The 143715-nt window shown below is 45.6% G+C and overlaps 3 protein-coding genes and 1 long non-coding RNA gene across 6 annotated transcripts; 1 reads left to right on the forward strand and 3 right to left on the reverse strand.

The window, feature by feature from the left end:
- Positions 1 to 7344: 7344 nt before the first annotated feature.
- On the forward strand, positions 7345 to 9048 carry HAND1 (heart and neural crest derivatives expressed 1). The gene is made up of 2 exons (XM_051793518.1): positions 7345 to 8036; positions 8603 to 9048. Exons 1-2 carry the CDS (start codon positions 7530 to 7532, stop codon positions 8702 to 8704), a joined length of 609 nt encoding a protein of 202 aa, XP_051649478.1. The 5' UTR covers positions 7345 to 7529; the 3' UTR covers positions 8705 to 9048.
- A 4554-nt stretch (positions 9049 to 13602) lies between these two features.
- LOC127473657 (uncharacterized) lies at positions 13603 to 15599 on the reverse strand. Its single transcript, XR_007905542.1, has 3 exons — positions 15497 to 15599; positions 14345 to 14508; positions 13603 to 14235 (listed from the first exon to the last, which is right to left on the reverse strand). It is a non-coding gene; the product is annotated as an uncharacterized LOC127473657 (long non-coding RNA).
- Positions 15600 to 16334: 735 nt separating this feature from the next.
- On the reverse strand, positions 16335 to 29230 carry SAP30L (SAP30 like). 3 transcript variants are annotated; one of them, XR_007905541.1, is made up of 6 exons: positions 28841 to 29230; positions 26969 to 27091; positions 25240 to 25338; positions 23113 to 23286; positions 17467 to 17582; positions 16335 to 16420 (listed from the first exon to the last, which is right to left on the reverse strand). XR_007905541.1 is itself a non-coding variant. In XM_051793531.1 (5 exons), exons 1-4 carry the CDS (start codon positions 29024 to 29026, stop codon positions 23158 to 23160), a joined length of 537 nt encoding a protein of 178 aa, XP_051649491.1. In that variant the 5' UTR covers positions 29027 to 29230; the 3' UTR covers positions 16454 to 17582; positions 23113 to 23157. The 3 variants fall into 3 exon arrangements, 2 of the variants coding, with proteins under 2 accessions (XP_051649491.1, XP_051649490.1); XM_051793531.1 differs by lacking the exon at positions 16335 to 16420 and having other exon boundaries at positions 16454 to 17582; XM_051793530.1 differs by lacking the exons at positions 16335 to 16420; positions 17467 to 17582 and having other exon boundaries at positions 17721 to 23286.
- Positions 29231 to 33105: 3875 nt separating this feature from the next.
- GALNT10 (polypeptide N-acetylgalactosaminyltransferase 10) lies at positions 33106 to 115567 on the reverse strand. The gene is made up of 12 exons (XM_051793467.1): positions 115233 to 115567; positions 76547 to 76649; positions 75555 to 75693; positions 71849 to 72015; positions 54937 to 55122; positions 53202 to 53385; positions 52192 to 52309; positions 43914 to 44021; positions 41885 to 42106; positions 40926 to 41042; positions 39048 to 39197; positions 33106 to 38301 (listed from the first exon to the last, which is right to left on the reverse strand). Exons 1-12 carry the CDS (start codon positions 115401 to 115403, stop codon positions 38134 to 38136), a joined length of 1833 nt encoding a protein of 610 aa, XP_051649427.1. The 5' UTR covers positions 115404 to 115567; the 3' UTR covers positions 33106 to 38133.
- Positions 115568 to 143715: the final 28148 nt, after the last annotated feature.

Here is a 143715-nt window from a genome sequence, read left to right on the forward strand (position 1 = left end):
CCAATGTCCCTCAAAACATCCCTGGAGCCACTTCACCGCCAGCGCTGGCAGGCAGGTTTCACCACACTTCCCTGGGAGTGTGTGGGTTTACAGTGTGAAACAAACTGCCTTTGTCCAAACAAGATGCTTCTTGAAGAAATGGTTATTTTGGGCTGGGTGGTTTTTATTTTAATGGCTTTTCAAAGGGCAGAACTGGTTCACACGAAGCCACTCCAAATGTTTCCAAGCAAAGTTTAAGAGAAAACTGGAGTTTCACTTAAGTGTGTTTTAATGGGGAAGGCTTGTTTTTCCTTCATGTTCCCTGCTCTTCTTGGAAAACCAGGAGCCAAGTGCAGAAATGTCTTCAGCTCACAGTAAACTATTTTGTTTCAGTTTTGAGAACTAGGGAGGGATCAGCATTTTTACGGGAGCAATTTATTCCCTTCCAATAAGCTCCATTTCAGACAGTTTTTTTCCTCCAGAGCATGTTAGGAGGAGTCACATATTTATTGTATATATTAATATACAATAAAAGCGTTATTCTTTGGAGGTCTGGATTCACTTTTCACAGCACATCCCCATCCTGTGACTCTGTGAAAGCGAGCAGGTACGATGTCAGTGATGGCACCTTGTCAGCTACATTTATAAAAGCCAGTGTGGTGAGGCAGAGGGCTGCATATATCCCATGGCCAGCAGCAACTTTGCACATGAAAATATTCTCCAGATTCCCCCTTCTTTCCCCTGTTTTTGGTTTTTTTTTTTTTTTATTGTTTTTTTTTGTTTGTTTGTTTTTGTTTACTCCTTGGTTTTTATTTGTGGGGCCATAAAGCAAAACCCAGGGAAACCATACAAATAACTGATTCCCGGCTCTACACCCACCATGTCCTCTCCCCAAAACTTACATCCTAAAAGGGAAAATATTTGCAGCCTTGGTCTGATGCTGGTTGCATTCTTTTTTCTGCCACCTCCCATTTACGGAACAGGGGGGAAAAGGGTGGGAAAAAGCAATAAAATGATTTAAAACCCCCAGCCTCCAAATAATTTTCAGTTACAAAAAAGTCTTAGCAGATGCTTGTTAATTCTTAAAACCATCTCAATCTGCAAAAAAACCAACCTTGGAAAACCCATCTCAAGCCTCTTGCTGTAACCTGTGACTGGCCTGGCAGCTGCACAGACATCTCAGAATGCAGTGGGGGAAACCAAGGGAAAACCAGCCCCTCTGCTCTCATGGGAGTGAGGAGTAACTCCTGCGCCTGAGCAGAGAGAAGACCTGGGATTTTGGGAGAGTTGAAGGTAACCAGCATAATAAGGCATTACTAATTTTCCCCATCCTCGTACCCTGGCAACACTGGGAAGGTATAGCTGGACTTGGCATGAGGCTCTGTGTGATGAGAAGTGGAATTTCCCTGAAAATCTTAGGGACAAAATGAATTAAAACCCTCAGGTGGATCTGCATGGAGAGGAAGGTGGGAAGTACAGATACTGGGACATGGTCCCGGAGAGACATAGGCAGGATGCTGTTCCCTGGCTCCAGCTGCTCCCTAGGGCCAGCACATCACGCCAAGACTGTGGCACAGCAGAGCTCTGTTAAAAGCTTTCCAACCTGTTTCGGTGGCCTGGGCCACTGTCACCAGCCTTCTCCCACCACAAAGCCATTTACCTGCAATGTCACACAGACACGGTGCTGGACAGGAGGGGCCCAAAAGACAAGCCAGGTCAGTGTCAATGGGACAGGAGGGAAGCCCCTCTTCCAAGGGAGGTGGGATGTCAGCATGACCAGGAAAATCCCTTGTGCATGTGGGATATTGCAGTACCTGGGCTCAGAAGGGCCCTGAGCTCAAACTCTGCCTCTTCCTGCCAAGTGATGTAAAGCAGGAGCCAACAGAGGAAAAGGTGTGAACAGAAGTTCCCACAGTGGCACCACCAGGATGAGATGGAGAGCAGAGGGAGAGGAAGAAAGACTCACCTCACGTCATGACCCACCTCCCTTTCCCCACCAGTACATACGAGATGACCCAAAGCTGCACCCACAGGGGAAAACTGGAAGCAGCAAGCCGAGCTCTGCCCATCCAGGCTCTGCAGTTTGTCTCCAGCTATGCCCCAAACCAGATGCTCTCAATGAAGACGCCAGGAGCTGCCTTAATAAGCGCTTATGCAATCCTTCTCACACTGAGGAAATGTCTTTCCCAATCCCCAGCCATTAGCAGTTGGCTGATGCCCTGGAGCAGGACATTTTAGAGCCCTTGTAAATTTGCTTCGGGAGTGGAAAGTGGTTGGAGGAGGGAAAGGTGCTGTTTTTTGTCAGGGACCTGCATCACCCGGAAGCTCTTCTCTGCTTCTCCCCATGAGTGGAGAGGGGCCACCACATGTGAGCCCTCAAACCCTGCCTCAGGCCAGGGGATCGAGGATGGGAGAATGAGCGGCACCTTCTACCCCGGGGTCAGCACCTGGCCCCAGGGCTCTGGGGGCCAGTGTTGGTCTCAGCAGGGAATCTGGGTGGGGAAAGAAGAGGTTTTAGGGTAGAAGCATCACTCCTGCCTCAGTGCAAAACTTCCTCTTGGATTAAGAGAGGTCAACCGGGGAGCAACTAGACAAGCTCTCCATGCATGAGGCTCACCTGAGCTGCTCATGGACTGGGATTTTCTGCTATCTCCAATCACGTGTATGTGACAGGTAATGTAATATAAACATAAATTCCCTTTAGGTAGAGCCTTCTTCCACCCATTCCCATGGCAATCAGACAGGGGAACAAGAACTGTTTTAAGTAAGACTAGGAGCACTCGTGCCAGCTTGGAGCAACGATTTTGGGGCTGGTTCCAGCAGCGAGCGGCAAGGCTGCCGTTCCCTCCCCTTTGCCTATTGTTTGCATCCAAACCTGATTGCAAATTGACATGAGCCGTCTTTGGGGAGCTGCTGGTCCGGCTGCTCCGTCAGCACAATGAGCCGTTGTTGATCCGGCCGCAGCAATTTTCCAGGTTAATTTATGGCCGCCACACCCCATTAGTGGCAATAAATGTGGAGCCCGGTTTTGCCGAAATTGTGAGTTACGATTTTTCAAATAAATACATTTTCCTATAAACCAGTGCTCTGTTTAGTTTGAGTGTTCCTCACAGACACATCCATCTACATAAAATACACAGGAGAGGAAGCTGAGCTGTGACTTTGCTCTGATGACATAGAAACTTTTGTAAACACAATGTCACTTACAGTACTAGCAAAGAGAGAGCCCAAAAAATAAACAGTGAGTGCCTGGTGCATCCCTTCAGGAGTACATGGAAAATTTAATACTTTTTTCCGTAAGGCTTTGTTTTCCTTTTGATTTATCCACGCAGGACAGTGGCTGTTTGGCCATAAATAGATGGTATTTCTTGAGGGGCAATGGTTGCAGCCATCCTGTATGTCGCCGGAGGGGTGGCATGGGAGGTGTGTGGGCAGAGAAGATGCTGCTGAGAACAGGAGCATCCGGCCACGCCACTGTGTTCACCCTCAATTCCTCCTGCTCCTTTAGTGGGGCTTTGACAGAGTGAATCCCACTTGGGCTTGCTTCTGTGATGTTGGTGCAGGATCAAGCAGCCCAGTGATGTAGTTTGGAGGACTCGGGCAGTGTGTGGGCACTGGAGGGCACAAGCACGAGCAAGTGTGAGCTCCCCTGCACCCCAACACTCCCCCACCCCTGTGAGACCCAAGCTGGTGCAGCAGGACACATGTGGCAAACCCTCACAGGGAAGAGGGATGCCCTTAGCGGACTTTTGCAGCCCAGCCTTAGCCGTGACCCCGGGGCTGAGTTTATTTCTGATGGAAATGACCAAATCTGATTTCATTCACTTCCGCAGGTTCTCTCCCTTTTCACATCACCAGGAGGGAAATAATCCCCCAGAGCAGCCTCCTACACCTCTCCTTGAAGCAAACTCTGCTCGTGCCTCAGTTTCCCAAGGCTTTTTGCCACCCTCTCCCAAGGTCTCCAGGAGCAGAACTGTTAGGAAGGTGCTGAGTGATTATTATTGTATTATTCCAGGCAAGTGCTATAAATACCCAGGGGCACCTTTAGACACAACCCAGCTGCCCAGGGCAGCTGGCTCAACCCTGCTCTATGCCTGTGGTGGTTGAGGAAGGAATCGAAGGCAGTGGCTGGTGTGGAGGTACCTTGGGAATAACCTGATGGGGGGACATGGTGGGGGGCTGTGGGGTGTTGGGGACGAGACCTTACCAGCTGCACCCCAGGGCTGCAGTGGAGCTTGGGGTGGGGGGATGTGGGTGCAGGAAGGTGCCGGGATGCTGCAGGGAGATGCTAACAAGGAAGACAAGGGGAATATTTTACGGGGCTGCAATGTAAACAGAGCTGGAGCAGAGCCCCTTTTTATGGAGTCCCTGTCCTGCCAGGGCATCTGCCAAGGCCCTGATTTACGCTCCTATTTAGATAAGGGAGCCGGAGGGGGGGAGCAGAGCTGGCGTCAAAGTCACAGGACACCCGGGGCTGCCGCTCCCCGGGCGCTGATAAGGAGGTGGCTGAGGGGCCGGGGCCAAAACCGCAGCTCCCGTCCCGGGACAGGGGACGGGTTCAGAGCTTGGTGGCTCCTGCTGGGGTTGGGGTGCCGGGGTCCACGGAGACCCAGGATAACCTCACCCCCAACATTCAGCACTGGCCCCCTCACCATCACCTGGCCATGGGGGCAGGAAACCTTCCTCGGGAATGAAAGCAGGTGGAGGTGGTTCTTCCTGTCATCCCAGTAAATTTCCTCAATCTGAACTGCTTGGCACTTTCCCCCCATGCAAGTGGGGAGGTGAAATTAAAGAAACTCACCAAAAGTTTGAGACGTGCTAAATTTGGACGCCATGACAAAGGCAGTCTGGTTTGATTTAGAAGGTGTCGGCATGAAAAGGGCTCTGGTTTTATTATTTTATTAAAACACGAAAGATTAGAATGATTTTCCAAAGGAAAATCAACCCTCTGGTCCCATTATTTGCTCAGCTGAGCACTTCCCAAACTCTGCAGGGTGCAGGGACCTCCGTCAGGGTGTGGATAAAGCAAGATAATGCCCAGGTTTGGGCTGGGCTTACCTGGCTCGGTGGCCAGAGTCTGGAGGTGGCTCTGGTGCACATCTTGAGGTGACAGCTCTGAGCTGGACATTGCTGTGAGTGGTCTGTGCAATGCAGGGCTAAGGGCATGAAAGGGGTATTTTTTGGGAGGGGTGTTTTCTAGAGATGGGGTTAAGTGGCACAGACTCCATCCTGCCTGCTTGCTGAATCAGGGCTTGGAGAGAAGCTCAGTGAAGAGCCTGACTGGTCTGTAAGGGAGAGCAGGGTTCCACAGGTCTGCCAGCATCGGGGGGTGAGGCACGAAGTGATACCCCTGAACCTCACTCAGGTGGGCACTGGCTCCCACCAGCTCTGAGCTGGGCTTGAGGATCCCACCCAGCCACGGGAGTTTTGAAGGAAATCGGGGACACGACACCCTACCCAAGGGCTGAGTCTAACGGGAGAGTAATCACTAGCAAATGTTTGGAGGGCGCTTGTTTAAAGGGGGTGGAGAAGGGGGGCTTTGCAGCAGCTGAGAACAAAGCGGGGGGAACAAAGCTGGGCAATCCGGCACGGCCGCTCCCCCCCAGACGCCAGGGCCCGGCAGAACCGGAGACCCGCTTGCACCCTGCCCCGGCCCCCCCAGCCTCCTGCCTTTGCAACCCGCCTTGTAACAACTAACGATGGAAAATCCGAGGCATTTAAGTGGCTCCCGAATCCACCCGGGAACCGTGATTGAGAGAAGTCAAATAAAATTTGTCATCTTTAAAATGCAGGAGGACGTTAATGGTGTGTTAGCCCGGATGATTAATACAAGCGCCTGCAAACAACCCTCCAACGTTTCCACCCTCCGCTGCAAGATGAATCGCTGGAAAGCGCCGTTAATCGCTAACATACCTCGGGCCCAAAGCCCCTTCCTGCCCCGCCGTGCTGTGATCGCCACCGCCGTGCCCAGCCTGTCCTCACTGGGAGTCACTGCGGCAAGAGCAGGGGTCGGCCCCAACCCCACCCGGCCGGGCTGGGGGTGAAGTCCTCCTGGGAATCTGTCTCCCATGGGTGCAGAGACAAGTGGGATTACTGTCCACTGCAGGGCCCCACGCTGGGCTTGGGTTTGGGAGCTGCGGTGAAATACAAGATCCCAAACCCAGCGGGCTCCCCCAGACCTTTCGTGGCCAGGCTGGGACAGGGAAACACAGGGCAAGTCCCCACTCTCCTATCATAAATAAGTTTGTGTGTGTGGATGGTATCATTTTAGTGCATTTATGTGTCCATGCAGTGTCTGTGGATGGGTGTGCAGTGTACACACGTGTGTTTATATGCCACACGTGTGATATGTGTGTGTGTGCAGTGTGTCTGTATGTAATATACATACGGTGGCACTGTGTGTGCAGCATCTCTGTGCTGCCGGTGTATGTAATATACGTGGGTGCAGTTACATGTGTGTATGTGTGTGTGTAACATGTTCATGGTGTGTGTGTACAGCACAGATGGTTGTGCAGTGTATGCAGCATCTCTGTCTGCGGTACTTGTGAGAAACACATCCAGTGTATTTCTGTGAGCAGCACACAGCCACGGTGTAACCACACACATGTGCAGGGAGCATTTGCACAGCGTGGGTGTGCTGTACACGCCTGCAGTGCACATCTGTGTGCAGCTGTGCAACCCATGGAGCAGCCGTGGGCCATGAGCCCCATGTACGGGGAGGGAGCTTACACCCCATCCCTGCCATCCCGAACCCCGGGGGTGTCCAGCCCGTTTTCCCTTTGGTGCCTTCGCCCCCTCCTCTCCCCGGCTCCCCCGGCTCCCCGGGCGCGGCCCCGAGCTCCCCGTGCTGCCCAGCCGGCCCCGCCGCCTCCCCGCGCTCCGCTCCCACGGGACGAGCCTGCCCCGCGTGGGGAGTGGGGACTCGGCTCTTGGGAAGCAGAAAGCCCCCGGGGTCACTGCGGCCCCGGAGAGCGCACACGGCCCGGCCCGGCCGTCGTGGGTCTGGACACCCGCGGCTCCCCCGCCCCGCTGCAGCCTCTCGTCCCCCGCCGGAGCGCGGCGGCTTTCGGGGGGCTCGGACGCCCCCGCCCCGGGAGCGGGGATGTAAGCGAGCGGGGGCGGGGGTCCCCCTCAGGTTCTTCTCATCCCCTTCTCCCTGCAAGCAAGGAGCAGGCGGGGGACGAGGGCAAGCGGCGGAGGTGTGAGCCCAAACCCCCGAGCCCGTAGCGCGGCGCACGCCCCCTCCGCCGCCCCGCTCCCCCCGGGGCCCCCGAGCATCCTCCCCTGCCCACTGGCTCCGCGGCGGGGGGGCCGCGGCCCTATATAAAGGCAGGGTCTGGAGGCTCCAGAAGGGGTTAAAAAAAAACCAAAACCAAACCAAACAACAAACCCAAAACCCCAGACCCCGACCGCCCCACCCCAAACCCCACAGCAGCCTCCGCCACCGCAGCCCCGCGCTCCCCGCTGCCCACCGCGCCCGCCCGGCGGGGAGCGCCGCCCGCCCGGCCATGGAGCGCTGCTGAGCGGCCCCCGGGGCCAGCGGGCGGACCATGAACCTGGTGGGGGGCTACCAGCACCACCACCACCACCACCATCACCACCACATGCTGCACGACCCTTTCCTTTTCGGGCCGGCGGCGCGGTGTCACCAGGAGCGCACCTACTTCCCCGGCTGGGTGCTCAACCCGGCCGAGGGGACCCCCGAGCTCGCCGGGCAGAGCCCGAGCTACGGCCCCGCCGAGTACGGCCCGGCCGGCCCGGGGCGGCTGGAGGCTCTCAGCGGCCGCCTGGGACGGCGAAAAGGAGTCGGGGGACCCAAGAAGGAGCGGAGGAGGACGGAGAGCATCAACAGCGCCTTCGCAGAGCTCCGTGAGTGCATCCCCAACGTGCCCGCCGACACCAAGCTCTCCAAGATCAAGACTCTACGCCTGGCCACCAGCTACATCGCCTACCTGATGGAGGTGCTGGCCAAGGACAGCCAGCCCGGGGACACCGAGGGCTTCAAAGCCGAGCTCAAGAAGGCCGACAGCAGGGAGAACAAGAGGAAAAGGGAGACGGTAAGAGGCGGACCGGGACCTGCGTCCCCGCTCTCCGTGGGCCGGGATCGGGAGGGGAAAGCCCCGTAGCTGGGGGTGAAAAAATCTCCAAACTCTCCCAGCCCCGCTGAAGCCTTTTTTTCCAGCGTAAAAATAAATAAATTTAAAAAAAATCCGTAGAGGGAAACTCGGAGGAAAATAGTCCGCCCAACTTACCCGGAGGGTTCCCGACAGGCCGGAGAGGCTCCCGGGCGCTTTCCCCGAGGGATTAGCCCCCGGGACCGGGACTGGCCGCGGCGGAGCCTCCCCAGGTCTGTCCTTCACCTCTCCCGGGAGCTCTCCAGGGAGGAGCAGGCGCGGGAGTGTTTCGGAGCAAAGGCAGCCGCTTCTCCCCCTGCTGCAGCGGGTGGGTGGGGGAGCGGGGCCCCCCAAAACCGTTTTTTATCCACGGGCTGGTAGAGCCGCTCGGAGCCGCGGGGCCCGGCTGCAGCTCTGCGGAGGGCGCAAGGGTCGGGCGGGCGGCCCGGGACCCCGCTCCGTTCCTGACCGCTCCTTTCTCCCCCCTCTCCCCATCTCCTCTCCCGCAGCAACCCGAGGTCTACTCGCAGCCTCTGGGTCACGGCGAGAAGAAGCTGAAGGGCCGAACGGGTTGGCCCCAGCAGGTCTGGGCTCTGGAACTGAACCCCTGAGGGCTGTCCCGGCGCCCCGACGGCGCTCCCCGCTCGCCCCTCCATGTGCAATGTCGGAGATCCTGGCCTGGCCCCGGAGTCCATCCAGGCGCAGGATGCGGGGACCTGGCCTGGCCGCCCCCCTCCCGGACGGATGCTCCGCGGGAGAGAGGCGAGAGCGCTTTGCGGGGCCAGGTCCTGCTCGCCCCGCCGGCAGCGGGGACCGGCCGGGCCCTTTCCCCATCGCTCCTTCCCCCGTTTGCAGTAATCGTTGCTCCTTCCCGCTGCCAGCAGCGATCGGCGGCTCCTGCCCTCCTGGGTCGGGCTAAAACGGTTCGATTCGTTTGCTGTTGTAAATACGAGTCCCCGACCCCTTCCCGACCCTGTCCGCTGCCTGACTAACGTGTGGGTGCGGTGAAACTACCTAGAGGTGCATTTGGGAACACTCCTGTGCCGGGTTTTCTACCTCAGATCTGCATGACCACTTCCCGAGGGACCGGGCGCGCCACACCACGTATTTAAAACTGAATAACTAAAAAAAAAAAAAAATTAAATAAAATAAAATTTAAACTTTATGCAAACGGTCTCGGGTCCGAGCCCTCTGCCTTCCCCTGCTCCGGCAATTGTGCAGCTGCAGCCGGGCCCCCTGAGTCGTCTGCGGGGCGAGGGGTGCTGCGGGATTAAGGACCCCTCTGAAGTCAGTACTCTGCTGTGGAGCCGATCCATGCGAGGGAATTCCTCCCCGGGTGCCCTGGGCAGCTCCGTGGGATCCTTTGGGACTCGTTTGTGCCGTGCTTGCTCACCCCGGGAGCTGGCGAGGCTCTACAAACATGTACCCGCAGTCTGCCCCAGGCCACGAACTTTGCCCCTGCCCTACAACCCCTTCCTCCCCGACTCAGGAGACCTGCTAGAGGAACTGAACTCGTATTTGGCCTGGGGAAGGATAGCAGGATCAAGCCTCTACAGCGTCTGTATGGCACGAGCACCGGTGAGCTGTGGAGTGCCACTTTTATTGCTGCCACGCAGAGAAGCAGGACTCGGCTGCCCTTCCCTGCCCAGGCAGCTCGCCCGGCTCTGGCACCAGGAGCACTTTCTCCCAGGGATCCCCTCTTAGGTGCTGCCTTGGGCACATTTTGAAGGTACAACATCCCCTCTTCGCCATCCAAATGCGATGGATATCACGAGGCTCAGACATACGAATGCTCACACAGCCTAAAGTCATCTCTGCCACCTCTCAGGCATAAACCCTTAATAATCCTTAGTAATTAGAGCCAAATCCTCATTCCTTTATTCTGTGCACACACGTTTCTCCTACCAGAGACTACCAAGACGTGTGTGCACAGGCTCAGGGCCTGATCCTGACTTCCCACGCCGTTGTTTCGAGAGACACCAGGATAAATCCTTACACTCGTCTGCTGCTCAGGGCAAAGAAAACCAACAGAGGGAAAACTTGTACATTATTGTAGAGCTAATCTGAGAGTTCAGCAGGGAGCTTTACATCTGCTATTTGAAACCAAGCTTTTGATTGCGACCAAAGGTGTAGAAATAATGATGCAGCATCTGTAAAACGCTGACATGTCGGTCAATCTGCTTGTGCAGCCGCACACACCGAAAATACCCCAGCTCACCCGTGGGGAAGCAGCTCGGGTTTTACAGCAATTTTGTGGGTGTGTACAAATACAGACGGACAGACACACAAACTTTTGGGGGTCCGGCCAGCGTAATTAAATCTTGATGAAGGATCTGGCTGCATGAATCAGTCTTCTTTCGCTCCAGAGCCGCTGCAAGGCTGCCTTCCCAGCCCCTGATCTATTTTACGATCTCTTTGAGGCTGAGATAAAAATTGACTGCCTGAGAGAAGCAATGCTCGTAGTGGTTTTTTTTTGTTTGTTTGTTTTGTTTTGTTTTTTTGTTAGAGCTATAAAAAGTTTAGTATGGTACCAATTTCAAGAGCAAAGTTAGAGAGTAGGGCATTCGTAAAACCAAACTCATTCAGGGGGGGAAAAAAAAAAAGAAAAAGAAAAAAAAAAAAAGAAAATTTACAGAAAATCAGCCCCAACTATCCTATTTTTTGGCTAAGTTTCACAGTCCCTTAAAGTGCCAGGTTTTTACGGGAAAGCTCCTAAGCCATCACTAACACTGTAATCTAGCGCCTCACAAATGTTTGGAGCCCCAGTCTGTTTACGTGTGCCAGCCGGTATCCCTGTATCCATACGGCACCAGTCGGGGCCGCCTCTCCGCAATGGATGAGGGAAAGGGTTAAATGGGGACCTGGGACTTGCTTTGCTTCGTGAGGCAGGGGCGACTCTGCACAGGAATCGTGTCCTTGGTCCCGGCACACCAGGTTCCATCTGGAACATCGCCCTCCGCCTACAGACCTTTTACTCCACCAAAAACTTCCACTGTTTTTTTATTTTACGGCTTTCCAGCTCTGCTTCTGGGAAGAGGCACCCTGCACCGCCGGGCCGATGTCCTGCATGCATCCGCAGGAATTTTGCTTTTCTTACCACAGGTTTCTGTTGTTGGTACCTGCTGGCTGCAAACTTCTAGGGAAGGTGTCCCCCGTGCCAGCCTCCCCTGCTCCTTCGGGATTTTGCAAGTGAAAACGCTCTCCGTTCCCACGGCTGCAGAGGATTTCCCTGCCCAGCAAGGGGGTTTCCGCGTGAGATATTGTTTCCGTGTTTTGGGGGAGAGTGGGTAAAAAAAAAACCAAACCACAAAACAAGGCACTAAATATTTCCTGTAGCCAGGGACTTCCCTGCTCCCCAGAACGCTTTGGAAGGGCTGTATTTCACGGGAGCGAGTTCCATCCCACCTCGACACCGGGCACGCGGTTCCGCCGCGCCGGGGCCGGGAAGTGGAGTCCAGGCTGGGCTCAGAACCGGTTCCAGCCTAGGATGGGGTCACTCCTTCACACCCAAAGGGAGAGGAGCTGCAGGGGAGTGGGAGCCCTGCACAGGAGCAGCTTCCCTTCCTCCGGCAGCGAACCTGAGCGGCTGGGAACGGAGTCTCGGCAGCCCCTGGCAGAGCTCCCGGTGCTCCCTGCACCAGAACTGGATGGAAGAAGAACGGTTTGGCCACCAGCTTGGAATTTTTGGCTATTTAGGTGCCTAGCTCATCGGTCAGGGGAGGTGGCCCTGCACACACCTACAGCGCGACCCTGCCGTGAACTTGATGCCGTTGGAAGCAGCTCGCTCCGGGCACGCCGGCTGGAGTCGGCAGTTGCCTGGACAGAAGCACACGCGCGCCGGGATCGCTTGGCCCGGGGCAGCATCATACGTGCCATGTTCCCTGCCGCTGGAATCCAGCCACGAGGGACAGTGGAGGGGACTCTGGTGCCTGCCCTGGCCAAGGGGCAAGGGCTGAGGGGAAGAGGGGTTGTCGAGCATTTCCTAGCTCTTGCTCCGCACCCCTAGGGTTTGGTGTGCAAAGGAATGGCTCCCTTTTTGCCTTTTTTTGTTGTTGTTTTTCCCCTCCCTTTCTGCCAAGCCCAGACCCTGCTTCTTGTTGTTGTAGGTATTTATGGGCCTGTTTATCTGATCTCGGGGGAGCCTATTCTTATCTCAGAAGCAGCAAGGGAAGGGTTACACTGGACAGCTCGGTAGACAGGATGGAGCCAAATAAAATACCAATCTGACAAAAAAAAAAAAAAAAAAGGGAAAAAAAAGAAGGGGGGAAGAAACACCCAGCCCCAGCCACCCGCTCACCCACGAGTCCAGGCTGCCAGCTGGATTTGCCAGCCCCAAAACAGCTGCTGGGTTCAGGCAGACAGCACAACACCGGCACAGAGCAGAGGAGAGCGTGGTGTAATGACCCTGAAAGATGGGAAGAAAAACTAATTAAAAAAGTTTGAGGTCGGTCTTACGGCCGTTCTGTTGTGATGCTGCTGTTCGCTGTTTCCTTGGGTTGAGCACAGAAATGTCCCAGCTCGGGCTCAGAGGCACAGCCGGCCCCAGCCTGGCAGGGACTCACTCGAGGTCATCCCGAAGGTCACGGCCAGGGCCAGCACTGCTGCCTCCCGTCAGAGGGCCCCTCTGGGCTGGCCCCACAGGGCTGGGGGAGGTGTGGGACAGGGGCAGCTCCCTCCGGACAGCACCCTGGCAGGGAGCAGCAGAGAGCCCCACCTCTGCTTGGCCTGTCTGGAGCCCAGGCATGCAGCAGGGCTGGGTCAGAGTGAGCAGGATGGGATGGGATAAGATAGGATGGGGCTCGGTGGGATGTGCTCTCCTGCCGTGCCAAGCAGGGGAACAAGGGCAGCCTCATGTCAGGGGTACCCCCGCTCCTTGCCCCCTCCCCACCCCACACCCCACTAATTACCGCTCTTAAGGAAGCGCCTGCTAGTTCAGGCCACTTAAGGTAGCCCCAGCCCCTCTCAGTAAGGGGAATTGGGCCATAATTTGTTTTCGGTGTCAAGATGGCGTCAAAGATAAGACAAAAATCTCCAGGTTTGGGGGCTAAAGAGACAGGAGAAATCCTGACCCGGGGCCGACCTCGGAGGAATGGCCACAAACCCCAGTGAGTCACATGGCAGGTGAAAGATTTACTGCCAGGGGAGCTTTTTGATCCTCTCCCAACACTCGGAGCCTCTTAGCCCAGTTGCCGGCTCCCAAGTCAGACTGTCTCCTGGGAGCACTGCTCAGGTGGAAAGATTTTCTATCCAGCTGAGGCCCCCTCCCAGATGCAAAGTTCATGACATGCAACAGCTCTTCCTCAAATCTCTGTGCTCCTGGAATCACGTGATTCTGAGATTCATCTGAAGAGAAGATGCATTTCTAATCCATAGCTGTAGAAATTATATCCAAGCATGGGAAGACTCTGGAGCCACAAGGCAGATGAAGACTCTAACTTTTTTACTTTCTTGTTTTTATTTTATTTTCTAAACCAAATCCAACTCACTGGGTTTTCACCCCTATGGCAGTACCTGCTTGGGACTGAGCACTGAGCTCTGCCCAGGGTATATTTTTCCATGCAGCTGTCCTGTGCTGCAGTCCTGTCTCCAGTCCTGTGCTGGGAGAAGACCAAGAACCCTGCACCTCGAGACAATTTCCCCAAGACCGTTCCTCAAACAATGGACAAACTAATCATCCATCCCATGTCCCTACCTCTCCAAAGCCAACCTGCATTGCTCCTTTATTCCAAGAAGGCCCTTCCCCCAGTGCAGAGGGTTGTGAGAAGTGAGAATCTTTCACAAGATTCACATGCTTGGGGTGGGGTTAGCCATGGTCACCATGGTTTTCTGCAGAATGACCTGTCCTCATCCTGCTCTGTGGACAATCACCTTAGCAAGGACCTGCTGATTTTTCACTAATCTTCTCTCATGACATCTCAGCACAGCCCTCAGGTGAAGCTGGGCGGTGGGGGGTGGCACAGAAGCCCACTTGTGTCTCACACAGCAGCTGGATTTGAGATCCAGGATGGAAGCTGGCTTGGAGCTGGTGGAGCACCAGTGCCATACAGCTCAGGGCAGGACTCGGTGCTGTTCCCACAGCTCTGTGATGCTGGACAAGCTCTGCCTCTCCTGGTTACTCCAAAGCTGAAGTGCAATAACAAACCTGCAGATCAGAGGGGCCAAGGAGCCAGATGGAGCTGCTGGAGCATGAGTGGGAAGCACAGGCTGGGAGGAGGGTGTTCACTGGTGAGAGGGGAGTGAGGGACAGTTACTCAGGAGGCTTGAGCTGAGAGACTGCAGAGCAAGAAACCATGCTTGGAGCCTTGCTGAGTCCTTGTGACAGATCCCTGAGGTGGGGAAGGCCCTTGCTTGCAGTTTCCTCTTCCCCTGCTTCTTCTTTTGCGTGAGGAATTCAGGTCCTGACCACCCTGAAAGACTTTACAGTAACCAGAGTAGGGGAATTTATGGCGTCACTCGTGGTTGAAAGCTGAGGGATTGAGAGGAAAAGGGTTTTTTTCCCTTAGACTGGAGCTACCTTGACAAAATTCTCATGGCCTGGGACTGACCTGCAGGAGCAGCTGAAGGGGAAGCGGGGACCAGAGCAGGCTGGTTTAATTGCCTTGGCCAGGAGCTCCTTCCCAAGCTGAGATGTGGGAAGGAGTTACGAGTCTGAGTTATTGCACAAAGCTTGTGTCGACTCTGAAATTCCCTCCTCTGCTCACCTCCACTGTTTGGCTTCCACTGCTTTGGTCTGCTGGCTGATGGAGAGAAGGAGGGCAGGCTGTGCACTGGGACTCATCAGCTTGGCTCCAATTTGAGCCTGGGCTGCTGAGTTCAACAAGTCACCTGACAAAATGCCCAGGAACCAAGGCAGCTGCTCAGAGCTGAACCCACATGATTCCATACCCAGTGCCCTTAAGGATCTTTTAGATTTCTCAGAACGTGGCATAAAAAGGTGGGAGGGCCCTTGTGGAGATACCTTTGTTGCCTTGGGGAGTGATGAAGGACTTGGAGAGATGAGCAGCTGAGAGGAGTGGGGAAAATAGGATCAGGAAAAGGAGAGAAGGGAGGAAGACAAGGATTAGCCTGGAGAAGGACAGCATCTCCCCAGCACTGTAGTTTGTCAGTACCCAGTGCTACCACTGTGCCAGTGAAGGCCTTCAACCTGCTTTTCACCCCCAGGAAAAGGGAGCCAGAGAGGGCTGAGGTGAGTCAAGGCCAGCAGTAGTGAACCAAGAGCTCTGCACTTACAAAGGAGTCAGGGTTTATGGCCAGTAAAGTGGAAATTGCAGGAAAAAATTAAACAACTTGGTTCTGTTGGAAAGGTGGACTGGACAAGGAAGAGCTCAACAGTCCCATTTTGGACCAGTGGGATGTTAATGGGATGCCCATCACTGTGCTCTCTGGTCCCTGGCAGTCCATACCTGTGGTAGGAGAAGCACCAGAGCCATCTCAGATGCCTGACACTTCCCTCTTCCCCACAGCACCATAGTGTTCCCTGCTGAGGGTGCTGTGGTGATCATGTAGTGCTTCCTGCAACACATAAAGGCAACAGATCTTGCAGAATATTCCCCAAAAAATTAAGTAAAAGCACACTGGGGGTGTTTGAAGTACTTGCAGAAGAAAACAGCACTGCCTGCAAGGGTAAGAGGTGGGAAATTGACTCCAGCCCCTGGCAGAGACTGAGTGCTCGTGGAACTGTGCAGTTATCCCTTATTGGATAGAGGGGAAATAAATAAATTACAAAAAAAAAAAGAAAAAACAAAACAACACCCTGAGGCTGTCCCCCCCACACTCCTCCTGCTCAACCGCATCTCTAAGACACAAAACCATTAAACCCACATTCACATTTTTCCCCAGTCCTCTGTGCTGCCCTCTCTGCTGGGGAGAGCACAAGTGATGCCTGGTTTCCATCAAGGCTGCGAGGAGTCCGCAGGGCAGCTCACGCAGAGGATCGGACGTGTTCAATTTCAACGTCCAACCAGGGGGAAAAAAAAAACCCCAAACCCAAACAAACCATTTTTATGATCTCCACATCCCAGCACAGCATAATCCCGCTTCCGGTCTCTGACAAGCACAGCCAGCTCCTGCCGAGGAGGCATTTTTGGGATGGGGACACGGCCCTGGTGCCCCCGGCAGCTGCCCCGGGCTCGGAGGTGCAGCTGCCGAGCACCCACCTCCCGTGTTCCTGAGCTAACACTGCCCTCACACGGCAGCCGGCAGTGCAGAGAGGGATGTGCAGTTTTCAGCTCATCAGATCAATCTGCTGGTTCCTCAGTTTCTCAGTGTGGTTATGTTAAAAAGACTGAGCAGATTCTGCCTTGGTTTTGAGCTTCTCCTGTGGGTCTCTTGGCAGGGAGCAAACGTGAGATTAAGTCACATTATTCGTTGGCCTATGCAAATAACAGATTAACTGGCAGCATTTATTTCTATCACAAGTTACCCTGGGATGCAGGACGGGGTGAGAGGGCAAGTGTCCCCTACAAGGGCCACAGCAGTATAAATAGGCATATTCCCATTGAACAACAATGAGACAGGTCTTTTGATTGTAGGACACCACCAAGGTGTAAGGAAGGATACAGGAGATGTTGTGGGATTGTTTCACGGAGAATTATCTGTGCAAATCTCTACTGCACATCACCAGTGCAATTTCACAGAACCACAGAATATGTGGAGTTGGAAGGGATCCACAAGGATCACTGAGTCCAATTTAATTTGACAGTGATAAATTCTGGCCTTGTATTTTAGGTATAAAGTTTTCAACATTCAATCATCCTCCTCTGTGAGAGCCCAAGTGTCTGAAAAGCTATACTACTTCTTTCCTGGCTAAAAATCACGGGTAATGCATGACTCAAGCCAGTGCCAGCACAGCTTTTGGAAACACCATGACAGGGTTCAGAATGAGTACTCAAGTTTCTGGCATCACTCGCTTCTTCACTGCAGCAAAAAAGTGAGGTACCTTTATCTGTAAGGCTGATGGTCATGAGGAACCACAATTTGGGAAAAGAAATGAAACAAAGCACTTAATGGGAAAGGATCTTGAGCACTGGGATGCTACATGTCAGCATTGCTCTGGTGTAGCACCCACCTTATCAGCTGGACATGCAGTTTTGACTCTGGACAACATGAGCCATAAGTCATGTGTAAAACGAAGCCAAGGCTGTGCTTGAGAAGCAAGCAGAAGCACAGGGCTGAACTAGACGTAAAGAAGACTCATTAGGAAACATGAATCAAATGAGAAGCCACACTTGATTGAGTGGAATGATACTGGAGGGGAGGATCCCCATCATAGAAAAGCCCAACACTCCAAAATGCAAGGTCATGTGGTTCTTCAACAACCTCCATCCTTGCGAGTTGTGTTTTTGTTGCATTCAAAAGACTCCATGAATTGCACCTGTAGAACCCACGTGGGTTTGTCACAAAATATCTCATCAGCTGAATTTTCTGCTTCAGGCTTGGCATTCCCAGTCAGCAGTGCCATTCTCTGCTCTTTGTTGGTAGTTTTCAGCCCTGGGGAGGTGGGTGGGAAAAGATGGTGAATCTCAGAAGTCTGACAAAAAAACCCAACATCCATACAAAGCAGAACTCCACTGGCTCTGGAGCCATCAGTGCCAAGGGCAGAACAGCAAATAGAAGGGAATGTAGGCCTTGTTGCTAGATAGATCATTTATTAAAGTGAAATTCAGCATCTTATCTTTGTCAGACAGTACAGAGTTAAAGTCTCATACACAGTGGAAGCAGGACATTTCCTACACCTCAGAGAAATGAGTTCTACAGCTTTTGCTATAAGTTACTAAGTTGCTTTAACAATACACAGCTATATTACACAGTTAAAAATACAGGGTGTCCAAAACATTTGGCATAAGATCAGCACAACACATGGAGGCCAGAAACAGAAGAGGGAACACAGTTTTTCTCTCCCAGTAAGCCTGCCAAAAGACTCCAAACCATTCTGCAAGTTACCTGCTACCCATCTCCCCTGCACCAACCAGCTGAGGAGCAGAGCTGTGGGTAGGACAGGAGTAAACCCAGCCCTGTTAGGGCTCAGAGGCTCCTGGAGCCTGCTGATGTACAGGACGGCCTGCAGAGCTGCTTGCAAGGGAAGTTCAGGTTTAAGGCAGGAGTCTCCCCCTCTCCCCATACTTTCTTCAAGCATTTAATTCATCCCAATCAGATGTGTTCACAGGCAAGTCAAGGGATAGCTGTGAAAAGTGCAAGGAATATCTTACATTGTAACAATTCATTTGCACCTCTAAAGTGGGAAATGAAAACTCCCTAACTTGATAAGCTAGAGATGGCTAAAGAACATCAGTGACACGAGGAGTGAGGCATCAGTAACATTCCTTCACCTTTGGGACTCTTCAGTCAATAATCTGGGCAGTACAGGCACTCCCTCTGGATGGGAGGCCACCTTGTACTACCCGTTCTTCTAAACTGTAGAGGCAAAGTGACTCTAGTGCTCTAGGGAAGTACCGCCATCTGCCAACTTAAATAAACAGTCCCTCAGCAGACCCTCCCCTCCTACTGCAGTTACTGCTGAAGATCTCCCATTGGTATTTACATTTGGCTCAACCAAAAGATGTAAAGTGCACAGCTCCCCCTCCTACCCCTCTCATAAAACATCCGTCACAAGAGCTGATGCAGAACAAATCGTCCTCCACGCTGCTGCCTGTGGAAGCGTGTTTTGTTCAGTCTCTGTGGGCCATGTCCTGTTTCATACTCTCTGTGCCATCATGACCCACATGCAAACTCCCATTAACTGTGGATTATTTCAGCTCTTGTATTCAAAGCCTCTCCGAACCCAGCCTGCACTTGAGACTCACTTGAAATGCCAGACTTGATGTGTTTTGGTCAAGTCTTGCACACTGGGATATCTAATGATTTACAACCACATTTCTAGGAAAAACTGGGACCTTAAATGCTGGGGACAAGTGGTACAAACCTGCCCGCTCTGCTCTTTTCAGGCTGAGCATCTAAAGTGCCTGGCAAAAAAAACATTACCTTTTAATGCAATTGTGTACTTCAGGTTGATAGACAATAACCTTTGAGATTCAGAAATTTTGAAAACTGCATTCTAACACAGCCTCCTTGGATATATTTGCACTTTTCAGTCATCAAGTTGCCAACAACTTGAGTCTTTGCATGCTTCCAACTCCCTTGAGCTGAGCTCAAGCCCGTAACTACCAGCAATGATTTCTTCTTCTTCCCTTGAAGTGAGCAGAGGGTCAGCACACAGGATGAAATTAACCCCAGAAGAGATGTTTCTGCATTATTTGGATTGCATACTAATGGCTTCGGATCTAGTCAGAACTCTAATTAGGTTAATGCAGCTCTTCAATGAGAATTGAGCTAGGCTATGGAATGGCATTAGGCTATATAATGGCTGGAGACCTTCAGACATGATTCCTCTGCCCCAGGGTGAATGTCACCTATGCAGGCTTGTAAGAAATAAGCTTCCACTATTATAAATAGAAGATGACATCTGGTCATCCTCCATGCCCCCAAGGCTTGTGCTCCATGGTTCAAAGCTAGACAGAATTTAAGGCCCATCTGTGAAAAGCAAAATGCAAAAGGAAAAAAAAAATCATCTTATCATACCAGCCAAAGCGATTTGGGTCTTACACCTTTCCAACAAGTCCCATCTAAAAGTGCTGAGAAAATGTCCCACCTCATGGCTTCACAAGTGTGAGGTTCAAACACATTTACTTCGAAGTTTCAAATAAAAAAAGTTGGAAAGTCTTTTTTTTTTCTCAATTGGCATGCAGCATAAGGAATCGAACACACAGCACGGTATTGTACACAACGACAATTGCATTGTTGCGTTTTCTGGTTATTAGACACTAAATGCTTTTCAAGAATCACAGGCACCCTGAACATGGATATTGCTACTGAATTGACGTGTGGTTTTTAGTTCATAGCACGGGAGCCATCAGGTGGCTGCCCCTTCCAACAAGACATCGGTTTTCTGTTGCTCAAGGCGTTTTGCTCTAGCTAAGTTGAGAACAAGGTAATAAGGCATTTGCAAGGGGTTTATAAGGCCATGGGGTCCGACAGCCAAAGATTCTTCTGTTTCTTTGGTGTCTTGCCTCCAAGCTTTCCACCTTATAAACAACTGCTAATGGCTGGTAAACATCTCTTCATCATCACACTTCGCCAAGAATATTTTTCAAAAAAGTATAATTGCTTTAGAAGTGAAACCAACGAGGATCACATTTCACATCAATTGACTATTTTCAGGAAAAAAAAAAAAAGTTTCCTGGATACCACCTCTGCACAAAAGCATTCCAGTGAATACACCTGAACAGATGGAACCTGCCACCATATTTCCTTGAACAGAATAATTTTGCTGATGGCTACTAAAGCACCCCAACAGATTTATTTACTCTTAGAAATTAAACAAAATAAAATACAACAACAAAAAAAGTAAATCCCAAACAAACTACATTTTTACAGTTTTGGTCTAGAATCACAGAATCAATTAGGTTGGAAAAGACCTCTGAGATCATCGAGTCCAACCTATGACCGAACACCACCTCGTCAACTGGAACATGGCACTAAGTGCCAAGTCCAGTCTTTCCTTAACCACCACCAGGGATGGCGACTGCACCACCTCCTTGGGCAGCCCATTCCAATGTCTGATCACCCCTTCTGTGAAGAATTTCTTCCCAATGTCCAACCTAAACTTCCCCTGATGCACCTTAAGATCACATCCCCTTGTCCTGTTGCTGGTTGCCTGGGAGAAGAAGCTGACCCCCACCTGGCTACACCCTCCTGTCAGGGAGTTGCAGAGAGTGATGAGGTCACCCCTGAGCCTCCCCTTCTCCAGGCTAAACAATACCAGCTCGCCTGGCTGCTCCTCACAGGACTTGTGCTCCAGATCCTTCACCAGCTTTACTGCCCTTCTCTGGAGTCACTCCAGCACCTCAATGTCCTTCCTGAATTGAGGGGCCCAGAACTGGACACGGGACTTGAGGTGCCTCACCAGTGCCAAGTACAGGGGAAGAATCACTGTGAGGCATAACCCTCTCAGCTCAGAAACTCATTTTCCCTTGGTAATATCCTCTGATGACATGAGCACTTTGCAGACTAACGTGCAGTCAGAGAATGTACCCTTTCAGTGATCTGTCCTGAATGAGAGAAGCCGGATTGTGTTGACTGATGTGGGAATTACTCCGCCCTTTCAATAAGGAAAGGATCATCATAATTAGGAAATTTTTAAACAGTCATGAAATACCAACACAAGACATTCTCTCCTCATTCCTTGAACCTCTCTTGTCTGATGTTCCGTATTGAATCGAACAAGGAAATGCTGAAACAATCACACTCCCCACACGTCACAAATGGGACGTGTACCATAACAGAGTATTTCTGCATATGACACAGGATTCAGACACACTGAAATTTGTTGAACATGTTTCTGGAGTATTAGCAAACAATTCAGAGTGATGTGAACAATTAAATTGCGACTTGAGTTTTAAAGAGACTCTGGGAGAGCTTCAGCAAGAGCTTCACTAAGTGAACCCTTCATGCCTTATGAAACACAATCCAGTACTAAGCTGGGACCATGACCTGTGTGTTTAGCTCTTCAACAAAGCTCCATCCAGTTTTGAAATATTAAAACCTGCCATTTACAAAATGTTAGCCGAAGTTTTCTACTGCTCAGTTTGTTGCTTAAGGCTTGTTGAGAACATCCTCTCTATGTGGAGTCTTGGCATCTTGTACCAGAATGGAGACATTGGTTAGGACAGCAAAGAAACATACTGGTGCTTTAAATCATGAGGTCCCCTGAAGAGAATTTGAGGTCACTGGAGAACAGTCAGTCACGATCAATACTTTTATAAGCTCCTTTTGCCAAAATAACCACTGTGTTATTTGTAAGGACACCTTGGTTTTAAATAACAAATTCAGGGTGATCTCCTCCTACAGTGCCCGGTTAGGAAGCACCAGGGTGCCACCCTCACTCACACAGCTCTCATGACAGCACATGTAATGCTCATGAAAGGCAAATGCTTCGATACTTCTTGCCTGTTGCAAAGACAGATGAAGTGCATCACGAAATGCTCCAGTCAGATCACTGCCCTGGTTATGGTGCCTCACCCATAACTCTGCTTTATACTAAACAGAGACTGCAGAGCCCCTGAATCCACACAGCAGTTTTGTGACACCTGCTACAGCTTCAGTAGAGAACTCACAAAACTTGTGACTGATACTGATCTGACACAGAAATTAAGAGACTGACGTCTCAAGCCATTGTTTCACCTACCATCACTGAAATATGTATAAGTGAATTAAACAAACATTTCTACCAACATGATCAGACCCAGCAAATAAGCTGTGTTTGCCTTAATACCACATTCTGAGGAAATGCAGAAGTTTTAAAATTCTTACAGACAATTTAATTAATGAGCTGTTAAATAAAAGAAACGAGAAAGACTGCAGAGAGTTGGTTGGCATCCATGTCAGATGGGGTCAGGAGGAAAAATGATAAAAAACACGTATCAATTTCAGACTAGTCAAGTAGCATTCACTGGAGTAGATCTGGTGAGCTGGAGCATTTGTAGAAGTTTGGGATTTGAAGCACTGACTCAAGGCAAGACAGAGCATGTGTAGGTGAGGAGCAAGCTTCAGACAAACTTCTGACCCATGCACCTCAAGAATGAATTTTATCTCTGCTGCTCTTCCAGTCCTGTACCAAGACAAACTGCATGGTGGTTTGTGATGCAGTCTGAATTCAGTGAAAAAAATTCCATCTGGGATCTGAATTGCACTGAGATGCAGATTTCCAGAGATGGTTTAAAACACCAAGTTGACAAATTCCACAGTCCTACAGGTTTACTTGGTTTCCCCATTATCCTCATTTCTTTATTCCAATGTGACTTTGAAATGAGGGGAAGAAGTCTTCGGAAACATGTTGGGCACATGTTTTCAAATACTCCTGATAAGAATGTCAATATTTTTTTCTGTCATCCAGACACTGCATTTAAAAAAAAAAATTTACAATATACTTTAACAGTTCTTATATACCTAAAATACACAATACCATATGTTCCTTTAAGGTCTTTCTTATTCCAAGTCTTGTTAACCTTCAATCTAGTTGCTTGCTGCCCTCTGATTTCTGGTCCAGCCTGCTCTTGTTGTTCTTCACCATGTAGATGAAATATGCGAGTGTCTCCTTCTCATTCACTGGAATATTCCTGAAGTGACGACTGACAGTCTGGAAGGACAACATGTAAAGAGACAGAAATGTTGAAATTAAACAGTAGAAATAACTAGAATGGGGTTTGTCTTCACTTTCCAAAACCAATTTTACGGCCACTGAGCACAATATACTTTTAGTCAAACATGCACCGATTCCAACTGTCAGTCCTCATTTACCTCCCTCTCTCTTTACAGCTGGAATGTGTGTATGAACACAGCATAGTCTTGCTGTGTCAGCAGGATTTGCAGCCAACCTAAAAGTGGAATTTGGAAGCCAGAATGTCCTCCTGCCAAAGCAGCACAGCTCCTCCTGAGCGACAGTTCATGCCGAGATCATTTGGCAAGCAAGTTTTCTCTGCACCTCTGTGTTTTAAAGGAGAGCGAAGGAAACACTGCAACACTTTGCTATGTGAACCAGATGTAGCAAAGTTTTATCCAGAGAGCTCTCCTTTGGACTCTAAGTTTTCACTGAAAGGAACACCAGCGAATTTGCACTGGCAGGGTTAGGATGTGGTGAGGGCTACCCCTCTCTGACACTGTCATAGGCCCTGAACCATTATCTGCTTTTTCCACAGAAAATGAACGTAGAAAACATGTTGAAAATGGGATAAAATCTGCTTCTCACATGGAAGAAGCTGTTTTTGGGTACCAAACACAGCTCCAGAACTGGATTTTGATGCAGGCTGAGCAATAAGTCACTCCAAGAAGATTTATGGAAGTCTGAGTTTTCCTTACGGTGGGATAGCAGCAGGAGTCTAAGAGCCTCAGGCAGCAGTGATTCAAACATGGGAGCTGGACGAGGATCCAGCGTAGGGTCAAAGCTGCTCAGACTCCACAGGAAATCTGGGAAGTGTGTGACAACTTTAAGTTAGGCTCCCTTTATTTTCTGCTTGCATAGTAGTTGATCTTTGCTTTCCTCTTGGGAACATTCATGGTAAATTCCCTAAGCAGGTAGTCCTTCATGGCAGGAGGCAGCTGACAGACTATGAACTGCTTAGTTGAACGTGACAAATCAGAACTACTAACGAGGAATACCCTCACCATGCTTTCTTCAACTTACTCCTACAGTCACTACACTATGATTTCTCTATATTCTGTATATTCACTCCCTAGACGACTTTGAAAGAGGGAAAGACAGTGTCTTGCTGACTTTTTTGGTCTGCTGGTTTTTGTTCTTTAAAGTAAGAGTAAAAGCAAAGTGGACAGTTTTAGGCAGACAGCTGTGAAAACCACAACTTACAAAATCAACCTCGCTACCATTCAGTAACTGCTACAGCTTTTTCAAGTTTAGAGAAGACTTTTCTAACAGCACGTCATCAGATCAAGTCAGGAAAGAGCAGAGCAGATGCACACCAAGCACAGCTCACCCAAATAACACAGAGATACAGAGAGTTCTTTCTGTACAAGTACCCATATGGTGAGAAAGCAGCAGCAGAGGCCCTTAAGGAAAAAGTCTTTTATTGACTTAATACAGAATAATCAGGACAAGGGAGGGAAATAAGGAACCTGAAGTCACGGTCAATGATTCTGCCTTTAATAACAAGCAATTCCAACCAGTTCAAATGCCTGTGAGGAAAGAAAAACTAACAGGGGCACTTAGGGAGACCAGTAGTGTATAAGTCTGAGTTTCAGTCAAACAGCCATCTCCAGATCACACCCAGGCCACAGAAAACGGGTTCTGTTCCTGCTCCCTAAAGGTCACTGATTATGACTATAAACAAGGCAGGAAAGGAAGCAGAGATAAGCCAAGTTACTAAAACATGCTGTCAAGAGCCAGCTTCCATGCCTTCCATGCCTGTCCCAGGTGAAAGCAGCTTTCTGTTGGCATCATCCCCTGAAACCCTTCGCAGAGCACTCAGTACATACCAGGGAGTTGCACAGGTATGAGTGTCCACAAAACATGCACTTGAAAAGAGGAGATAAGAAGTTTTTTAATAACTGAGATAATGCTACCTCTGTCATCACTTACTTCTGCAAGCTGAGCCTTGTTGAGTCCAGGCCTAGTCTGCAACTTATAATGCCTCTTGTAACGCCTCAAGGTGTTCACTTGGAGCTGGAACAAGTCAACCTGCAAATGATGCAGAGAAAAGGGGATGAGCACTACTTTTAGTTTCTATGAGTAGTTATTTTATCTAAAAATAACTACTTCCTCAACAGGACTGCTCTTTGCCTGCATTCAGAACCACACTGGTTTGCTTTACTGACAAACCTCAGTGTATTTTGTATTTGTTAATGCTAAAGGACCAAAATAGCCTCAGGGAAATAGAAAATTTTGTTCTGGTTCACATGCTGTCAACAGAATTGCTGGCCAATTTCTGCTCTCAATTACACCTCTGCAACCTCCAAGCAAAGGGGAACCTTTTGTTCCCACAAGGTTTAAAAAGCTCACACATGAAATATCAATTTAGCAGGCATTGAACAAATGGCTTGTGACATAAAACAGAGTGCAGAGATGAAATGAAATTCAAATACTTAAATGGGAAGTACACAGTTTAAAACCAAAGGGGGTGGTAGGGAGGTTACAGGAAGAAAGATGAAGATCATGTGGAAAATACCAAGTTTCAAAGACAAAAGGAATCTGTGCTGAAAAACAAGAGGAAAATTACATTAAAACTGACATGGTGCAGAGTTCCCTGTTGGAACTCTGCTGGGTGATGTGCATCCCTCAGGTTTAAGCCACCAAATACCCTCTGTGCTCTACAGCACCATTTTTAGATGCCCACTGGGTCCTCATCAATCACCCTGGCAACTACAGTAAAGCCTGAATAGGAAAGTTTTGATGGAGAACCTTGAATGGAAACATCAACAGTGATAACAAAAGGTCAGGTATCCTTAAAAAAACCACCACACCAAAAACTTGCTACTCTTTCAACACCTCCACAAAGGAAACGTGTGCGTACAGCTTTGCACCAAGGCACGGCTTTGCTGGCAGAATGACTCCTGGTGGCTTCCTCCCTCCCCCCCTCCCCAGAAATAAAAGGCTCTTTGCCAATAGGGTTGGCATTTCCAGCAGAGGGCTCTGCTGACGTGGCCACAGCTCTGCTCCCGATTATCGCCTCTGCGCAACTTTTTGTGGTGTCTACAGTACCCGAAACATCACTGAGGCAAATACAGCACACAGTGGCACAGAGAAGGGATTATTCTAGAGTTCTGTATCACAGAAAACCTCTCCCAGGCCTATTTCCTGAAAATAAAAAGGTGTTACAAACTATTTAGAGGTAGTTTTAAACAGTCCCAAAAAAACTCATATGTACAAAGGTCTGGAGAAGGTCAATATCCCTGGATATCAAATACCCAATCAAAGAGAGTGACCTATTGAATTCTTTAGTGTATTTGGAGAATGATGCATCCTAAGGAACAAAGAATCATATTGGAGCCTCAGACACCACCAAAAATAACTTATTTTTACCTTTAAAAAAGAATTAGGACCAAATACAGCTTTAACTGTACATATATGAAGCTGTACAGTTACCTTATCACACATCCTTTTATAGAAAACTTTACATGGGCAAAGAACTCATACAGGAATGAAAAAGAAAATTAGGACATTACACATGAGAAAAGAGTCCTCCTGGAAAGTGAGAGTAACTACAGCAGCTTCAGTGGAGTTGCAATTTAAAATGTAAATATTTTCCGATACATGAAACCATCCAAGTGAAACTTCAGCATGCTCAGAATTGGTAAAGCAGCTCACAAACCTCTGGAACATCCGTGTCATGCTCAGGAGAGTCACCTCCATCATCACTCGTCTTCCTCTTCCTTTTGTTTCGCACACTTTGAATGAAGTTCTTGTGAAAATCACAAATATACAGATGTCTCACCTAAGAACAGAAAGAGCAATCAAAACAGGTTCTGTGAAACAGCATCCAACGGCAGCCATTTAGACACCAGTATCAGAGTCCATCCCCATGACTGGTGTGACTGACTGCCTTAAGGAATTTCTAATCTTAAACCCCAGGCCTGATATCAGGCTCTTGAGTTACAAATAATTTACATTACAAAGACTAAAGGCAAAGAAAATTGAGGACTCGAGCTCCACCTGAACTTGAACCTCTGCAGATGATACATTTCTTTTTTATGGTTGCAATCATATGTCAGAAAAAAACAGGTCCTTGTCTGGAGGAAGTGCATTTGCTTCAGGAGCATCAGCTCCTTACCATCAGCTAACTACTAAGAAAAATATTAATCTGTTCCACTCTTGTGAACTTTTTGGCTTGAATAGTACAGAAGATTATTAATGCAAGTGTTTCAACACCTTGACCAAATAAAAGTTGGCTAATTACCTCAAATAGAATAAAAAACCCAAAAGCAGAGCTATCTCTTTCCTAATGCTTGTTCAGCCACGGAACACCCCTTTTAACAAATATTATCTCACTAGAGTTAGCAAAACAAAGGACCTCAAGTGATCAAAATCATCTGGTATCTGTAAGATTAAAATATCTTCAGATGACACAGGCAACCTACATTCGAAATCTCTCCATGCAGCCTCGCTTCACACTTTCCCTTTGTTCTGAGTTCATTAGTCTGATCTCCCCTTTTTGTTTTCTAAAGCCTTACATCTGTCAACAAAGACTCATTTCTGAAATGCAAGAAATTACTATGCCACTAGGCCAATCTGCTGAGGACTACAGCGAGGAGAAATACTCCATTTTTTAAGAATATGTTTCAAATTGAGTCACTCTCTTTCCGTGACACGATGCGATTCAGCTGTGCAGAAGGGACCCAATCAACCGGGGGAGCTGCCAAACAGACTGACTCAAAACTTCAGCTTTTTTTTTTTCCCCTTTGTTTTCAGCGGTTTTAATCTTTAACGATCTGGTAAGAAAAGCGTGGAGAGCTGGATTCCGTTAAGCGAGTCACTTCTGAGAAATTCCTTCGGGCTGCTCTGCTCTACCTATTTCTCTGCTGGGTGAAGGACCCGCTTCCCTCTAGAGCTGACAGCCGTCACTTGATGTCACTAAGCACCAAACTGGGCTGTTTGGTGTGCGAACAAGCCCTGCTGAGGCGGCATCACATCTCGCCGCCAGCTCATCTTTTAACCTGCTTCGCTACAGCACCAATTCCTACCAATTAAAGCAGCAGCGTCAGCGACGCCTCGCTGAAGCACCGAGTGCTGTTTTCACCTGACAAGCGCCAGCGTTTCCAACCCGAAGCCGCAATGGAAACAGCGTCCCTGCCTCCGGAGCACGGGCAGCTCGCTCAGCATCGCCCGCCTCCCAAACACGGTGTTTTGTGTTTCACGCATCACGAGACTCGCCGTGCCACGGGGAAAAGCCGCGTCTGCAGCGGGGGAAAAGCCGGTTCCGCATCCAGGCACGTCCTTCCCTTCCCTTTCCCGAGCGCTGGATGGGGAAAACGCGGTCCCGTTTGGCCGTGTCGGCCGCTCACAGCCCCGCACCTCGCCCCATCTCCCCGAGGGGCAGCACCGAACCCCCCCGGGCAGCCGGAGCCCAACTCGCCGGGCGGATCCGCCGCTCCCCGGAGGCTCCGCAGTGCGGTGGCGGCTGGGGCCGGCCCGGCCGCCCCTCCGGGGGGCTCGGCGGCCCCGGCGGGAGGCCGCACTCACTCACACTTTTGTCGATGTCCAGCTTCAGCTTCTTCTGCGAGATGCTCTTCTGGATCCTCTTGCTGAAGGACGCGTTGCCGGCGGGGCGCACGCAGCGGTCCCCGTCGTCGATGAGGCAGCAGCTCTGGCCGTAAAAGGGGGCGGCGGGCGGCCCATCCCGGCTGTCCTCCTCGGTGCTGAACCCATTCATCGCCCACCTGCCCGCCCCTCACCCCGCGCGGGGAGCCGACAACCGGGGAGAGGGGGGGGACGAGCCGCGCCGTCACCGCCGCGCCCTCGGGGGGACCCCGCCGCCCCCGCGGGGGCCCCCCAGCCGCGGCAGGGGAGGGGACCCCCCTGGGCCGCCGGCGCTCAGCGCTGCCCGCGGGGCCGGGCCGGGCCCCCCAAGCGCCGCCGCCCGCGGGGAGCCGGGACCGCGCAGCGCCCGCACACACAAAACCGCCTCCCCGGCCGCGGAAGTCCCGCCCCCCGGCTTGCAAGCGCCGCTCCCATTGGGCGGGGCGCACAGAAGGGCGGGGCGCCCCGCGCCGCTCCGCGCGCCTATTGGGCGGAGGAACTGCCCGTCAGCCGCCATCGCCCCGCCCCCGCGGCCGGAAGGTCGCCGTGCGGGGCGCGGAGGGAGCGCTGGGTCCGGGTCCGGCCCCCCCGGCCCTGGGGGGACCCGGTGGCTCCCGCCGGCTCTCGCCGGGCCGACTGGGCCCTGCGGGACGAGAAGGGAAGCGTCCCGGCCCCGCCGGCATTCGGGCGTCCCCTGCTCCGCAGAACCGCACGGGACTCCCGCGCCCAGCCACGGGACCGCGGGTTCCTCCAGCCGGCCGGGGCTGAGCCGGCATCGCTCCTGGAACAGCCGAACCTGTGACAGACCTGAACCTGCGGCCCTGGGACACGGCTCAGGTCGGCACAGCCGCAAATGGATACAGCGTCATGTAGGCAAGAGTTCCTGGCTGAAATATAATTTTTTTATATTACAAGATTATATATTATAAGAAATGTATGTTTTCCCTTCTTCCCCCTCCTCCCCCCGATTACAAGGCAGGGATAGTGAGAGGATGGGACCTGGAAAAGAGTTTCCCAAAGCAATGTGACTTTAAGCTTCACATTTCTTTCATCTGCAGGAAAAAAAACCCCAAAAAACCCACAAACCCAAAAAAGTAAAAAAGGGGGAAGAAAGGGGGAGGAGAAGTGGTGGTGGGGAGAGGAATGAAATTCCTACTGATCTGTGAAGAAAAGATGTACCTTCTGGAAACACCACAACCTCTGTAATACCAGACAGCAAATCCCATTGTCAGAGGTGCGTGAGCAGCTCTAAAGGGAAAAGGATTTCATCCTCCTCAAGAAAAGACTTTCTACACAAGCAGAAAAAAGGTTCTATAGACTAAAATTACTTCAGAGTCTGAAATCCTGCCTGTGGAACAATGTGCGTGAGCACCGGGTGAACTGTGCTGAATCACACACACGAAATACCTTTGCAAGAAAGACTCCTTAAAGCCCTTGGTCATCTGCTCACGCTGCCCCACAGTAACACTAACAGGCACCTTGCAACCTGTTCTGCCTGCTCTGCACAAGACAACTGAGAAAAGCCAAAATCTGTATTTTCTAGGCATTCTTTACACTGCCAAACATGTCTCAGAATAAATGTGGAGGGGAGGGACTTAATACTCCTCAACAGTTCTGCCTCTTGTCTTTGCTTTTACTGCTGGTGCCCTCAGGCAACTGGTAATTTCTGTTTGTCCATGTGACTGGTAGGGAACCACAGAGCACCCTCCTGGGGACAGGCTCCCAGGAGCTGGCAGTTCTCATGGGAAGCTGATGAAAACAAATTAATTTACCCACAGACCAACAAGCAGTTAGTGAAGAGCAAAGAGATTTAAATAAGCAAAAGGCCACTGCTTATAAAAGCCCCAGGCCAAACTGCTTGGGATCTGCCTGCCTGAATTAATACCCTCCTGGCAAAACCAGATAGATATTCCCTTGTTTTGGGGAAAGAGTAAACACAAAAGGCTGAGAGTGATCTTGGACCTCCTGATACCAAAGCTTTCCAGGTTTATCTTAACATTACCAATAAAGATCAAATGGCAGGCTGAGGAAATCTTGCAGAAGGACTATCTTGACACTCAGCTGTAAACACAGACTGTAGGGACAGGTGATAATAGGAGCACACGAGATAAAAGGGAACATGACCATAACAGGTAGGACTTCCTCCTATCCCCATGGGGACGAGATTCTGCAGGTGGTCCCTGGACCATTCTGTGGCAAACAGGAATGGCTGGAGAAACAGGCACCATAAGTGCCAGAACAGGTTGGTACTGACCATCAGATTGTATTTCTTCTTGGGCTGCAACCTCTCATCCCTGCAAATGAAAAGATTTTAAGTCGTTTTGCAATGCCCAGTGGAAGGAAAAACCCTGGTTTTGTCTCTTTGCTAATTCAGTGTTAATTACCTCCCTTCTCAGGCTAACACAATGACACCTTTTTACAGTCTTTCAAAATAAAAAAAAAAAAAAGTGTATGGAGGTGTTTTTATAATTGCAGTTTATTTCAGCGTATTTATCCTCATGGGAACCTCCAGATTTCACAGTCTGGTAGTCCGGAACAAGCTTGCTGTGAAATAAACTGCCTCATAGAGACATTCTTTATTGGGTATCTATCACTAACCTGATCCAATAATTCTTTGTGGGAGCTGCAATGAAGTGAGAAACAATGTTTCATAAACCCATCAGCACCCAGGCAGCTTTAGTGCCTCTGAAGCGGTAATGGCCTGCCCATCCCAGTCACCCTCTAATCAAATTAGGGGAACCTGCACTAGCCTGTAAATCTCACCCGGAGCAGCACTACTCTCTAAAGATAAGTCCGTGGTGTAGCTGTCATGTGGAACTTACTGTTTTAATGGAGCCATTCGGGGAGCTTGGGACAGAAATGCTTCTCTCCAAATGGTCTGTGCTGCTGGAGATGTCCTGGGAAGCTGCCTTTTTAAAATTTTTTGTACTCCCAGTCAGAAATCAGACCATTTCCTTTCTCGGCACCTTGAGGGCCAATGGAAGCACTGCCCTGGCACCTTTCCCTGGACTCCCACTCTCCTCAGCACTTTTCTAGGGTGGCACATATTGAACCTGCTAAAATGCTTAAACTGTCACAGCTTTTGGCACATACTCACCCTGGGCAACGTTCCCACGGCCAAGAATCACAGCACAGCCTTCCCGGGGGAAACAGTTAACCTTGCAGTTATCTGCTGGTCCCCCCAGAAAGAGCCTTTCCTTTCCCTCAAACAGGCTCATTTTCCCCACACGTAGATCCTCACACATTTCATTGCTTGTCTCCCATCCGTTTTTTCCACTGTTTTTCACCCAAAGGAGTTAAGTAAAAAGGAGTGCTGAGAAGGCTGCTGAAGAAATGAAGTGGTGACAGTAGAAAGCACTGAGGGTCCTACTGGGAACATGAGCAATGCTGAGAAACTTCCCTTGTCTTGGGCCAAGCCCGCTCTCCCCACATGGAGATCAGAACACAAACAGGGCCCCGAGCTGTTAAAGCCCTGCAAACCAAGGGGGGGGATGGACCTCCCAGGAGTCACTCCCAAGGCAGACAGGCACAGAAAGGACAATGACAGCTGGGTTTTCTCCACTCCTCTGTGCTTCCCAGTGTGCCCCACCAAGTACTGTCCATGGCAACTATCCCTCAGGGGTACAGGTTCTACCTGGGCACAAATCATCCACCACAGCCATGGTCCATCCAGGACAGTACCCCTGGGCACCTACTTGCATGAACACGTCTCCTCCACATCTCCTCTAGCTTTGTCCACTCCAGCTTTGTCCACATCTTATATTTCTCCTCATGTCTCCTCCTCTCGTGGCTGCCACTTGCTCTTCCTTCAGCTCTGAGCTGAGGTGCTGCAGGATCCCCTGCTGGGCTGTAGTTCTGGGACATGATGGATTGTTCCCATTGGTTTCAGAGCTGCTGGGAAGCAGCTGTGAGAGGCAGACATAGAGCTGCCCCTGGCTGCCTGAGCCTCCTTGTACACCCAACACAGCACTCGGGCATGAGCTCCTTGGCTGTTCGTGTGTACACACAGCAAATCCTGTGCTCTATTCCCAATGCAAAGGGCAGCCAGGAAGGACGTTTCCCAAGGGGGCTGGAGGACACCAGTGTTTGGCACAGCAGGAAGCCTGTGCTGGGGAAACACCCGACCAGGGATAACTGAGCTTATAAACAGAGAGAAGAGAAACACATCACTGGAGCAAAACAGGCAGGGACAGTCACGTCTGCGCACACAGATTTCAGAAAACACATTAAAAATTTATTTTAAATATATTATAAAAGGAAGTCCATTCAACTTTAAAAACACTAGGCATTCTATCAATGATTTCCAATTTATGAAAGCTACTACATTAAAGTGCTACAAGTCCTTTACCACCCCCAGATATTAGGCTGTTGGTCCTAATATGCACAAAATAAATACACACTGATTCAAGAGGCACCATCCAGTTTTACAGAGAAAATGCATGCAGTACAAGGAACAGACAAACTTAGACCTAATCACTGAGATCCTGGAGAATGCATTTTGAAACCAATTCCCTTCTCCACCCTAGAGGCTAAAGCTATTTGTTGTTGTTATCATAAGGGCTAAGGTTTCAGGCTAGTAGCTTGACCAGTTTTTATCTTGTTTTGTGGTTGAAGTTCACATTTCCTTGCTCACTAATTGGGATTAGGACTTTTTTCAGCTAGAGTTGAACTAGTATAGTTAAGACCACATAGATCCAGTGGCTTTATATAAAACTCCCAAATCCCTCACATCTGCTGGAATCATTGAAGTCTTTTGAATATACAGAAGCAACAAGAAAGCTCAAAATGCAGAAAGTAAAGGACTGTACTCAGCTAGCAGAGGCAGAGTCAAAAACAGTCATAGGCTTTTTATTAGGTTTTCCATAATCTGTCATTGCCTAGTTCCATACAGACCTCCAAGCTAAAGTGTGGCACTACTAAGGAGCAATTGGAGCAGGACTTGAGTTAATTTCAGTTACACTTTAAATTTATGATGTCAATAAATCAATCTGAATGGTTAATGAGGAATATGAAATGAGTTGACAAGTCTGTGTTGAATGCTGATGGAAATTTTGGGTCTCATTTCCCATTCTCCACCCATCGCATCTCTCCTCTCCACTTGAACCAGGTGAGGACTTGCAGCTTGATTTAAAATTTGGACTCAACACTCATTAGGTCAGAAAATAAAGCACTTAAAGGTAAATCCCACACAAGCTGGGAAATTGCAGCACACAGAATTTCCCTGCTTAAGATCAAGTAACAGGCCACAGGAGCCTGGGAGCAGGATCCAGTGCTCCTGACTCCCAAGCTAGTTCCCCTTTGCTGTGTATCCTGTGAAACCACAGTTTATCCATGAACCACAGGAGCTGGAAGTGGATGTGGGATGCAAGGTACACGTGCAGTGCTTGTGCTGGCAGAGCCAGGCTGTTTCAGACATGGCTTTACCAGGGCTATTTTGACTGGAAGCATGACAGGTTGACTGCCTGAAAACCATTCAAGTGCCTGTCCATATCTTTGAAAGACAATTTAAAATATAATCTTCTCCCTTTTCAATCAGCAGTTCCACGATTGCCCAATATGGCTTTTAGGAGATCTCTCCCCAGGGTGATGTGAGCCAGTAGAGCTGCTGTGACAGCCCTGCAGCAGCCCCAGAGCACTGTGCTCTTGCAATGCTGGTGGTGCCTGTTTGACTCTCAGTATACTGATCTCAGTGCAGCAGGGAGGAGGAAAGTTTGCTGACTGGAACTCTCCAGTAAAGGAAAGCAAAGCCCTGTGCACAGGCTGTTGTAAAACCAACCAGGAAGAAAGTCAGGATGAGAAATTGCTTTCTTGCTACTTCTGTATTAGAGCTGTTAACACACCCTTTAAAAAGTTTCCCACTGATGGGAGGCATCGATTTTTTCTGAAAGACACTTCTGGCTACAGATTTTATATGCTTTTGGGACTATTTGTGATTTGCATACTTAGAAAATAAAATGCAGGATCCTGCATGCCAGTGAAATCATGAGCCTTCACCATGAGGTGAAACATCCAACAGGTAACCCAAGACATCCTCCAGCTTAGCTCCAGTTGCTACAGCGTGCCAAGAGGAAGCAGCCATCCTTTCTAAGTCTTCTTATTAGGAGTGATAACATCCCCTTGAGTCATTAACGATACTGATTTAACAGAGGAACCCCATGAGCTTCTGAATTACTGTCGTTCACACAAATTTTGCACTGAAAGTCAGACATTTTAAAAAAACACACACAAACACTGCACAAGTCAAGCTTTCTCTTACATCCTTATCTCCCAACTCCTTCCCCTCTCCTCTCTTGTCCAGCAAGGCACTAGGAAATGGTTCAAGTTTAAGCATTTGCTGTACATTTACATTTAAAAAGGCACATCTTTATTTTAATGACGCTGTATTCCCCTTTCGGGGAGGCTCCCACATTCTTCTCTTGTGGTGTGGAAAAGGAAGTTAATTTCCCAGCTATGAGAAAAGACACCTTGCACACATGAGAGCCCCAAACCTATTTACTGTCTGTAAGCCTTAGAGATTAGCACCAGTAGAGATCAACAACAGCTTCAAGAGCAAATCAAAGTATTTTTATGCAACACAACACACACCCAGGGATCCCTCTGTTGTCTCGGATTCTGATACTTAAAAGCAGCAGAACTTATGCAGACATAAAAAGAGGGGTGTTTCGATACTTTTTTGGGGAAAAAATATGAAAACATTTATTTTGCATTAGATAATCACCGGTATTTAATCTCCAGTCTTGACTCACATGCGGATGTGAAGATTTGCTTAAGTATTCATGCTTTAGCAATTTTGCTTACAAATAACCAAAATTAATTGGAATAATTAACCAGATTGCCCAGCAAAGGCTCAGTTAAAGATGCAGATGATGAAATACAGCTTCTATTTCTCAATCAGTGGATGGTTGGCTATATTAAGTCTTTGCATTAGTCAGCAAAGCCTCTAGGGTATTGAAAAGTATAATTGATGCAAATAAATTAATAGTTCAAAGCCCAGCGAGCTAGTCAGAAATGTACAGAATTTGTGAGGCACTTATCACACTCAGATACCAAACCTTCAGCAAACAGATAAACCACACTAAGAAGGAGCTGGTAAAACCACTCACACTAAAGCTCCAGTTTCTGTGTACTGGTGGTAGGTTGTCAAACTGGAATTGCCTCAACTACTACCTAATGTTTTGGTGCAAATTACTAAGAGCTGACCTTTATCTCCAAATTAAGATCTCCAAGTGGTAAAAGACCTGTTCATTACTGCAGTTCTCTCTGAAGCATCCTGTGAGCCAAGCAGGCTCACAAGGTGAGCCCAAGTACAAAGCAAGCCATGCATTTTAGAAACAGAAGCTATTCCTCTCATTAGAAAACTAAGACACACAAAGTTGCAACCTGCAAGCAGAACAACCTACAGTCCATTTATAGAATCTGCTGATTGTGTCCCAATCATAAAAAACTATCACTGTTCCTGGACAAGCAGCTTCTTGTTCCACAGGTATTAAAACATTCATAAAGACATCTAGTCAGGCCATCTAGTGCTCCACAGTCAGCACTACTAGACTAATGAGAGCATTAATAACTTAAGGAAAGCAGCAGCCAGACACAAAGTGCTGGAAGGTGACTCTGTCTCCCACAGAAATGAAAAGGGATCCTAATGACAGACATATTGTAGTAACTGAGAGCATAAGATGTCAACTCTGCTTGATGCTGGTCTCACTTCCATACAATACTGCTGCAGAACTGTCACAAGGAAAACCTAGAGCTTTTTTTCTTTTCTTCACTCTCAAAACATTAGACACCAACACATTTTGGCAGCCTGGTCCCAGCTGCAGTGCAGCACCCAATGTTTCCCATGCTCCATGACTGCATGGACCAGGTAAGATGGCAAAAGAGGCTAGACATGGCCTCAGCTGTGAGGATGAGAGAGGGGGAGATGATTTTGATCCATTGTCAGCACATCACAATAGAGAGTTCAAGGGGCAGACAGTTGTGCCCTAGCTTGCATTCATCTTTTAGTATCAGTACATTCCAGCTTCTAGGATGAGACCATCCTGGTTCATGGTCTGGCAGATCCCACAGCCAAAACAGAAGGATTAACACCTTGTACTGCTCACTGACTGCACAAGGGAGAGGGTACCAGTAAAATGGGCCCATCAATCCCACATCTCTGCATAAACAAACAGATCTCCAGTCACAGTAAACTGTACAGCGCTGTGGATGTTGGGACATGAGGAGAGATTAACAGCACATTCCCACAAGCCTAGAACACTACTGACCACAGGACTCAACAAATTACAGACTGATGAACAAATGGATAAAGACCAATCGTTAATCTGAGCCCTGAATTGGTTATCCTGGATTAATCTGCTCACACCAACTGTGAATGGAAGTTGCCTGCACGTAGTAGATTTAACTCTGAGAAACCCTGGAGGTGTCTGTGCTAAAAGGATTATGAATAAGAAGCAAATTTGGAACCTGATATCCAAAGGCTCTTAGCAAAAGTCCTCACCTGTAAGAACTGTGCTTACTTAAAAAACCCTCCGCTAATCTTTCACCTTGAAGATTCAACAGTGAGTGACAAACTGACTGCAAAGTGAATGGACCAGAAACACAGATTTCTCATTGCTAATAACTACAGCCATATTCCCAACACTTGGCTGCACTTCCACTAGAGTTCATTCCTTCATCAGAGCTATGATTTGGAAAATAATAATGTCAACCTGTTTGAAATATACTTGGTCCAGGGCAAAAAAATATGCATTTCATTTTCCACTGATGGGCTTTTTCTTTTTTTTTTCATAGGAGGCTTAAATCCTGTATCAGGATTTTACTTATATGGCGTTTGGAAGATAAAGCTGTGGGAACACTTCAGCAGGTGGTATAGCAGCTACAAAAAGTCCTGGAGGGTCCCGGATAACAAAATCATTTAACACAAGACCCAGGTGGGAAATAAAACAAAACAAAGGAAAAAAAATCCATTTGAATCACATTCAGACTCCTCTAAAAACAGAGTTTCTGTTCAGTCTCAGCACAGAATTGGCTCTGGCAAAGCCTTTAAAATTCCACCATCCCCAGAAGAGAAGGATGCAGCATCTTCACAATAAAGACTGGCCTGCTCGTTAACCTTCTCCTGAGATTCTCCCTTTTACCTTCATTAAATGTTTAAAAAAAAGTATTCTTAAAAAAATTTTTTGTAACCCTCCCCAGTAAAAACTATAATTGTAAAATATATATATATATTTTCTCAGTCTTTTAAAGATCAAGATTTCTGTTAAATTTTTCCAGGATGGTTGAGTTTGTGTGTTCAAATATCCACTGCTGTGTTGGAGATGAAGGATTGCAGCTATTCATAAAGATTTTTCGATCACTCTCACTGCAGTCCATACAGCTGCTGCTGACTGGATGGTAGAGAGTCTTGTCCTGGAGAAGAGAAATTTGATGTGAGGTTGCCAAGCAGAAAAAAAAAAAAAAGCTGTTTTAAAACCAACAGAAAGAAGTTTTAAAAACCAAGGCAAGCTATTGTGTCATTTGGGTGTATCCAGAGTTGCTCCACACTGCATGGTTGGCAAGTGTCTGAGTTCATTCCTAACCCTTGCAACAGAATCCAGCCCAATCCTCACTCCTGCACTGGGAAGCTCTAAAGCTGTCCCTGAAGCCACGGGCTCTCCAGGTTGACATCCTGCTGCATCACTCTGGGGCACTGTGCCAGCAGACTGCAAGGACTAGGATCGGGCACTGAGACAAGAATTTACTTTCCTGTTGCCCACAATAGCTTAGTTGCTTTAGTAGGAGGATGAATAAATCCTTATCTACTTTTGGCACGATTTTCCAGAACAAACCAACTCTCAGAACACCTCTTTGCAAACGGGTTTTGCAAAGGTGTTGCATCACCTCAGTGCCAGCTGTGGACACACTGCAGAGAATGTCCCTTCTGCTCAGGAGCCCTGGAGTCCTCACCTTTCTAACCAGTGGAATGGGGGAGTGACCTCTTTCTAATCAAGGGTAATTAATGGCACAATGACAACAGATTGTCTGCAGATTCTCTTATTGCAGCTACGTGGAGAGAAGGAATAAAACATGAGTGGTGACATTTTAAGAAATTTAAGTGCCTACAGGCAATTTGACACCTTAGAAGAGAATACGAATACGCCCACACACAGACTCACTTTTCGGTATCTCCAGAGCTGGTTCCCCTTCATTCCATGACAGTCATAGAGGGTCACAGGGCTGCTGTGGGAAATGGCATCGAAACAAAACTTCTTGGTGTGCTGAGGATCCCCAGGACGGATGTCCTCTCTCCAGCTGAAGGTGAACACCTGCCAGGACAAACAGGACCCTCAGGGTGGCTGGTACTTGGGTATGATGTTTTCACCAGCAGGAGGCTGTTCTCTGTCCCCAGAGGGTGGGGGTGACTTAAGGGAAAGGACAGTATCTTCTACAGAAAAACTACTCCCACCTCTAGGGACAAGCATTGCTGACCAGGGGAGTCTGTACCAGCTGCCACAGCCTGTGCTGCTGCAGCCAGCCATGCTGGTCAGCCTGGGTGTCTCTGCAATGCAGACATACATCAAGGATTAAATGAGCAGCTGACCAATTACAGCCCTTCACAGCCAGCAGAAAAGGCAGAGAGCTACAGGAGCTCTGAGTTCACGCTGGCAGTAAACACCCGAGTCTGCACAGCCAGCCTGCAGTCACCTTGAGAAGTCTGTCCCACACCTTCTGGGACAAGAGACCAGGAGCCCACAGCTTCCCACCCCACAGGAGTGTCAGAAGGGCAAACACGTGGGCAATGCTTCCTGGCACTTTCCTCTACTGACCCTGCAATGAACTCTCAGTGTTCTCAGGTGAAATGAAGGGATGGACAGTACAGACAAGCAGAGAAAGGGGTTTAGCTCTAGAAATGGGACACAACCTATGCCTGGCAATGCTGTGGCCTTGATAAAAGTGTCCTCTGTGACCAGCACTAGCCAGTGTGGTTCTGCAGGGCTACAGCCAGCACTCCTCCATCTCAGCCCCTAAGGAGAAGGGGTGTTCTGTGGGCTCCTTTGGAGGCACTTGGAGGAATGGTTCTCTCTTCAGAGATATCTCATGGGGCAGTAAGAAAGACTAGTAATGATCAGGGTGCTGCTAGCAGAACCAGTGTGGCTAAAAACTTTTGCACACAGAAGCCACTTTCTTCCTGCCTCTCTTTTAATCCCCTCTTGAGAGAGAAATTACTACAATCATTTAGGTTCAACACTCCACAGAAGTTCAAGCAACATTCTCTTCCTAAACAAAAGCCAATGTTAATTTTCAAGATCCTCCTGACACAGGGGTTTAGTTTTGGACTGTGCCTGAGTAAATTGGTTTTGTTTCTATTTTTCACGCATCAAAATTGATATGCAACAACCCTCTGTCTCCTACTACTGAAGCCATTCCCTGAAGAGTTATGCATGGCTCTGTAATAGAGGCATTGTTTTCTTGATCTTTTCTCAGCTCATCTGCTACAGTTTAGACAAACTAATATTTTCCTCCCTTCTGTTACAATAAAGCTGTCGTTTCTGGCACCTTATATGTTGAGAGGGTGAATCTATAACCCGGCTGGTATCATCTCTCTCCAGCAATGGTTGCGTGTTTATAATGCATTTGCCTCCTGTCAGGAGGATGATAGTGAGCGCTTATTGAATGCTCCTGCAGGTTCATTAATATGCATGATGCTCCTCTATCACTTCTTTCAGCACAACCTTTGAAGTTAATATTCACTTTGTTACATATTACAGCTGCCTTGTTACTGGTTTATTGTTTTGGCATATTGTTTCCTTGTGATTTCTTTTGTTCGCTCTGAGAACTTCAAAGCAGAGGTAAAAGCTCTGCTCAGAGTCTGCCAGGCTCCAGACCCTGCCACAAGCACAAGCCACATCCTGCTACCAGCTCATCAAGTACAATTAGCATGTGAGCTTTGGGGTGCACCTGACAGCTCTGCAATGGCCTTCCTTAAACATTGGTTCCTGTAACTTGTCCACCCCCAAATTTAGGGGCCGATGATTTATCAGACGGACTGTTACCTGCACGTTGTTCCATGCTGCTTCTCCTCTGTCCTTCACGCAGTTTTCCAGCCTCAGTGGGGATCCCAGGGCTCCATGCTTAGTATCCACACACAGTCCAGTTCCTACATTGCGTATCTGAAACAGTAAATTAGTCACTGAATCTCCTACTCCTACCAGGTGACAGGAAAGAAGGCTCAAATTGCCTCAAATAGCAGCAATATTTGTAGGGAGACAATTTTTAAGATTCCACACTTAACTGTGTGTCTGAGCTGGCAGGTAACAGCTGAAAGAAAGCACAGAACTCAAAATAGGACCCATTGTCAGCTGTACCATAACCTCCATCTCACAGCAAAACCCACAGGACTGCAGAGCCCACCGTGATGTTGTGATGGTGCATCCTCCTCACCCACACTGTGGTCTCAGAAATGCTCATTAGGCCTTGGCTTTGACAAACAGCACCAGGGCTCATCTCCTCTTGACCTTATCAGAAACACTGTCTGCCACAGTTGTGTGTAGCAATCCACGACTTCACTCCTGGGGTCACTTTTTAACCAGAACACAGCCAACTTTCAAAAACAGGGATGGGTTTTCTGGCTTTCAGGTGGGGAAGCTAAGGAGCAAAGTAGCTCAACATAGTTGTGAGGCCCTTTGGAAATATTATTGCTCAGCTGCCTCCTCTCCCTAGTCCTCTCTTTGGCATGTTCTGATTCCTACTAAATACACAGCGTGCAGAACAAGCCAAGTCTCTGTTCTCGTTGTAGCTGTGCATTAATAGAAGCAGCTGCCTGCCCAACTGCCTGCTTTGATCAGGCCACTGCAACGTTAGAGGAGTTCTGGGCTTTGAAACATATCAAGCGGATCTTGAAATACTCGCTTGCACCTTACTCACAGCAACCCAGTACCGGAGCACACGGGCGACCTTACAGAACCAAACCACAGCCTGTTTGCCCATCACAGACGTCAGAGCACAAACTTGCCTCTCCCCAGGCGGCTGCTGGAGGCTCCACCGGTGGGTAGAACTTTGGCAAGTCCCAGGCGACCTCGCTCATGAACCACTTGAAGCTTTTGCAGTTGAGGTTGTTGCGAAGCTCCTTCTGGGCCGCGACGTCCCCCGCGGAGAGGTGCCGGTACTCTGGTCTGCGCTGGTAAATGTACTCGGCGTACTCATCCATCCACACCTCAGCCACCCGCTTCAGGTTCTGTGGGGGCAACAGCCACGGGTGAGAACGAGAAGGAAAACCACCTGAGAGCACTGCACAACCCACTGACATTAGCATTCAGAGCAGCTCGCATGTTTTCGCTCAGAAAGGATTTTCATTCACATCCACTCTTTCTCTCCAGCTTCAGGACAGAGATTATTTTTATTATTCTCTAGTTCCAAGGGACTTTCAGAAAGATATTTTCAGTTGAGGTCAAAAGAATCCTGGCACTTGGCCATTATATCTAGTTCCTTGTGGCTAAGAAAAACAACATTAATCAAAAGTTGTTTTTTTTCCTTTTTTTTTCTGTAAAGAAACTAGTCAGAACATGATGCTGGTAAATACCACTGGACATTCAAAGGTCTCTGACAAAAAGCTGCTTTCTTAAATCCTTCTTATTGCATCTTCTATATCCATCTAGAAATGGGATTTGCAGTACTCCCTTCTGGAAAGCTTCAGTTCACAATACTCTTTCTTAGCACTATTTTTCCATTTTCTTGGGTAAAACTCTAACATACCTCAGGAATATGGAACTTTCAGGTGATGACCCTTCAGAACAGAAGCAAAGGGTTTACCTCCTGGCAGGAGTACATTTCATGTATTACTGAAAAGCTTAATCCACTGTGGAATTCCAAGACAGCAATAAACACCACCCTCTCGAGACAACCTGCTTGTCACAGCACCCTCGAGACTGCTGGATCTTGGACTGTTCTCTGGCAACATCAGGCACATTCTTGGTGCCAAGACTTGCCATGTGCAGTTGTGACTCCAGTGACCCAGCAGCACTGTCCTGCCCAGCTTGCATGAAGCTGGTCAGTCCTGCAGTGATCGTTTACTACCAAAAAAATTAGGATGCTAAGAGTGAGCAGTGTGCTGACCCTGCCCCGAATGCAGCCTCCAAACAAGGGCAGGTGTTTATCTCAAGGTGACTAAATGATCTTAGATGCCAAGAAACAGCCTTGGCTACACCTGTCTGCCATCTCCTTCAAGCACTGTGGGAGTTCACGAGCGCCAAATACTGAATCAAAAGAAATACAGTTCCTTCCTGAAGAGATGGCACAGACAGGAGAGCGCTCTATCGCTCTGACAGGTCATTGCTGGGCTGAGAAATAAATCCAAATCTATAACCAGGGCCGTGCTATTAAACTGGGAAGCATTTTAACACTGTGCAAGCCATAAACTACAGAACAGCAGGGCACCTTTTTGTGGTTTTTAGTTTTGTAGCCTTCCTGCTTCTATGATTTTTTTCTCCCACCAGAGGGCAATGTAGTCCCTTCTCAATTTAAAAATTAACTGGAGAAACCCAGTGCATGATAGGCAAAAGCTCTTTCCTATTTGGGCTACACTAGATTAAGAAATAAGATGGCAGTGAACATTCCATTGTGGAAAATTACAGCTTGCCCATTCAGTGGTCTGTGATGCTTGAAGTTGAGAGGTCTTTCAATCACCAAAACGCAATCATCACGCTGAAGCCTGCTGCTCTTGGAGAGCACAGCTATAAAATGACTGAAGTATTATACAAATAAAGCCATATCTTGTTTTTATAGCCAGTGCCTGATCACAGAGTCCCTTCCCAGCACCTAGCAGTAGCCTTTGTCAGCTGTCAGCACACATCTTGCAGCTCCCCAGGCTCTCTTCCCTTTGTGCTACACGTCCACCACTGCAAAACTGCTCAACTTGCACTGTACAAGTGCAACTTACAGACCACAAAGCCTATATTTGCCTCTCCATTGAGGGGTCAGAGGAGACAACAGCATGGTCACGTTGCAGTCAGACACATGTAGTGGGGAATGCCACTACCACTTACTCTTGCCAGGCTAACTCCTGTGGGAACCTTGTATGGAACATATTTCCTGTAGATATGACCAACCCTAGAGCAAGGGATGTCCTCCATGCGACCTCCACACATCCATACCTGTGGAACAGCAGAGAAAGAGATTCAATCTTGGTTTATGGAGAAGACTGAAAAAGAAAAAAAAAAAAGACTTCCAAGTACTGAAAAAGCTTAACCCAGATTTTTACATTAAAGTACACTCTTCCCAAATCCCCTCCCCTCCTTGCCTTAGTCTCAAATCCTATAACTACCCGCTTAGAGCCATGCAGCAAGCCTTGATTTAGCACAAGTGCTATCAAGCCTTCTTCACAGAAAAGAACAGGGGAAAAAAATCCGAGCACCCAGAGAACAGCACACACCTCGCTTTAAACTGATATACATTATTACAGCCATAGTAACCACAACAGTTAAACTGGGCTGCCATAAAAACCCTGGGTGTAGGTTGTGTAACGATGCTGTAAAAGGGAGGCCATCTATGTAGTACAGGTGGTCATGTGTTATGCAAAAGGCTCCAGGGAATTCATGAGCCTGTTCAAGTGCCAGAAATCAGAAGAAACTGCTACTTTTTCCCGTGGTTATATCACTGCTCTCGTATGGTTTCATTGCTGACATTCACTCATTGCTTTTGCAGCCTTACAATTAACTGGAAATCTCTGCCTGGTAACACATAAATAGCTTTAAAAAAGCCCTCAGGAAGTCACTAGAGCACACTGTAGTTGGAGATGACTACCTTGATGCTTGGTTAATGTCTAGATTAGGCCCAGAAGCTTCCTTCCCCATCTGGGAAGATTTGACTCTGTGCCAGCACTCTGCAACAACATTCTTTTATTCCTTATTTATAGCACAGATGTAAAAATTTTGTCCGAGTGAGACAAAAGATGTTTCCTGAACCAGCCAATCTCCTTCGTTAGGTTTAAGAAACATATTCATATGCTTCACAAAAAGACTTAAAGAAAAAGTACCCTTCAGAATGCCAAACAAATGACTTTCTGAATTCCTGGAGCACGGCACTGCCTTGCCCTGCAGTTTGTCCCCAGATCCGATGGCAGTGCCCCGAGGGCCGCAGTGTTTAGGCTGGTGCTGCAGTGCTCTTGATCCCCCTGTTCACTGTGGCTAATTTGAGCCACAGCAGTTCACTGTACAACCAGCTTAGTCAACAGCTTCACACATTGCAGGCAATTCCATTAATATTCTACAGCGACAATATTAAATACTTAGCTCAGAAGAGAAATATTTGGCCAAGGCTGCTGCATAATTATTAGCTCTGACACTGAAGTCCTCTGGAGTTTTAGCTCTGTCTGCTGGCCCTAATAATTACAGTCATTTGCTGACTGTGTATAACTTAATGGAGGTTGGTTTCTCTCAGTTAGAGGAATATTTTTCACAGGCAACTTCTAAAGTTCAGGGTATTTAATTACATGTCGTTATGGCGAGAGAGACAAGAAGAAAGTTGACAAACACTCCTGCTACAGGATTTCATTCCTTTTGTCCCTGCTGTGTCTTGAGAGGCTGGTATGGAAGAGATGAAAAAAGAAACTAGCACTCAGCTTCTGTGAAGTTTCTCATGGAATTAGAAATCCTTCTTATTCTGCAGCTGCCGTGCTTTTGGCTGCAGAGGGCCACAGCGCGATTTCGCTGCTGGGACATGAACAGATAGGCTGAGAAACAGGAATTTGGACATGTTTTGCGTTTCTATGACAGAAATGGTTTGTGTAAGGCTGTAAGAGCTGCAACAGATCTGGGAACTATGAAGAGCTGCAGGAGCAGCAGCAGAAGCCCAGAGCTCAGTTGCATAGACACACACACAATCCTTGACAACCTGTATTACCCTTCCCTGTACTCTGCATCAAGCAAGCCTGACAAGGTTCCCAGCAGCTGCATTTTAGTGTAAGACAAGCCTGAGTGCAAACACCAGCCTGTTATCCTTGCTGCTTGCCCAGAGGATGCCTCACCTGCTCCACCTCCGAGTCAGGCCACTGTGAATACACCTCTCCTCTGAAACACGATGTCCCTACCCGTAAGGTGAGCAGCAGAGCCCTGCAGTCAGTACAGCTGGAGAGGAGAGCACTGTCCTTGCACTGCAGATCTTGTGAAAACAGACAGCACTGATTCACAGAGCCCTTTGCTGGAGAGAGGCAGAGGGTGTGAGGAGCTGGACAGAACTGATGGTATGCTGGACCAGGAGCTCCAAACTGCTACAAGACTCCAGGCATAGAAGATGACATTACATGAACACATGTAACTATATGATCAGAAAAGCTGCTTAACTGAGTTACTGAACAAGTAAAATCTAACATCAGTTTTACATACTCTTTTCCTGATCATGCTTTAAAATATTTCCTTCCAAATGATGCTGCAATGGAGGCAATGGAAGGCTTCCTAATTCCTTCTAGCAGAGCTCAGTGACCCTTTCAAGGTACTTCACCAACTTTGTGCCTCTTTAACGGTGTGTCACGCTGCAAGTGACAGTGTGGCACCCGCAGTACAAATCTAATTTTAAAAGCATGCTTTCCATTCATTCGTTGCTGCTTTGATTTATTTTATTAGTGAGCTGCTTTGTGTGGTGACAGAACTCATTACAACCTCCATAAAGACAATTACCAGTCCTTATCTATACAACTGGAAGAAGGGGGAGAGGGAAAGAGCGTGACGTGCATTGGTAAAACACAGCTAACAAAAGCCTAAGAAAGCCAGAGTTAAAGGTCAGGAAATCGCATCCAAGGGTCTGTCAAGGAATAACTGCAAGGGTAGAAAACCCAAAATAGCTGTGTGCTCACTAAGGGAATGCTTCCAGTCAGTGAGATTTGGTTGTCTTTAAACAAGAGTACAGTTCCCAGGCATGACACACCAAAATTTACACTGCTAAAAATACCATGCTGTCAGACAGCTGGAACGGTGCTGATCTGTGGGGCAGCACCTCATGCCTTCCCCACAACACTGACTGTCACTGACTGCCTTCTCCTTAGAAGGGTCCAGGGGAGCCAGCTTCTTCTTGTTGCTGTTTTACAGAGGGTGAGATGGTGCCTCACTCCTTGGCTGACATGACAGTAAAACATCACAGCCTGAACTTGACACACCTGATTTCAATCAGCCATTTACTAGAACACCGTAAGAACAAGAATTAAAGCTGGACAGGCAGACAGTGCTTTACACAGTAATCTAATCAGATCTCATCAGGAGAGAACAGGAAATTTCTCTTCCTCCTCAGGCACTATTTTGCCAATCTCCATTTTGGGCTTGGAATCCAGCAGCTGACAGATCTGCTGGAATTAAGGGAAAACCTGGCTACACTGAGGTCAACGGGCCTACTGCAACAGATTTAGCTAGGGCCACAATCTCGCCCTAATAATAAAAATGTACACAAGGGAAATAAAATAACAGCACCAGTGATATTACTTCCATCTTCCCAGTGGCCTGGAGAGCTGTAACTCCATATTCATAAAGCAACGCCTGAGCCTTTGACTCAGTCAGTATGCTATGAAAGCACCAGATAATATGCCACCTATTCTCTACATGGGAATGTTATGCTGATCCAATTCCCTTTCTGCAATTTCAGAAAACAATGTCAGGTAAGACAGCTGAACCTCTCCTCTCAAACACACAATACAATGCTGCAGTTGGTGTGTGAACACACATTATCTGGGAATACAAGGTTTATGGTTTCCAAAGACTGCACCATGATGAGCCAATGCTTCCCAAGAGAGGGAAAAAACACAAAAGAGAGAGTTAAGCCTTGAAAACAAAGCTTGCTCCTGCAAGGCACAACAGAAATGAAGACCATGGGATGGACCAACGGAGAGAAGCTGGCTGGTTGTCTGAGCACACACTGAAAGGTGGGAAGAAAAAGACATAGAGAATCAGGGGGGTTCTCTGCATAACAAGGAAGGTGAGAGGATGAAAGCAAGGGAGACCAATAATTCAGGAAAATTGTAATCCTTTGTATTAGAAGCATCAGCTGCTCCTGCAGCTGGGACATAGTGCTCTATAGGAGATTAAGGTAGCTCATGGGGCACTGGGATCTGCATGTTTGCACAGCACCTTCTCTCACATCACACACCAGCACAGCCCCTCCTCACCGTCTGGAGCATTCAAGAGTAATGACAGCACTTTCCAATAATCAGAGAGTGGAGGGGAGCCCTTCCCTGCTGCTGCTTGGTGGGAGGCTGCTCTGGAACCCAAACAGCACACAGGGTGGACAGAGGCAAAAAATTCAAGCCATTGATCTGAAACTGCTCTGTGCATCAGCACATAGGGAGGAGAAAGAAGCCACCCTGTACTGCAGCCGAGAGCCTTAGAATTAAGCAGCATGTGCTGGCTAAAAAGAACCCCCACAAAAAAAAGCAGCAGAATGCCCGGCCTGTTTCAGTGTGGGCAAACGTGAGCTGCTGGAAAGTGGTGCGAGGATGTGCCTGGAATAAGCAGTGGAGGCTCACAATCAGCACTAACTTCAGCAACACAACTGGAAATGTTCAGAAGGGATCCCTGGGCAGCTGTACCCGAACTACACGCCTGCCAGTGGCAACATGGGAATAAGAAATGTGCTGCTGATATGGGGCACAGGAGATGCAGGCATTAGACTTGTGGACAGAAGTTATGGAGCACTTGGATTTGTTGGAAATCAGAAGCAATCCGTGTTGATGCTTTGGGAAAAGGATTTGGAAAAAATGCAATGATCTACCATCACCAGAATAAATGCAGTGGCTGTTTCCTATTGATGAAGCACAGAGTGAAGACCACAAGTACTGCCTAGTGAATTTTATTAAGGCTTTACAATCTCTTATTGCTCTTGAAGTACAATGTGCAATTAAGGGATAGAGAACCACACCACTCAAGATCTGAAGTACAAAGTACAGCTATATTTATGCCTATATGAGCCAGAGACATCCCTTTTTACTCTTCTGTTTCCCCATACCCCAAAAAATCAGAGACTATATATTTATGGAAGAGAGGCGTGAAGCAGTTTACTGAAGATTATGTAAGCCAAACCGAAGAGAAGCCAAAAAAATACTGGAAAAGAGGCAACATGATCTCAAATGAAACTGAGCGTAGATAAGTGCTGTAAAAAGTAGCATTTGCAGGAGGGAACAGTTTAAATGCTCCATATATACTGCTCCAAATTAAATGCATTTATGTAAAAAAAAAAAATGAAGTGGTTACGTAGGCAGCTATTAAGTTGTGTTTAGAAGAGGAAAGGCCCATTGTAACTTTGGGTAAAGCATTCAATTTTGCTCACATAATTTCAGGAAGATAAAAAAGACCAGGAAAAGCTGTAAGAGAAAAGAAGTATAGAAGTGACTCCAAAAAAAGCAAGAAAATCCACCTCGATGAAGTCCACTGAACAGAGGAACCACGGCTGTAGTTAGGGGGAACAGAAAGGAAAGGTGACAAGTGCCCCACAGAGACAGCTGTGAATGCCTGTTACCCCTTCTCTAAAATACAAGAACATACTCCGAGGTCAGCAGCTGGGATGGAGGAGATGGAGGAGGAGGAGGAGGAGGAGAATGGTTCTCTCAGAACATGGATCTGCAGAGCAGTTTGCCCGGAGCAAGCAGAGCTCATGGAACAAAGGAGGCTCATCTGAACACAGGCAACACCTGCAAGGACCACTGGAGCCTGGGACCTGCCTGCTGTGTCTGGGGATGACCTGACACAGGAAGACCTTAACCTGCAGAGGTGCTGGGTTAGAGGCACTGAGCTGCTCTGGATATACACAGGGCAAGAGGAGGAAGAAATGCCTGTTTTCTGCTTGAATATGGAAAGGATAGATGACTCTTCCAATTCCAATCTAGAAATTTGTTTTAAGGGACTGGTAAAACCCACAAAACTACAAACCAGCAGTTAGGGGTAGAAAGTTTGTTTCTAATATGAAGTTCACCTAATTTTTTTTGTCCCTCCTACATGCAGTGTTTTCTAGTGATGTTTGGTGTACGCATTTCATACAAGGAGCAAGGCTTCTAGAGTTTGATCCACCCTCCAGCTAAATGTTTTCTGAGGTGCTAAACACTGATGATTTCTCTCTTGGCTTGCCTGAAAATTTCTGCTCAGGAGGAAGCAGAGCCAGCTGATGACAGAAATATACACGATCCCCAAACAGAGAGGCAAGAGGCTCCTAAATAAACTTGTTTATTCCCAGTCTCTCAGCAACAGAGCCCTGGATTTTAAAATAAAGGCAAAATCCAGTAAAGAACAGTCCATGCATGGCCAAAAAAGGAATATGCTTAAGAAAAAAAAAGTCACGAAACAAACCCCCAAAAGCCCTCTATTCCTGGTGAGGCTTGAGAAGGTCAGATCCTATGCAATGGATTAAAGACCAGCAGTACAAAAGAGGACCTGCACCCACAACGCCCAGACACAGGGATGGATTCTTTGTTAAAGCTGGGCTGTAAATCTGGCACGCTCAGAATCTGAAATCCCATGTGATAATAAATAATGTGAAAGCAGGTACCCCAAGCCTAAAGCCAGAGCTTTAAATTATTTGACAGTGCACCTTTAACTACAAAAATCTCAGTCTGCTTCTAAAGGTAAAATCATAGCTCTAAGCTCGCCAGGAAATGTCATAGCTTCATAAATTCTATGAACAAACCTTCTATTCTTGCAATTCCAGCAGAATTATTAAATCTATCAGCCACAGATGAATGTATCAATTTATCTTAATTTCTGAAAATACACTGAGCCTCTTTCAGTGAAAACTTCATTTTTCTGTTGCACAATGAAAGAAAAAGGGGGGGTCTTTGCAGAGATTAATTAAAGCAAATTTATCCCTCCATAAATTACCATCTCTGGACTGAAATAAACCACAGTGTGTTTCAGAGGGGATAAGCAAACAGATGAATGAAGTAGTCTTATTTCCTGCAGATCAAGCAGAGTGACTGTCTGCTGTGGCACTGGAGACAAAGGGCTTACCCAGCTACTGTCATCACTCTTGGAAACCAGCATTTTCAGAAAGGAAGAAAGGCTGAATACTGACACTGCCCCCCCCGCAGAGAATGAGTGTGTTACACAATTTCAGTACATGCAACCCAAAGAGCAAATGGCTCTAATCTCTGCCACCATTACAGAGGACATGAGACCTCCAAGGTGACTTTATTACTTATGTTTTTTTGTAAGCAAATGATGGAAGAAAAGACTGTCTCAAGAACGTCTTTTCTCCCACTGTTTGCTGCCCAGTAGCTCACGGGGTGTATGTATGGCAATATGGGTTGCTGTGGTTTGATATCCTCTGAAATGCACAGGGGCATTGAGATTTAGGAATCTGTCTTAGAAGAGACCAGCCATGACTTTTAAGGGGAGACTTGCAGAATTTTAGCTGCTGAAGCTAAACTGCACTATAGTAGCAGTGCTGCCATCTTCTAGCCCTGTGCTGAGGCCAACTAGCTTAGATCAGTGGCATCCAGACACCTATAAAACTATATATTCAACTTCTGAAACAGAAACCCCAGAGTTTAACATAGAAATCTTTACTCCAGGCTATGGAAAGGATTCCACACTAGTCACCTGCCTTCAAGGGTCTGGGACATTCCAGTGGGTTTCCTAGATTGGATTTCAGAGTGCCATATTGCAAGATAACACAGCGTTGGTGGGTTACAGTGACATGTTACTACTAGTAAGCATTTTTAGTCAGCTGGCTAACTCTTAATTTTAAAGCCCTCAACTGAGCAGCTCAGTCAGTCAGTGAGTAACAGAACTGTCCCCAAGCCAGGCAGATAATGATCCAAAGTCACTGCCAGCAACAGTGCTATTACTCCAGTTGTTGGGGATTTCTTCCTGGGTAATTAACAGACCCAGTTCCTCGCAGCCAGGAGTCAGATGGATTGACTACAGACACAAAGTTGCTCTCAGCTCTGGGAACTCAAGCTGAGGGCTGAGGTACTCAAATGGGCAAACACTGAGCTGCTGGAATCGTTCTTCCCTCAAGGAGAGGAGTGTGTCGTCATCTTGCCAGGGTGAGCACTAAGCAGCCCAAGAGTCAGAGAGCTCCACACAAGCTGACTTACCCTTGCTGGGAGGAGTGCATGCATCGGAATCTGTGACCACAGAGTGGGGCCACCCCAGCTAATCATGCTCCAAAACTGACCCTCACAAGTGACTGGTCACACCACCGCTGTTTCTTCTGTGCACTATCTTACTACTCCCAGCTCTTTCACCTTTAGTCACACGCAAAAGCAAGGACAAGACAGATCATTCACATTCTGCGCCTCAGAACAATTCTTACTTTTCAAAACAAAAGTAATTTCCAGAGAACATGGCTCACCTTAAAGGATATTTCATACTGCTCTCCTCCCCATATCTCCAGACCTGCATCATACCCTCCCAGCTCCCAGAACCACTTTCTATCGACTGCAAACAGTCCTCCAGCCATTACAGGAGACCTTAAGGAAAAACCAGACTCCATATTACAAACACATTTAAAGATACAGATCTCTAACTAAACATTTAAAAAACAAAGCAAGATTTGACAAATATTCTTTTCACCACCCGGTGTTCCCGGTGCCTTTACAGCCCTGTCAGAGCAACAAACAGTTGTTTTGGCATTATCTACTGATTTCCCACTTGCAAAGGAGGAGGAGGACCAGATTAGGGTCCCTTCAGAACCAGCCAGTGCCTCTCCTCCAAACAGGTAGGAGTTCACCATTAAGTGACAGGACACAACCTCTCCCAGAGGGACCTGTGTGCTGCACACGTGGTGCTCTGCCTCAGTCGTATGATCAAGTCATCGAGTTTAACCTCAAAAAGAGTTTTGTTGACTTTTTCTTTTAACACTGTATAAGGGACAGCAGAACTGTCTTAGTGGTGGCAAGTACAGCAACAGCAGAACACAACTTCATCACAGATTTATGTCTGCAATGCACTGCAACCATCAAAATCGCTGTAATTATTCTGCTAGGTTTTCTTCTTCCCACACCTGAGAATGACATATAAGCCACCATTGGTTTGTTGTTTTTGGCAGAGCATTAAGGATACTAAGTTATGTTTGGAAGATCTCAGTAATAAATTACCACGTTAGATGTTACACATTACAGTTTTCAATGAAATGTTAACTTCTGTGGGAATTAAGGTGGCAAAAAAACCAGCAATGAAAAGCAGAGTGTTCACAGCTACTATACAATGCATTTCTTTTAAACCAACAAAGCAAACAGCTGCCAAAAAGCAAGTAGCTTAGCACCAGTTTCTGACTTTTACTATGCTGAGATGTAAACCAACCCTGTAACAGGGTGTTATTTCATTAGCTGGCTCTTAGCCTGCTGTGTTTCAGTAACTTACTCAAAGGGATCACTGGGATCAGGTTTCTGTAACTCAGGAGGAATAGGGATCCTCTTGTAGTACATCTCCCAGTCAAATGCCCCTCGCATTGCATCTCCAGCCTGAGTCTCGTATCCAAAGTGGTCATGATCAATAACATCAATCATAGGGCAAACGATAGTCTTGCGGTTTCGGGCAATGCGATCTGAAGATTGGAGAAACACGTTAGAAAACCCGCACCAGCTGGCTCCTTTGACCACGAAATTACAAAAAAAGAGCGTCAAAATATGAAGTTGTCCAGGAACGACACAGTTTTCTTCCCATTCCTTCTCTTTTGGGCAGATGCTCCAATTTATATCAATTTGTCTGCTACTTCTGCAATAATTAATAATTGAGATAAAAACACCAGGCAATCATCTCCCAGAAACAGAATAGGAAGACACAGGCACACTACAACAGATATCTGCACTGCCAAGCTAAAACCAGACCCTCTTGTGCTCACTGAGCAGTCCTCATTTTCACAAGCAACTGGGGTGTGACCCTTTCTGCATGGATCCAAATCCAGGGAAACAACTCACTGCACCACCCAGCTCTAATTGCTACACCAGGATCTGGCAGAAGGCGTTTCAGACTAATGGCATAACTACTCTCAGCAAGCCCAAGAAAGGCAAGTGTTACCTCCTCCCCTCCACCTTTTCTTCCAACCAAATACAACAACACAGGATTAATTCCTGCATAAGCATCTGGAATTTCTTAAATACTTTATTAGTGAGACAGTCTCTTGTTGGAAGTTAACTTTCAGAGCAGAGGCGACAAATGATGTCTCAGCTTCCAAAACACGTCTAACACAAATCCTTTCTGTGCTTTAAAATCAGAGCATACTCTACGTCTTCTCATTTAAATGACATTTGAGCTAATTCTGTCCTCCCTCCCAGGGGCTCATAAAGCTGCAAATGTTTTACACTATTGCCAGATACAAGCTGTAGTGAAAGCAAGGGGATAACCATCCAACAATCCTGTGGACAAATCTGACTTGTGTTTCTTAAACCTCCACCTGACTATTGTTGCCAAAGTCTATGTGACAAAGTCACACCTCAGAGAGAGCTTTAGCAGGTCACTTGCCATGGGCTTGTAAAGGAGTTTGGTACTGGCCAGAGGCAGACAGGTACCAGAAACAGATGACACTGTCCCTTCAATTAATCATCTCTGAAAAGAGCTGACATTGTCAAACTGATGACTCCTTAAAGATGAAGCACTGCCTTGGAAAAGAGTGCCCATGTTCTACAAATACATACCAGCAGCTCTCATTCACAAGAAGTATTTTCCACAGGCTCGCAAGTATTAGTTAAATATAGCTATATAGGAGACAAAACCCCTAAAAGCTACTTAAAACCTGTATGTACAGATCTTTTCTGTATGAGAAAGCCATTCCTCTCTGCAAGCTGGTGAATGACCATGTGATAGTTTACTTTTCTAACAAGTTGTAAATTATTTAAGATTTCATTTAGTGAGGCATGAGAAGAATATGATCTCTGCTCTTTAATTAACCAAAGCATATGACAGGGTTATTGCACAGTGTAGGACTGCAGAACAGAAAAATTCTTGTATTAAAGGCTACAAGTCGCCAACAATTCGCTTGAGTCTTTTGGTTGGTTTGTTCTCCCTTTTATGATGTTTCATGTTCCTTTTGTCCATTTACAGTATGAGAGGAAAGCAGTGGGTGGAAATAACCCAAATTTAACCCCCCCCCACTCACCTAACAGGGGTGGCAGCCAGTTCACGTTGGCCTCGCAGTGGGAATCCAGGAAGGTGATGACGTCCCCTATGGCCACAGAGGCCCCCAGCATGCGAGTCCTGATCAGCCCTTCCCTCTTTTTGGTTCGGAGGATTCGTACATTTGGGAACTGGGCCATATAATCCTCCAGGCGTTTCTTCAGGTGTTCTGCACGAAAAGGAGAAATTTGAACACTGTAACAACTAATTCCTTAAAAATGCGGCTCCGTCTCTACCAGAAGGGGATGACTTTGGAAGTACGACCTGAACAGTTAACAAATGCAGTAACAGGAAAAAGGAAGTAAGAATAATTGCTTTTAAATTCCAGGTTTAAAAATAACTGCTTAAGCGAGACTTTTGAAGATGTTCCAAAATCTTAGAAGCAATTAAACAGAAAAGAAAAAAAGAAAAAAAAAAAGGCACTAGGAGAAGACGAAGGAGTGCTGGATGAGAAAGAAAGCAGCAGAGGAAGAGGAAAAGGAATAAAAAAAAAACAGATGGCAGACCTCAGCTGGGATTCTTGGACACGTGTGGAAAACCAGAAGAGACACAGGGCAATTTACTTTCAGAAGTAAACTGCACTCAGTGCATCAGTGCGTTTAAGCTGTGTTTGGTTTCTTCAAAACACACAACATAACATCCACTCATGCATAAATAAAAACCAGCAAAAAGCCTAGTCAGACACCCCTCCAAGCCACAAGGCAGGTACAGCCACAGTGGGTGTGGGGGTGGCTTTGTTATGTGCTTATCAGAGCAGATATTTGCATTTAAATACGGAAATATTTACGCTGCTGAACATGGACTGGAGCCACATCTGAATTAGCACAGACACTGGCAGTCACCATGATTAACAAGAATTCAAACAGAAAAGCTGCAGAGGAAGATCACTGAGTGATCAAAACAATGGATAGCTTGTTCCAAAGTGGAGATAAGAAGCTTGGTCTACATAAAGAATAAGGGGCACACAGCTGTCTTTATATCAAAGAGTGCAGCAGCAAAGAAAAACCTAAAAATAGGCTGAGCTGACCTGGCCTCATCACTAATGGGTTGATCTTTCAGCATCTGAAGCTCTGACTTACTTGACAGCAAACCTCATTGAGAGCATGCCAGGGACTGTTCATTAATGCCCCACAGCACCCACTGCCATCAGCAACCCATGGAGGAAAGAAGCCTTGCTGGGCAAAACTTAGCTTGTTAAATCTAAGCAAACATCTTAAAATCTCACGCAACAAAACCTGAGTAGAGGCAATCACTGGAACACAAATAACCTCGCAGGGTTATTTGTCTTGCCTGCAGGGAACACATCCACTCCATTCTGTACAGCACAGTCCTCCTCAGCTTCCAAAGCAGGCATGAAAGGCAGGGGCTGGAAAGGCCAACAGCATGAAGTGCCCTTGAACAGGGCACCAGGGAGGCCGGGCATTGGAACAGCTCTCTGGAAAGAGCAAAGGAGCAAATAAACTTAACCCAGTTCTGAGCTCTCCCCCTTGGTGCTGACCTGGCAACTGTGGAAAGAGGCAGAATCCCTGTGACTAACACACATTCTGCACCTTCCCTTTGAAGCAGCCATCGCCCGCCTTCCTTCAAAGATCACCCAAATCAACTTCCTTGCCTTTGAGGTATTCCTAGCAAGCTCTTTGCCCTGTTCAAAGCTTTGTTCATTCCCCAGGATTTTCTTTTCACAAATCCATTTTAGTGTTTTGCCTGGCAGGTCTAATTGTCCCACAATATCTACACAGGTTTCCCTGCTCAATAGAGCCCTCAGGACTTCTTGCTGTCTAGTGTGCTTTTCCCTCATCCTTTTCAAATCTCTTCTGAATAGATCCTCTCAAGCAACCAGAAATTTTGTCCACTCAATTACAGATTTTTCAAATGAGGGCCCTCCACAGAGACCAGACGTATTATTAGCTCAGCTGCCTTCCTCCTGAGGCACTGGGTAGACTTAAAACAAGAGGAAAAAAAAAAAGAGCGAGAAATGAAAAAGCTACCACCACTGTTTAACATCAGAGCACATCCCTTGCCATTGTTAGTTTATCACAATAGACTGTTTCATCAGAGAGAACAAACAATCCTCACTTCAAGCATAAATCAGCTAAGCCCAAGACAGGAGGTAGACCTTAGTTAATGTACCCAAGACCAGATAAACAAGAGAGTGGCTGCTGGTGCTCATTAAAATAAAGGAGGGAACCATCACACACAAGCTCTTGCTCTGATTCCCCAACAGTAGGCACAGATACTGCAGCACTTGGAAGATCAGACCCCAAACCAAACCTCTGAAACACTGGAAAGTCTTAAAAAATCCAAAGCTCTCAAACAATGTAAAATATATAGAGAACTTCTGCAACAGTTTATTTTGACTGAAATGAGAAAACGAGACCGTGAAAGATCCCAGAGGTTTGTCTTCCATCTGTGTGCTGGTCATTTTACATTTCAGCATCATGTATCTTTCTGAACTGTTCTGATTTGTTGTGCAGTTTCATCTGTGCTGATGCCTGAAGGCAGCTGAACCAATTCCTCCAGGGGTAGGAGCAGAGCACGCTCAGCCTGCTACCAAACACGAGTGTGTTTGGGGATCTGGTCCCACACATGAACACACACACCCCAGAAGGTGAATAAAGAGTCACTGGGCTTGGCCATATTTGTCGTGACAATGACAGCTGCTCTGCCCCAGACTGACTGAGGACAGGTTGTTTTATACCTATTAATGAACAAGCAGCAAAAAACTGAGAGATTCCCCATTTTTATTGTGTTACAGGGGAAAAGAAGGCACAGGAGCCTGAGTTTTCTCAGGTGAGTAGTCTGCAAAGAGACAGCAGGGAGTCTAATCCACTGACTTCCCACTGCATTCCCAAATGCTGGGTTGGTTCTTTAGCACTTCTTCACTACATTTCCATAGTAAAAAAATAGCAAAGCATTTCACACTTGCAGTGGGTAGCCTGCTGTACACTGCACTGGTGAGAAGTGTCTCACATCAGTAATATTATGTCTCTGATGGCTGGGAAAAGTAAGGAAAAGCTGCAGGAACACCATCAGCACCCACGTATTCACACTGCTCTGCAGGGGACACACGGACTGAGTGCTGTCCTTCAGCCAGTAGGGATGATGCTCAGATAAACTGTTCCCAACTGCTGCAGAACAATCCACATTTGATCACTGCATTTTATAAGGTTAAGACTTCTGTATCATGAACTGCAAGTAGGCAGAGTTTATTGAATTTGCCTTTCCTAACTAAACAGTCACAGACTTCCAGGCAACCTCCCAATGTACAAAATTCTATAAAATGTACTCTTCAAAGACAGAGTTTTCTTATTTCCTTATCCCTGGGCTATTCCTACCACCCAGGCTTCTATATGCCCAGATAGAAAATACTTATTTCATTCTATTTCAAGTACTGGCACAATTTAGCCAATTTTTGCTTTTAAAAGGAAATATCAAAAAAACAAACAAGTGGCATTAACTGCTAGAAAATTTTATGGGGCTTTAAAAAAATATGCTATGGAATCTTGTCACACTGAGTAATTCTTATTACAAGGACAATTTTCTTTAATGAAAGTTGTTAGGTGAACTGGATGGATTCCAATGGCTGTGCCTACGCTGGGCACAGTAACACAGCCCAAATATATAAATGAGAGTAAGATTATCTGCAGATTAAAAACCAGGCTGGTAGCTTGCTAACAGACTTTGCAATAAACTTGATATACAGCGTATACATTAACAGCACCAGTCAAGAACTACTGCTTTCTTTACTTTGAGCTGTAAATAAAACTGTGTGAAGAGAGCAGAGAAGCTTCAACAGCCAGCCTGCTTTACAGAAGCAGCCCTAATGCTTTCCAGAACAACACATTTTTCCCCCCCCAGGTCAAATTTCCATGGTGGTCTTACTGTACTTCTTCCTACTGGCCTCATCCAAGCAAAGCTGCCCTCAGATGCCACTAGCCTGGTGACCATTTGTAGCATGGCAAGGGTTTTCCAAGATGGGAATTTCTCATGTCCAGTTGACTTTTCATTCCACCCACTGCACGCCCACCACCTGAACAGGCACCTGAGACATTCAAAACCAAACATATGCAGAAGCTGGAGGAGGACAGAAGGGTCCAAGGATTTTTTTTTTTTTGGTACAATTTAAATACATAAGAAACAAGAGAAGGTAGACATGGGTCTATGGGAAAGGTAGCACTGGAGTTTCAGGGTCCATGGGAATCAACTGTTCAAGTCACCATCCTGGAAGTAGTGGAGTCACCATCCCTGGAGGTGTTTAAGAGGTGTCTGGATCTGGTGCTGGGTGATGTGGTTTAGGGGTTCAGGGTTTACAGTGATAGCGCTGGGTTGATGGTTGGACCTGATGATCTTAAAAGTCTCTTCCAACCCTGATAATTCTGTGCTTCAGAGTCAAAGCAGCAGCTAACTCAATCCACCCCCTCACAGCAAACCATGCAGCCCCTCTCCAGGCAGCATCCCTGCCTCCTCCCCGACTTTTTCACATCCCATCAGCTCAGCCACCTTTTCTCAGAGGCTTGTGCCAAGTCACCAGTAGGTTTGTAGCCTACTTTGAACTGATTTGGCCCTGACCAAAGGCATTTCCCCACAGAAATCAGAGGAAGAGATCCAGCAGTTCTCCAGTTTCTAACATCTTTCCTGCATGCCTAAGTTCAACAGCTATTTGCCTCAAGAGCTGCTCTGCAGCACAAAGGAACCTCACTCCCTGGAGCTCACACGGTTTGGTTTTACAACTGGCTGCAGCTGCTGTAGTGACAGCTCACAGAGGAAGCCTGGCCTGTTTTGTGCCCTTTTCTCTTCCCCAAATCACACACCAAGACATAACATCTTTTTATGTATGTCCCTGCAACATCTCTGCAGTATTTGGCAGGGAAGGGAGTATCAATATTTGTCATTGAAAAAAAATTAACTCATTTTAAGTAACAGCCAGGACTTGAAACTATTAGAAATTTATGTCCTGAGAAAGAATTATGAATGAAACACTTCCCCTGTCCTACTAGTGGAACATTTCATGGTTCATATGATACTATCAGCTTTGGTTTCTGAATTTTACACTGTACAGCACATCTGCAACTCCAGAGCCCTTTGCCATATGTGTGTCATCAACCCAATCCAGAATGAGCAGCACTGCAGAAATCGGAAACATTCCCAGACACCTTCCCACGTTACTCAGATGCCACTGGTGACACCACAGTTCCCTCTGCCCTACAGCATCCTGCCTCCTGCTGAGGTGCTTTGCTTTAGTTTACACTCAGAAGGCTGAAGACATCATTAAGACAGGAGAGCCACTGCACTCTGAGAACTCAGGGAACTTTCCTGCTGAAGGGCACATGGCATGGGAGGAGAGGACTGAAGGATCTGTAGAATTCCCTTGTAAGTAGACAGAGCTGGTTTCCCTTCCCTGCAGGTTATTTTGGCTGCTTTCCAAAACCAAAACCTGAAGTGCCACTGCTCATGTGGCATTTATTTGCAGGTTATCCCAGCCTCCCATCCCTACCCTCCCACATACACACATACTTAAGATTACAAATGAATCCATTTATTTTTACTCCAATACTTAGCCCTAACGTGCTGTTTAACAATTTAAGAATGAATTATACTTCTTCCTGAATCCATCACAATGTGAAAGCCAGGCCTCCCTGAAATAGAAAATTCTAAATCATTGAAATTAACTTATCTCTCTGTTTTGGTGTAGATGAGTAATCCTTTGAAACAGCAAAATGTGCTGTTATCCAAACAGGCAGCACTTACACTAGTTTTAATTTTCTTTCAATGTTTTCATGCTCTGATCACTGAAGCTGGTTGGAAGGATAATAAATTGATTTAATAAATTGCACTATGAGCACCAGTCTCAATAACAGAAAACTGATTAGGCTGATCACAGCTTTCCAAGCTGAGTCTTCTTGCAAAGAAGAAAAAGCCTGGGATGGGAAAGAATCAATATCTGTTGTTTCACTGATTACAGTTCTCTGGTGGACTCCAGAAGTGGAAGGGGTCCAATTTCCACTGCCCACTGTGTACCAGTGTTGAGTCTCAGCACATCTTTACAAACAAAAACTTGGGGGAAGAGGGTTTCTGAGCATGGGACAATAGCTGAAAGTGTACCATCCCACTTGGTAATATACCAATACATATCATATACAATACATGAGCTAATAGAGCTAATAAATCATCATGGTTTAGACTTTAACAAAGGTTAAAAGAGTTTCTGAAAATCTCAGTGAATTTGTTCTCTTTCTCAACATTTTAAAACCAATCTTCCATTTCAGGTGTGGAAATGTTGGGCCCAAAAAATAAGCCAGACTGAGTTCTGGGACAAAGACCACTGGTGTGAGCCAACACTGTGCTGGGATAAACTTCTGCTGTCCTGTCTGCACCATCAATTACTTCAGTTTGCAAAAGGAACTTTCTCAGTGCTTCCTCCACCCCACAGCAGACATCCAACCCCTGCTCAGATATGGCTTCAGGAGATACCAGCACTGAACATGGAGACAAAGGTGTAATCTTAAAATGAGAAAATGCACATTTACTGGCATTAGCATATAAATACATTCAGACCCCAGGGAAAGTTTAGTAGGGAGGTACACAGGGAATAATCATTTTAGCTATAGCATAAAGTCTTAATCTCTCAGGAAAGTCTAATTTGTAAAGAAAGTCTATTCCAACTGCATATTTCTGAGAGAATCCAGAAAAATCCATTTACTCATCCTTCCTTCATGCTGTAAAGGTTTAAGCACCTTTTGTTCCTCAGGAGCAGTGCAACCAACCTGTGGTGTGTGCATCAATTCTTAATTCCTGCACACTGACTCCCTGGCCAACCCACAATATCAGTTTTTCCTCTTGTGCCATAACCCATCTTTCCCAGGGGAAACAGTTATTCTCATTAGTTTACTCTTCTGTCTTCCCATTTCATTAAATATGTATCAAGATTAAAGCACCCACTTAGGTTTTTCCCTCTTCTGTTGACTACATTTCATCTAAAGAGGTGATTTTGTTACTCTCAGACGTTTCCTGTTGATTGCTTTTAACCTCAGAGCTGCTGTGCTGATGTAGACACTGGAGAGCTGAAGGTTTTGGCCTACAAAGCCTTTGTAGCTGCTAAAACAGGAGTGAATTCCTTGCAGTACACTTAATATTCAGCTCAAGTTTGATGTAGCCATGGTGACTGGCAGGAAGGGCATTACTGTCCCAAATACTGCCTTCAACCCGAGGAGTCTGTGCCCTCATCTTAAGGCCACGTCAGTTGATTTGATTATCCAGTTGTTTAACCACGGGAATGTCTGTACTCTAAAAATCTTTAATTGCCTTGAACCTACATCATCAACTGCTCTCTGAGCACTGGAGAGACAAGCAGGGGTGCAAAAGCATCTCAGAAGTTTGTTGCAGAAGCTGCACTGGGAGAGTGTCAGGATACAGCCTCTGCTGACAGCTACATACTGCCTGGTGTATCATGAACCTAAAGCCTATGACCAACAGCAAGACAAAACTTACCATCATGTGAAGAGATGCAGGCACATGAAGTGTTAAGACATTTCATATTGAAGTATTTTGGAACATATCAAAGTTGCAAGATTAAAGCCTTAAAAGTCACTGAGTTTAGCTAGGGGAAAAAAGAAACAAACAAACAAACAAAACAAAAACAAAACAAACAAACAAAACCCAACACAAACCCAAACAAAAACAAACAAACCCAAAGACCCCAAAACAAACCAGTCCTCAGAGATTTGGCTTTGTACACGAATAATGCTGATAAAGGCAAAGAACTTCTTGGCCTGAAAGTATTTGCTCTGTGCAAACCATCAAAAAAAGAAATATTCCAGAAAGAGCATAAGAATTGACAGAGAATTCTACTCCAGACTTTTGTCTTGTTAGAGATCAGTCTGTTAGGTCCAAGATGTAACCCACTTGAAAGTGGCTTTGATTCAGTAGGAATGCACCCCTTTGGATCCCAAAGGCTCTGATCTCAAGTGTCTAAGTGAGGAAGAACAACTATGAAGCCTAAAATTAATAGCACAGACCCACAAAGTTTTTGGTCTGGGGTTGCAGTCAAATAGAAGAATATTGGAAATCTGATAATACTTCGTTCCTACAATAATGCTTATACATTAATAACCATGAATGACAAAGCAAAAATAGGTTTGTCTTGTAGTCTGTATGTCAGAGAACAGAAAACAAAGTATTTGGCAAATGAAAAAATTGTTAATACAGCTGCAGGGAAAACACACACATTTGACATGTAGTAACAAACTCTGGCATGTCAGAAGTATATTTTATAAACTCACACTCTACTCTTCTTCTAGACCTCTTCACCATCAGTTCCCAACACTCTTGTTTACTTAAGAGAAATGCAGCTATCACAGTAAGTCAGTGACATCTGCTAGAAAGGTCAATAAATCTATTAAAACCTGAAGCACAAACCCAGGCCTGTTCACAGCTGTGCTGATACCAGAACTAAACCATCTCATGGGCAATATAGTCCTCAACTGACACATTCATTTTGGCTGGATGACAGAGGGGAGGGCAGGACTGAAAGCTGAAGGTACCTGCTTTTAAATCCTGAGCCTTGGCTCCCACTGATCAGCACAGGAATCTACTGTGTTCCATTGGAGCATCCCTGGCATGGGGGTAACAATGGTCCTCTGGCACTTGGGAATCAGTGCTACAGTGACAGATTGGTGTGGCAGTTCTTTACTAAGAAACCATCACTGCAGCTAAAACTAGATAAGGAATGTGGTTTAAATTATCCACTTTTCTTTTTCAATTGCAGCAGCATTACCTTCCAATTTTCTCAAAGTGAAGAAGTTTCCACCTTTTATCAAAGTCCCTGTGTGGAACAGCTGCTTTGTTAACACCACCCCCAAATGCAGGTTGAAATAGCAGGAACTATGATTACCAGTAATAGATACCATATATGAGCACTGGCAGAGGGTGTTTGAATCACATTTCTAATTAACTTCTACAGAGAACCAGCTGTAAAGCATTAAAATGCTGATTTGCACTGCAGCTGGCAGATATCTAGATTTTTTTTGACTCCTAGCAGATGAGGACATGTACTTCAAGGTGAGGAGAATAAAATTAAAGCTATTTTCCTGCAAAGTTTCTCTGATAGAAGCTACATGCATAAGGTTTCTTAGTAGCAAGCAATGCACTCAGATTTATTTAATGAGCTGTAATGGAAACTCTGCTCTTCAATTATTTATTTTTTTAAAACTTTAGACTGCCAGACATCCTTCACTACACAATAATTAGCTAAGAAAGAGGTCACAGTAAACTGGACCTTTGAAAGCCACCTCATCTGTTTTCTAGAAGGATCCTTCAGCCACAGCAACTGATCTTACAGAAATAAATACAAGATGATGAAAAGTAAACTGGTTAGTTAATTTAGGCTGTCACAAACAAAGCTGCAGTAAACAATTGCAATGGGCCCTCAGGTCTCTTAAAACACTAGAGAATAAACTTTTAATGCTCTCCAGCCATTTTCTAATGAACAGTGCAGGTTTTAGATATCCCTTTATGGAGGGTATATGTGAGTACAGGCAGTAAAGACGCTTTCAAAATGAACACTTAGAAAAGGAAAACATAAAATCGAATCTCATCCACATCTCACTCTGATCCAAACAAGCTCTGTCACTGTTATCTAAAGTATCCCACACCCACAAGACACTGCCAGAAATGGAGAATAAAAAATTCCTCTCTTGTCATAAACTAAAATCAGACATCTGCACCAGGTTTTATTTTATTGCTCCACTTAGTGCTCACTAATGGAGTATTGGTGGGTACACAAATTCACTCCACAAATACACCCCAGCAAGAAAAAAGCCTCTTTATTCTGTGACATAATTCACAAAAATAATCTTTTTATCAGTTATTTGTGACAATAGTTGCCACAACTTCTATGAGAGACCTTGAAAGCAACACTTAAGAAAAGGTTGTGGAAAAGCATAGCTGCCCCCAAAAAGCTTGGCTTTTTCTTCTTTTCTAAATATGTTAAGGTAAAAATCTTTAAAAGAATCATATTGATAATTCAGCAAGAAATGCTCTCACCACTTTGTCCTAAGCACAGCCACTCCATATTCTGAGATGTACTAACCAGATGCACTTATCGCATTTAAGAGAAAAAAAAAAATTACTTTTACAGTGCATGTGCCTAAAGATGAAAAGATAATCTCTTTAGATGCATAAATCCTTTACTGGTCCATTTAAAGATCAAAAAGAACTCAAGTATTAAACCTTTTTCTATTTCAGATACTAAGAACATGATTTCTTTCAATTAAGGCCTGGCAGATGTGGTTAATGGAACAGAGCTGTATTTGCTACATACCTGATGCTGCACCAAATGACACATTAATCACCCCTTGCCTTCTCCCTCACTCCAATACTTAGTGACTTCTGCCCTGCAGACCAAATTACACTGCTCGTGGTTCAGCCAAGTTGCCTTACTCACATTTGTTTTTCCATTCAGATTATCCCACATCCCCAGAATTACTTGCACTCCTATAAAAAGAGAGGTTTAAAATGCCACGGGGATTTTTCTGTAAAGGGAAGAAGGGGGATTTGGCTGTGTCTCCCTCTGACACTTGGGAACAGTTGGGCTCCAAGATTCCCGTGCCAGTGGATGTCCAAGCCAGCTACAGGGAGTTTTGACGGCACAAGGCGCAAAGCAAAGGAAGCTGATGGGCCCTGCGTGAGGGGAGAAGGCAAAGGAAGAGGAATATGTTGGTCAAAACTCAGGGCTGAGATGACACTCCTTAGGTAACACACCCCTTGGACTCCTCTATTAAAAGGCCTAAAAGCCCCTTGCTGCCTTTCAAAGATGAGCAGTGGCCACATGCCAGCTTTTGGGCTCACAATGCTCCGCTGTTCCCCAAAGAGCAGCTCTGCACAAAGTCCTGCTGAACACACACAGCCAAGAAAAAAGGGATTAAAAGTAGGGAAAGAATAAGAAAAATTTTAAAATGGCTGAACGAATAAATAGAATAGAATCCTAAATAAAGTTTTCGCAGATTAAGATAAGGCCCAAGGTAACAGGGTAGTCATGGAAGAAAGATGAAGCTGAAATCCATAACCTTCCTAATGACCACCCAAGGGAAAATGAGATCCCATACACATTACTCAGAACAAAACTGTCTCCTTGAATTCAACTGCAGCCAAGTACTCATTTGCACAGCCTCCTGGACAACCACTCCCTAAAATAGACAGTATTTAATGTAAAAGCTAGGAGGTTCACTTTGCAAATGTCATTGTCACATGGGGTTAAATATATTGAAGTACTTGGGCTGAAGCTGTTGTTGCCTTCCAGTCACAGGTGCAGATTTTGACTGGTTACTCTAAGAAGGACGCTCAGTTTTCACGTACTGCCACTGTGCAGACACACAATGCCATAAGGCAGAGAGCCCTGCTGGGTTAACACTTCCAGAACAATCCTGATGTTTGGAGACTGCAGTATTTTCAGTGCTGCCACATTCAGCTTTATTATTGTACCAACACAGTGCTTTGCATGTAACTCATGCTTTGGAGATGACTGATGCTGCGGTTCTCTTCTTCAACAAGGGACAACATTTGTTCTAAAACACTGTCATTTATACCAAAGTAATCTTAAAAATGAGTAAGAACAGGCTGTCACTCAATATGCAAATAGCTGAATGCTGAGACGTGACTTTTATATGAAATTTAAGCACTTAGCCACTATCACTGATCTCTGTCAAGCTAAGCCATAAAATAAGATAAACCCAAAGTACTTCTGAGCCCCCGTGTGGGGCGTGTACCCTTTTCTCTCTACACACAGTCAGCCCTAAGTACATGGCAAACTGTTTTTTTTTAAATGACACTCAACAATGAAGTCACAGCCTTCTAGCACACAGTAAGCTTAAAATGTTTATGTTTTTTTCTTAAACTAAGTCATTGAAAGAGTGATTGAACAGCAGAACAGGGTGCCCAGAGACATTATGGAGTCTCCATCCTTGGAGATTTAACTTGAGTGAATAAGTAAGATCTGGATAAATCTGCTGTAGCTGAGCTGAGGGGTTGGGTTAGATGATCTCCAGATGTCCTTTCCAACTTCAACTACTTGTGATTCTGTACATGTTCCAGTCTAACCTGCAGCTGAGATGCCTCCTCCAAAACAGAGTTTGCCTTCTGCCTTTCACCAGTAGCACTTGATGTTCCACTGCTGTACAGAGCTACTAAATATGTACCAGGCGAAAAGCAAAGAACAATCTGAAAAGCATCCTGCAAAGAGAAAATGTGCCACTCCTCCAGCTTAAGGCTGGTCATTTATTAGTGAGAGACAGAGGACAGTTTTATATTTGTTCATGCAGACACAGACAGCTTATACAGCACAGGTGTTCACAAGCTACAAGAATTTGGTGGAGACCAACAATTCATTTTGTACACGACAGACACCAGAGCTGAACAGCTCGATTTCTCACCACAGCCAATTCAGACTGCAGGTCTAGGGACTGAAGCAGACCCTGAAGAACCATGAACTGCCCGTCTGTTACTCGTTGCCTGCTATCAATAACAAAATGCCATCAGAGCTGACAGAAAAAACCCTGCAGTGTTACAAACTGACCTGCAATTCCATTTCTCTTCTCCTCCTCCCATTTGTACGATATAATAGAATCCACTTCCCACTCAGCAGCATGGTAATTAGATAATCAAAAAGCAAACAAATTTCACATGACAGTCCTCAGGAGAAAACAGATATACATGGAAAAAACATTTTAGTTTACTTAGGGCCATTCTGGCAACAACAGGCTCAGAGGGATATAATTAGTACCCTGCAAGCCAGCATATGAAAAGGCTTAATTTAACTGAGATCAGACCTAAAGAATAGCTATAGAAATTAAAAGTGAAGGCACAAATCCACACAGGACTGCAACAGCTAAGAGTTTTTATGATCAAGAATTCTAAAGTCATAATTCTCATGTATTGCATTCTGATTTCCGCTTATCCAGAAAGATAAGCATTATTTTTGGACCACTCTGCAATAGCTGAGGTTAATCAAATCCATGGAGGTCAGTCTGTGGGGCTCCAGCAGTTCTCTGTACCATGCAGGAAGAAGCAGCCAACACTTCTTCAACAGCAGTCTACTGCATTGATGCCTCCCTCTTCAATATAACCCATATTCTTCTGCACATTAAAACCCTACAATTGTTTTGAAATGGGAAGAAAGTTCTTCTATCATCTTCTTCTATCTCAAGTGTGGGGAAAAAAGCATTATAGCAGTCCTAATGGGATTGCTACATTGATAACACAGACTACTAATAGAGAAAGTAAAAATAGCCCTGCAATATCTACTCTGTTGTGACCAACAGCACACGCTGGAAAGCAGCTTCTTTTAAGCCAACCCAACCTACAAAGGGAAACCCCACAGAGGAAGATTCAAGTGTCAAGAAAGAGCTGTTGAAGGTGGCAACACAATCTGCACCTCAAGGCAAAGGGATCCTCCCACCACACCGACCGACCCCACGGACAGCCCTTCCCAGCGCTCTGGCTGACATGGAATCCAGCATGAAATTTGTGTGAAGTAAGGCTCCAGTACTTTTTTTTATTAGATTTTGATCATTTGCATTGTACTGCAGACAGGTAAAAAAAAAAAAAAATCCCAGGCAGCAAGTTCTTCCAGCACATTTTGACTTTTCAAACACAAAGCAAAGGAAATGTTTCAAAAACATGACCCGTAAAGCTTTTGCTGCTCGCTGTTAAGATATGCTGTCATCAGGACAGCATTTTTTGGATGAAAAATGGTTATTGCTAAAGGTCACAGAGTTGTCTCCCTCAAACAAATTAAGAAATAAATGGCTGCTGACACTTCCAGATGATGATTCATCTGTCCAACATCTCCAATAACGCAAAGCCACACAGCTGCCCCCCAGGTTTGCTGCAGACCACAGCAGCCACCAACTAACCCAGAAATCTGTCTTCACTCTCCTGTCACTTTGTTAGCCAACTTCTCAATCCTCTTTATAGACACACCAGAAATTCCTTATTCTCAAGCTAAAAACCAGATGAAAAACATATGAAAGTAACATCTGTTAGGAAAAACAGTTGTGTGTGCAGTAGCCAGATTTCCACACTTACTATTTCTATTATTACCAAAGTCCTCTTTACTCCATGTGAAGCAAAGATTATCCATGTATGAGACAGAGATGAAAGAGGCTGACGGATCAGCACCAACATCACCACCCACAGAAATCAGTGCAACAACAGAATAAAGAGTGTATACAGCCTCTTTGCCAGGAAAGGCCAAGTTAATGAAGGTTATTCTTTAAAGAGTTATTAAAGTGCTAGAGATCTGTTTAGACAACCCTCGAGTGAAAGGCCATCATAGGTACAGCAGAGATATCTGATGTTTTATCTTGTCAGAGTAACCTCTCGATAAAAAAAACTAATAACAGATTTTTATTGAGTGATTATTCTTTCCATCTTTGGTTTTTCACTGGAGTTTATGGTGACTATTTACTGATCTCTTCAGGGGAGGAGATGACATTTACTGTTCAGACTATGCCCCTCTGATCTCAAATGTGGCCTCTACTATCACTACATCCAACAGTGATTCCATAACTTTAGAAGAAAGATGCTGTTACAAATTTGTAGGACTAGCATTTGAAACAGAAGCACAGCATTTTACTTTGCAGCAAATGCAGAGGACCAATCATTTATGGTTTGAAAAGGAAAAAAAAAATAATCAAGAAATCTCATTCTTTTTACTCACCAGTTTACGCTCACCAGTTCTGTGGTGCAGCTGTGACGATCATCAGCTTGGACACAGGGGTTTTATCATCTGCCCAATTTAATCATAAGAAACTGATAACCAGAGCAGTGACCTAACAGTCCAAATCCAAGAATGTGTCCTTTACAAACATATAACATGCGAAGTAAAAGTTTTCTTGGAACTTCTGCTCCTTCATGCGTTTCAGTTTGATGCATTAAACTTTCAGTTCTCAGTTACTGGGCTGAAGTGTTTGTTGGGTTTTTGTGTTTGTTTTGTTGTTTGGGTTTGGTTTTTTTAAATACATACAATGGATAAGTCACAAGCAGAAGTTTGTAACCATCAGCCTTTCAAGTCATGATCAGGTGTTTAGGACTTAACTGCCTTCTGAAGACTAAGACCTATTTAAACCCAGTGAGGGATGTGGAAGCCAACCCCAGCGTGGTTAAGTAAGAAAAATGCAGGTACAGAACTGACAGCACTGAAGGAAGTTTCATCCTAAACATTGTCCCAATGTGCATAAATCAACTGTGCTAACAGGAAAATACTGTTTAAAAAAACAAACCAACCAAAAAAAAAAAAAACACAAACCCCAAACAACCAGAAAACCCACATCAAGTTTTTATTAGCACTCTCTTTGCCTAAGTGTCATTCTCTTCCCTTGACAATTTAGCTCAGTGTCCAGCACCAGCAGTCTTTTATATACACCTATAAACAGCTGCTGCATACAAATTGATCTCAGCTACTTCTTGCAACCTTTGTGGCAAAGCTGGGCAACCGACAGAGAAGAAGAGCTTGTATCTTATCAGAGACAGGTGGAACAGCAAGAGCAAGCTGGACAAACAGCACAGGTACAGATTGATGAGCAGCAGGGGTGGGAGCCAGGAGGGCTGGCTGGAAGGGCATATCTAGAAAACAAGGAAAACAGATCCACAGGAAACCAGATTTCATTACTTCTGCTTCTCTGAAAAGGACCCCATTTGTACAATTTAGCTGTGGTTACAGCATGAGCTTGTCTAATTTGCTTCTAGACTGAGTAGCAATAAAGAGAACTTGTTAGGAGGGTGGGTTTTTCTTCTCTCAGCTTAGCTCAAAAGAAATCCTCTAAAGAAATACCTATTTCATATAAAATTGATTTGTTCAGAGCAGCATGCCTCGCTTCCAAACTAATGAGAGAAGTACTTTGGAACAAACACTACAGCTTTGGGTAGTGCCTATTTGGAAGTCAGTAAAGGTCAGAACACTGAACACACACAAGCTTGTTTCCAAGCTCGTTTAGCAGCTTCCTACATGTCAGATTTTTTGGAGATGTATCCTTTAGTATCTGTATAGAGAGCTCTTTTCCCTCAGTTGAGTAATATCAGTGGTTTGAACTCTGCAGCTCATAAAACTAAATAGTCTTAGTAACTTTAAAGGAGAAAATAGAGTTGCTAGATCTGACCATAACCCCTTAAGGTCACTGTACCCTCTTCAACACAAGAGAACACCAGCTACTTCAGAGGACTTGCCATGGGATCTCTCCAGCTACCCGATGTCTACATGATAGAGGCATTCACTATTCCTTCACCTGCCTCTTCCACCAAAGCAAGGGTGCAAACTACAAGACAAAGTGTTAATTTGCATCATGTAGCATTTAAACAGTTCAGAGAAAAAGATCTCTTGTCTTTCTGCTACAGCACAAGTAGATTCAGTAACCACACACACAGACTGCTGCTGCAATGACAAGTGGTTGTTCCCTTTGTGGTGATAAGTTGTGCCAGCAATTCCAGGCCTTTGCATTTGGCACTTCATCCCAATCCAAAGTGACTACTCCAGGCAACAGTACAAAATAAGGAGTGAAGTTTACGGAGAGGGGGGAATAGCTCACTTCTTTTCTTTTGTTATTCCAAGCATCATAGCATTAACCCCAGGGTTAAATGTAAGGGCTACACACGCCCTTAGCAGAATATTAAAACCAGCTTCCCTGTTTTTTTCACACCACCCTTCACATCACAGGACAGCTCATGTCGGCTACAGCTAAACCAGCACACCCTGAATATGGAACACGAGGGGTTTTTTTTTCTTTCAAATGTACTAGAGCAAGATTCACCTGAGTAAAAAACCTCAAGTCATTATACACATATTTGCAAGTTCATCGATCCCCTAGGCAGGGAAACACGGTGCTGTCACACAGAAACCATCATACCTCTGTCACTGAAGTCATCCACCAGCACTACCTCTGCTATCAGCTCAGGAGGGGAGCGGTTGAGGACACTGTGCACTGTCCGGAGCAGAGAGGACCATCCTTCGTTGTGGAACGGAATTATCACACTCGTGTTCGGAAGCTTCTCCAGGTACAGCTTATTTTTGCAGCTGGACACAGACAGAGCAAGTCAAAAGGAGCTGCCGAAAAACACCGGCACTTCCATACTAATTACCATCAAGCAACTTAGTTCATTCTTTACTCCCCAAATTGATGCAAAGTACCCGAAAAAAATCCAGCGACTTTCAGGACTTATCAAGCCAGTGCTGACCTGATCTAGTCTACCTGGCCTAAATAAGACCCAGCAATTCCACGTGAAGTAGAGACTGTTAATGGTCAATGACACTTAGCAACACACAAAGTCAGGGGGATCAGTTCTGCAGGCAGAAGTGAAGGCAGCTGGGCTTTGAACACAAATCACCAGAGGATTTGGATAAAGCTGGAGAGTTAGGTCTGCAGAGGTATGGACCCCTTGAATTTGGAGTATTTCCCCACAGCATTAACCTTAATTTTGAAATAAGGGTAATGCTCTCTTGCATTGTGAGGTTATTTTCAAGGCAGTTTCATAAAGAAAATTCCAACTGCAGCATAAAGGGCAGTGTTTATTTCCTGCTCATGTGGCCCTAAGTGGAGTTTGAACCTTGTTAAAAAGGTAACAAAGGCCGCACAACGAGCAATTGTAGTTAAAAAAATACCCGTAGCTGTTCATTTGGGGTCAAAAATCTATTCCATTCCTAGAACCTCATGTGTCCAGTACAAAACAGAGGTGGTTATGTGAGTGGAGGTGCCTGGAGTGTAGTAAATGACAGTGGCAGCAGGACCAGCTGTCCCCTGCCCAGGAGCAGGGGAGGGAGGTCACACTCTGCTCTCTGCCCCGCCACAAGACTGCACCTCTTGCACAACCACCAGAGCTGATCTGCAGACCCTCAGTGAGGATGTGTGCACAATTCAGTGCTTACACACAGTAATTCCCTCCCTGTTCCCCGGAAGGGCAGACGGGAATGAAAGCGGCTCTGGCAGGGGCAGCTTTTTCCTGGTACCTTTCCCAGGGAAGGGAGAAGGATGCACGTATGTTATACAAGCTCAGTACATCTGTGGCTACAGGAAGTTACTCTGGTGCCTGTGTGAGTGGACAGTAGCTTATTCTGGGTGTAATGAATTGTCCTGGGGTGCTGCCAAGAGCTTGCAGGCTGTGGCTGCAATGCACAGATGCAAGATGCAAACTGAAGCTGCATGGACTGCTTTCATCCAGCCCTTGGCATTGCCATCCTAACCTTCTTCTGATGGCTACTGGCTGTAATTCTGTTCCAATATGAACCAAGAGCCCTTGAATCTTTTCTAACTCTTCTTAAAGTTAGTCAGAAAATGAGAGTCCCAGTTTAACAAGTGGGAAACTTTAGCTATTAAGTTTAACCATTAAGCATGGAGAGAAATTGCTTCCCTCCAGCTACCACATCTACAATTGCTTTACAAGACCTGCAAAATTAGTATTTAATATTAAAAAACCCAGAAGCACTTAAAGAAAATGTTATCAGGGGAAGACATGACTGCTGAAACAAACAATTGTATGTGTGCACCAGGCAGATCCAGCACACGTCATCCTCCAGCTCCTCGGTTCCCACAATTAACAGAAAGCAGAGGTGACATGCTATTTGCTATATAAAAGTCCACACAAACCATCTCACGCATCAGCTGCTTCTTTGTCCTTCCCCATCCAGGCCAGCTGTTGGGGAGAATACCATCTGTGGCCCCAAAGCTTAGGACAAGACAGATGATGCATTTTCCCCCCAGATCACCTTCTCCTTACGCTCCCTGCTGCCTGCAGGTACATCTCCAAAGTCTCTATTACCTCACTGTATGCAAGAGGCTCTAAAAACACAGCTCCCTTCTTTCTGGAATACTCTTTAAGGACTTGTGTCTTTATGACTAGGTCTCAGCCTAACTTTGTTATAAATTGCCCTCATCAACCTCCCAGGTAACACAAACCACACCGTTTCAAGTATATCTTTTTTAATGGGCACAGCAAATGCACAGCAGACCTTTCCAGTCATGAATTCCTTTACTGCATATCTCCACTGTACATAACCCTGCTCCCTGCCCAGCTAATCCCAGCATCCATTAGGCACATGCTGTTTATCCTCTCCTCGAGGCCTCCACAATTACAACCTGCTACACTGATATGTCAAGCAACAAGCAAACTACTGCAGCAGCATCATTAATCACAGCTTAAGTAGACACTTCACTTCCTAATTTTAACTGGGGCTGGAGTTAGAAGCTTCACACTTTAAAAAAGTTTAAATAGCAGAATTAGCAACACTGAGTCGGCAATTTCAGGAAACAATGGGGAATGTGAGGTAATATATTAAACCCTCAGATAGCAAAATACTGGCATTGTCTGACATTTAAGTTCTCAGAGCCCAAAGCAGACCCTGTAAATGGAGGCTGGGTAGAATTTAGGTTAGTGAAGTCAAACTGTATTTCCCAGAACTTGAGTATGGGCTGATCCACAAACATTTTCGGTTACCTGATTTATCTTTATGTCTAAACATTTCAGCTGCATGCCTAAAATATTTATGGAGCTATACTCACTACTTTGTTTTATGTGTATATATTGAGAAAGGGTGCCAAGCCAGTTTATTTGATTAGCTTGCTGTGACTGCTAAAGATGTAATATCTCAATTGTGCAGTTAAATTATAGAACCCGACTTCTGGAAATTATGTGAATAAAATAGATGTTGAATTCAGATTTACTAATTGTGATAAAACCAGCTTTACACAAAACGAGCTTAGATTCAAATGCCTAACAATGCTTTCAGATTAAGAAGTCCACAGCATTTAAAAACCTCTCTGCTTTGTCTAAACAATGGCTAAGTCCTAACTGAAGCACTTTTGCTAATGGAAAAACTCCTTCTAGTTTGCACAAAATCCAGTTTAACACCATCTGAAGGGATAATGTCTGAAACCAGACAAACTCGAAAGTCAGCATTCAATTGGAACAAGCTTCTACTTGTAAATCCTGATGAGGCTGTTTTTATGAGGAAGATGTCCGAGAAAATAATCCACAAATCTGATAAAACTCTTCATACTCAGCTGAGTGGAGCTGCTCCTATCTTGTTCTGCTCCTGAGCACTTCATGATCATTTCCAGCTAATGGCCAACATAAGAAGGGGACAGTGTTTAGTGACAAAGCCATCACCTGACTGCACTTAGGGCACCTGTCAACAGAGTCAGACATTGACATCAGTTTCACTACAGAAAGAAAAAGTTCCACCTTATTAGTTGCTAAGAGCTGTTGGCTCTCTCAGGGGGCTGAGCAACTGAAATGTTGAGTTCCAAGAGGTGAAGGAAGTAACCTCCCTCTGGGTTAAGTTCAAGATCTCTTCTGCACAGGGCTGGAAGTCTTTGGTAATTTTAAGTCTTTTGGAATCAAAAGGGGATTTCCCCCCCCCCAGATTTGGTCTCCTCTATTTCCTGTTGCAATGACTATACACTGTTCTTTATTAAGGAGACAGTAAGACCCAGCTGTGAAAGGACCATAGCTGATGAACAAAGGTATAAGAGTCTATAATAAAAAAGAACACACTCCTGCAGATGTGTTAATTTAGGGCTTGAAAACTTTCACTTGTAGAAATCCAAACTGTATACTCACTTTGGGTGTCTGATGTCTGGAAGGGAACGATTCAGGGAAATCTTATCACTCACAAAGATATTAAAGCCATTTTCCCTGTATGCCTGGTCCACTCGCTCTGCATCAGTCATTGGGTAAGGTTTTCCCTGTTCTCCATTTCCTATGGATAGACAGAAAATAAATACACATCATTACTACTAATTAGTGCTTAACTGGCCAGAAACTAATCCATATAGCAAAAAAAGAGCATCTTACAGTCCTTTAGAAATTCCTTCCTTAGTTTTGTGCTCTGTGTCATATTTAGCACCGGGTCAGCTATGTCAATCTATCAATTTTATCTGATAAGTAGTTTTGCTACAAACCACTCAGCTGTGCAAATCACAGAAGTTAAGCATTCCTTCTAACACCAGAAACCGACAAAGGACTTATGGCAATGCTGTGGAGGATCTATAGAACACTTTTTGTTTCATAGCAGAAGAATCCATATGGTTTGAATACCTCAGCACTGTTGGAATTTTCAGCACAGATGGATATGCGTATTTAGAACCTGAGCTCTTGCACTGAGGGGCAGAGCCCTTGCAGACACACCAGTGTAAACCTCTGATGTTCAAAACGGGCCCTTATTTTATGAAAAAAAAACTTGCATGAATGTTATAGTCCAGAACATTTGTCTTATCCCTCTTCTTCTTTTCTGGATCTCCCATTTCTGGGAGAAGAACATGCCTATTTGTTTTTTGTAAGTTTTAAAAAAATCAACACTGCACCTGTCATAAAACATGAAGATACTTACTGATACATTTTCACCTCAAAATGGTTATTGTGGAGTTGGGGGAAAAGGAATTTCATTGGGATTAACACAGTTAAAAATTAACAGATTAACTGGCTTTAACTGCTGCATCATGTCAAGAACATCATCTTGACCCTGAAGTTGAACATGTTGTTTTACATCCAACCTACCAAATAAAAGCAAATTACAATCAGTATTAAAACATTTTTATAGCAATCTTACATACCTACACGCTCAGAGTCCCTCCTTATAGCTTCGTTGTTATGCCAGTCCTTTTTTCTCTGTCCATCAGCAAAGTAAGCATCTTTCTTTTGCCTCATGTATGATGCCTTTTAAATAAAAGATTGGATATATTAAATACACAACACATGCAACCTTTCCTTAACAGCCTCCCCTTCCTGTAAGAAGAGATTAAACATCTTCCTTAGGGTAAGTTCATCCCAAGCAAGTGGCTTGTAGCCTGAAAGGGGGAGGAAGCAAGTTTTGCTTGTCTCAGAACAGTACTTTATCTTAAGTGATAATTTTCAGGGCACCATCATGTATGCAGAACAGTATTTCTTAATCAGGGAATCTATTAAAAACTCCCATTTTCATTTTGAAAACATCCAATACATCTTACAGCGTTTTTGTTAATTAAATAGGATGTAATGGGAGACCTATTGCAGGATCATTATTAATGAGCACACTACCACACTTGAATAAAATCAAAATAAGACTTAAAAGGTCATTTATTAAGACTCTTGCTGCTGAACTTAAAAGCAAATTCTACACAAGGCATGAGCCTGAAGTGAACCCAATTAGAGCTCCTATTTCATGATGTTGTCTCTAAAATTCAAAAGCAATGGGTGCTTTGGAAACAAGTCAGCAAATGAAGGTCATCACGAGCAATCCAACAGCTCCAGCTCACCTCTGACTGCATAGGCTGAAGAATCACATTTACTGAAGGAAAGAGGTTTCATGAGAGGCACTGCAAAAGCCTCACTGATTCCCATGACACAGCAGAAGGCAAGTGCAGCCCCAGAGCAGCAGAGCAGTGTGAAGAACCACACAATTCTGTTATGGAAGGGTTCACCTGAACTTGCCAAACATAAGCATAAAACTGAATTGCTTAACCTGCCTTGTGGTTTTCCAGCTGTCCCATTACACATCACTGCTCTCCTGTGATTTCTACCTGCTGATAATGCAAAAGTACTTTTAAGTGTCAAGATGAATGTGTGATCTAGGAACCAAACGGGCAAGAGAGCACTGGGAGGGCAAACTGAACACAGTGGGCAACAGCACTTCTGGGGAAACAGTCCTCTAGTCCTTGGGGCTGGTGTCAGCAATGCCATCACAGAACATCTTGAAAAACATACACCACCCAAACCCCTAATGTTTACTCCACCTCGGGAGGTTACTGCTGCTTTTGCATAGTGGGTGTGAGCAGAGGCAGTTTGAGATGCTCCCTCAGGGTGTGATGAGCCAGGGCACAGTGTGGGTGAGGACCAGGCAAACCCATCAGCATCTACCCATGGCTCCACCCCACCTAAAACCTCATGGACAATTTGCACAAGCTCTACCTGGACCTTTGCTAGTTCGTGCCAGCTAGTGTGAGCAGGTCTGGATGACAGCTGTGTGACAAAGAAACAGTGGCAGCCTGGTTATTTTTGGTGTAAAATTTTCAGCACCGTGACGCAGCCACTCTGTGCTACTGCAACAGTCCAGCACACCTACTCGTCTGGCCACCACAGTGGCTCTTAATTGTTTGGACAACATGTCACCCCTTCTAAACATCCCCACTAAATAACTGACAGAGCACACTACTGTTCTGGGAAGTATTTGCCTCTGTTTTGCAAGAACCATCCTTTGCCAGGCCTGCTCTCTGGCCAATCTCCTCTCCAGGATACTCCCCTGCCAGGAAAAGCCCTGGAAAGCTTTCATAGACCAGAGCACCTCCTTGCCAGGAGAGTTTTGCCAACTTTCTGAGCACTAGGCTTGTGCACAAGTGTCATACTGGGCACAGGAACAACTGGCAAGTCTGAAACCTCAATATTTTAAGTCTTTTTTGTCTCTTGTTTATAGCACTCTGGACTGAACGTGCATACCCGGAGAATCACTTACAATGCCACTGTCCCTTCTGCCATTCACTGAGATTCAACACATGAAAATCCTTTACCAGCAGTTACTCCAGAAACCCCACCCTCCACTGCAGAGGAGACCACTGCCAGAGTGTCCAGGGACTAGATCCAGAAGGAGGAATACAGAGTGTGACCCTGAGCCTCACAACACAAGTTTGAAATACACCCCAAAGGACTCAACCAGTTTCTAAGGGAAGCCACACCACTGGGCTATCGGCTGTTTCAGAAGGGGTCTCTCTCACCATTACACAGCTGTACCACCAAAGCAGACAATGCTCATCTGGCCAAGCAGCAGCCTAAAAGCCATTAAAAAGCAGTTCCAGCCATCCCTGCTCAGTGTGAGCACCCCCAGGCTCTGGGCTGGAGTGATCCTTGTGTTTGTGCTCTCAATGTAGGATAATGTGAACAGGGAAGTAAATTTTCTGCCCAGCTTTGAGCCATTCTTCAGAGAGGTCAGCAGTGTGCATGTAAACATCCTCAGAGCAAGCAACGACCTAATGCAAGCAATTTAAACCCTGCAATACTGAGTGAAAGCAGGCAGTAGCACGCCATCCTCCAGGGCTGTTAAAATAAAGAGGAAAAAAAACCCAGAAAAAAATCACAGAGACTGCCACTGTATTACACACAGTACAAATCAGGCAGGAAGACAGCAGAAAGTCCAGTAGGTAGATGCATTACTTCTCTCAGGGATAAATTTACACATGAAAACATCTTTGAGCTGTGTTAAGCTAACCATGTCAAGGCCACACATGTCAGCAATTTGTAAAACTTTAAATTAAGCAATAAGGAAAACTATGAAGTACACACACCAGTTATTCAGACCTTTCTGAACTGCAGTGATGGACTTCAGAAGTACACAGAATAAGAGTTATCGATCCTTACGTCCTGGGGAACAGGCTCTGTACAACTCTCAGCCTTGGAGACTTACAAGAAATAACCCCTCCACATGTTGGTACCGGCAAAGTAAAATGAGGACTGTGCAGGGTGAGTCACTATCTGTTCCTCTGCCTGCAGAGCTCATGATGTTCCTGCCCTGCACAACTAACACCTAAAGAGATTCACACAAGAAAAACACACCAGGAACCTCTGTTGGATCGACAAACCTCTCCAAGTAGCTTTTAGAATCCTGAAGGTTAGACATAGCTGCAGATGGTAATGGTAGATGTGCTGCATTCTGGAGCTTTTTTTTGGTCTTGGGCAGAGAAGCTACATTAGCCAATCCAACTCAGAAATCCTCCATTAAATTTAATTCAACTTGGGTAAATGTTAAGAGGTTAGAATATTTCTAACAGTATCCCTCACAAGCAAACATACGATGCTTACATTGGTTTTTCAGGTCGCTATTAAAACACCATAACTGAAAAGTCTGCTGAGTCACTGACAAGTTCTGTCAACAGTGTCTAAATATTAATTTTGAAGTGACTTTCAGTGCTAGAAAATGAATATCAATGTCTTTGCTTCAGCGACCTTGCCAGCCCTCACGATCCACACAGCCCCAAAGGGAAGGTGTAGCTGCAGCAGCCTGATTAGCATTGTATTTCTTAAGAACCACACTTTGAAGACCAACCTAATTTCAACAGACTACCAAAAAAAGTCAGTGTGAATGATAAAACACTGCCTCCCCTCCCTAAGTGCAGATTTTATGCTCATGTCATCACTACTGGCAGAACAGTGTGAAGGGTTGTGGGCACGATGCCATCATGGGCAGAGGGAAGTTGTGCACATATGTCCTCAAAGTCCCTCTCATTGGGAGAATGGGCAGGTTGCTGACATTGATGCAGTTTTGGAAGCTCTTTTTTTCCTTTCTTTCCTTTTGTTTTTTTTCTTCTCATTTTTGTAAAAGATGTCTGAGCTCTAGAAACACAGACAGCATACAGGGACCAGAATGTTGCTTTTTTTAGTGGTTTCCTTCAGGGATGCTGCATGGAATTTGACTCAATTATGCAAATTACATAACTTGATGATACTCCTTCAACAGACACTCTAGACTGTGATATCCAAGCAATCTGCAAAACACAGCAAGTTTCCTACGACTGACTTTTGCTTTAACTATTAAACAAGCATCTCATTTATGGGGAGCCATACCATACATATAATGCTGTTTTCCATCTCAATTTTCACTCTTATCCTAATTTTCCATTAATTCTAACTGCATGACAGGAGGCATAACATTTTTGTCCAAACCTACCAGCACATCTGCCCTTATCTGCATTTTAGCTGGGGAATGCAGCACCCATTGTTTGACCATTGCAGCTCTCCATGCTGCATGGTTAGGGTAAAGTGACATTATGGATCTGGACTTCTGTCCCTATAAAAGAGGTCAGCAATTTTCTGTCTTGCTCTACGTTAGCTACCCATTTTGCAAAAATATCATTGTTTTCTTAAATGGTCAGTTGTAAGCAACATGCAAAAAGCACATTTTGAATCATGCAGGCTTCATTATGATCATCTAGTCAGACTATGTAAGTGCACAAGCCATTGAATTCTATCCATTAACTCCTACAACAAGCCCATAAGTTCTATTTCAGCTCAAGCACATTTTCTTTTCCTTAAGAACTGGATGTTGTTTACCACTAAGGAGTGATTACTTCTGCAGCAATATCTTAAACTGTTCTCCTGCCTGTTTCAAGCCTTCATTTTTTAAAAACTGAAAATGAACTAAAGTAGAAAGGCATATTAAGCAATACATTGAAAATGGATTTAGACAGATTGCTGTAAATAAGCCCCTTCTGTTGTCTACCACGCTGTTACTTAACACGCCGCCAAAGCAATTGATCAGCATTCAAATGCCAAATGCACAAAAATGGAATTTTAATTTTTTGTTTAATCACTATTTAGTGTGCCTGGTTCCAGCCCAAAAAAAAAAAAAAAGTGTGGATGGAGATGTAAGCCAAGAGTTTTCTACACATGAGGAAAAAAAGACTTGCTGAAGCACATTCGCAAATCATGATGCTGTACAGATCTCAAACCCTGTTCAAACACTTGTTTTGCTGATTTATTATTTTCTTTTGAAACAAGGAGCTGTGATCAGACCCGAGAAGCTATGATCTTTGGAGACAGTGTTAAAGGGAGCATCTGTTCCATCCCAGGCCTCTTCATTTATCCCAGCACCTCAGCAAGTCTCTCTTGCGCTGATATCCTACAACAAGATGTTGAAGATAACAAAACAATTAAAGAAAAATGGCAGAGAAAGGGAGAGCAAATTGAAACCATTCCTCTCTTTACTGAAGGAACTTGCAACCTGAGGTGAACTCAGTGGAACACACGAGAGTACACACTTGGGTGCACCCTAGTTGTCACAATCTGTGACATGGCAAAGCAGAAATAGGAAACATTTATAGTCAGATTCTCTCCAGTCTTTCAAAATGACAGTACCCAAGGTGTATGTGAGGTAAAACATGAGAAGCCAAGTCTGGCAGAAACAAGGAGGAATCCTCTCTCTCACTGCAGCAAGAAGCCCAGGTTTTAATGATCATGAGACCATCCACACTAAATGTAGGTAACCCTTTCATAAATAAATAGATATCAAGTGTTATTGCACCACGAAGGAATAAAATTCTTTTTTTTTATTTGTCAGAGCTCTATTAACGTGTGTTGAACAACAAACTGGTACAACACTCACAACAGCATAAACAGCCTCCATCCTTTGTACTGGCATGAAAACAGCTGAGACTTTCAGACAAGCTAATGAAAAATAAAAATATCACCAACATCAGCTGGAGGTTGGTCCTGGGTCAGGAAGCTGAGCATAACCTCAGTCAATCAAAGCTCCTCATTTACTGGAACAGGAGGCAGCATATGACTAGAAAAAAAAAAAGCTGCTAAAAGCCTGTCATGTGATCTACCCAAGTGTTTTCAAAAGGTTAATTTTTGAAGTTATTTTAGTTCATAAAAAATTTAAAAGGTACATTAACATAATCCATACCTTCAAAATTTCAGGAACTATTAAAAGGCAATGCAGGACTAAATGGCAGCACATCATGTGGAATGTTTAAGTGCTTTCAAAGACAAAAAAGACAAGTTCATCTTCACAGTCATGTTGTGACTCAGACCAAAGCAACAGGTTTGAACCAGACCTTAAAGTTTCCTGCATGATGCTAACATTTGGCCATCACGTTCTTTCCGACCAGAAAGAACTGAAGTTCAGATTTGTGCTTTGTTTTTGAGAAAGCCATGCTTCAGGGTATGGAAATAACCTGTCTGATTCCTTCAGAAGTAGAGCCCCAAATCCTGTGGGCACTCCTCGACCAGACCTTACCCCGTGTCAGTGAATGAAAGCACAGCTGGACCAGAACCATGAATGGGTCAGTGCAGACAGGCACAAAGCAGAGCCTTTTCTGCAGAATGCCCAGGGACACTTGAGAACTGTGGAGGTATTAAAGAAACATGTTCCTTGCAGAACACCAGGCATCCAACTCCTTGGTGGATGGGACAGCCTGCTGCTCAAGCATTACCCAATTTTAGCTGACTCCATTTTTTAATGCAGAAAGCTTTTTGTGTCAAGTGCTAGAACAGTACCTGTTTGAACTGAAACTCTCCCCCCACCCTTAAATTCCTTCAGTTAACAAGTTTTATTCAACCTCAATTGCTGAAAATCCCTGAGCACAAACAAAATTTCGTCTAGCAAAAAGTCCTGGTTCATCAGTCAATTAAAGTCTGAAGACATCAGCTGAGGATAGCTATATGACATCCAGCTTAGTCATCTATCTCTACCAAACACCTCACACTTTGTTCTTCACTTATCTTTAGAAATAATATTACAGTCTTGCAATGTTTGCTGTTCTGAACTTATTGTTTGGTTAATTCAACCCAGGCCTGCAGATGCACAGCTGCTTCCAAAGTCAGCACAGAGCACCAAGAAGTGAGTTCTTCCCCGAATTTTAGCACATCTTGTGACAGCACAGTAGTTTCAGTCTCAGACTTTCCTTTCAGCTGTTAAAAGCCAAGCTGTCTTAGTTTTAGATTTCGTTTGCCCAAAACAGCTTTCTCACCTTTTCTGTTCACTAAAATGTTTACAGCCCTTCTCATCTACAGAACTGCTCCATTTCCCACTGTAGCCTGTGTCAGGGATCTGCTCAACACTGTGGAATAAGCTCCTGCAGGCACTTAGTTGTACCAGAAACCTTCTTGTTTTCCCCCTCAAGCAGTAAGAACATTTCTTTGACCTTGCTCTAAGGTACAGCAACACATTACAAAATTCCCCAAGAAGACATCACGCCCTGGGCTACCTCATGATCAGGATGGGAACAACCCATTACTCACCTTCCCTGAGGTACAACAGCCAGGAAGGGCTTGTGTTGCAGTCCAAAACTGCAGCAGAAAAGGAACTGCTGGGTTTAAACAGGAAGCCTTGGGCAACAGAGGCTGGGGAAAAACCCACCATCTAAAGAACCAGACAAGATCCTCTGGCATCCATTCCTGTGGATTGTCCTGCCTTCCCCAGCAGGATGTGGAGAGACTTTGCATGATGCTATCAGATATCCCATTGTTTTTTCCCCTCCCTGTGTAATCCTTATTACAGCAAAAGTTGACCATCCTTCCCCAGTATAATCTTGCTTACTGGAAATATCAAATCCTTTTTCCCCCAAATGTAAATACTGGATCTGAGAAATGTAAATCCCTTTTTTTCCTTATGTCACCCCTGCTACTACTAGATTGTGGAATCCCCTATTTGGCATAACCCTGCCTCCTTATTAACATGTCAAGCTCCCAAGACCCTTAAATAAGAGCTTAGAGTGTTCAATAAACTATTCCAGTTTCTATCACCAAGTCTGGGATCGTTTTAGTCTTATTGGACCCGTTATAGGCTTGGACAACAAATACACAGAATGAAGATGTTGACAAAAGGAATCTCTGAACTGCCATTCCAAGTAAGATTATAGATTTCCCACCCCTCCCACCTGCCCTTTCTGCTTTACAGAAACTTTCAGGAAATTTAAAACTGGAGGAGCTCTCCCACAGAACAAACATACATGTAGTGTTTTATCACATGTCCAAGAGCTGGTTTTGGACTGCAATCTCTGGCAGAAGCAGTGGGCATGAAATTTAGTGCCAGTTGAAGCCATCCTAAATACAACTAGCTGCATATTCACAGAAAGAGCAAACGATCTGGTTTGAAGATGAATTTTAGGAGTGGGCATTTGAAGCAGAACCTGCACATGTTTGCAGAAATCCACACTCCATTCAACATGAGCAAACAGCACACAAGCTGTTTGCTTCCTGTAAAGACACACTTCAGAGCACTGTTTCTGAAATCTGATTTACCAGGAAGATTTACAGGTTATGCTGCATATGCACAAATACTTGAATAATTGCATTAAGATTTAATAAAAATGCAAGATACAAAACCTATTAATCCCATCATTTTGATGATTTCCCTGTACTCGAGCTATAAACTCCAGATCAGATTATAGGAACGTTAAGCCAATCAAGGACTGCTCAGATGAACACGACTTCCAAATATTTTATACAAAAGCACAGAAGCCAACTCTATTATGCTAGCAGAAATCTCATTAAAGATACACCACAATGAACATCCCATATATCCTCATCACAGAAATACTACACAGAGGTGAAATTCACAGCACTCAGCCAACCCTGGTGCTGCAAGTAGGTGGACCTGGCAAACACACAACTGCAAATTTGACTTTGTTCAGTTTACAAAACAATTTACAGCATTTATAAATATTTCCATGTTGAAAGAACTACTGCAATTTGTGCCTTGCATACAATGGAATGTACCTGGTTGGGTACCAGTTCCATGGGAAACCCTGATGTAAGTTTTGGTATGAGCTGGCATAACTGGTATAAAAAAAAGAAAAACAACCAACCAAAAAAAAACCCAAATAAAAAACACATAGCTGCTAATGTTTCAACAATCTTTGAAGCAAGGACAGGACAAAAATCTATCTGCTACACATGAAAAGGAAGAAGTACTTTCCATGGAGACAGACATTTCAGGAGAAAAACACTCAATCTGGGGACTTACCAATGTGCAAAGTATAAAATATCAGGGTGCCTTGCACTTTGTGGAAAAGACACAAGCAAGACTGCGCTAGAATATATTTTCTGAGGTGAGATGAGCGAGGCAATTTGAAAGCTTGCCAACAGTTGTAGTTCATAATAGTAAACAGAAATGCCCTGGATTTTGCCTGGAAAAGCAGGCAGAGCCCATAAGGCATCCATAAGCCTCGCAGAGCTGCAGAGGTCTGCAACAGCTGACAGCACAGATCAGATATTTACCTTACTTCATGGAAATTGGGCTGATGCCAAACTTACACAAACAAAATTCAAGGGCACGTTATGGAAGTTTGATGCCTGGTGAGGGGCAAAGATTTGTCAGCATGCAGAGTACACTGGCTTCAGAAAGGTTAATACAACTCTCTTCTGAAATCTCCAGAAAGGTAAAAAAAAGCCCCAACATTCACTATGGAAAACTATATTTAATCCATACTAAATCTACGTGACAGATATGACTCAAAAACTGGAATAAAAACCATAACTGCCATTTCGTTCTGTTCCAGGTACTGAGATTGTGTTTTATGTCAGCAGACAGTGCTTCCCACAGCAAGCTATGTATTAAGCTTAGAAACTGTTTTTTTTCCCTACTGAATTTTGAAAGATACTGGGAAAAAAAAGTCTGTATTCTAGAGGCTTTTTTTCTTCTTGAGCCCTTATCTATCATTAGGAGTTACACATAAAATTAATGAAACAGCTCCTATCAGATATTCAAAAGGAGGTACTATCTGATTAAGAATGTCACCCATGGAAAAATCAAACCCAAAAGCAGAGGGTGTCAGATCATCTACCAGCAGCATTCACCTGTGCAGGGAATGATCCCCACACAGATCATGGTTGCAGTTCAACAATAAACTGGAAACACGGCCAAGTGACACCACACACAATAAAGACCCCAAACAAAAGGATTCTAGAGAGAACTTAGGACATCAAGACCCTTACAGGTATTTTCAGATTGTACTTTTCAGTTATCTCCTCCTAGGAGGAACAATGCCATACCCACATAATACTTACACGTGTCTTGAACCAAATAGTTCCTGCTAACTCTAATAAAGCAAAAAGAAACATAAGCATTTTTCTATTTTATTTTCCACACACTTCAGGCAATACCTTCAGTGCTGACATTCCTCACTTGCCTTCCCTACACTGGGAAACCAACAGGATCCATAACTACCACTGTGACAGCTTTAGTTTAGCAACCGAAAAAATTTTTTTCAATAAACATTTATTATTACTTCAGGTAGTGCTCCAAAATAGGTTTGCTGCCTGATTCACACTGATAGCATCAGTCTCAGCACAGCAGCAATGCAGCAAAACCACAATTTTCTGGTTTTCAGCAACAGAATAACACTACTTTCCTTTTAAGCTCTTTTAAAGATTTTGAAGTAAATTCCTTACCAACTTCCTGGCAAACTTGATGCTTCTTGATGGTATTATGTTAAACTGAAAACATCAGCACTAAAAAGCAACATTTAACAAGCCTCTTCTTCCAAAAAGTTATTTAACTGCTGCTCAGACAACTAACATGTTGTACCCAGCAAACGCACAGATCTATGCCAGGTGCATCACACTCCTCTCCAAGTCAGTTACCCCAGTTACTGAAAAAAATCTGATCCATGCTACCAGCAATTCCCCCCCTGTTTATGTTGTCAGTTCATCTGTGCTTTGTTTGGATGCCCAGATTTCCCTCATCCAGAGGCAGCAGACAGGATGGTGAGGAGCTGTCCTGCTGTTCACCACAGTGCAGAGCTGCTGGGCAGTACCTGTAGAGACTCTGGTACTGCCACGAGTAAGCATTGCTCCTGTAAGCATTTCTCCTCATCAGGAAGCACGAGCTGCTCCTTGAGACCAAGGACAAGCTGCATTATTCCACTGTGAACAAAAAGCTGAGCACAAAAATCCCAAATTCAGTCTTCAACTTCTTGTAGGAAACTAAGCCACCATTGACAGGTTGGCAAAGATGACTCGGAGAACAAACACATGACACTAAAAACCCACCGTGAACCATATGGGGAAGGTTATCCCATGGAAAGTTCTGGGCACCTTAAAAGTAACTTGTATTTTCAGTAATGTTTAGAGACTTCTCAGCAGTTAAAAGCTGAAGTGCCAAGTGCACATACCCAACAAGAGTGTCTACCACCCTGTCCCCACTTCTCCCTCCACAAGGAAAGCCCTGGCAGAACTCCCTGCAGCACTCCTGTGCACTGCATGTGCCATCTGAGCACACTTCCCAGGTTTAATACTTCTCTCCCAAGCAAGCTGCTCACAAGACCTCCCTCTATTCCTTTCAAATAAAGCATGAAATTGTGAACATCATGTATCTTTAAGCCATCCAAGGCTTTTAATTGTCTACACCTCTATGCTGGGGTGAGATGAGGGTGACCCAAGGCAAGGAAAGGATCAAGTAATCCACACTGGAATGCTGAATCTAGAGGCTAGACCCTGTGTAGGTACTTTGGTCCCTCCCAGAGATGCTCTCTAGTAGTGATCACCACTTCACATGGGCAGCTGCAAATTGTAATGGGGCAAGAAACTACCAGATTGCTCCAGGTGCCAGCACAGCAAGAGGACACACTGAGCCTGGTTAAGGTGCAGTAAGGGAAAAACAGAAACTGGAAAAATAAATTGGTTGGGCCCTGGAAGAAGCTGGTTGACAGTGTCAGGGCACCTGTAGAAGGCAGATGATATTTCCAATAACTGAAAGATAATGAACACTTCTGGGGAATTGAGGAAGAGCAGGGCTGGGGATGCAGATACCAAAACATTGTACATGTCTAAAAGGTGATAAATCACTTTTGGATGTCTCCTTAAAAGTGACAAACAGCTACTAACAGCAGTGTCAGGATTAAAAATGAAGAAACAAGCAGCTTCTTTCTGGGACAGGTAACGAGTGGGCTGACAGGAGAGAAAAAGAGATGCATCACTTAAGGATGTAAAACTGAGCATACTGAGTCTTATTATTGTTAATAATCAAATCAGAATTCACTCAAATCTAATCAAAACTTACACATTCCAATGCACACATTCAGATCATGTGTCAAAACAATCTTTGCCAGAATCTTTCTAGACCCTGTAAAATTATCTATCGATTTCGATACTGGAATGGAAAGCAGGCTTGTTAAATCTGCTGATGTTGCTAACTGGAGAACGGGATTAAAATTCGAAAGCGGTCCTGACCACAAAAAAAAGCATCAAAAATTTGGGATGCAATTCAAAGGGTAAGAAAAGAAGGCACTAACTGTGCAAATGCAAGACTTCAATGATTTTTTTATGCAGCTGTTCAGCAGCTGTCCTGTCATCATGACTGTATGAATTTACGTCCTACTGTTTGAAAAAAAGCAAATTTCATCATGAGATATTTACAGAAACAACACACAGAAAAATGCAAAATGGGTGCAGACAAGGGCAGAGATGACTGGGCAGAAAGGAAGGGCAGGTTTTACAAAAAGCTTCCACGCTTTCCCACACTGCTGCAAAGAAGAAAACAGAGAGACATGAAATTAAAATTACAACACATGAAATTATGGAAGAGGCTTTTCAGCCACATAAGAAATTAATATATCCCATCTTGGGCCAAGAGGCAATTAGACTTTGAGGAGTCTCATTTCACCACAAGGATCTTAAGGGAGGTCTTTCCCTTGAGAGCACACCAAAAACACTGAGTTCCAGAAATCTTCATCATTCACTTTCTGGACAGGGCTATGGTAGGCAAAGCACTCTCATAAGCATCCCTTAGGCATTACATTAAAATATACCACAATATTTTCTACTTTCTTAGATCTATTCTAGCTCCAATAGCACAGTAGAATTATATTCCAAAGAAGATGAATTATTTAGAGCATTTACTGTCCTTCAGGGTCATTACAAGAGCATAGCAGTTAGTTCTATGATAAAATATAAATTCTCTTCTCTACAGCACGTAGTCTGACCTCGCTATAATGAAGCTCTATGGGACTGAGAAAAATTGCTGTACAGCAGGGCATTCTCTGAAACAGATTTTGTAGCTTCTCATACCAGAATAAAGGAGTACCATATTTGACTTGAACGTGTGATATCCAGTATTTTTATGAGTCTTACTCCATATTGAAAGAGTACTGCTTAAGCATCGACAAAAAAAGAAAAATCAATAAAGAAATAAAACGTGTGGTTATACACGAGATGCAGCAGAGAATGACTGATACAATCTTCCCAGATTTGCTTAGGTGTTTGTTCTACCAAGTTTCATTAAACAGGAAAAAAGAATTAAGTTCACACTGCTGGGACTATTTCAAAGAGGGCAGGCTATTAGCAGGTCGTGTTACAGAATGTCTGAGTAATTCATTGTATGTACAATCTCTCTCGTGTCCTCTGAAAATTTATAGTGTAACACCTCGTGGCAAAAACAGTGCTGGCAAAACCGTGCTGCTGCTCAGCTCACACAGTGTGCAGAACACTGAGCTCCACTGCACTCCTTTGGAGGAATTCTGAAGGTGAATCTCTGTCAAGTCTTGTACAGAAGTAGCATAAACTATTTTAAAACCTCCTTTTAATGGGAGCAGGGAGTGAGACACAACCTGTATCCTAGGTTTTGTGTGTTCCCAGAACCCAAGGACAGTTGTTCTGAGAAGTATTCAGGCAATGCTTGGATGTTCCTAGTAAAGGCCACATTCACTGGCTTCCATCACAGACAAGGATAACTCTCCTGAAAGGGGTTGTGGTTGAGGCTGTTCAGCACAATGTGAATGAATTGAGAAGGCCCACTGCCTCCAAGGAATGATGCCCTACAAAAAAAAAAAAGCAATGGGAAGGCCATGGGTACAACATGCAGCATTTTAAAGAAGTTTTCAGAATGGCCTTTGTGGTGCTGGTAACTTTTTCCCCTTCCTGAAGCAGCAGAGATGTTTTGAAAATGGAGCACTCTGAGCCTTAAGCCCCATTTGCAACCGTGGTGTGCAGAGAGGAGATGTTCCCTCTGCTCTGACGTTTGACAGCACTCACAGTCAACATCAGTCAGACTCACTGAGGTCTGTGACGTGGCTAATTGCAATCAAACAGAACTGCTTTTACAAGAAGTTCATCTACTTCAAGCTCTGTGGTTTTTAAACGCTCTGTCAGACACGCATCTGCTGGGTGAGGAAGTCACCTTGAAGGAGTAAGGAGGCTGAAGAAACTGCTGGGAAGGAAGAGATGCAATTAGTGATGATGAACCGGTCTTATTACCATAGAAGACTGAAGTTCAAGTCTTGATCTGTGTCATAAGTGAAGAATCAATCTGATTAATTTTGCCAATAGCCATTCCTTGGAAACAATTTTTTATCACTGCCCAAGAAAGAGCCCTGACCTGACGAGTGAGAGCATTAACCAGAGCAGCTCAGGAAAGCCAACACTACCCAAGACCTGTTGCCCCTCAGACCCATCTCCTGACCACAGAAAGCTTTCACAGAGATTCCTTTTGCTTGTGGCAACAGCCTGCTTCACAGACACTTCATGTAAAGTCTCTTAAAAACTGTGCCAATGCTAGAGTACTATTAGATAATAATTCAAGGCTGAGCATGGGGGTTTCAGCCTCTCTTTCTGCAAGTCAAGAAATAATTTTCCATTCAAGAATAATTTTGAAGGAACCCTACCACATCCAGATGTAGCAACACAGCCTACACAAGTTTTCATCAAAAGCGACAAGCTCAAGGCATGAACATTACAACATCTTAAAACCTTTCAGCATAAACGAACAGCTGAAAAGTTCTGAATGACTTTGCTCAGGAGATGGACATCGTGTGTGCTCCAGCTGACCTTACTAATAACCATTCAAGCTTCAAATCTGCTACTAAAGTCTCCGTTGTAAGCAATTATTTGCCTCTGTGCAAAAATGTTCATTTCATGCTCTGTAAACACATCTCCTTGTGAAAGACCAGCCTGCCCATAAAGATTGCTTCTGACAGCCTGCTGACCATCTCCTGCAGCAAGTGCCTGGAGCACCTTTCAGAGGCAGAAACATCTGTTCTCCCCTCCAAATGAGAGGACATGTTTACAGGTGAGCCACATATAATGACCTCTACAAAAGGCAGCTGGAGGGTTTTGGCACTTACTTAAGACAGAGTAACTTGACACTGTGAAATTAAAGACAGCAGCAACTGCTTTCAAGTAGCTGTAATAATTTGTCATAGCATTTAATCAACTAAACTCTTGTGGAAAACATCATCTCTGCAGCCCTACTCTCAGGGAAGGGATTCATGGCAGAGACAGGCTGCGGTAGGGAAGATGGTTTTTTAAGTAAAAGTGCAACCACAAGAGGAAGGCTGGTTGTCAAGCTTCAGGGAAAAAAAGCACCACACTGTTTACCAAAACTAGTAGTAATAACTAGGCAGATTATTTAGCCCAAACCACAGTCAGCCACACCTAACCCTGCGAGCAAACTCTGCCCATGAGATCATGAAACATGATGCTACATTACCCAAGAACATCAGCCTGAATTCCCAAACTAAATCCATCAAATACATGCAGTTCTAGTTTTTGGTGTCAGCACAGGCAAGACCAGGGAGACAAGCTACATATTTTAAGGAGATATATATATATATATATATATATATATATATAAGCAACTGCCTTCTGAAAATGCAAGCAAAATGCTAGATGTGGAAGTTACCACCTTTGCTAGAAAGGCAAGAGAATCATAAACATGCCAGATATTTAATGCATGGAAACTACTCAACTTTGAATAATTTTATGCTATTAAGAGATGCACACTGAATATGGACTCAGATCACTTCATAATTCATGTCTAACACGTACTAAAAGTCAGTCTTGATATTTCACAGCAAGTTGCCAACCAGAGTGGTCTTTCCAATGCATCTAAATTCACCATGCAGACAGAGCAATAAAATACTTCCACCCCTCCTCAAGATTTTACTTCTCTCAGTATCCCTTCACAGATTACTTCAACTAGACCTATTTTCCCATTCCTCATGTTATAAAATACTCTAGGGACCACACATGAAGTGAACTAATCTTTTTTATTTCTAAGAACATCTCTTGAAACTTGAAGTAAGCAAAGAGACTTCAAGACTTAAGTGTCCATATGATGCTCCCAGATTAGGAAATATTTATGTATTTCCATAAATTTACCACTGTGCAAAGAGGCAAGACAAGTTCACCATCCCAAAAAGCATAAGCCAGAGCAGTTGGCTATTATGAATTATAAAAGTGAAAAGCTCAGATAAATGTCAATGTTTTAGTAATCCCATTTGGGACAGCTGCTCAGAAGAGCCTATGTAGGACTGGATTTTCACAAATTACATTAAAAGGAGGAAGGACCATAACATTTTATGTAATGACGAGATGTCAATCTTGCCAAAAAGTAAAATATAAGACTCTTAATACACGCAATTTAGTGGAATTATTTTCCAATTCGCATAACAAAACAAAATCAAGGCTGCTGTGTACTTTCAAGTAAAGCTAATCTTAGACTGATAAATCCTGACACTTTTGTCCATGGTCTGAAATAAATCCTTGCAACTTCTTTGAAGAGGTAAGTCCAACAGCCTTTTTGCTCTACACAGCTCAGCAAAAACAGTTTGCTGAATTACGCCACTATTCTGAACTCATCATCTTTGGAAGCAGAGCTTGGTTAACAGGCTTTTTTTTCTTGTCTCAAATCCAGCTCATCTCATGGGTCTAGTTTACAGTAAGTCCCCATCCAGGGCTGTACCAGCACAATGGAGGGGAAAGTAGGCTGGAAAATGGGGGCAAGATATCAAATCACCTCTATTACTGAGACAACCCCTATCAAAGCCCTCCTGGTTACTGGGTTGTTATTTGCCAGGCAGCAGAGCATATTCAGGCAATTAATTTACTATTCTTCCTGCCATCTCTACCACTTTCAAACTTAAATTCAAACTTTGATAGATATTCATGTATGATGGAGTATGAATCTCCACTTCCCCCTAACTTTCAGGCTTATCAAACCAAGGAGGTTAAAAACCTTCTAAAGCAGAAAGTTGCTTCTGTAAAAACAGAACGGAAACCTCAGTGCCAGCCTTAAAAGAATAAATAAATATTTACAAGTGGGTAGAAAATTCCACACATTTTTGACTGCTTAGTACACCTATTTTAACATCTCCAAACAGTTGAATCTAACTAGCTGTTGCAATTTAAACCACTTGTTTTAGTTTCCAGAACTGCATCAAGCCCATGTTAACATTTTAATCTCAGTGACAGCCAAAGAGGATCCCAAATAAACAACAACTCCACAGTAACACCATTCTATTTAAGTAATCTTCTTGAAAGCTTCAGGAAGATCACTGCATGGGAAAAAAAAAAAGAAAAAAAAAAACCAACCCAAAACCAACCCAATGCTCATGTAGCTATAAAAGCCTTCATCACTTAATCCCCCATCCTCTGTAAGAACTCTTCTGACCTGCTGGAACACTTTACATAGCAGCTCTCACTGCAGTAAGCTAAATGCTTCATCCAAGAGAGGAAAGTATGCAGAAATTATAGTACGTAGTGGTGACATGGGAAAAATCAAATACTTGAACCTCCAAAAATCCTTTAAATGCATTTTAAAAAAGCAGTAGTTGTTCTAAACAAGCCAAGATATTCCACTTAGACCACAGGGATGAGAAACCACCCCAATTTCTTCAAGTTAAATAGAAGCCAACTTTCTGTTAGTTTTCATCAAAGGTAGGATCATTTTCTTTTCCTTAAGATGATGCAAGCCAAAGTTCATTGCTTCTACGGATTTCAAAGTATTCAGATCAATCTTGTGAGTGCTGCACAAAAATACTGCGTGCTTTTGATTGATGCTTCAGAAAATGAACTGTGGCTCCTCTTTTAATCAGAAATGTGAGGACTTGAGGCTCCACACACACACCATAGAGAAGGGACCTCTGAGCATAGGTACATTCAGGCAGCTGCAGCCGAGGGGCACATGATATCTTTGAAATTTTTTTTCTAATGAAATCATGTCAAAAAACCAGAGCAAGCTTTAGAGACAGTGGAAACATCCTGGGTGACTGGGGAAAAGTAACTTCTTTGAGGCTCGGGTGACAACTACTAAGAGAAGATTCATATTATGAACATCAGCCTTCAATGTAAAGTTTCTGAGTAATAATTTATAGGCCAACAAAACATGTCCAACTAAACACATGCAACCAGCAGCTCTACAGAAACTCAGGAGCATTCCTCCTCCCTGCCCAATATTTGATATATACATTTCCCAGATCCACCAAACAACTGGCAAGTATCAAATCAAACCTTTGAATGTTTTATTTGTTACAGTACGTCTGTACAAAGACCCACTTTATGCTCCTGTACAAACAGAATCAAACATGAAAACTTCTCCTCTTTTTGCCAGGCATCAGTGAGAGCCTTTGTTCAGCTGCACAAGAATTCAGTGTAACCACTCTGTACTTAAAAATCAGCGTGCAGCGGCGAATGTCCGCCATCCCAGAGCAAGGAGAGATTTGCTGGGAGGATTATATCTAAGCAGTTTTAAACACCAGTGTGAAGTAGCAAAATCCAAATCATTAGACTTGCATTTGCTCGGCTTGGCTCCCCGCTGCAGGGCACTGTGCCACGTCCCTCCAAGCAAAGCCTGCAGGTCCCTGCTCAAGCAGTTACCCCTTGATGCCTGCCATGCCTAATCTGCTCTTGGAATTGCTCCCCAGTGCCAGGCAGACTCCAGGGATTTCAATGAGCACAAGCTGGCTTATATTTAAACCATACCAAAGCTGGAGCAAGGCTCTTTAGGGGTAACACAGACGGGCAAGGAGATTCCCTTTGGTTACCCTGTGTGGTACAAACTGGGTGCATCATTAACCTTTTATGTATATAGAGGTACCTTGTTCTGAAATGCCTTTTTACCAAAACAGTCCCTGCACCAAAGAAGTTACTGATAAACACTTCAGCAATCCCCATCTTCCTTTGAAAGTCTATAACGATATTTGGTAAAACTCCCAACAATTTCAAACTATTAGGACCACCATTAGTTGATGAACTGCTAACATATAAACAAGCCTGATCAGATGTAGAGCCTGTTTGGCACATCCCTGCCAAAAGGGGTATTTCCACTACCCAGTTTTGAGCCTGTCCCCTCAGGACACCTCCTTCCTCTCCTCCTGCATTGACCAGACTGAAAACTCACAGTGCTGCATACAGAATCGAATGTTAATGAGGTGTCTACAGCAAAGCACAGATATTTTCCCAATCTCTCTCAGGGTATGGAAAAATGAGTGAATGCAGTGATGAACCAAGCTGTCTGAATTTTGGAAGTCAAGGACATCTGATGCAACTCCCATGTCAATAATCATACAGCCCCTCTCGCCCCCCCAAAGCCATACGTTTGACATGCAAGAAACATTTTGTATCCTGTATATATGTGAAGATGTCCTTTTGGGTGATTCAAAGGATTCAAAGCTATGCAGCAAAGACAAAAAGCACAAAAAAAATCTTTACTTAAAACAACTTACTTTAATCCTTAAGGGAATAACTGAAATATCACAGAAGTTTCTGTAGCAAAGGGCCCTGCCATGGTCTCTGATGCCCAAAACACAATGTTTCCACATGTTTTAAAACATACTTCAATTTTTTCCCCCCTTAATGCTGAATACACCTGTTACAAATTTCAGGTCAGTATTTAGTTATATGCTGAAATACCTTTGCAAGTGTCCACCTTCCAGTATTATCAATAGAAGGCCAGTAAATAACACACCGTGCAAGACCATCTGTGGCAATATTTATTCCAGTCTCCACGTGTATCTTGACTAACATCTGTGCCTGTCTTACAGAAGAATGTTTTCAGCTAGAAAATCCCCTGAGAAAGACAAAGTAAATTTTCTTGACTCAGACACTGAACATTTAATTCCTAAAACTTTATTTTCAACATTTCCTCAGAATACAGTGCATGTAATATTTAGAGCTGCTGGCTTCCAGGAGACATTTGTCAGAGCCCATTTAGAAGCGATAACATCTAAAACATCTGCAGCTGGTTATAATGCATCAGGAAAATAAAGTTGTCTGGCCTCAGCACCATGCCAGTGTTTGAAGGGAAAAAAAAAATATCAAAACCATATGTCTGCTCTTAGTTTAGTCTCAAGTGATCTATATTTTATAAGGTAACTTACCATTAATTTTTTAACTTCTATGAATTGAATTCTACTAATTGGACTTCTTGGGTTTTTATAAAAATGCTTTAAAAAACAACCCCTTAAAATTCCCGAAGTCCAGCTGGTTTTGATTGTACCGGTCAAACATCCATAATCTTTCTGGTAAGAGGAATAAGCTCCAGAAGTTATCATAAAAGTGCCATGGTTAGAATTCCTCCCTTGGCTTCTCCCCCAGAAATAAGTTTACTGCAATTATTTTATCCAAGTTATCACTATTATAGGTGCACGAAATAACATTCCTTCCCAAGTAATTTACATTGTGGGTTTTAAATTTAAACTTCATCTCAAATAAATAGTGGCTTACTGCTTCAAACAAAGTGAATGAGAGCAGGGATTTTAAATCAGCCAGAAACTCAATTTTGACCCAGGTCTTCCATTCCCTCTGAATAAAAGCCATTCAAACAAGGTGATAGGATTTTCCTGCTCCAGATGTTCTTGAGCTCCATAAATCAGGACAGACATGAGGCACACAAACACTGAGGCTGGAAAAGCAGAGCAACCTGTGTCACAGGTATAGCTGAGGCTTAGAGGGCTGTTCCCTTCAGGCAACACAAAAGGGGCAGAGTTCCACCTCTGTGCACACAACTAACCACTGCCATGGCCCTCTGGAAAGCCTCTCCCTTCCTTTAGGGAGTGCTGCCATACAAGCCCTCAGCTGCCACCAGTTCAACATGTTTTCCCTATCTTTGCATTAGCTCATTCCAAAGTGCCATATTAAAAAGCCTTCAGTGGCTTTGGCTTTAGAGACAACTCAAGCAAAATATTCTGGAAAAAACAACTATTTAGCTGTTTCTGTGGCCCAAGCAGGCATTCCTGAATGGAAAGGCTGAAGCCAACTGAAACAACTTGGGTTACAGCCAGGCAAACATTCAACTAAAATAGGAAATGCTCAGCACAGCTTTGTGGCTTGTGAGCAGAGTTACCACGCCCCTAAGGACAGTCCACCAGACAGATCCAGAGCAAGAGCACTGGGAGAATGATGTACTGCAAATGGAAATCCTCTAACTTGTACTTCAGATTGCAGTGAAGTGGTCCAAAAACTGTAAAACTTCCCCAACTGCATCTTCCCAGTAGATGTTGTTTTGTGGGTCAGAGATGTGATACTGCCTTGTCTTTTAAATGCAAGCTGCTCTAAAGTTTTCTTAACCTCTGCTGCTCTGGAGAAAGCATCTCCCACAAACCAGGCAAATCTGCAAAACACTTTAAGAACAGAGGAGGAACAGAGGAGCAAGTCTTGTGCTAAAAACCTGACCTCTCTAGGTAAAATGTTTTACAAAGAAATTATCTAGTACAGTGATAGAAGAGGCTGAGCACAACATATTTTGTGTTCATACCTCCTGGGAAACTTAAGGGAGATAAACAGCCCTGTCAAACTTTGTTATCTTAGGAAAGAAAGGTTTTTCTCAGCCCCATGGATTAATGCACTCACTTATTGCCTTCACTGCTTAGCCTCTGATCCCAGTGCAAAGTTCCTAAGAACAGCCTCCCATCTTTCTTTCAGAACACAAAAGACACTTCAGGATTTGTCTTCAGCTTCTAAGTGCTCCACAGCTGCGTAGTTTCCCAGTAATGCTTTTGCTGAGTGACCCCTCAGCAGGCTTTCCCGTTACTCAACAGTAATTGCACAGCAAATATGGAGGCAGTCATCCATTCCCACTGCAGAACCTTTAATAAGGACAGATAATTACACAATCAGAAGATTGCACAGCAAATAGAAAACAATTAACATTTCACTTACTGTAAAAGATTTTTGGGATAATGTACACGACAACAGCGCTCTCTATAACCACACATTAGTCTTCAGGACGAGTTCTAATCTGACATGCTCTTCCAATTTCCAGTCAGAACAGGAGTATCAACTCAATCAGCTGCTCCACAGCTGCTTGTGGGTCCCAGCAGAAGCAACATAAACTGATATGGTTCTGATTTTATTTTTTTTTTTAAAAACCTTTTGCAACTTCATAGAACTGAGCAGCAAAATGCCAAAGCCAACTGCAAGCTCAGAAAGACACCTGTGCACTGACTTCATCTTGGAACCAGCAGCCAAGGTTTCCTAATGCTGGAGGAGTAAAGGGGAGACTGATTATCATCTTCCTGCAGTAGTTAACTGTGCTTGCCAGGAAAAGGTGACAACTGTACTGAAGCTTCTCCAAACTACCTGCAAAAGGCAAGGATGAACATAATCTGTGCAGAACATGGGGAAGCAGAACCAGAGTTCCATTATGTATCTTTAAAGTTAAGAAATCTGCTTTACTGGTACAGAAATTCACTTCCCTCCAATACACAGCCTTTTCAGTTTGATAGGGAGAGTACACTTAGTTGCTGTGTGCCCTTAAAACCCTAAAGCCTAATTAAAAACCCACAACAACAGCGGTCAATCCATGCACAAAATCTATCATGTATGATCACACGGTATTTTAGAAACAAACACAGATTCTGCAAAGTAAAACAAAAGCCTGATGTCTGTCAGTCTATTGCCTTATGCAGCATTACCTAGTCTGACGTATCCAGGAGTTTTGGAAGTGCCCTCCCAGGAACACTAGACATTTTTTTAATGTTACTGCTAAAAGACCACCATTGCAAAATCCTAAAGAGTGACTTAATGGCAGTGTCAGTTCACATAAAGGCAAATGACTGTCAAAAAAAAAAAACCAAAAACCTCATCTATTTATTTGAACTTATCTGTAACCCACAAGCAGTACAATATTACTTTGTAACCCATAACAGGAGGAGATCAACTTTAAAAAGAATGTACAGTCAGCTTTCACAGACTTCTAGAAAATGCCTGGAACATTTTAATAACTTAATTCTGACTTAAAGAAATCTTTAATTAAGACAGCATTTAGAAAGCATTTTCAGAACAATCTGGAATCCTGTGGAATGTGTTAAGGCCTCCAAGGAAGCCTGCTCTGGCTGAGCCGAGATCAGCCGTGACTAAGAGAGGGAAAGCAGCAGTCAGAAGTAACCAGCATCATCCAAATCTGAACACACAGTTTGCCTGCTGTGTCAGTGTTTGGCTCCAGGATCACCTGACATTCTTTTATCATGTTTATTTGAGGACTTTGCCCCATTTTTTACAAAACGATGGCATTACTCAAATCACAGTCAGACAGGACTTGACTTACAAGAATTAACTGCTGCTTACTTTTGCACCAGCAAGCCACTGCTAATCCATGCTCCAGTAAAAAAGCCAGTGAATTAGGTCAAGGGAGCTTAAGTATTGCATAGCAGCTTCTATCCACAGCTCAGACAGCACCTTCTCACCCATGAGCAAGGAGCAGACAACATTAAGTCAAGTCCAGATGGCCAAAGGGTCTTTGTCTGGATACAAACGAACTTTCCTTTACTCTTTAGAGAAGGCTTAGGTCTTGAAATGCCTTACCAACTACGTGCAGTTCCCAAGAGATTACTTTGAGATTATATCCTGCTGGGGTGCTGTTCTGTAACTTCTTTCATCTATAACCTTTCCAAAGCACAGCCATTCTCCTTCTAGCAATAGAATTGATCATAGAAATAGATGGAGCAGCAAAAGCTACATCACAGACATCTATCTGAAAGCTGCCCATCCAACCAATGCCACTGTTTCTAGATGGTGCCTTACACTGCAAGATACCAAAACACCTCAACATTTACGGTTTGTTATATGCACACAAAAGTGTTCACGTGACAATTTCTTTCAACCTGAAGCTGTAGACCAGGAGAGAAACTAGAGCTATTTTGATACGTGAAAGCAAGAGAGGACACAACATCACCTCCAAGAGTATTGCTTTAGTGCAACCACCTCCTGCATCAGCTGCACATTAACCTGCTGCTCCAGAACAGTTTCCACTTTGGAGCTGGGTGGGAGCCTTGGAAGCACATACTCAATCCCACGGACCTGAAGCATCCACCTTTCTGACTCCATAACAAAAAACTAAGGCCACTCAGGCAATTCTATTAACACAGCTTAATAACTATGTCAAGCACTGTGTCAGACGCAAGGGATGCCAGTTGTTGAGTACTACAAACCCACCAGCCTTGCTAGAGTTAGTGCCAAGTGTTTTGCCCAATGCAGCCCACTCTGCCTGCTGAGTTTGGGTTTAGGATGCTGCCTGAGGAGAGGATGAAGAAATGGACATTTCCAAATCCTTTTGGAAAGCTGTTCTGCAGCACTGTTTGATGCTTCCACCATTCTGGCTGCAGATCACAGGAATCTCTTCCACACTCACTATAGATTGCCCAAGCCATTCTGCAGACTAGTAAGAAGGAAATTTTCATAACATAAGCCAAAGGCAAGATTACTCTGAACCACAAAAAACACTTAAAACTTAAGGAGCTTCAAGGTACCAGGTGATATCTTTGCAACTGCTGCCTCTCCTTCCACGCTTTTTCAAGTATTTCTTAAGATTAAGATCTTTTGGAGGAGATTCATTGTTACACAAAGAGTTCAGCCCCATTAGGTACTAAGCAGAATTGCTAAAGTCAACATTAAATGCATAAGCCCAGACATGCAATTAAAATCTTGGATTACATTTCATTAAATTTTAGGAGTACTCAGTAACCAATCAGCTTTCAGAGTGTTCTCTGGCAAACAACCTCCTCTTCTGAGGAGCCGCTGAGAGTTTTTAGAGGCTTTAGAAGCTTTTCACCCTCTGATTCAAATAAGATCCAGGTGCACGAACTGATCTCGTTTTTATTTAATTCCTGACCCTCCTTGCTGGCTGGACAAAGCACAGATTTGCACATACACTGAATGGTGATGTTGTTACACGTTGCTCTTGTTTAGGAAGCCAGAACAGAATCCTAACTGCATAATCCAGCAGCTCTGAGCACATGTTCAAGCTCATTCATGTTAACCTGACAAAGTTTATAAACAGGATGTAAGGAAATTTCCTTTAGTGTTTTTTTCCCCCCTCCAGAACAGAGATCACTGGAGCTGATGAACAAATCCACCTTAGTGCATCACAACACTTCAAGAGCAAGAGCATCAGCTTTCAACACCCTTCCATCAGAAGAGAAGGAATGAACATCACACCTCACTGCTGATCTTCCAGTCAGAGCCATTGCCTTTCCACAAACAGCAGCCTTTCAAAGAGCCACTTCTACACATATTTCTTCTAAAAAAGCCAGACTGTATCTGCAGATACAACCAAACCCCTTGTGAATCCATTACAAATGGATCCAACTTCCATGAGCTTGAAAGCATTTTGCTGAAGACATCCTGTTATTGTGAAGCTGTGACTCCCAAGTGAGGTAACCTTGTGCTCCTCTTAAATGTTTAGACCTTTAACAGTTGTAAAGGAAACAAAAAGATTGACTATAATCAAGGTTTCAAAGTCAGATCCTTTCACAGCTCTGACAACTAAGGAGGAGAAAACTGGATCCAGAAATCTCATGCCTGAGCCATCAGATTCAAGTATGAAGCAATTACAGAACTGAGACACCACACATCAGACTGAAAACATCCAAGGTGTTTAAGCACTAGATTCAGTCACCAGTGAAAATCCAGCTGTCCCTTTCAGAAATCCATGCAGTACTTATGATACAGTACAAAATCAAATTACTGCACTGCTGAGAAGCTCCTTTTTTTGGTACAAGTACCAGAAAACAAAACAAATTTTTAAGGCATTTTTTACAGAGCAACTTTAGGGATGGAAAATAAATATAATACTTTCTGATGTTGTTACTTTATGGGAAGCAGTCTGCCTTTGGTTGTTTTACTTTCTCCTTGCAGATTCCTGACTAAGCCTCCTGTGTGCTATAGAAATACAAATCAAACCTCATGAACCCATCATTTTTCCATGAAGGGCTCAAAGAATTTAATTCTGTTTTTCTAATTATGTCAAGAGTTACTCAAAAGCAAGAACTTTGCAGGGTAGCAAAAAACAGAGCTAAAATAGATTTAAAAACTCTTAAATGTGAGGGGAAGTTCTACACAAATAAATAGTATAAGGCAGGTAAGTCATAGGTGTAATGAACTCGAGACAATTATTTTATAACTTCGATTTAATTGGATATAACTTGGCTTCTTGCATTATATTTCAAAATATTAATAGCCAAATGTCTACTTTGCAAAAAGTAGCAGTCTCATTTTGATACTGGCTGGGTAATTCTATGCAGCAGTCTAATGCATCCTTTTTCTAGTTTTCAGAGATTCTCTAACCTCTTGTGACTTCCCTTAATCCAAGTTGCACTGAGCTGCTTTGACAAAAAGATTTCAGAGAGGAAAACCAGCAGTTTTCATAAACAAATACTGGCAACGTTCAAATACAGGCATCAATTGTGACAAAGGGAACAGGGCATTTTCATTTTGCTCCCATTTATACAGAAAAGAAAATATTTCTGAGTAATCCAACATAAGTGACAAGATACAAAGAACAGGACAAGGCAGGAGAACATTTTTTCACAGCACTGGAGTGATGACTACACCTATGAGGTCAAGGGCTAAATATACAAGAAACTTCAATATTGCCATGCTATGCAACTCTCAGTTCAACTTTCAGCCTTGCAATTCCCACAGTGGGGCCTGTGTCCATGAGTAAAGTGTGTGGGCACCTTCAGGATCACATTCAAAACAACTGGGAACAACAGGTTTTTGACCTGATTTCTCCTGGTCTTGGGTATGTGCTTTACGTGCAACGTGGCCTCTGTATTGCACATGAATCACTCATACCTGTTTGCACACCTTCATGCCTGAGCTGTTCCTCTCAAACACAGAGCAGGGAGGCAAATAACACACTTCTCTGTTATTTTCCATGGTTAAAGCAGGAGGCAAACTCAACTGAGGGTTGCATCTACTGCACTGCAGCCCTTGAGCAAAAGCCATCAATGATCCCTGAGGAAGAGCAGCAGGGCACCATCCTCCTCCTCCTCTCCCCTTCACCTCAGGCTTCAAATGCAAGTACCCAGAGTCCCACGTGGCTCGTGCAGAACTCGGGGCTGAGAGCTGTGCTCTGACCTCAGTGTCCTTCACAAGAGGTTCTTGATGCCAAGGATGGCTGCTGGGCTTCTGGGGGGAGAAGGAAGTGGCAAGAGCTATCCAGAAGAAAAATGTGAGCACACACCCCAGGGGCTTGACTGGCAAGAACTCTGGACCCACGATGTCAAGTCTGGAGCAAATCAGCTGATTCCTGAGGATCCTTCTCTGCCTCAGCCCTTAAATCCACTTAGGCTCAAATTTACAAAAAGTTGGGTACCAACGTCTCTCATTTCCTGGGGTTTTCTAGTTCACCCTGAGCACGCAAATACCTACATTACATAAACAGTCACAGATTCAAAGGGACAATAATTTTCTAAATGAAGAAGAAATTAAGGGAAAACATACAGAGAAAAGCACCAGTTGTTCCCTTGGTTAAACTTTTACTGATTTGGAAGACAGCACGTTAGCTACACACAGATAACCCTAAAAATAACTATTTTCCATTCCTACCCTAAAACTGATCCATAAACCACTACATTTCTCATGTTCTGTCCATTCAGCTTTTTCCTCAGACAACCATATTTCTTCCACTTCATCCTGCAGCACTGGTCCCACTAATCACTGACATATGCTCCAGCACAGAGCATTTCCTCTGGCATGCTTTAAAAAGAAGCACTGTCACCAGAGCAATATAAGTGCTGGCAAATATGGTCTGTCAGGTTTTGTTTTCAAAGGACTATAAAAATAGACTTCACTGCATTAGGCTGGAAAACTCATACCCTCTAGAAATAATTTTTAAAACAAGTTTTCACATGACTTGTTATTGTTTTCAAATATCCAGAGAGAAAATCTGTACTTTTCTATTTAATTTCACATTTTTTGGGTTAAGCCAATATTTGAGTTCTTTTATATGACTGACAATTCCCAGTTAATTTATCAGCAATGCCAGTGCTCTCTGCTCACGTACATCAATTCCCAGATTCTCAGATGCAGTTCTACCATGAGCAGCCTCTTAGTATAAAAATATCAGCACTTGAAAAACCACAAGACATCACTTGTTTCCAGAGCTTAGGCCTTTCACTCATGATGACCAGTATTAGTTTATGCTGTTAACAGCTTTGTCCAAAATGCATGAAAAAGGATCTTGGCACAGATAGAGGTTCAAGACGTTTTCCTGTTACTTTGTAATTGCTTTGTCAAGGACTCTTTTTCTGTAATCAGCAGGCCCAAGTTCCTATTTGCAGGAAATATGATGAATGAAAACTTGTTATCTTTTATACACAGATACCCTGCAGCAAACAAAATCAAGGACAACACAAGTAGGACCTTCACACACTGCAGATAAGACTTTCCCAATCTTCCACATCCCCATTAGTAGAGCCCACAACCCACGTTTGAAGATCAGAAACAATCTGGGGCAGAAGGGGTAAAGAACCACGTTTCCAAAAATCAGCAGCAACAGCAGCAAATTGGCAACAATGATTATCTGAATAGTTCCCTGGTCTTCGTGCATACAACCAGATACACTTCAGCCAGTTTCTGCACCAAAATCCCAGGTCTTCTAATACTTTGCAGATATTTTTGCAGTTTGCTTCCATGCCCTCAGTATCAAGCAAACAAAATAATGTTGAGAAGTATCATTCCAAACACTTGAATTGTACCAATATGACTTCTTTACTGCTGTGAACAAGACCTGTGAGCAGATGCTGGTTTTCTGAAGGGAGATTTCTCTTTCCAGGCTAAATTAGTACCTTGAAACAGTTTCCAAAACAGCCACACACACATAAAAAATAGGCAGCATGCAGTAGCAAAACATCAGCAGGAGTTTCAGATATTTCTAACACAGTAAACCACAGTCTGAGAATCAAAGGGAAGTGGCAGTCCAGAGTGTATTTGGTGGATCAGCAAAACCAACATAAGCAGGAGTGGAAAAAAAAAGAGTTACCCCTTATTACTTGGCTATCACATACGAAACACTGGCAACAGGCCACCTGGAAGATAAATGAGAAGACAGGAGATAATCACAGGGTTCACTTCTTTTTGAGATCCTGAATAAGCCTGTTACATAGTGGCTAACATGAAGTGACAGTCAGGCTAAATTTAAGTGACCTTCTGTAATGTTACAGAAAATAACTGACATGCCTAACAGAAGCCCTTTACAACATCATTATGTCTGTATTTATCTAGTTTTAGGGGTTCTGATTTTCTTTAGTGAGGGAATATATTTTGCTTGTACTCATCTGAGCTGCAAGTACAATCTCTAAAGAAAGCCACTTCCAAGGAAGCAGAGTTAAGATTAAAGTCAGTCTGAGCAGAAATGAAGGAGCTGCTCACTCTTTTAAAAATAATAAAGAACCTCCAAAAAAAAAAAAAAAAATCTTATGGGATGCCAGTCCTGGTTACGTGGTTATTTTTATATCATACCCTAGATCAAAGTCAACTAAGACTCTTATTTTTCAAAGGAACATCACACTCTAAGTCATCTTTGAAAACTTTGCTCTAAACATTAAGAACACTCAAACTCTGTTTCACCTGTTTTATTTATTAAGAAACAGCTCATGCTTACTAGTCCCTGTGAATATTTCTTCTTTGGACTTCATCTGAAGGCTGAGAAATGTTAGGGAAGCTCAAGAAAGGGAAAAACTACCTCTTTGCCACCATAGAGAAAAACTATCTCCCTAGTGTTATGAACTAGCTAAAAGTAACCTCCCAAAAGGATCTGAACACAAGTAAAGGTGATTTATACAAAGACAAGCTTATGTGATCTTCCACTGGAAAAAAACAAGACTGGCTACTACTAGAGGTTTTAAATGTTAAATCTTCTGAATAATCATAAGCAAAGATGGAGAACAAGATGACTTTCCTTTGAAAAGTCACCTTAGCTTGGACACATAACTGCAAGCAAAGGATTTCAGGCTTTAGAGATCAAGCAGAGCAGAACTTTCATAGCAACCTAATCTTGTAAAAATCGTTGTTCAAGAGGGCAAAAGCAAAGCAGCTCTGCATGGAGGAGGAACAGCTGACAGCGCATCCAGACCTGGTAAAGCCCAAAAACATCACGAGACTTTGACTAACAAAGAAAAAATGCCAATATAATCAGATTTTTTGGAATGGGAGAGTACACAAACAAGAAAGAACATTTCATGCATCCAGAAAGTTCTTGCAGGAGACAGACTGATTTACTGTTATTCTGTGAATAAGATTCTGTGAATCTTTTATTTTTATGATCAAATAACTCTCCAGCAGGAAGACAGTTCATCTATAGGCATCCTAAATAAAGACACTAGTTCAAATATTTGTTTGAAATTTAACCCCTTTGCTGGTCACTATTTCAGTAAATAGTGCAGTTTCTGTGTACTTAAAAAAGTATTCTGAAATGCCTTTGGGAAGTTTCACTTCAGCAGTTGCCTTGTGATCTGCAACCACACAGAACAGGACAAGGTCTGTCTTTGAAAGCTACATCAGGGAAACATGTCAGGTCACTCCCTGCTACATCAGCTACACGTGACAGACACATGAGAAATACACATTAGTGTTGAGGGATAAGGCTTTGAAGAGAAATTAGTTATCTCCCTGCAGAAGCAATGCTCAGCTTAGCAGGGAAGGATGCCAGAATTCACTGTCTTGAGAGACAGTTTTTAGAAGTTGCTTTCTGCTACGTCTGCTAATCGCAAAGAGAAAAGTATTAAAGCTGAAAAATTAATAAGAAGTCACAACTGGAAGACAGTCAACTTATTTGGTGACATTAAGAGTGACTTTCTGCACCAGACTGGGCAGCACTACACAGTCAAGCCCTCGCTGCCTTCAACCTCCTTCCCTTCCTTTGCTTTCTACTTCTGGCCAAGGGAAGAACCATAATATCCACAGGAGTGACATGAATTTGCTTAAAACAGGGTTTCCATTTTAAACTCTCAGGTTTTCTGAATGTACTCATGAGGGACACTACTCACAATAGCTGGCAGCCTGCATTTCCAAGAAAATGACAGGCAGACTGCATAAAACCTTTTTATTCTTGTGAGTTACAGATGATAGGCCATTAATGGTCATCAGCCTTAGAAAGATAACTTACCAAAGCAGGAGGGTATGAAGAAGTAACAGAGGAAACTCCATGAGAGGGATAGTGGAGATTTTAGTTGTAATAAAATCAACAACTTTTATAATGAAGCAAGTTTCTTCCTTGGATATTGGCAAGACCAGAGCACCACTTATACTCCATTGTAACTGTGGTTAAAAAGCCTTAATTATAGATATATGCTCTAGAGAGCTCTCTTATAACCTGGAGCTAAGATTAGAGAAAATGAAGGAACTGTAAAAGGGCAGAGAAGAGAGCTAATTATTTAGAAAGAAAAGCAAATTTAAGGACCAAGAAATGGTAGACCTCCCCTCTTTGAAGCTGCAATTTAAAGCTTTATCAAGTTTATGAACAATAAGGAGATATGTCAAGTGACCCATTTCTTGTATTTTAGGGGGTGCACAGGACTTTGGATGCAGATCTACCAGCAGATCTCAGACACAGCAGAAGTTACTTTTCTACCCAGGCATTTGAAAAGGAGGGCTGTCTGGCAACTCATTGTGCTATGTATTGATTTACTGATCTGTAGCTTTCTCCAATCGCTTGCCAGACCCTCTAAATCTAACAAAAGAGGCACAGTCTGACAAGTCAGCCATAATTTGATATCCAGTACTACTTATATTCTTAACAAAGCTGCGTAGATAAACACTCCATTCCTTGTTACCTATCCATCATCTAGCCAGGGTAACACAAATGCAGGAAATACCACCATGAGTGTGGGTTACACTGATAGAAAAGATATCATTGCCCCTGACAGGTCAAGCTTCATGTCGAATAAAGCAGGACCAGTAGCACTTATTTGCTCCCTGCGTTGTAAGAAGTCATGACAACAGGCCAAATGGGAAGGTAAAACCACAGACTCAACACAGACTTAAACAAATAACAGAGAATATGGAAGTTTTTTCACTGCCAACAAGACAAAAGGCACTCCGAAAGCAGAATATAAAAAAAATCAAAATTAGAAAGTGGGGGCTACTATCCCTGGATTTGGAAATTAGGCATCACACTGTTACATTCTTGAAAGTGACTCAGGCACCAGGACTTACTCAGGAATCTGTGAAACCTGATAAACAGATTCACACATAGGTTCACACTATCCCTTAACTGTTAAAAATCTCCACCAACAGCTATTGGTTTTGCACACGATCTGGGACCTGAAGGCAAGTCAGAATGTCTTTTTATAGCAGAGGAATCCCAGGTCAAGCTGTATCCAGAAGGAATATGTGAGTGGCCAAACTGCACTAGGACTGACTGAAATCATTCTGTCCAGACATGATAGCTCAGGTTAAGACAAAGTGCAAATGTAGGGTAGAAAGACTATTCCCGATTTGATTCCAGAATAGGAAGAGATAGATACAAAATTAACAGAAAGTAACTATTCAGCTTTAACCCAATCTACCTCAATCTGACTAAAGTAAATGAATGGCTATTTAAATAATCATTAATATCTGCTTCCCACCGCAGTATATCCCATCAGAACAGCCAGCTTTTGATCCATTCAGTCATGGAAAAATTTCTTTCTAGTTTTCTAGAAAAGGTGATCCAGAAGAAAATGTACACACAGACTCAGGCCACTTGACCTGAGTGGACCTATTACTATTAAAAGATTTCATTTGCACAGAGTGACTGCAGCCACCTCTCTCCCAGTGTGTTCGAAGGATTGTGCATTATTCATGCTACTATTGAACAAAAGCATCGCTAACTCGGGTCACTCTGCAGAGTTAACAGGATGGAAACATGAAGCATGACGGACACTAGAGAAAGAGAGTGTCCTCTGATGGCAAATATCACAGCAGCTTTGTTTACAGGAGCATTTACACTGCACTGAAGTACCATGAAGCAGCACAGCACACTCCAGTTGAGGTGCACTCCATAAAAGCCTACCAGCGACAGCTCCACTAAAATCCACAGGATAACAAGCTTGCAGGTTGAAACACCTGCTTTCATAGGGAATCAAAACAAATTCCTGCAGCATATTTTTTTTTCCTAGTGATATTTCAAGCACACAGTGGAATCCCTCCTACCAACTCCTAATGCACCCCACCAGCTCTGTACTTCCCAGACAGAGGCTGAAGGCTGCTTGCCTGTGTCACCTGGTACAGGAAAAGGTTGCACAGAAACAGGAGCAGAGAGCAGCCTGCTTTAACACCTGGATACAATTTCCTCAGTGTTTGAGTTAGACAGGATCTGTTTTTACCCAGTGAGGTTACAGTTGGCTCCACAAAGGAGCAAATACAGAGCGACGGGAAGGTAAACTGCAGTTCTTCATCTTTTTGTAGTGATGTCTGTAACTGTACTCAAACAGGGAGGAGAAGATGACACTACATAACTAAAAGTCTGGTTGATAGCATTTTTCTGCCTAATTTCACCAACACTCATCAGGGTGGTTATAAACTTCCTGTTAGTTTTGCAGTCCTCTTAGTCAAATACATGGCAGTTATCTGGCAGGAAATTTACAACTCTAGTTGCTCTTAAATCTTGCTGTCTCTCACAATTTGATTCATATTCATACAGGAAAAACACACAGCTCTGGAGATCACCACATGATTTTCACTAGCGACCTAAAGTGTAGTTCAGGTATCAGGAGCCAAAAAGTTTTGCTGCAGAAACCTTCCTTCTATGAAGAGAGGTCACCATTGTAGTGATTAAGAATTGCATGTAGAGCATGTTTGAATGGTGAAACAGAACCACTCTTCCAAAAACAGGACCTGCTCCATAATAAGGAGCACCAAGTATAATAAACCTTTTATTTTCACACAGCATAGGAGACATACAATAGAGCCCATTTGTTCATTCAGGCCTGTGCTGCCATTACAGAAGATTACCACACTGAGACCTTGAGTGAAGGCCACTGAAAGCTCGTTTCCTAATAAACACTTTTTCCAAATTTTACTTTGCACTTTGCAGCTGTGAGATGGTTTAGACACTTCACATTCACTTCAGCTCACTTGGCCAATCAAGAGTACAGGCCATACTTCTCTAGCTCAGGACACCCTCCTTGTTTCACGAGTGCACTGAAGTGATCAACTGAAGACAAGCCCATGCTGGGAATCAGTCACTCTTAAATTAAAACAGGCTTGTTCAGCTCTAGCACTTGCACTTCAGTCCTTAGATGCCGACTGTTTTACACCATACTTAGAAAAGAAGCTTTTCAAAGTTTTCCTTTACATGAGCTCATGAGTGACTGGCAAACACAACTGCCAACGTGGCAATCTCCAAGAGGTCTGTGAGGAGCCAGGCCCCAGACAGGAGCAGCAGGAAGGTCTAGGACATGACCAGTCTAATTGACAAAGGAATCTGCCTATGACGTACAGGGAGCTGGTTGTTCTATTTACCTCTGGCTGGCAGAGAACAGAAAGGTTTTCCTCTCACTTTTCCCTTCTCCTCCCTCCACAGCCTTGGCAGCACAGAATCTGTTGTTTAACAGACATCCTCTTCCTTATCAGCTTTTGCCAACAACAACATAATAGCTGACAAACCTTGACAACTTCACAGCTGCCCCCAGGGTCAGAACAGCAAAGCCCATCATCTTCCTCTGCTGAGGAGGCCACAAGCAGCAGCATCACTCCCCACTCAGCTCATCACTAGGACTACATTTTCATCAATAGTGGCTGGAAACTTTAAGCTCAATTGCACTAAAGCCAAAGTTTATGACCCCAAACTCCAAAAGCAGCATTCTCACAAACCCTTTTTCAATCACAGGTTTGCAGTTGGTTTCTCATTCCCAAGGAAGCAGCAGGCAGGAGCACCCCACTTCACTCCAGCCTGCTGGCAGCAGAGGGCACCACACAATCACCGATGTGATTTATACACTTCCATCATGCTCCTGAGTTAATTTATAGAGCACAAATTACTGCTACAACAAGCTACAGGGCGACTCCATAAAGCATTCATCATATCAGATAAAAACGCTCTGCCACGAAAGGCAGCTAATTTGCTACAGCACTTTCAGCCAGCAATTCAAAGAAAAATGTTCAAGCTTAGTATCTCTCTGAGTTCAAATGCCACATTCCCAGAAAAGCAGGTATCACACAGAGTGAGGATCTCCAGCCTGACCACAGAGGTGCAGAGCAGTATCTCTGCACAGCATCAGAAGTCATGTAGATACTTGCATTAGCCCAAACATCAACCACCATCCCACAACCCAACTCGTCTGTTGTTTCCATACTGCAACACTACACACACACACATCAATTAAACATTTTGGCCGAGGATGCTCAGCAGTCTCTGAGGCAGACAGCAGAGATCCAAGAGACAAAAGGAATAGCTGCATCTCTTTTGCTGCTTCTTCCTACCCCCACACCTACAGATCATATGTTTTTACTTATTGAATACTTGTTAAAAAAAGAAAAAGATGAAACGACAAAAAAGTCAATCTGCATTCCATGAGCACACTGATACACTCATAGTGGTGAGCAAACAGTGCAGTCATGAAGTCTAAGGAGCTTCTAAGCTGTCAGCAAAACACTTCAGTACCGTGTTACCGCCATTCACATCTAAAGCCAAACCTGTTACAAGCACCATGAAAAAAGGACTTTCCAGATCATCTCATTTGCTCAGTGACTGTACATAGCGACAGAGGCCACTTCTGAGCCCACAGCTGTACTGAGGATTCACTCAATGCATCAGCTTTTCTAAAGAGATCTGCAGGACGACCAAGACCTTTGTGCCTTAAGGCCATCCCTTCTCTGTAGAGCAAAAAGGGCCCCACAGAGCTGCAAAAGAACAAACCCAAAGGTAGAAGGAAAGAGCACAGACCTCACCCTCCTTATTAAAGCAATACACTATTTTCAACCACCATAATGTTTCCCCTGAACATGTAAATACAGAAGCAATTAGCTGCCTAGGCACTTCCACAGAAACCATTTAGAATAATCTTCCCTAGAATATATTTACATGGTTTCTGATTGCTTAATTTTCTGACACGTTTGTTACAGGCACTAGAAATATTAAATAAAGCAAAATCATCTATAGTGATATATTACTATTCTGAAGGTAGCATGCAGCACAGATAGACAACAAAAACTAGCTGGTTTCAAACTTCAGAATTTTAGCATCACAACTCACTATTCTAGGAATTGCTTTATAGCTTTAAATCAGCTGTTTCTTAAAACCTTTTCCCCCCTTTGCTGTTACTCTGAAAGATAAAACCACTGACTGAAACAGCAGACACCATTTAAAGAGAAAGAATGAGCCTGGACAGAGATTTCATTGAGAAGCTCAGTTCTGCAGTACATAGGAAATGTCCTCAATTCAAAGATTAGGCTTCACAAAAAGGCAAATTAAAGCCAGAAACAGAAGAAAATCTTTTCTGACTGCTATGAATATAAGTTTTTATTATTATTGCCTCCTCTCATCTGGAGTTTTTTTTATTAAGAAGTCAGCTCTTCTGAATGGCTACAGGAACAGGCAGACAAACAGCATATTCATTTACAAGCTGGAAGTTGATTAGTAAGTGCAAAACCCATGAATGCTTGTCAGGACCAAAAAAGAGAGGCTGGAATCATTGAATGTGAGGATGCCCAAAAAACTCTCTGCAGTCAGCTGGCAGATACCTCTATGACAACAGTAAAACAAACCCACACAACTAAACAAAAAACAAAATCACATTTAGTTTGTTTTTATTCTGCTTCATTTGAAATTATTTTTACCAAGACAGCCCATTGTCCTTTAGGGTATGTTTTCCCTTGCTCAATGTAACTAGAGATATCATTTCAGGGCCAAATCCTTCAGAAAAACAGGCACACGAAACAAGTATATCTTCACTTGCAGACCCCCTGGAGCTCATAACTCCACGTTAATTAGACTGGAAGATGAAGCTTTCAGCCTAAAACCCAGTAACTCTGATTTACACAAGTGCAGAGAGGTTTTATTGCAAATTTTCCTGCTGTACGGACATTTCCCGCCCAGCTCAACACACCATCGAAACAAAAGCAGATCTCAATTCACTGACAGCTGCCACACTTTAAAGAGACATAGAAAAATGGAGTCGACATTGTGTACAACATGGGCAGCACAGGATGTCTAAATACTGAGAACACTGCACAGACACGGGAGTCAGCAGGGAGGTACTGCCTGGCTTACAGCTACCCATAGCCCACAGCACAAGGACAATTTTGGAAGACCAAAAATACTAAAAGTCAGCTTGTCACTTTGAAGCCTCCTAAGAATAATTACCAACTTGCTCCTCATTACCTCTGGAGGACACATGATTTTACAAAGGTCTTTCATTTTGCCAGAACATCACGCCACATGAAGCCATGGGAGCAGGACCACAGGGCTTGATTTTTACCAGTCAGGCAAAATAGATTCCCTGCATCCCATGGAAATACAAGCATAAAGCAGTAACATCAGGAACACCAGGCATTAAATGACCACTGTGTATGTCAAAGGGACTTCTGTGCAGGATTCGCTACAGGTTTATGTTTTATGGCAGGCAACAGCTGAACCCTTTCCCCACCAGCATGGGACATTATAAAGCTATAAGCATGGTTACATCCAGACTTGCACTAAATGCTTGAATTTGAAAAAGCATTCCTCGTGGGGAAAAAAGAGCTCAGTCCCATTTTGACTATAGCTCTTAGAGAGCATTCTCTCCCCCATAGCAGAAATTGTCACAGCAGGTTTCTCCACCTTTACGGTGCAGTTATAGCAGCAAGTCTCCAAGGAGGGAAAGATTTAGACAACTAAGAGTTTTAAGTGGTTTTGAACAAGCAAAGCCTTGGAGAGTGACAGCTGAACTGATAGTTACCCACTGACAATTCAAGCTTTTAAGTCCCAATCATTCTTAATGATACAAAGCCAAACCCAGAAGGGGACAAAGCAATTACAGAGCCAAAAGTAACTGCAGCTAAATGGAGCTTCCAAACGTCTAATTTGGGTGATCCAGCCTCCCTGACTCACACACTGTGCAGAAGGGTTTGGCTGTGAAATTTACTACTACACCAGTGGGACAAGAAAAGAATGCAGTCGTATGTTACAACATCCTCAGGCCACGTATACAGCAGGCATCCTCTGCCTCTAAGGAAGAGTTATCCGCTTCTCTTTTCCCAAAGGAGAATCACTCTACGGACATAATCTTCAAGCTCCACCTGGTAGTTTCTGCCAGCCCCCGCCCTAAGCTCTGCTGTAACAGGTAACAGGTGATGTTTGCTCCCCACACCTTTCCAAGGCAGGTGAAGAGACGTGGCAGCCAGGCACACCCTTGGAAGGTGGAATTGCTGTCCTTTCCTATGCAAGGATGGGAGAAGCTCCCCTTTCTTACTCCTTGGCGCGAGAAGCAAAGACCTTGCGTTACCGAGCTCCCTTACCGAGCTCAGCCAAAAAAAAAAAAAAAAAAAAAAAAAAAAGGCAAGCAGAGCCTCCCGTCCCCGCAAGAAAGTACTTGCGCTCCCCGTCCAACCCAAGCACAGGATGGAGAAAACAGCTCAGGATACACAAAACAGCTCCTTCCTTGGGAACACAGCAACCCACCACCGCTCCCCTCCCTCGCCCCCTCCTCTTTGGGGGCTGCCGACGCTCCTCACCCCCCATCCCTGCCGAGATGACACGGAGGGACGCGCCCAGCCCCGCGCACCCCCCGAGCGATGGAGCCCCCCCGGACCCGCACCCAGCGGCTCCCCCCGCACAGCCGGGGCCGCTCCAACCGCCCCATCGCCGCCACTCACCGGCGCCTCGCCCGCCGCTGCCCCCGCGGCGGCCGCCCCGTCCCCGCCGGCCGCGCCGCCCTCCAGCTGCCGCTCGCGGTACAGGGACCACAGCCCCACGTTGGGCAAGAACACCAGGGCGGCCAGCGCCAGCCCCACCGCCTGCAGCAGCCGCTTCTGCTTCCGCCGCATCGGGGCGGCCGCCGGGAGCGGGGCGAGGAGCGGGACGGGGCTGGGGCTGGGGCTGGGGAGGAGGGAGCGGTGCCGCCGCCCCCGCCGCGCTCCCGGAGCGCAACTTTCGCCCGCGCTCGGCGGCGGCGCCGGGCGGCAACTCCGGCACTTCCGCTCCGCGCGCGGGGGGCGGGGCCTCGTGGGCACCGCCCCCTGCAGGCCCCGCCCACCGCCAGGCAGGCCCCGCCCTCGTCCCCCGCTAATGACCTTCCACTAATGACCCCCCGCTAATGACCCCCCGCTAATGACTGTCCCTTAATGGCTCCCTGAGGAAGTCGCTCCGAGGGTGCCGCGGCTCGGCGGGTGCCTGGGTGGGCGCCGCTGGAGTGCGATCCGAAGCCGCCGTCGGTGGGGGAGTCGCGGTGGGAAATTGGCTTAAAAGCCCTTAAAAAGGGGTTAAACGGGGTCCCAGGGCTTGCGGGGGAGTAGAGAAGCCCGAAGGACGCTCCCCAGAGGGGTGCCTGTGTTTCCTAAAGGGCTGTGAGTGCCCCCAGAGAGGTACAGGGGCTCCCCCAAGGGCTGTAAATGCTCCCCAAGGCGGTCCAGGTGCTCCCCAAAGGGCTGCAGCTCGCCCCACGGTCACACAGCAACTGGAGGACAAGGCTGTTGCCCCCAGAACTCCAAGGATGGAGATGCCGTTGGCCCATCCCTGGCAATGCCGACAGGCGGGATCACTCCAAATCAATCCCCATCCCATTAAAAAGGGATGCTCTTAATTCAGATATCAATTAAGTCTTTTCTCCTATACCATAAACTAGATAATTTATAGGCACAGGATAGTGCTTTACTGGGGGGTGTTTTTGGTTTTCTGGGGGTTTGCTGCTTTTTGGTTTTTTTTTCTTTTTTTTTTTTAAAAAAAAAAAAAAAAAAAAGCAATGGCAGCGCAGCTTTCCTGAAAACGGAGTGTGGATTCGTTCCTTAATGAAGAGCAGCAGCCCCGGTGCTCAGGAAGATGCTCTGCCAGCAGAACAGCCGCGGCTCGGCAGTGTCAATAGCAAAGCTGTGACAATCCGGTGCCCTACTGGGCACTGGTAAAATAAATATTAGTTCTCTTCCAATGCAAACCCCCGCAGGGAAGTATCTTATATCCTAGAGCAACAACAAAAAGTCTACGTAAACCATTACGCACCCCAGCATTTGCAGCTCTTGCCACCCTCACCCCACACCAGCAAGTGGATTTTAAACTTAAATAAACTTCCTTAACCCGCTAGATGGCATCTTCCAGCAGATTTCAGTGCCTGCTGAGAGAGCCAAATTATAAAGGAAAGCATTTAATTTAGAGAGCAGGTTACAGTTCCTAAGTCTAACTACATGTTAAGGCAGCTTGTACTTTCGTTTTAATTATCGATGAGAATTTGTGGCCAGCCGATTTCTTTACTAGAAATGTTAATGCATCCATTGTTTCTCCGTGGGTGGAGAAGATACCAATCCATGAAATCCCTTTGCTCCTGCCCTTAGAGCAAAGCATATTCCCTTTATCATCACTGAATCACCTCCGGCAGTGCAGAGACTTTGGCTGCTCTTGAATAATGCATAGGCACTAAAATTGTACAACAATAAAGCTACATATACGTTACCTGATACTGTGAGAATCCAGGCTGGAAAGCTACAATACCTCTGATTTAATACTGCAGTGTCAGTGTACTGCCATATGGACCCTTATAATAACATCCACATCCCCTTGCCTCTGCAAGAGCTCTTTGAAAAGTGGTTGTGAAATAGCAGGCGGTTTCGTAGGGATGCACACAGGCTTAGAGGCTGCCCTTGGCAGAACATCCTCATTTATATAAAGAAATGACAGCCACAAAGTTTGAGAGTTAATTAAAACAAAGCCACTAGCTGGCTTGACATATGTTTAAATTTAGGATTGTGAGCCTGCTTGCTAAATTAAATGTTTGCCTCATAAATTGACTTCAGCAGAGTTGCACCAGTTTTAACTGGGAACAGATTATGGCTGATGCTGCAGGTAGATCAGTATTTTGTATATGTGAGATCGTCCCAAACAATCAAACCCTGTGAAGAGCCTCTTAGGAACTGAATCTGGCTGCTCCTCAGTGATCACTCTGGAAATGGCTGTTCCAGGTCCTTCCTTTCTGCTTTAAGAGGGAATGAATCCTGTTGGGCTTACCAATTAAAATCATTTATACTCCATGCAGCTGCCTCAGTCCCAAATAAATAGATATTTCTTCTAGTAAAGGTAGAACATGTTTCCCTCTCCTCTTTTTCCTGAAGTGTTTTGGTGGAGGCAGAGCTCTGATTTTGGCCTGTTGGATGCAATGCCTTGGGGATTAATCGGGTACATGAAAAATAAACATGGATTTACATTTCTGAGAAAGAAGAAAGCCTGTGGCTCTTAAGCCTCTAACTGGAAAGGGAAATGGTGTACCTTCCCCAGGCATCTCTTCAAAACAAATATAGGATAAATTAATAGTAGCTCAATCCCCACTTGGAAGCTCTCTTTCCTAGTGAGCTGGGCTGCCTGGTTTGCAGCGTGTGTTGAGACGCTACAAGGCAGAGTGCAGCAAAAGTGGGTAACGGCATCATGAAAATTAAAAGCCTTGATGAAGGACGAGGAGCAGGGGTGACCAGAGGGACTTGGTCAGCAGATGCTGGGAAAGGGCAGGAGAGCATTGAAAAATGCTAATGGGAGTGAATGTGACAGGAGTTCCTGGGATAAAGCCCGCAGATGGCATGACAGCATGGAGACGAGATGGCACAGACTTAGGGAATCAGTGCTCTCCTGCCTTCTGGTCTCCTCCAACTGCAGCTCCTCAGGGCAAAGGCTGACTCATGTGAAGGGCTGGATTCTGACCTTGGGACTGCTGTAGGGTGGCTAATGGAAAGCAGGCGATCCTTCACATACCTGCAAGTGAGCTGGATGGTTATGGGATCCCCTCTCTCCTGATAAGTGGTCATGAGAGAGAGTAGAGCTGTTTTTCCATAACCTGTGCCAGCCTAACAACATAGGTTAGGGGGAGAAAACACTGCCAGAGGCTTGGCATATCTGCAAGGGGGAAATGGGAATCAAAATACCAGATGCTGCAGATACATGTTGCCATTATAGGGGATAGAGCATGGAGGTCTCTGTGTTTGCACTGTGTTTGGTGTGAGATGGCTGCACCCGCAGGGAAAGGAGGCTCCTCCACTTTGGGTGGGTTTTTTGATAGATGTTTGTATGCTGCTGCTGTTTTCTCTTCTCTGCAAATCTCATTTTTAACCAGGAGGAGAAAAGGAAAAACAATCTTTAAAAAATGAATGAACCTCAGCCGTGGCTGTGTCACAACATGGCTTTTGTTTCCACAGCATTTCTTTATCCTTCTGTGTTTATTAGTGGAAGTTCAGCTAAAATCTCATGTGAACAGAATTGATTTGTTGGGTTTCCCCCCCCCCTTTTTTTGTTTCCCGATGCCCAGGAACCCACTCACCTGTGAGCGGGAGCACAGCCCTCCTCTGCTGCTCAGTGTGGGGATGCCTGTCAGCACAGCCCCCCACAGTGATCCTGCTGGACTCACCCAAAACCTGGAGCTGCTTCCAGCCGGCACTCAAGATGCTGAGAAACAACGTAAATGCTTGAGTAGCTCACAGAATTGAGATGATTACAGGCTTTTAAAAAGAAATTGCAACATTGTCACTGCAGGAGAGCATCCAACCCTCTCACCGGGCTTCACAGGAACGGAGAGACGAACATCCAAGAAACCTTGTCCCATGGTTGGGAAGCAAGGTAGGAATTTATCTGTGACATGACTGCCTCGAGGGTTTATCTGCATAGGACAGACCTATGCACAGATTTAGCAGAAAAATAAATAAAATAAAAATGGTGATCCACCTGAGCAAGAAAATCCCCAATGTCAACAGGGAAATCTGCCTGCATTTACTTTGGACAAACAGAGCCCAGCAGTGCAGGGCAGGAGGAGGTGGCTGAAGCTGGATGCTGGTGGAGGAGGCTCAGGGTCTTGCTTGGAAGGCAGTGCCATTGCCAGTGGTCACTCCTCCAGCCTGGTGCAAAGCAGAAGGAGATACTGGGTCCATCTGCAGCCTGGAGAGGTGCAAAAGCAACAAAGCTTTTGAGTTTCCCAGAGTGTAAGATTTTTAACTCCACTGGCCTTAAATCAGGTAATTTCACTGATTGGCTGTGTCAGGGGAAATTGCTGATATCTAAGTTGAAGCACAGTCCTGGAGGATGAGGCAGTGATGGCTTGCTGGGAGGATAAATACTGGAGCAGAACATGAAGCAAGGAGGGATGTGAGCCTTGCACATTCCACAGTGCAAACAGATGCACGAATGTATCCGGAGATTTGCTTTGTACGGGAATATGCTTTTCCTCAGCAGTAACATGAATCCATTGCCTACCTCTTGGCCAGGCTTCCCAACCATCAGGAACTTGAGTGGCTGAAGAAAAAAAGTTCTTACTGCACTGTGCAGGGTATGAATGGTCCCAGCTCTCCCTTCTGGACTTCGGTGGTCGCTGAAGACTCCAATTCTCCGGGCAAAGCCTTGCACAAAGCCATGTCAGGCTGCTTTAGTTCTAGCACTGTTTTTCCAAAGCGGCCCTGACAGTTTGTGCATAATTATCAGTGGGGCTCAGTTCAGGGATGAGGAGGCAGAGGGTCTATTCCCGGCTATCTACTCAAGTAACCTTATTTTAAAGGAAAAATGAAAACAGCAACTGTTGTTGCAGTCTTTCTGGCTGGTATAGGCAATGAGCCTTGTCTGCTCCCTCTGCTCTGAATTCAGAGCTGCTGCAATGAATCGGATTGATTCCAAGTCCGGTGGAGCCAGGCAGGCAGACTGCAGTCAAGATGTCCCCAAAACTCCCTGGCTTCCTGGCTTCTCTGAGCACACCGTGAATTTCGAGGCCAACACTTTCTGTGCTTCTCGAGGGATTTGGAAGCTCACGCTCCAATAATTAAGGCAGATTTGAACATCTTCGCCTTCAGCGCCACTTTTCTGACTGTTTCCCGTGGCATCCATTAGTGCTTGGAACAGGTACCAACCCTTAAAATGTGCTCACCACGGGCTTGCATGGTTTTAATAAGGAGGATTTTAAAGGGATCCTCCAATGCACATATGAGAGCTGATTTCAAGGGAATTTTGCAGCTTTCCTGTGAACAGGATTAGTTTGTGCATCACTGAGCCGAACCTGGAGGATAGGTCTGCTCTTCTTCCAGCTTGCTGGATGCACTCCAGGATGAGAGGAACATCACTGGGGTTTGAGGTATTCTTCAGGGTGGATCTACAGTGGACCAACAACACTTAAATGCTCAAACTCTCCTTTAACAGGTTGTTTGCTAAGTGTGATAAACTCTGATTACACCATTAAAAAATAACCGTGTGGAAAGGGGGAGTCAGGATAAAGATGCTTAACCCAGCACTAAAAAATACAGAAAGGGAAAAATAAAACTGGTTATAAGAAAATTTAGGTGAAATGATTGAAAACATAAGTGATACGGATAATATCATCTGAATTGCTACATTCAACACGACCAAGGGGAGAGGAACAAGGGCTATAAAACCTAAATAGAGGAGAATCAAATTCAGAACAGATGTCAAGGAGTGCCTTCCCAAGTGGAGAATCAAAAAAGCAGGGAATGATCTGCCAGGCAAGGCTGGAGTAGACACACTGGGCCTTTCTCAGGTGAGATGTGACCCTGGAGCACAAGCCTGGGGCTGGTTTAGTGGTGGACTTGGCAGTGCTGGGTTAACAGTTGGACTCAATAATCTTAAAGGTCTTTTCCAACTTAAAGAGTTCTGTGATTCTGAGCACAGAGTCAGATGTGCCAAGTGGCCTCTGCGAGATCTTGCTCTGCCTTCTGCATCTGACATAAAATCAGCTTCAGGATTTTTCATACTGAAGAAAAAACTACTGCCATCAGGAAGGGGAGCCTGGGCAGCCCTTCTCATGGGAGCCTCCTGCTTCTTCATTCCCTGGATTGAAAGCATGATCTGTTCAGCCTTGGAGGGGGCCTGACACACCCAGCAGGTGCTCTTGGCCATCATCCATGGGGTGCCCACACTGGGGAGAAGGTGGCTTTGCTGACACCCAAATAATGAGCCAGTGTAGGAGGTGTGGGGTCAGGGCTTCTCCCCACATGAATTCTACCCCCTGCCCATGAATCCTGCTGGAGCTTGTCTTGCAGACACTGGTTTCTGCCACTGCTGGAGGAGCATTTCACAGCTGGAGTGGCTGTTAGCAGGTGTCTCAAGTGCCCAACTGGAGGGCATGGCACTGAGCCTGCCCTTGCTGAGCTGCTTTTCCAGTGGGGGGAAGGCTCTCCTTTCTTAAAATAGGTCCTCTCCAAGGGCTCTTGTGTTCAAGAACCAGAAGGAAACCAGGTCTTTTGTCCTTTATGTTCTGTCTCTAAAAAGAAAGGCAGGAAAAGCAGTGTTTGGGAAGCAGAGAGGCAACACTGGTGTGGTGTGGGATGGGATGAGAGGATGATACTGGGAGGGCAGGTGACCACTGGAGTCACAGTCCTGATCCACGGTGATGCACTGAGATTGCCAAGAGCTCTGTGCCACCAGGATCTCGCTGCTCTGGCCCCTGGGATGAGTTGTTCTGGGTCAGGTCCTTTCTGTCTCAAAAACACTGTCCTCCTCAGCTTTAGGGAGCCTCACTCCTCCAGGCTGCCCTGTGGCTGTAGGTAGCCACCAGCCAAGGATGGAGTTGCTCAGCTGCTCAGTGTATATTACCAATTTTTTATCTTTTAGAGCTGAACTCATATCTTATCACCAGAGATTTGGATACCTCACATTTTCTTTCTCATGTCTCCAGGGCTGTCTTATTCTTTCTATTACCTCAGAGTCTGCTAAATCTTCTGGCCTCTAAGACACACAGAGACATTGTGTAAGGAGTTGTATGGCTCCCCTCTCATCAGCTAAACCTTGTAGTTCAACTGAAATCCCATTATCCTTTAACTCTAATATCCAGAAGTACACAGAGAGTATCTGGAGGTCAAAGAAGAGGCAGCTGTCTCCCTGGAAGGCCCTGTCCCAACAGGCATTTCTAACAGGCAGACACTCCTTTGGAGGTGTTTTCCCTTTTTTTGACTATAGAAGATGCTATGGTGACTCACTTGGACCAGAGGTTTGCACTTGGAGACATGCAGTTCAACATGCTGAGTGCTGCCTTTCTCCAAGGTCCCAAATGTCCTTCCTTCTCTTCCCCCTGTAGTCTGCAGTCCATCCCTCCCACCCTCCTCCTCCCTCCCCTTCTGCCCAGTGAGGCAGCCAGTCATGAGTCTCCTGGGCAGAGAAGAACAACCTTAAGTGGCTGAGTGCGTGAGAGGCAGTGATTAATCTGCAGACCATCAGGAAAACTCACTGTGACAAGCTCTCAGTGCTCCCTCTGCTCCTCCTGCAGGGAGGAGGACATGGAGGCACCAACACTGGGCTGAGGTGGGGATAGAACAGAAGGGGTGATGCTGCCTTTGGAGGAAGCCTGGAAAGCAAAACTCTGCATGTCCCATGCCCTTGTTGCTTAGAAGGTGAGTCTGCAGGGCCAACATGAGACACCAGAGACATCCCAGGCTGTGGTTGTCGCATCCCATTGCTGTCACTATTGGTGAGGATTGCTAATTCAGCAGCCTTATGGTTAAGACCATTGAGCAAAGTCCTGTGCAGAGGTTTCTGCCTTATTCCCAGGGGATACAGCAGGATGAAAGATAACTGAAAGCTTCTTTGAGCGTGATAATAACCATCATCTTGCAGTGCATAGCACTGTAAGACAAAGCACTTCCCATGGGATTCTCCCAGATACTTCCTCCTGGGAAACACATCAAAAAGTTTCAGAGGAATCAGGAAAATTCACCCCCTCAGGAAGATCTGAGGCTGAACTCTGTCCATATCACAAAGAGGATGCAAAGGGGAAATAATAGCCAGAGCTGTAATGACCAAACAGTTGTGCTGGTCCAGGGTCAGAAGGGTGGTATCAGGGGTCCCCCAATTACCAAGGTAGAGACAAAAGGGGGGGGGTTATGGTCTGCTGTGCCTCAGCACAGCCAGATGCAATTCTGATGTTTGCTTGCTTCATTTGTTGGAAACCGGGGAAAAAAAGTCAGTTCTGGGACTTGGATTTCAGCCTAGACCTGACTCGTGGCTTTGCCCAAGAAAGCAAGGAAGGGAGGAACCAGGTGACCCAGAGGTGAGAGAGCAACATCTCACTTTGCTGCTGGTCTATCTGAGAAGGGAGAAGGGAAGGAGAACACACAGCAAATGTGTCCAGCACCAGAGAAGAGAGGCTGTCATCTGGGAAATTACATTTCCCTGCTTCTTGCACAGGGATTGCAAAAGCATGGACTATCCTATGAGGACTGCTTTTCCAGCCACCATCATGTCTAACTCCCCCTTCCTTCCCTAAAATAAATAAAGACAGACCAAGGAAGAGTAACACAACTGCAAATCTTGCTAGAGAACTGTGTCAGAGCCACAGAGAGTCTCATAACTGTGTCTAATGGCATATGCAATAAGCCTAATGAATCTCCATTACCAACCCATGTGCATGTCCTGGCTGTGTACACTGTCCTCTGGCACCCTGAAGGCAGCCAACAAATAATCAAATTAGGACAATCCTAGATTGGTTGGTGATGGGTGTGCCAGCTTCTGGCACAGTGGCTGTCAGGGCCACTCCCCACATCATCCCTCTTCCTGTAGGACCCCATCCCTCCCTGGGCTGGGACAGGACCAATCCCAGATGTGGTCATTGGGGACCACATTGGAAAGGCTCTCTGCTTTCCTGGAAGTGCTGACTGGCAGAGTAACTAACAGCAGTGATGGACAGCAGTGGAGAATAATGCTGGAAGTGAGTTGGAGAGATGGGAGACACAAGGGAGGGAGAGGCCACCCTGGGGGACTGCGCGTGGGGTGTGCATCTCTGCCAACACATCAGATCTTGAAAGAAAAATAGTGACCACAGAGCTGGTTGGAAATGCTTCAACAGAACATGTTTTTCTCCCCTTGGAGATTGCCAATTTGTTAAATCCCAATTGTTTCACGCAAGCAGATTTCAAGGACGCTGTGACAAACCTCAGGCAGGTGATGGGCCCCAGCTCTCCCCTCAGCTCTGAGGCTGGCAGACCTCAGACCTCACATAAGGGCTCAATCCTGTGGCTGTTCCTGTGGAAAAGGAGGAGACAGCACAGAAAATGTGACACTTTTGAAGTTGCAAAACCCACCACTGTTTTTGAGAGCTGAGTACAAAGCCGGGGAGGCATTCTAGGTGTCGCACTGCTGGTGTGTTCAAGATGTGCTGATGCACTGGTGCACCCCCAGACCCACAACAACCCCTGCCTTCCAAGCTGTTTTGCTGAAAGCATTCAATTAATTCTCTGTTGCCATTCCCTTGAGGCTTTCCAGTGTTGTCTGTGTGCTCTGCTGGGCTGCAACCTGGGCAGAGAGCTGGGGACATCGGCTGTCTGGTTACAGCAGGCTGCGCCTGACATTCAGCTGGGACCACAGGGAGTCTCAGCACAGAAAACCAGTCCTGCCTGTGACATTTTCCCTGGCTAGGACATATCTCAGGTTGGGCCAACATGCTGAAAATGGATTTTGAGCTTGCTAAAAATGTGTGCCTTCCCATCCCTCCTGTCTGCTGGAGAAATCACCCACCCTGCTGTGAGGTTCCATGTTGGGGGAGAACAGAACACCCCAGTTTACAGCATGGAGAGTGGCTCTTCTGCTGATCTAGAGCCTTTGGCAACATCTCTGGGAGCATTTCTGCCATTCCAGGCTCAGCAACACAAATGATTGCTTGAGGGTTTCTCAGCTCCAGGCTGACATGTGACAGAGCCAGGGGAATCAGTGAACTTCTTGTCCAACTGAGACAGCCTGGCTGTGGACTGGGTGAGCTGGAGCTTGTTTCCCCATATCAAATGCCCTGCAGCAGTGCAGCTCTGCTAGAAGTGACATTTTTCACCTTATTGTAGCACTGATACTTTGCTTCCACTTCCTAAATTTGTGCCTCTTAGTGCCTGACTTTAGGTAAGCACAGAGATGGGCTTCATGTGCTGCCCTTGGGCTGGTCCCATCTCCTCGGAGGGAAAGGCAGCTGGAGGGGCAGGGAACACGAGAAAGAATATGGGAAGGAACCCAAGGATCTGTGCTGGGCTTGGAGAGTGCCATAACTGGGTGAGATGTAATGGAGACTACCTGGGGTTTCACAAGCTAATGAGAGCCCGAGGAGAATGGCCCCAACTGCATCCTGTGGCAGGTACCATGCCTTGCCCTGGGGCTGCTGGGCTGCCATCACGTCTGTGTGAGCTCTGGGGACTGTGTAAGTCCCTGAAATACAGGGTAGAGACTTCAGGGGGGATGCTGAGAGGAGATAGATAATGCTGGACAAGAGGAAAGAAATTAAAACAGTAAAAAATGAGCTGACAACATTTCTTTGAGCTTCCGCAGACATAAACCCTCGGCTCTACAAGCACCTGGGTGTATCTCAACAGCTTGGATTGGTTTGTTTCTCTGCACATTTTATTTGTGTGGATGAAGAGAAATGTCATGGCACAGAAGAAGAAAGAAGACGACGACAAAAAGCTGTGAGATGCCAGTGTGTTTTGAGTTGCTTTATTCTGAATCAATATTGAATTGAAAAGGAATTATAAATCTAGTAGATTACAGCTGAAGCAATGCCAGGGCATCTGTTTCCAGATATTATTTTTTCTTTTCTTTTTTTTTTTTACTGTCTGGAGCAGCTGTTTTTACAAGAATCCACAGTAAAAGAGTTATTAAAACAAAGGGGGGAAAGAAATAACAATAAACAGAAGATATATAGCAGACAAGGAGTAGCAGAGATGAAGGACTGGGAAATAAATGGAAGAGGAAGAATTCAACAAGCAACGGTTTATAACTAGCATCAGGTGCTACAAAATCTGGAAGATGTTTGTTTTACAAGACAGTGATCCCCAGCTCCAGGACTGTGCTCAGTGATTTATGGCTCCTGGCAGCTGTTGCAGAGGTTGAAGTAAGAGCAACAGAGACAGAAAAGTGTAAACCACCCTTAGCACCTGCCTATTGTTTCCTAATAGAAGGGGATTTATTAGGAGGAAGACAGTGAGGGTGGCTGGGGGCACCTGGAGGCAGATTCCCAGCTCTGTTTCTCCCCATCTCTCTGCATCTAGGATCAAATTGACTTTTGATGAAATTCAGGTTGTAATTAAGGCAAGGAGCACAGAAACAAGGGCATTCATGTGGCTTAAAGCCTTACTGTGCTTCAGCCAAGATGTTGCAGCCAGCAACAGCCTGCACAGAGCCTGGCCCAGGATGGAATAACACGTCAGACTGAAGACCTGTGAGGTCGTGAAGCCTCTTGTCACTGTCCCGACTGGCCACCACAGCTCACTGGGAAGGCGTGAGCCCTCTCAGCCCAGCCAACCCCATCAGCTGGTCATGGGACCAGGATGGTGCTGGGATGCCTGGTTTGTGCATTGATCTCCAGCAAGTCACCCAGCCTCTGCTTTCCCAAAACCTTTATGTAATGTAATGGATTTCTACAGAAACTGTTGTAAGACAGATAAAATTAACCGAAAGCTGGTGTCCCTCCCATAGTTCGACCTTTCCTTACACACCACCCTTTCACAGTCTCCAGCTCTCCAACCGGTGTCTCACAACCCTCGAAAAACATTGTTACAGCAACATTTTGCAGGGTTTACCCTGGTGCACCCCCTCTAGTTAAATGGCCCAGATGTTTGGGAGCTCCCCCTTAGTGTGGGGTAGACTGGCACCTGCATTGTGATGTCTCCCTGCTCTGTGTTTCTCCAAAGCCCTAGAAATGCCCTGAGCAGGGAAGCTGCTGTCTAACCCTACATCCTGCTCTTGCTCAGTGTCTGCCATGTTCAGGTGCTGTATCACAGGATGCCCTTGTTATGTGCTTGTCTTGAAATCAAGCATAGACCCCTTTTCCAAGGGTAGCTTGTCTCTGCAAGCAAGGGCTTATATTACTCTTGTTGCTTTACCAGCACAAATCACTGTGGCTTGCAGAATGGAGAACATGATTTTGACTTGTATCTGAAGGCACTCAGAAGCCAGAAAGGAAAATCATCTGTCAAAAACCCATCATTCTTAACTTTCTGTACCAGGAATGATCCTTGTGTTTGCAAACAGCGCTTACTTGAGGGATTCAGGGGGGCTGTGGGAGGCAGCACCCACTGCAGCCAACACAAAGCCATTCAGATTGTTGAGGATTTGGCCTTGTGTTTGCTTCAGGTTTATTGATTCACTTTGCAACAATGCACTGTAAATAGATTTATTCTTACAGTTGTAATTGAGCCGATGAGAGCTTGGGAAGTGGACACTGAAAGCAAGCTGAATGGAAATCAAACCTGAAAGAAGACATTGGTGGAATGAACACAACTACATAGTGGGAAAGAGGAATGACTGTATCTCCCTCTATACTCTGCACTGGACACAACCCTGTATGCCTTGTTCTCCTTTGGGGCCAGCTCCACTTGCCCACGGGGAACCCCTTGTGTGCCTACAGTGTGTGCTGTGCCCTGACTGAGAGCCCACACTGAGTGTTCCAGTGTGTCCCTGGGGAGTTCCATAAGCCCCATCCCTTCCTGCCTCTCTCTGGCAATGCCCTATCTGAGAATGTAATTTTTAGTGCTTTTATAATGTCAGCCCTCTCCACTACATGAGAAGCAGGATTCTTTTCTTTCCCCTATTTCTCTAGCTTGTGTCTTTAATTGCTGAATCTTTCATCTCTTCCAAAGCATCCGAGGAGCGCAGAGAGAAATGTCCCTCCAGCCACTGCTGCAGCTCCAGGATGTGACCCAAAGAGAAATTATTCAGATACATCTGCAGTCACCTCACAGACAGCTGATGAGCAGGAAGGTGGCAATCTTCCCCTATTCCACAACTTGATGCAGATTATTCATACAGTGTTGCTGAAGAGTTAATATACTTGGCTGGGACAGGATAGAAATGATGTCTGCTTAATATGACAGAAAATAAATAGAATCTGCTTTCAAAGGATGCGTTGACCGAGCTGTCGTGCCTGATGCTGGGGAGACAAGTGTCTACAAGCTTCAGCTTAATGTGGCATGGAAATGTATTGGGTTGTATTTATGGCCATATACAATACTTAAGCGGCTATTGTGCTGATTAAATATTTAATTGGCTGTCTGTGAGGAGAAATGCACCATTAGTCTATAGGGAATTACACTGTTCCTTGTGCCTACTCTTAAATGAAATGTGTAATTCGTTGTCACTTAAGCATAATGTTAAGTGCCCGTTAAGGATGTATTTTCAAGGGAAATAAATACAAAACTTGCCTGCTGGCATTGCCCTGGGTGGACCCCACGTGCCTCAGTGGGCATAGCCCTCAAGGGTGTGCTGGGGCTCAGGGGACAGTGGGGAAGGGCAGCCAGGGAAGGGCCTTAGGGGTTCCTGTACTGTCACATGTTTTCTGGAGGTGGTGGTTGAGATTGATTTCAACCTCTTCTCCCATGATCTCTTCAATATGGCTGTCCAGGATCTGCAAGGGGAGAGAGAAAGCCCGGCAGGATGCTCCTAAAATATCTCTCCTTGCAGCAGCTGGGTGAAGGGAGTGGGCTCAGTCAGTGACCATCATGGGAGTTTCTTTGCCTGGTTTTGCTTGGAAATCTGAATTCAGTAGGGGAAAGAGGAGGAGGAAAGAGGAAGGGAGGAAGGGTTATGAAAGCAATTGTTTCTTCCCTTCCTCAGCGTTACCCTGGGGTACAACAAAAGCAAAGTAAGCCAAGCAGAGCTCGCTTACCTCACAGACTGCACTGTGCTGGGCACCTGCGAGAGTAAAACTGGGAATGTGCTGAGTTTTATTTCTTATCATTATCATTTAATGTAAACTCTGGACCTCGTGATGCAAAAGCTGGTGGTATTTTATTGGAAAAACTCCCTGCTCTTGGGGAGCAGCATTGCTCTGACAGCCTCCAGCAGCACGTACCCCGACGGCTGCACAGCCTCTGCCGGGCAGAGAGTTCTCCTGCCACGGCTCTTTGATTCATCCCAGCAATGAAACTGCCATCTCTGTTGAATAACCGATCCTTTAGCAGTGTAACTCTTTTTCCATTGACATTTGGCAGCCTTCGACAACTGGCTCCTTCTCTTCAGCTGATTTTCACATCCCTGCACACGTGCCTGCAGCAGAAGCAGCTCCAAGGCAGCATCCTGGCTTGCAGGGAGATGCCTGCTCTGTTTGATGCTTAAAAGCACTGGCCAGCTACTGACATTCAATAGCAAAACCTCATATTCTGAATAACACAGCTTTATCAGTGTCCTTAGAGCTGACATTGACTGGGCTGAACTATCTGATAAGTGTGGCTCTGTGCCACTGTCCCACTCTCCCTGTGCTCAGGGGGTTTCACTCTACAATGAATGGTCCTGAGCTCCTAAGTTCTCTTAGCAGGTTTGACCTGAAAACACAGCTATCCTGGGGCAGATGCTAAGGAAAGCCCCACCAGGACTGGTGCAGTGAGGTCACAGTGTTAATTTCAGCCAGGATTCACGCCCTTGTTAGATGTGGGCAAAACATGATGTTCTCCTTGCTGGCATAGACAGCTCGGCTAGCCTGGCACCAAGGCTGGTGGCTTCATGTCCAAGATGTGCTGTGATGTCCCCAGGCAGGGACAGCTCCCACCTAAACCTCCCTGCAGTTCTACTACCGTGGCTGCTTGGCTGCCCCCTCTTGGTCTGTGCTGGAGCTGGGAACTCTTGAGGGCATCCAGCCTCGAAACTCAGGAGGAAAGGAGCTGGCTCAGTCCTGAGAAATTCCCTGAGGATGACAAGGTGGTGGCACCAGTCATGCAGGACCAAGAGTCAGAGTTGAATGCAGCAACGCCCATTCTCCCGGTATTGCCTGGGAAAGCTGCTCTGCCAAGGTTGTCCCTGTGCTCTCCTCTGCTCTGCTCTGGTGGCAGGGGACAGTGGGACCACGGGGTGCACATGGGGCTGGGGCAAGCTCAGCCCATGCTGCTCTGGGGACACTGTGGCAATGGTCTGTAGGGAAGCTGGGGCTTTCTCGGTTGCTCTACTAAACACCAACCAGCAAAAATCCGGAAAATCCAACCTGGTTTTATTGCAAACAGCTCCAGGACAAGGGACACAGCTGGGAATGAGGGATGCACCTCGTGGTGTTTTTGAATGTCTGAGTTCCCAGTAGCTGCAGTGGGAAGTGAGGAGCAGAGTGAGGGTCCTGCCCTCCACTTCCAGTGGTGTCACCTGCTGCCATCACCCCCACGCCCACCCCTCAGATCTCCTCCCTGTGTGCTGCAGGCTGTGACACCAAGTCAGAGCTGCCACCATCCACATGGGCACCAGTGCTGCCACATCTGGGAGCATGAAGATGTCAGTGTGGCTCCCTGGATGTAGCAATCAGCTCTGAAATACCCCAAGTGCCTGGCACTGCCTCCCAGCTCCAGGACCTTGAGGGAGCCGACTGCAGATTGTCTTAGTCAGGTTGGCTTTTCTTTATTTTTTCTCCTGTTTTCCTTTTTTTCCCTGGCTTTCACACCTCCCCTCACTGTCTATTTTTGATCAACTGAGTCAACCCTGGTTTTGGCACTTGAGGAGTGGAAAGGTGATCCCGCTCCATTAGCAGGGCACAGCCCACACACCTCCCCTCTGTGCCACTCCCCAGCCCACGCTGGCAGCTCTCTGCCATGAGCAAAACCACTACAACACATTTTTTGCCTCTCTGAAGGTGGGGGTTAAAGAGATGAGTATCTGAAACCCCCAGTGTGGAGCTGTACCACCCTTTGGGAGATGCAGAAGAGCATAGGGTGGGCATCCTACCAGCTCTGCAGACCCCAGCACCTTAAAACTGGGACACCAGTGGGACATCAACTGCCCTGGGCAGGGGACAAGGTCTAATGAAAGTGAGAGGCTGGGGAAGAGTTTGAGAGGAGTTGACATGGGGTCAAAAACCCCTTCCCAGTCCAGGGACACATCTGGGTGAGCAGCTCCTGGGAACTGCATGCCAGTGTCAGCCCTTCTCGATGCCAGAAGCAAATCTGGCTAGCAAGCCCTTGCTTCAAGCTCGGTGATTTGAGCCACGCAGGATGTGTGTGGATCCAATTCTGGGCTTTACTTGACCACCAGCAGTGAGCTTGGCAGGACCCCATCACCCCTGTCATGGGCTGAGCCCATCACTTGCACCCTAGGTAGAGGGGAGGCATGGGGTTTTAGCCTTTCTTTAGAAAATTAATCACACTTAAATTATATTGAAACCTGGAGACATGGCAAAGGATTAAGTGGATTATCTTCAAAGTAATTTGTTATCAAATATTTATTCTTCTGGGAAGGGAGATGCAGCCTGAGAAATTCTGTGTTATCCGTGCTGCCAGCCAAGGACGTGTCATGTCCTTCATGCCTTCCCCTGCCCTTATCCCACCTCGACCCCTTGGTGCAGGCTTGCAATTCAAATTGGGATCCCTTGTCCCCTGGGGTGCCTTGTCCCCTGAGGCTGGTGGCTTTGAAGTTGGCTCTGTGTCAGGGATTTGCCCTGGCAAGCCCATGGCACTGCAGGAGAGGAGATACCAGCACCTTACTGGTGGTCTCTGGTCTGCGAGGTGACACAGTGGGAGCAGCCAGCACCACTCACCAGCTCTGGCAGTGGGATGGATGCTCCTGGACCCACTGCCTGCCAGCTCCTGGCTGCTGCCTGCATCCACAGCAGCAGGAAAGGAGCTGGGGGGCTTCAGGAGGCAGCAGCTCCATCACTGCCAGAGGAGCCAGCGAGATGCGTGGTAAATCTGATTCAGCCTGAGCTCTTTATCCATTCTGCAGACTGTGGGTTTAGTGCTTGGATGCTTCATTAACTAATAATAATGAGTCATTGTATTTGCCTCCTGGGCATTGTAAATGATCCAGTGTCAGGAGACGCCACGAGGACATGGAATTGCAATGAGGCTGAAACGGGCTGAGCCTTGGAGCACAGATTAAACTGATGCAGATGAACCTCGGTGCTCCCCACCTGAGGACATGGTCCCTAGGGAGGGGACAGCTGAGCAGGGATGGGGCCTCATTAGGGATCATGGCCAGCCAGGCTCATGGCACCAGGGTGCACCAGGGTACTGAGACCTCCACTATGTTTTCCTTTTCTCCTCTGCTCACGTGCCTTGAAAAGAAGCTATTCTTTCCTTTCCCTTCTCATCAATAAAGGGACTTTTCTAGCCTGTGCTTCCCTGCAAGTAGCTCTCGCAATTCCCCTCCTGTGCTGCAGCTCAAGGTGATGCAACAGATGCTTTGGGACCAGCTGGTGTAGCACACCTTCATATTTCTTGTAAGGGTAATTCCTCCTCCAGAGCAAAAGCAGAGTGATGAGCAGAAATATGCAGTCCCTGATAAACCCCCTGGCATTTGAGCAATGCCTGCCCGGTGCCCATCAGAGCCCTGTGTGGCTTCACACTGTTCTGGGGGTGAAGGCCAATTACTAGATGTGCCTGGCACTACTGGACGTGACTGGGGATGCCTGTCCCCTTCCCCGCTCCTTGTTTGTGGGTCAAATTTGGCTCTGTGTGTGCTGGCAGGGCAGGTAGGGCAGAGGGACTGACTGCTGCTTGTGGACAGACCTCTGCCTCCATCATCACAGCTCTCATCCCTGCAGACAGGATTTGTTTGCACCCCCTTTCCACATGCAGAGAAGGAGAACTGCATGCCCTTTGCTACCAGGCATTGTATCAAGCTTTGGGGACCAGGACACCCCTCAGTTCAGAGCTGGGTCCCCACAAAGCATAGGGAGCTAACCCGACAGCAGCCCAGCATGGAGAGAACCAGCTTTGTTTGACAAGACATTGTTTTCCATAAACCACGTGGACTGGCATTAATTAGATTTCTATCCTTTAATTCTTTATTAATCGAATCTTACATCAGATTGTCTTTTACTTTGCCTAGGATTAAAGCCAGGCTGAGCAGACAGCACTATCTCAGCCATCCCATGCCCCCTCTCCAGGAGTCAACTCACCTTTACCTCCTGCAGCATCCCTGGCTCTGGGCTTCACTGCAGGATCCAGCTCAGGCAGGGCATGGAGCTGAGGCATCCTGACCTACCACTTCTCTAGTGTTTATTCCTGGCAGATGATATTTAATAAGGCCACATAATTAATGAACTAGAAAGCGCTTCAGCAGCTTGACGTGAGACAAATATAGCTGCCTGCTCATTTCCAAATACCAAACAGAAATATTTGCTGCCTGCTTCTGCCTGTTATGTATCATTAGCAATTTTGCCATCTCCATTAAGCATTTGTCTGTAGTAGTACAAACAGAATTTTACTCCTTTCTTACTGCCCTTAGCCCTTCCAGGCATGCTTTTTTTCCTGGTATTTTCATCTTGCTTTTTGCCTTTTTAACATTTCACATCTTCCATAACATAAAAGACTGCTATTTGGTTTTCTGTGGCCATATATACATATATGCATTTTCCCACTGTAATCGCTGCTTTCATTTCACCACTGACCCACAAGTTTCCTTCTCTGACTCTGTAGCCAAGCTTTTTGGTGCTTTTGTTGACTCCGAAAGATCCCGCCTAATTCCCAGCTGTATATTTTTCCATCTGATTTTCTCCCCTCACAGCCATGAGCAAATGAGCCTTCCCAGGGATGCGATGGCTGTTTGCAGATTCTCCTCTCTTGCTCCAGGCAGGTTTATTCCCCACCATGGTAACGATGCCTGCTGGAGGGAGGTCCCTGCTGTGCCTGAGTCCCCGTTCAGAGTGGGCTCCTCTGGCCACATAACTCCAGCTGAGCCAGACTCACTCACTGCCCTCCCTCGTCCCCCTCCAGTGACCCCCAACCCTCCGTGCCGTGACTCAGTTTCCCTTCCCGATGATTCCCGTTACACAACACCCCGCCTTTGTTTGGCTGTGGGAGGTGAAGCAGCAAGAAAACTCCCACTGCACTGCTGGAAGTGGGAAAATAGGGAAGAGGGAGAATGTGTCAGCATGGTTTCCCCGAGCAGTGACATGAGGACACTGGTGTGACTCCTCCTGTGTGAGATGTTCCACAGCCTGCCTGTAATCCAGGGAGGGCTGCTGCCGACACAGATGGGCAGAACCTTCTTCAGGGAGTCAAAAGCAGGCAGAGACCTGTAAGAAACACCCTGTGGGACTTTGTGCCTGCTGCAAATGCTGCCAATGTTGCACTCAGGAGATGTCATCTGGGAAAGGGGATGGTGCTGCTCTGCTTGGGGCTGGGGTGGACGTGTCAGGGTGTGGGAGAGTGATGGATATGGTGATGTCCCACCGGGTCCCCATGGTGCCGTGTATCAGCTCTACTCCCTCAGGGATGCCCCAGCACATGCAGGCTGCCCCATCGTGTTTCATCACCCAGAGCTCCACTGAGGACAGGAATCCCTTCCCCAGGACTGGACCTTTGCGATGTGAGTGCTCATCCCACCCTCTCCCTGCCAGGATGCATCCAGAAGCCAGCCCTGCAAAACTCCCCCCGGGACTGGGGGCTGCTGCTGTGCTTTAAAGCCCTTCTAGAGCTCCCCAAACCAATGTGGATAATGATGAAAAATACTGGCCGTGCAGGGTGATGGAGAAATGGGAATGATTGTGGGCTGGCAGACCCAGCTGGGTCCTTCACAGAACTGCAGCCAGCAAAGTGCTGGGATTAAATACACTAAACACAGACCCATGGCAGGACAGATTTGCATCCTTCATGTGCCATGCTGGTGCATCACCCAAAGAAGCTCTGCTGCAGCTGGCAGAGGTGGCTGGTGCTCCTGCCTTCTCCTGAGCCGGCCATTAAAGCAGAGAAAACAAATCAGGACAAACAGAGGAGGACACACACCTCCCTTCCTGCCTGTGCTCCTTACCTGGACTGATCTCCCAACCCCATCTCCCACCATGCTTTTTAAATCACAGTATCCCAAAACTAATTTTTTGGTTTTTCTTCATTTGCCACGTGAACCTGAGGACAGTTCCTTGGTTCAGCGAAGTGACAGTGGCTTTGGTTGCCCCAGGGCTGGGTACAGCTAGGACCAATTTACTGACCAAGAAGAAAGAGTTTTGAGGCTATAGTGGTGTGGTAATGGAGTGGATCCTGTGGAACTGACCCAGAGAGCTGGAAGTGCCTCCTGGCATTGCCTTGGGGCCAGTTTTGGGGTTCACTGCTGCAGTGTCCATCTTTGAAAAGTCATTTCCACACATCTGCTGAGCAGGGGCTTATGTCTGCCTCCCCTGCTGTAAAAAGGGGAAGAAAACTTAAAGGGAAAGACCCCAGCTAAGCTGTTCCTTCCTCCATGACACTGGAGTGGATAAAGGGCTCTGCAACACAGTTCCTCCCTGCACCTCCAGGCATTTCCAACCATTATAGGCACTTGTACTGGTGCTTGAGCAGCCCTTTGGCTGGAGGTAGGAGAGGGAAGACCTGTGTGGGATGGAGTTTTTGGGAACAAAGGAGCTAGTGGACCCTCAGACAGCTTGCACAATTCTCAGGGAGGAGATGGCTCAGCAGTGCTCCAACAAATTGAGGCAGAGATCTTGTCTCCTCTCTCAAACCAAACAAACGAGTTTTTACATTTTATTCCCATTTCCTGTGATCTCAGTGTTTTCCTTTGGGTTTCTGAGGTTTCATGCCTGTTTGAGTTATTTATTTCCAGGCCTTCTCCGCAAGTGTGAAATCTAAAAAGGTGCTCCCAGTACGAAGGAAAGCTGCAAACCAGGGATAACCAACGCCGGGAGGAAGAAGGCAGCAGACACCACAAGGCTGGTGGGAATTAGCAATTTCACAAAATATGACTTGTGAGCAAATTCCCCCCTGGAAGCCGGCTGCAGCTCCCCCCGAGCCAGCTGCCTGCACAGCCTGCCTGCTGCCCAGTGTGGGCAAACACACACACGTGTATGAGCACGCTTGGGTGAGCCCTTGGATCTGGAATCCCATCTGGGCACTGCAGGAGCTGGCTGATGAAATGCTGCTGTCAGCCCAGCAAGGAACCTCTCCCCAGACAACCTCCAGCAGTGCCTGCCTTGAAGCTGTGCATTTTTCACCAGAAAAGCCCCACCATTAAGCTCCTGCCCCATCCACGGTGTTGCAAGTTTAAGCTGATGATCCATGGCAGTCAGGAGGATCCCTGGAAGCACACAGCCATCTGTCTGTCCTTCAGGACCATGTTTCCTTGCTTACTCACAGCCAAATAGGTTGATCAAAAAGGAAATATCAAGCTGCAATGGCTGGGACTTGAAGTTGTGTCACTGCACCTCTTTCCAGTGTGCAGGACTTCCTAAACTGGGAAAAAGCTACAGTGGGATAGGATGTTCCAGAACAGGGAGGCTCCATTTTTTGCCCAGGGTGAAGGCGAGATAGCCATGCCCTGGACACTCAGATATTGTTGTGGTTCTGGGAATAGGGTCCATATCTCCATGAGGGGCAGACCATACTTTCTTGGGTGGCAAAATATCATCCAGGCTCCAAAACAGGCAGCCCCCATGTCAGTCATGGGGCAGGTGGATGCAAAGAGCCTTAGGAGCTTGGGGACAGGTAGGGGGAAAAGGGCAGGAGAGGCAATCAAGGGCCTAAAATGAAGCAGAAACACAAAGGACATATTTTCTTCTGTCATTTAGCTGGCAGAAGGTGACACCAGGCTTGTCACCCCCTTTCATTACATCTCCAGGGCTTTTCATGCAAATTCAGGCAAACAATTTCTCGGTTCCCTTTTAGCACTCTGGGAGGGCCAATTTCATTTCAGGAGCAGTGGGGAACAATAATCATCTTGAAGTGTCTTCCATCCTGAGAGACGCAGATAAGAGCTGCACAGTGGACTAACAGCACTAATTTGACGTTTTCAGCTGATAGCTTTGCAGATGACAAAAATCAGACACCATAAAAGGCTGGTAAACTCCATAGCAGCAGGGTTACCCCCTCCTGAGCATCCCTCCTGCTCCCCTCCTCTACCCTGAGAGTGAGATGAAACCCTGTCCCTGAGTTCACTGCAGCTCATTGCCATGGGAAAGAATTTTGGTGTGGATGGTGCAGGTCTGGCTGGTGTCTGAACCCTGGAAAAGGAGCAGGACATGGCTATGGGATGCAGAGAAATGCAGGTCAGTAGTAGATACAGGGCAGCCCATTGGTGTTGCACTTCTTTGCAGAAAACATATTGTCTGTCTACTGTCTTTTTTGATCATGTTGCTGATCGTGTATCCAAAGGGAAAGTGATAATTTTAGTGCTCTGAGATACCAGCTGAGATTCCTGATCCAGTTGATGGAGCAATGCAAGAAAACTGTCACATCAACAAACCTTTCTGAGGTATTTTCAGAGTCCCCTCTGCTATCTGAGTCCATGCAAAATTTGCAAGCAGGTGTCTTTGTCCCCACTTGCTGCATCCAGCCATGCATGTTGCCATCTCACATGAGGATGCACAGGTTTCCTTTGCCACTCAGTAAGTCCAATTCCCTCCATGGGATCCCATCTAGCTGCCGAACCCAAGGGTGAGTTATTTGGGAAAACAAGTGGCAAAGTGACAAAGTGACAGAAAGTGGCCATAAATGTATCCCCCAGGGAGTCAGGAAGGGTCTGGCCCTGGGCTGGACCAGCAGAACATCAGAGGTTTGTCTAGTCCAGAGCCCTGTGTCCAGGCAGGAGCAGCTCCATCTACACCTTCCCAGAGACAGACAGTGCATCTACTCCGTTCTTCACCACGACAGCGTGTCTGCCTTATCCTGACCAACCTGCCCCACGTTTCATTGCTGTCCTTGAAGGGTTTCCCTCTTGTCTAACCCCAAATGTTCTTGCTGCTGCTTCAGTCCATCCCACCTTGTCCCAGCCAGCAGAGAGTAAACAATGGACACCTCCCTTCCTTGACATCACTTTTCCCACTCTTAGTTCCCATTATCTCTTTTGGAGCCTGAAGCCCAGTTTTGTCAGCCTGTCTTTGTGTTTTCTGCCTCATATGGCCCTCCTGGCCCCTCTCTGCACCTTTCTGCATTGGGTGAGGATGCTCTTTGACTCCACAAGTGCCCATGGTGCGAATTAATCCCACTCTCAGGCAGACTCCAGCAGCCTGGAAAGCTGTGCATTCAGGCTCGGTGGAGGATTCATTTCCCTTAGGTCCTTTCTTTTCTATTTTCCTCAATAGTTAAAAGACAAGATTGAGTGGCCAAGGCATGTATGAACCCACCTGGGCCCAGCTTCCAAGTTTTAATTTCTGCCAGGCATGAAGTCTTGGGGGAAAAACATGGAGAAAAGCAGTGATTTCTCCCACGTGCAAGCAGGAGTCCAGCTCGGCCAGCACAGCAGGGTTTTTTCACACAGTTAAGCTGAGCTGCAGGCACTGGGGACAGCAGCTAATTAAACTGGTGACACTGGGGCAGGCTGGGCAGGGCAAGCCACAGAGAGTACAGGTTTTGCTGACAGAAGGCAGCTGCTGTCAGCTGGAAAATGAAATCCCTTCCCATGCTCAAGAATGTGATTTTGAAGCCATTTTTTTTTTTGCCTGAACTGGGGCAAAATGCAATATCAGATTTTTTTTTTTTTCCATGGGAGGAGATACTCAGTGCTGTGGAAAAAGTTTTAGGAGAGCTCAGTGGGGTTTCTCAGCTCAACATGTGACTGCTGAACCAGTGCTGATAGATTTTGTTTTCTCCTTGAAGGCAAGAATGGGACTAGGCGAATGTCTTCTCCCACCCCTTCTCCCAGAGGAAACTAATAATTTTTCATCAATCTTGAAATATTCCCAAGGGAAAAATTTTCATTTTTATGAGAGCGGCATTACAGCCAGCAAACTTCCCATGGGAAATTCCTACCTGGTATGAAATTCACCTCACTCTCCTGGGCTTCAGCTGCTTTCTGCCTCTTTTTTTATTAGTATTTTGACCACTGGCTGCTGAGGACAGATATTGTTCCTCCTGGAGTTGTTATTAGTCTCTTGTGGGATGAAGGACAGAGTTGCCCAGGTCAGACTGAGTCCTCCAGCAGTTTGGGAAAGATGAATACTGAGCACTGAAAGTTTCTTTTAGCAGCCTCTGCAGCTCTGCTTCTATCCCACACCCTTGCCCCTTTTTTTTTTTGGTTGCTAGTAGCAAGCACCCCTTTGAGATTTCCTCTCTCTACTAACTCCAGCACACTCTCTGCTAAAGCTGGAAGTGTCATTTTCCTGGTATCGTTTCTCCCTGCTTAACGGATTGGATTTGGGTTGCATTGCACCAGCCCAGCCTGGCTCTGGCCCTGCAGCAGCTGTGTCCTGCAGACACCTGGTCTGGGGAGGAGGTGGCCTTGGCTGCACTCCAGCAGCATCAGCTCCTGTCTCGCATCGCCCATCACCAGCAAAGGATGGCTCCCTCCTCCTCTGGCATTTATTGTGGCTCTGCCCAAAAAATGAGCCCTATCTGCTTTGTCCCTTGCAGGGAAACCATACGAGATTTCTCATCTCACTCCCAAATATAATGGGATGTCTTGCTGGCCTGGCTGGTTGTAGTTCCAGGAAGGGAGGCTTTGCAATCCGGTGATAGTGCCTTGCTGACGTAGGTTTTGTGTTGCTGGTGAATCTTAGAGGAGTAGTGTTATTTTTATTTTCCACAGGCAGATTTCATAGGAAAGGATCACTAGCAGTCACCCCTCTCAGCTCTGGGGCAGGACCAGCTCTCTCAGTGCCACTGCTGATCAATATTTGTCTCTTCTGTTCTTAATCCCTTCCATTTACCCTGCAGTACCAGCACCCCTTTGTCCTTTGGTGCCCAGTCTGGGACGCTGGCTAAAGGAAATCACAAGACTCAAGTGTTAACTCCCCAAAAATCAAGGGAGTGAAGATTTTTGATGGATCTTCTTCCTCACACTCTGGCTGGGTGGGCGGGCTGGCGGGGTTTTTAATGAGTCAATCTCATTAGCCCACTTACAGTAAAACACAGCTGAGGCTGTGCATTGAGAGTCCTGCTACTGAGATGAGGCTGGATCTGGAATCAGCCTGAAAAAGCTGCCTGGTGGGGACTTCCCCAAATTCTCACCATGATCTCAGCTGAAGGATGCTCTTTGCTTCCCTTCATAAGAAAACTGCATGAAAGTTTACCTCCAGTGGCCTCTGGGGATCCCTCAGCCTCCATGGCTGCTACCCCCAAAATCACAGCCCCAAATTCACATCTGAGTGGAGCCTTTGCTTCCTCAGCCATGAGGCAGCTCCTCCTGAAGCAGCTCAGGCACATATTTGAGCTGGCTTTGTCACCTGAGTCCTGAGTTTGGCATCATTAAGAAATAATACTCTGGTCCTTTTTATCCTTTTCCCAATTTATAGCTCCTGGATTTGTGGAGTTCTTGGCTGCTTCCTCAGCCCCCAGCCAGTCATTCAGGACTGCTGTGTTAGCCCTTAGCCCTCCAGCCAAGAATGCTTTTTGCCATTGTCCCCAGTAAGCAGAGCTTTGCTCAGACTGGTGTTAGTGGATGACAGCAGAAATAGCTCAGAAGACTTTTAAAACCTTGCTGCTCTTGAAACTTTTATTTAGCTACAACAGCTCCTGTGTGATCCCTGCTTGTGTTGCTTGAACAAGAGCTGGAGACTAATGTGGGCTGTGACTCTTGGGGACAACCAAAGCTAGAGAGAAAGGCCAGCAAGGGTAGTGGCAAAAATGATGATCTTGCTAAGAAAAGCTGTAACAGAAGACCCAGAGCTGACCATAAATCCCATCATCTCGCTATGTTACTGAGCAAAAACCCAAGCCAAGATAAAAAAAAAAACAAACCACAAAAAGTACCCTGCTGTAAAACCTGTGTATTGTAAAACTCAGGACATAAAAATAATACTAAAGCTGCAGGAAAATCTGGAGGCACAAGCTCTGACCCATCAATAACTGACCATCCCTGGCATGTTAGGGCAGGGGAAGGCAGCCAGCGAGGTCTCAGCACCAGGCTGTGGGGTCCAACCTGCAAAACTTGGTCTTCTGTGTGTTCAGCTAATTAAAATTCCTTGGACTAAGGAATAATTATGTGCATTATGAAACGTTTCCCCCCTGCTAATATTTTAATTGCCAGCTACTCCTTGCTCAGGGTGGGGAAAGGGGAATAGGAAGTTGAGAAGTCAAAGTGAATCATCCAAAGGAACAGATGGAGTGAGGAGGGGACAGGGGACCAGGCAGGGATTAGTACTCCACAGTCACACACCCCCACACTGCAGGGCTTCTCTCTCAGCACAGCAAGAGGAAACCTGTTCAAACAACAGGTCTTGCATTAATATCTCATCCTCTATAAATAAATCAATAAAGGAAGCGCTGTTTGGCTGCTCCTCCTCTGAGTCACTTGGGAGCCCTGTGATGCTTTAGGTCCTGCTTCATCCCTGCGCCTTCCCTCCTCAGCTGGAGGTTAGTGGGAAGGGGACATCACCATCCCCAGCTCTTGCATGGGCTGGCAGAGGCTGTGAGCACAGAGTTCACAGATGCCCCAGCTCTTTTGGGAGAGCAGCATCACAGCCCCGAGGAGCAGCCTGGGAGGAGCCTCTGCCCAGAGGTTTGAGGCTGTTGCCATTCGTTCACAGCATTGATGCTTTAGAGTAATGGAGCCAAAAAGGAGATTTTTTTAAGCCTGCTTCTAGGTTTTTTAGAAATAAATTACTTGTAAAACATACTGAGGGGCTGGGGGGATGTTCTGCTTTGCATTTCCATAAAGGTTATGGGGGGAACTGGAATGGCCTTGTGGGAATAGGGATACTGGGATTCTGCACTCAGGGTGGCCTCATCCCAACATGCAGCCTGGAAAAGCAAAGAGGGTTTGGCAAATGATGAAGTAGCTAATTAAGAGCCTCTAAAGATGAAAACGTTGTGATGAAAGCGTGGGGACGAGAGCAATTCCCGTGACCCGGCTGCAAAACATCTGGGCTTTGGATGGCTCTGCTTCCACTCCTTTTGGGAATTTAACATTACACTCAAGAGAGCCATGGGAGGGAAACCCAAAACTTGCTTTGCCTTTTCTCCATATGTGCTTGCAGGGTCCCTGTCATTTCTGTGGTGTGTTTGCTCTTTTTTTCCAACAGCTTATGTCTTATTGAGGAAATATGATCTAAAGCAACAAGGCTCTGAGGGACTGGGGCTTTGCAAAGAGAAATGCTGTGTAACACCTCCCAGGGCAGATGGATGCTGGCAGATATTGCACTAGAACAAGAAGTTCAGGTGGTTTAAGACAAACTGCGTGTGCTGGGTTTTAATGCATATGAGGAGCTGCTCTGGTTTCTGACGAAGGCAAAAGACTGGCACTTCTGAGTCTGCAGCTCATAAAAATTACTTACAACAAAAATTATTAATATTACCTACAGGAAGCTGGTATGTGGCAGCCATGCCATCAGCATGGTGTCCCACAATGGGGATTTCTGCTTTCTGGGAGGATTTGCTCAGGTGTCCAGACCTGAGGAGCTGCTCAAGGCAAGAGCAGTTTTGCCCTATGATGGAGCAGCCACTGAGCTGGGTGTGAGCTCTGCCAGGAGCAGCATTACAGGGGTGTGCTTGTCCCATAGAGAGCAGAGCCAGCCCTCCTTGTCCTCTCCTTTGTTTCAGCTCACAGTAGGTCATCTGAAGGCATGCCAGCTCTTCTAACAGAAAGAAACCCATCACCCTTCTCCAGCCAATGGGTCTGTGTAGCGAATATTGCGACTCACAATTTTATGCAAGCCCCTTATCTCACAGGGTGTCCTCGTTCTGGCTCTCTGTGTTTGGTGTCCCTTTGCTCCCTGGTGCACACAAAACTGTGTGCCATCATCCTCAAATACAGGCTTGTGTTGCCATTAGCAGCAGGTGGCAGGGAGGTGGTGTCTTGATGCATTATTTCAAGGTGAGGGCTTTGGGAAGAGTTCCCTGCTCTATGCAGAGAGCCCTTCCATAGGAAAAGCGGCAAGAGGAAAGACAAAGCCAAATAAGAGGTAATTTAATGAGGGAAATGCTGCTGCTCATATCCTGCTTGAGCAACTAGATCTTGTCCTGAGCCTGACCTCGACTCTTTCCTTACCTGTTCCTGAGAAGGCCACCAGCTCTCTCTCCTTCCCCCAGCACAGGGACCCCATTAGTGGGCTGGGGACACCCCGGTGTGCTCTCCTCGGGATGAAGAGCTGGGACACAGGTGACAGCCCCAGGGCTTTTAGTTCATGTGGTTTCCTCCTGCTTCAGCCCCCCAGTGTGAAGCTGTGAGCGTGCAGCACCACAGGCATGACCCAGACTGAGTCCTCTCCTTTTGCCTCTGCCACTGTCATTAGTGCCATGTGTCGGCTCTGCATCCTCCTCAGGGATGCTCAAATTGTTGCCTGCAGTCACAGAGACTGTCAGCCAGGCAGAGATCAATGCTCCCTCCCTCCCAGCGTCTCCAGAGCAGCTGAAGCCACAGCTGCTCTGTCCTTTA

This window comes from Manacus candei, unplaced genomic scaffold (genome assembly GCF_025592945.1).
Source record: "Manacus candei isolate 608988 ecotype Guabito, Panama unplaced genomic scaffold, ASM2559294v1 h1tg000037l, whole genome shotgun sequence".
Taxonomy (NCBI): Eukaryota; Metazoa; Chordata; class Aves; order Passeriformes; family Pipridae; genus Manacus; species Manacus candei.

What these genes read in the sequence shown, in the direction of transcription:
- HAND1 (XM_051793518.1), top strand. Translation starts at nt 7,530, where the DNA reads ATGAACCTGGTGGGGGGCTACCAGCACCACCACCACCACCACCATCAC. An exon ending in ACAAGAGGAAAAGGGAGACG is followed by an intron (nt 8,037 to 8,602) that starts GTAAGAGGCGGA and finishes CCTCTCCCGCAG; the next exon opens with CAACCCGAGGTCTACTCGCA.
- SAP30L (XM_051793531.1), bottom strand. Translation starts at nt 29,026, where the DNA reads ATGAATGGGTTCAGCACCGAGGAGGACAGCCGGGATGGGCCGCCCGCC. An exon ending in AGCTGGACATCGACAAAAGT is followed by an intron (nt 27,092 to 28,840) that starts GTGAGTGAGTGC and finishes TTCTGTTCTTAG; the next exon opens with GTGAGACATCTGTATATTTG. An exon ending in ACAAGGCTCAGCTTGCAGAA is followed by an intron (nt 23,287 to 25,239) that starts GTAAGTGATGAC and finishes TTGTCCTTCCAG; the next exon opens with ACTGTCAGTCGTCACTTCAG.
- GALNT10 (XM_051793467.1), bottom strand. Translation starts at nt 115,403, where the DNA reads ATGCGGCGGAAGCAGAAGCGGCTGCTGCAGGCGGTGGGGCTGGCGCTG. An exon ending in GAGGGACTCTGAGCGTGTAG is followed by an intron (nt 75,694 to 76,546) that starts GTATGTAAGATT and finishes GTCTATCCATAG; the next exon opens with GAAATGGAGAACAGGGAAAA. An exon ending in CTGGCTGCCACCCCTGTTAG is followed by an intron (nt 53,386 to 54,936) that starts GTGAGTGGGGGG and finishes TCCAATCTTCAG; the next exon opens with ATCGCATTGCCCGAAACCGC.